This window comes from Pelodiscus sinensis, chromosome 12 (assembly GCF_052426305.1).
Source record: "Pelodiscus sinensis isolate ZL-2025 chromosome 12, ASM5242630v1, whole genome shotgun sequence".
Lineage (NCBI taxonomy): Eukaryota > Metazoa > Chordata > Testudines > Trionychidae > Pelodiscus > Pelodiscus sinensis.
In genome coordinates this window covers 44649318-44766648 of record NC_143063.1, presented here as the reverse complement: position 1 = coordinate 44766648, position 117331 = coordinate 44649318, and the positions used below count along the sequence as shown (strand labels likewise).

The window sequence follows — 117331 nt, the reverse complement described above, 5'->3', positions numbered from 1 at the left end:
GTAGGGTGAGCAAGGAAAGCGTAATAGGACCCTTTATTACAACGCGATCTCCTCCCTCCTCCAAGGACCATAGCTCAGGATAATTTATTGGAATATCCACATTTTTTTTAACAATTTCACATTTCAGTGCAAACTTGAAAGGAGCTGCTATTGTTCTTGGCCTCTGCTTCTAATAAGTCCTTTATCCCCTAGTCTAAATTCAATCCCCTAGTTTTAAGGAAATATTTACAATCAAAATAGTAATAATTTTGAAAATTACCCGGGGGCGACTTTTTGCAAGAAGCAGCTGAAATATGATTTTTTGACAGGTTTCTTTTTTTTTTTTGTCCGAAGGAATTTCGCGCTAATGAAGAGAAATATAATTCAAGGCTTCCATTCGTTTTTATCCTCCTCCCCGCATTGTACAGTGGGATTTTTGGATCTGCTAGCTCTGCAGCCTGCTTTTTCCTATTATAAGGAACTCAAATGGTGTGTTTTAAAAACACAGGTTGGGAGATGACAGAGAAGAGAAATAGCCATGGACAGAGATGTCCTAAATCAAATGTTCTGGTTTTTTCTTTCTTAGGACCAGATCTACAGCCAACTGACTTAATGGGTTTGGGATGCAGCCCTTAGTGAACAAGCTGAAATTAACTAGCTTTACTTTTATAAAGCTCCTTTCCCTCTATGGTCTGATCTCTAGACCCACCGCAGTTTCAGGCGCTCCTGAGCGCCCCATCCCCCGAAACTGGTTCTTTTCAAACTTGACATTTTGGACGGGGGCGGGGAAAACTTATTTGGGGTTCGGTTACATTGAAATGATCGATACAATCGACTCAGGCAATCAGTGGCGCAAGCTGCTGTCTCTCAGGGCAAAACAAGGGACTCCTGTCTCGTTTTCGGTAATTCGGAGTGAATTCATTAAAGCGAAGTTGTTCTGAAAGGGCTGTTCTTTCAGAGCCCTCTTCCGTCACCTCAAGCTCCCGTTCTGTCGCCTTCTCTCAGGAGAAATAATAGAGGGAAAAGGGGGAAATGGCGAAAAAAAAGAAACATCAGATCAATAGGCAGAGAAAACGCCATACTAACCCAAAATCTCAGCAGTCCTCTTCATCCTAACCCCTCCCCAAAGCAAACTCTAACCTCAAAACCGGCCACAGCAGATCAAGCACAGCGCAGAAGACTCGCAAGTTTATTGCCCAAAGGAATAAACACAACGCCAGTAAAAGGACAGATCCTCTGCTTTGCCCCCGGGCTCTCAAAAGTCTGCTCGGGGGCATGGCCTACCCCCTCCCGATTTATTTCCCTCGTTGCTTTGGGGTGCCGGGAACGTGACGGGGAGGGAAGCGGGGAGCAAGGCCGTTTGCATTGTCCTGTACTAGTGAAACTGGCAGGCATCCTTTTTATATAAACTGTCAATTACCAGGAATTTATGGGTGACTTTCTTTAAAGCCACGATGCTTTCTTGAATCGTCTACGCTCAAAGTAGCGAGAGCCCCTCACGTCTGGGCTACATGATTAACTAATCTGGCCAGCCGCGGAGAATTAGTTAGGCTGTTTTCTTAATTTCAGGAAAGATGGGGGGGGGGGGGGGGTGGAGGAACTCAGACGGGGAACCTTGTGTGTATGTGTATGTGAATAGATAGAGAGAGGGGGTGTATGGGGATAGATAGATTGATAGATACATGGCTTGTATGCGGATAGATAGATACATAGATTATATGGGGCTCGATAGATAGAGGGGGTGTATGGGGATAGATAGATTGATAGATACATGGCTTGTATGCGGATAGATAGATACATAGATTATATGGGGCTCGATAGATAGAGGGGGTGTAAGGGGATAGATAGATAGATAGATCTGATTGTGGTGTTATCGATCCAATTGTACAGAAGTAAGCTGACCAAACTTGACTGCCTCACCGAATACACGCTTTGCTCTGAAGAGCCCGGAGGATGGGCAGGATCAGTGGGAAGGTCCAAACCAGCCGCAACTTTCCCTGAATAAGCACTGGGCCCCGAGGCTGAGAAAGATGCTGACTGCAAGCGTGGTCCCACCCCCCACCCCTCACCAGACAGGGACACCGAGGCAGGCCGCGCCTGTGACCTTAGGGGCGGTAGCTATTTTCCTGAAGGCCAACTCCCTCCCCCCCTCCTCCAGAAAGGACCAGGGATTGAGCCTCCCCCCCGCACTCCGAAAGAGATCGCTGCAGCGACAAAACAGCCTAACTTCGAGAACCCCCTCCCCAATCGGTCGCCATGTGGGTGGCTGTTCTAAGGGATCAGCAGCCTCCGCCAAGGCTTGTGATCGCCACTCAGCGCTCATCTACCGCACCAGAGCGCCGTGCAGGAGCACAGGGCTATGAGCTCTCCCTCCTCCGTGTGCAAGTGTTGCTCACGCACGCACAGCGGTGTGGCACAGCCAGAAATAGCCCCACGAGCTGGGTCGCTGGAGCGAAGCACTTGAATGCAGAGGGCTACAGCGCACCCAGCTAGACAGACCCCCCGCCCCCAGCAGCCAGTCTTCCCTAGCTAGCTAAGTGGATAGCAGCAGATCGCTACCGACAGATCAACTTATGTGTAAATATAGGTACCTATAGGTAGCTGTCATTCAGTTCTCGCGCTCTCTCTCAGGCTATGTCTAGACTGCAAGCCTCTTTCGAAAGAGAGCGTCTAGACTGCACGTTGAACTTTCGAAAAAGCGGCTTGCTTTTTCGAAAGAAAGCATCCAGTGAGTCTGGATGCTCTCTTTCGAAGAAGCCCTATTTACATTGAAGAACGCCTTCTTTCGAAAGAGGAACTTTCGAAAGAAGGCGTTCTTCCTCGTGAAATGAGGTTTACCGCCATCGAAAGAAAAGCCGCGTTCTTTCGATTTAATTTCGAAAGAACGCGGCTTGAGTCTGGACGCAGGGGAAGTTTTTTCGGAAAAAGGCTACTTTTCCTGAAAAAACCCCTGAGTCTGGACACAGCCTCAGAGGCTATGTCTACACTACAGAGTTTTTTTCCGAGAAAGGGCTGTTTTTCAGAAAACGCTTCACTTACCTCCACACTGCAATCGCATTCTTTCAAAAAAATAAAATGGAAAGAACAGGGTTTTTTTTTCCCCTGACATTGGTAATCCTCATTCTACCAGGAAGAAGCCTTTTTGCGAAAGAGCACTTGTGGGAAAAGGTGTGTGTGGAAAGGGAAGAGGGAGTTCTTTCCAAAGAAGAGGAAAGAGGAAAAAACACAGGCTACTCCATCTATAGCAATCACAGCTACAATGCCAGAGCCGGTTCATTCAGTGTGGACGCTATCTGTTGAACAAGCAGATTGCTTTTTCCATGCACTTTTGCAGTGTGGACACTCTCTTTTGGAATAATTTTTTTCAGTAGATCTCTCCGGGAAGAGCTTCTTCTGAAAGAAGCCTGCAGTCTAGACATAGTCTCTCTCTCTCTAGCTATAGAGTATATACATAGAGGATCTAGGTCATATATCACTTATGTAGAAACCAGAAGTATAGCCATGTGTTTGGCTACAGAACAATGTGTGTGTATAGAACAGGGTGTGTGTGTGTGTGTGTGTGTGTGTGTGTGTGTGTGTGTGTGTGTGATACGTGTTTGTGTGTGTGTATGTGTGTATTGGACACAGCTGCTCATGCATCCAGCCTGAACAAACTTTTTTTTTCCTTCCGGACCCAGTTGGAGAAAATACTTAATGCCTGTAACCCAGAGTAATGATCACTTTTGACCAGAGTTCAGGCTCCAGGATGGAGCTGTGGGGATGAGGGGTTTGGGGGGAGGGCGCATATTGTGAGTGAAGGCTTTGCCTAGAGTGTGGACTCTAGGGGGGGGGGGAGATGAGGGGCTTGGTGTGCAGGGTGGGGCAGAGGGGTTCAGTGTGTGGGCTGGAGCATGGCGGTGCGTAGAGGGGGTGCAGGGTCTATCTGGGAGTGCAGGCTTTGGGGATGCAGGAGGGGTTTCTGGGTTGGGGGGGCTCAGGCTGGGACAGGGGATCGTTGGGGCACCGGTTTACCTCCAGCAGCTCCAGGTCAGTATGCAGTGGGTTGGGAAGGCAGGCTTTCTGCCTGTTCTGGCACAGAGGACCACATTGCACCCTGGAAGTGGGCAGCAACAGGACCAGCTCCACAGGCTGCCCTTGTCCCAAGCTCTGGCTTCACACGCCCATTGGCTGGTTCCTGGTTTGTTGCCAGGCAGGGCCAAGCACAAATGGACGGAGCTCGTTTTGGGCTTGGTTTGAAATGGGATGGGCTCCATTTTTTGGCTTACTTTGCTTTTTTATCTCAGTGACAGTTGATTACTTGCTTCCACCTAGGAGCAGGGGCCTACTGCTGACTCCTTCCAGGGCACAGCATGCTCCACAGTGCCAGGACAGGCAGAAAGCTGCCTTAGCACCCCCACGGGTCACCTGGTCACCCTACAGCAGGGGACACAGGGCCTGTCTTTCTGCAACCCAGTCCTGCCATCCGTAGTTTGAAAATCACTGCCATGAAGGGCATAGTTATTACTAAGGCAAGCTTTTACTATCGCCAGGAGGAACTCACACAAGATAAAAGGCTGGCCCAGAGAATTCTAGGGCTGGAAAAGACCTCAGGAGGTCATCGAGTCCAACCCCTCGTCCAAAGTAGGATCAACTTCAACTAACTCATCCCAGCCAGGGCTTTGTCAAGCTGGGATTTAAAAACCTCTAGCAATGGAGATTCCACCACCTTCCTCGGTAACTCATTCCAGTGCTTCACCACCCTCCTAGGGAAATAGTTTTTCCTAATATCCAACTTAGACCTTCCCCATTGCTCCTCATTCTATCGTCTGTCACCACTGAGAACAGCTTCTCTTCATCCTCTTTGGATCCTCCCCCCTTTCAGGTTTTGAAGGCTGCTATCAAATCCCTCCTCACTCTTCTTTTGTGGCACCCTCCAGGGTATACGCAGACACACACACACACACACACATACACACACTCACTCGCACACACAAATTAATCCACAGATCTGCCCGTAGACACAGTTCTATTGGTGGCATATGTTAAATCTCTGTGGGTTTTAGCTGCTGTTTTAAAATAGACTATTCAGGGCTGAGATTTCTTCTGACTCTTTACAGATACCGCTCCCTATTGATGGCATTTCTCTGAGCAGCCCTGCGAGTACTGGGCCATGTACCATCTAGGGTCAGGGATTTTACGTCTGAAGCAAATGGCTTTACTAGGTGCGCTGGAGATAAAGGTCCCGAGGTTAAAAGTTCAAACGCCACCAAGTGGTTCTTTTCCTTGAAGTCTCCTTATCTTCCCCAAGATTCATTTTCAGCCTTCAGCTTCATTTCAGGCTTGCCTTTTGTGTATACAATAAATCCCTGGAAAGTCTGGTCTTAGGGTGGGGAGAGGGGAGCGGGTGCACCTTGCAGGCTGCAGGCCAGTTTCCCAGAGGCCTGAAGTCCATTCCACAGGAAAGTTTTGCATGGTTAATTTTTTTTTGAACTGGAAAAAACCAGAACCACCACATACCATGGACGCCACATATTCCTCAAGCCACTGAGCGCAGTCTAAACAGACGGGCAGCACTCCATCTCATACACCTACAGGCAGGGAGAAAAAAGATAAACCCTCAGAGGCTGCTATACCTCTGGCCCTTCACCTGCCGCAGAGCAGCCTGTTCCGCTGTGTGAGTTGCCCCAGCCAGATAGGAAAAGACTGCCTTGAGAATAACGCTGCCCTTCATGGGACCCATAGGCCTGCATTCATGATCCACTGTCTCCACACATGAGCAGACACCAAATACAGGAAGGCCCAGGGGCTCAAATCTGTTTAGACTCACCTCCCACCAGGAGCCTAGATCGGTACGTTTGAAAGATCTGGGCCTAATAGCTTAGACATAGACTCACTAGGCAGTTCCATCACTAGGGGAAGGCCTGGCCCCTTCGCCTGGGAGACATCTGTGCCAGAGGCTGTTTGTAGGTCATTGAGCTCCACGCAACTTTGATGCCAAGCAAGTGGCCTCCAGTTTTTCACCTGCTGGGGTTACACTTCTCCCTCGGCTGAGCAGCAGAGACCTGATGGGCACTCACCACCACCCCTAGCCAAAAGCAAGCTCAGCCACCACCACCTCTTGGTTTCAGAGAAGGGTTGAGTTTGATTAGGGGCATGTTCCGAATGAAGATGAAGGTCACTGGAGAATCTCCATCCCTGGAGATATTTAAGAGCAGGTTAGACGGGCATCTATCAGGGATGATCTAGACAGTGCTTGGTCCTGCCGTGAGCGCAGAGGGGACTGGACTTGATGACCTCTCGAGAGCCCTTCCAGTTCTAGTGTTCTATGATTCTAAGGTAGAATCAGATCTCTAATGAAGCAAGCTCTGATTAAGCAGGGCAAGAAAGAGGAGCAAAAATGCCACATGGACCTCCTGTCTTAGGCTGTTACGCTGCATCCCCACTCAGTCCTCACCTTGCTGCATGGTTTCAAGCCTCATGGGGCCTCCATGAACAAGTCTGATCGCTCTATTTCACTCCAGCCCTGGGTTTGGTAGGGCAGGGCATGTCCCTTGACAAGGAGGGGCTGCTAGTTGTAAATGAGGAATAAAAACCAGCCCATGATTTCAAAGCCCTTCATGGGGCTTAGAGGGGTTTAGCTTCAGGGTACGGCCCCCCTAGGAGAAAAAGGGGGCAGCAGAGCTGGAAGTGACTAGGGTCAGTAACATAGCTAGGCGCAGAAACAGTGAGCGGCAACTTCAGGGTTAAATGAGGAAGCCGGCCTTCCAATAGAGGCTTTTAATACAGCGCTAGCACCATCTGCTGTCCACAGTGGGTGCAATTTTCAGGGCTAGGGCGGAAATGAAAAGTTCTTGCTAGGACTGCCTGAAAGTCATAGCCTGATTTCTTCCACTCCAGCACACTATCCAGATTCTGCTACCCTGGCTCAAGCAAAACCTTCCTCCAAAAAAGCTGTTCCATTTGGATGACTCTTTCCATTTTTCCAGCCCACTTCCTCCCCCGCAAAAAATCCTCCCCCGCAAACAAACTAGACATGCAATTCACTTTGCTCAGTTTAGTTTGGGATGGAAGCATTTGGCTATTGTTGGTGTCCAAGCCCTGAAGAGTTGCGTGTCTGTGTATGCATGTGAGTGTTTGTGTGGGTGTGAGTGTTTTGTTTCTTTTCAGATTTGTCATACTCCCCCTCCCTCCACCTGAAAATTTGTATAGGAAAAAAAATCACAAGTGAAACGGGTTCATTTGAAAATTTTCACAACTGGTCGTAGTCTATCTTTGGAGCCCTTCACAGCTACTATTAGCAGAGCTAAAATGATGTTAACTACAGTGGGAAATTGTAGACAAAAGGTAACATTTTAAAAAGCCTGTAAGAGACAAGCCTAAACTCTGTTTTCAGAAACTATTTAGGTGCATAGATGCCTAAATTTCATTGCCCTTCAGGCACCTAAGAACCTGCTACTTTTGAAAAAGTCTCTCTTTTACCCACCTTTTGTTTCTAATATCTTGGGACCAGCAGGGCTACAGCAACCTTGCACAGGAATATTTAGGCTCCTAAGTCACTTGGGCCCAGCTCTACAAGGGAACTAATGAGATTTAGGCACCAAATGCCTTTGAGATGCTGGAGAGGTGCCTGAGGTGTCTTTCTTCCATGCAAATCTGTCGACATGGAATTTTCTTTGGCAAAAATGTTTGCAGAAAGAGAATGTGCCATGAATGCTCAGGCAACTATGTATTTTAACAGCAGACCTGTATGCACAGTCATGATAAAAACTGGATTTCGAAGTCATCCTTAGGGTCAAGAAACAGCAATATGTGCATCAGGTATCCATTCAGACAGCATGGATAGTGAATTACGAGTAGCAAAAGCTCAGAGTAATAGTGGTTCTCAATAGTTCATGAGATTTATATTTAATAATATTAGCGATGGTCAATAATTTGTTAACATAACCATTCACTGCACAGACTAGAGACATAAACAAATGAGTAAAATTCAAATGCTCTTCACGAACCATTGGTGATCAGAAGAGGAGGCCTTAGTTTTAAAATAAGTGATCCATAAATAAACTCCAAATGATCACCCAGACCCATAAAAAAAGTATAAAGGTCAGAATACTCTCTATTAGGAAGGCAGCTGACAATACAGACTATTAGTATGATTTGTATTGTTGTCTCCTGTAGTGGTCCCTCCCAAACAGATCCCATTGGGATGGATGTTGTACCAATAGAAAGAAAATGACAATCCCAAACCCAAGTTAGTTTTTTCCTTGATTTTGAAACAATACTACATGATCCTGAAAGAATGAGACCGGGAAGATCTGATTCTGATCTCATGGTTTCATAGTGGGTGTTTACACTGCAATGTAAGCCTGGGATTAGTAGAACTCAAGTTAGCAGATCCTGGGTTGGTTAACTCATTTGTAACTCCAGGTTAGAAATAGTTCAGCTTTGGGACTCCAGTGTCTACTCTGTGTTATGAAGGATGGTGTCCCAGACTTTGTAGCACTATCCCAAAATATGGCTATCCTAGTCCTTTGTTCAAAGTGCAGTGTGGGAAAACATGAGTGTCCACCAATCTTGACTGTTCAAAGAGCAAAGAAATGCCCTCTGGGATAATGGAATACTTTTAGCAGAATCCTAGAGCATAAGTGCAGTGGGGTTTGAATCCTGGGTCCTGAATTGTCTGAGGCTCAGACTTTCCACCCTAAGGGGTCCTGTGTGTAGACAGAAAGGGTTTAGACTTGAGCCTAAGGCCATGTCTTCACTAAATGGAAGTTCAACACTGCTGCGATCCATCTTTTGGAGTTCAATTTAGTGGGTCTAGTTACAACGTGCTAAAATCGAACTCAGAGGGCACCCTGGTTGGTGGCTGGTACGCCTGCTTTTGCAAGGCACAAGGGAAGCCAGTGGGAACATTTCCTTCCATTGGCCTCTTGTTGTGGGGACATCGTAATTAATGTAGCTGGAGTTTGGTATCTTGATTCAACGCTCTCTTTTAGTGTAGACCTGGCCTGAATTCAAACCCGGGGCTTAGGCTGCAGTGTAAACACCCAGAGAGGATTAAACCTAGAAAGGATCTTTAGAATAGTTACTTTAACCTCCTGTATATCACACAGGCCATTACATTGAACCAAAATACCACTGTGCTAAGCCAATTCTTTTGTAGATTGCTTTTAAATTGGTGTTACTCAGGCCCGGCCAAAGGGTTTGTGATGCCCAAGGCAGGATGCTGAGAGCAGGGCCCCAGGCCTGGCTGGTGGATGGTGAATACTCAGCAGCGCAGGGCCCCGAAAGTGTGGTGCCCAAGGCATTTGCCTTGCCCTAGGGCCAGGCCTGGGGTCACCTCATGGACATCTGCAGTGTAAGGGTCTGTCTACACTACAAAATTAATTGGAACTCACAGCCGTGAGTTCGAATTAACTTTGATAGGCGCTACACATACAAACCGCTAGTTCGAACTTAATTCAAACTAGCGGAGCGCTTAATTCGAACTAGGTAAACCTCCTTCTATGAGGACTAACGCCTAGTTCGAATTAAGTAGTTCGAATTAAGGGCTGTGTAGCCACTTAATTTGAACTAGTGGGAGGCTAGCCCTCCCCAGATTTCCCTGGTGGCCACTCTGGGCACCACCAGGGAAACTCTTCTGCCCCCCTCCCAGCCCCGGAGCCCTTAAAGGGGCATGAGCTGGCTACGGTGCCCATGCCAGGTGCAAGCCTGCCAGCACCCAGCCAGCAGACCCTGCACCTGGCACGGGACGAACCAGCCACCCGCTGCCACCCAGCCCTCCGCCTCTTCCCGGGACCAGGCTGGCGGCTACCAGGAGCCTGCCCAGGTCCGCAAGAGGCGGGCGCCCGCCTGGTCTAGTGCGGAGATCGTGGACCTCATCCACGACATCCACACTTGGCACAGGAAAGTGGCCATCTAGGGCAGGATAGCTGCCAGCCTGGCCACCCAGGAGCAGGTGTGCATGAAAATCAGGGTGGTCCAGTGACACCCCCGACCCTGAGCTTAGAATGGCCGTACTGGGTCAGACCAAAGGTCCATCTAGCCCAGTAGCCTGTCTGCCGACAGCGGCCAACACTAGGGACCCTGGAGGGGATGGACTGAAACAATGACCAAGCCATTTATCTCGTGCCATCCATCTCCAGCCTTCCACAAACAGAGGCCAGGGACACCATTTCTACCCCCTGGCTAATACCAGTCCATGGACCCAACTTCCATGACTTTATCTCACTTCTCTTTAAACTCTGTTCTAGTTCTAGCCTTCACAGCCTCCTGCAGCAAGGAGTTCCACAGGTTGATTATTTGCTTTGTGAAGAAGAACTTTCTGTTATTAGTTTGAAGCCTGCTACCCATTCATTTCATTTGGGGTCCTCTAGTCCTTCTTTTATGGGAACTAATGAAGAACTTTTCTTTATGCACCCTCTCCACACCACTCATGCTTTTATAGACCTCTATCATATCCCCCCTCAGTCTCCTCTTTTCTAAGCTGAAAAGTCCCAGTCTCTTTAGCCTCTCTTCATATGGGACCTGTTCCAAACCCCTGATCATTTTAGTTGCCCTCCCCTCTCCCACCATCTCTCTTCCCCTCTCCCACCTCCTTTTCCCAGTCTCCCCCAGTTCTGTTCAATAAAGAGAGTTTCTATTTTTGAACACACATGTCCTTTATTTTGTACATCAGGAAGGGGGACTAGGGAGGGGTAAGTGGAAGGAGGTGAGGGAGGAATGGGGTACGAGCCCCCGATGGGGAGGACTGGGGTGGCTCTGCGGGATCCTTGGGGTGGAAGCTCTCCTGCAGCCCCCCGATTGATCCCCCCCCCCCGGATGGCAGCCTGCAGCAAGTGCAGCTGGGCTGATGGCCGAGCGCTGTGATGTGTCGAGCGTGGGCACTCAGGGCACTCCAAGCCAGGACTGCTTTGCAAGCGGGGAACCCCTGAGAACTGTCTGTCCGAGGTGGGGGTTGGGTCCCTTTAAGCACAGCCCTCGGCTAGCCTGAGACCGCAGCTCCACGCTCTAAGTCCTAATCTGATGTCCTACCGGCACTGCTTCCGGTCATCCTTAACCCCGGTTCAGGGTCCACTCTGTGTGGACATGCTAGTTCGAATTAGCAAAATGCTAATTCGAACTAGTTTTTAGGTCTAGATGCACTAATTCGAATTAGCTTAGTTCGAATTAACTAAGTTAGTTCGAATTAGTGCTGTAGTGTAGACATACCCTTACTTGCTTATTCATGTCTTTGTCAATGAGATTAAAATTAGGCCCAGCGACTATAAAAATAGATATAACCCTTATTTAGCAGAAGCTGAAATTTCACTGCACTCCATGGCTTCATGCAAATTACTGCAAAAATAAGCAAACATACCTGGGAAAGCAAGATGTCAAGGAGCCTGGGAAGGTTTGAAGGAACCTGTAGCACCAGGATTTCACGCGTAATAAGAATTGCTAATACGATTGTATTTCTAGTGGCTTGTAGAGAAATGACCCCATATATCAACTGCTTGAGTAATCACTTCCTGCAGCGGATGAAAACATTACATTCTGGAGCCACATTTTACTGGAAACCATCTGAAAATGTGATCCTCCATTTAAAATGTGAGCGCTAATCTCCTTGAAAAGATTAAACTAATCAGCCAAGCGGACTGTTCAAAATCACTATGAAGTGACAGCAAAGGAGTTTTGAACATTAATGAGCAGCAATACGGATCGTGTTTGCAAGGTTGTTTAGGGAACTGCATCTTTTCTCTTGGACTTTCTCATGCAACATTCTTAGGGCATGTCTACACTGCACTAGAACTCGAAAAATTGTGTCTCTTATTTCAATGCTATTTCGAAATAGCCTATTTTGTCATTTGGTGCTGTTCCAAAATGTCCCTTGCTCCTCGTAGAATGAGGTTTACAGGGATGTTGGAATAGCACGCCTGAAATAACGGGCTTGCTGTGAAGATGTGGGATAGCTATTTCAGGATACTCTGGTATCCCAAAATAGCGTTGCAGTGTAGATTTAGCTACGTCTGGTATCCCAAAATAGCGTTGCAGTGTAGATGTAGATGTAGGCTACGTCTAGACTGGCATGATTTTCCGCAAATGCTTTCAACAGAAAAGTTTTTCCGTTAAAAGCATTTGCGGAACAAAGCGTCTAGATTGGCACGGACGCTTTTCCGCAAAAAGTGCTTTTGCGGAAAAGCGTCCATGCCAATCTAGACGCCATTTTGCGCAAGAAAGCCCCAATTGCCATTTTCGCGATCGGGGCTTTTTTGCAGAAAACAATACCGCATTGTCTACACTGGGCCTCTTGCGCAAAAGTATTTGCGCAAGAGGGCTTTTGCCCGAACGGGAGCAGCAAAGCATTTCCACAAGAACACCGACAATCTTACATGAGATCGTCAGTGTTCTTGTGGAAATTCAAGCGGCCAGTGTAGACCGCTGGCAAGTTTTTCCGCAAAAGCAGCTGCTTTTGCAGAAAAACTTGCCAGTCTAGACGCAGCCTTTAGAGAAGGATCAACTTGGCTGTACAGCTAAGCGGTGTCATAATATCAGTAACTGTGGCTCTCCAGCCATGGTTAGCTGGTGAATGATGATCTTCCACGTGGTCCAGCAACCGGTAAGGGGGGGATCCATGCAGCGAAGAGTAGCCCAGTTCAGGACTATTTTCGGGTTTTTAGAAGCTATTGGAACCATCTGAAGTCTGTCTGTATCTTGTGCCGCTACTCTTTGTCTTTGTTGCATGTGTCTTTGATTCAAGGTCAAGTGTACTCAAATTTGTGGATGACGCAAGACTTGGAAGGGGAGCACACATTAAGGCTACGTCTACATTGGCCCCTTTTCCGGAAGGGGCATGCTAATTTTTCAGATCGTAATAGGGAAATCCGCGGGGGATTTAAATATCCCCCGCGGCATTTAAATAAAAATGTCTGCCGCTTTTTTCCGGCTTTTAGAAAAGCCGGAAAAGAGCGTCTACACTGGCCCCGATCCGGCCCGATCCTCCAGAAAAAAGCCCTTTTCCGGAGGATCTCTTATTCCTACTTCTTGTGGAAATGCTATTCCTACTTCGAAGTAGGAATAAGAGATCCTCCGGAAAAGGGCTTTTTTCCGGAGGATCGGGCCGGATCGGGGCCAGTGTAGACGCTCTTTTCCGGCTTTTCTAAAAGCCGGAAAAAAGCGGCGGACATTTTTATTTAAATGCCGCGGGGGATATTTAAATCCCCCGCGGATTTCCCTATTACGATCTGAAAAATTACATGCCCCTTCTGGAAAAGGGGCCAATGTAGACGAGCCTGCACAGAAGAACAGAGCCATGCTACCAAGTGACCTGGCACTGGCAGAGCTATGGGGTTGCAGACACTGAGGTGAGGTTTGAATCTGCTCAGTGAAGCCCCCTGCTTTTGGGAACTGGAAATAAAAGAGCTCAATATACAAAATGGAGGGAAGAATCCAAGCGACTGCAGCCGTCCTATAGAAATGACCGTGTTGCCCTCCTGTCTCCTTAGAGATCTCCTGATATTCCTTAGTAGTGAGTGTACCACCACGCTGGTGGGAGAAGGAAAGCCACGAGGTCAGGACTGAACAGTGAGGAGGGTGGGTGCCCATGACATGAAAAAAAGCGCAAGGCCCATGGCACTAATGCTTTTTAGCGAGCGCGCCACTGAAATGACGTCGTTCCATTGACAAAGCCATGTTCATACCTGCTGGATTTCAAAGATTGTGCTGTACATAGGCAGTGGAAGTGTGTGTAGGGGGAGTGCTGCAGCATCCCCAGGTTTTATACCCAGGTTCCCCGTGTCTGGGGCTGGCCCTGCTGCTGACTCCTCCAGCCCGGGTCCTGGCCTCTAAGTGGCCCCTGAGATCCTGCCACCCTGGCATCCCACCAGCCCCATCAGCCCTTGAGTTTCTGTCACTCACCGGATCCACGGGCTCTGCTGGCCCTTGGAATCCTGCTGCCTCTGCCAAGGCCTCCGCAGTCCACCAGCCCCGCGGTCCCCCTGCCAGCCCAGGGCTCTGCAGTTGCCCTCAGCTGTGGCAGTGAGAGTTGCCAACTCTCCTGGACTGGACAGACCAGATATCATTTGCAGCAATGGAGTCCGGTCTGTGCCACCCGGGAGAGCTGGCAACCAGTCTAAGTGGGAGGGGAATAGCAGCTCAGCACCTCCACCCCAAAAATAATTCCAGCACCATTGGATGTACAGGTTACCAATTGCATCAGCAAATCTTTTTGCCCATCCTTGAGGTGCTGCCATCTGCAAGGCAGAAGGGGGTGACTGGTTAATAGCATTACATAATCAGAGAGGACAGACAGAGAAGAACACAGGAAGCAAAGAAAATGCAAGAATCTGATTAGAAGCCTGGGGATAAAATCTGACCCTTATAAAGAGAGCCAGGCGCGTGATTCTTTTGTCTGACAAAAACTGGGAAATAAAACAAATGACTAACTCTTCTCTAGCATTTAGCATCAGTAGATCTCAAGGTGCTTCCCAAGGAGAAGCCAAACAACACTTTTCTTCATTGTGGCAGTCCCCAACAAAATCAGATCCCAGGGCTTTTGAAAGGAAGAGTTGCAGGGCATTTTATGATCGCAGGGGCTGAATTAGTCCCAAATGCAGTTTGACCAATAACTGAAACAGCCTCCTGAACAGGGCACACTGATGAGAACCAATAAATAATTGAGAGCACAGCATGCGAGCTGGTGGTATTCACTCTGGGCTGAGAACAAAGAACTTGCTGACCCTCTCCTCTTCCAAAGTGTTGGCGAAGTTACTTATGTTCTCAGGCCCAGATCCCCAATGTTAGTTAGGCACTTCATGTTTTTTGGGATTTTGTCACTTCACTAACTTTCAGGATCTAGGCCTCAGCGCCTCCATTCTCCCTTCTGTAAATGCGGATAACAGGCATGGACTTAAGGCCAGGCTGTGCTCATCTTGTTGGAGCTTTTGCCCATTTTAGGCCTTAGAACCTCCTTCGCCCACTGGTGTACTAGGCCCATAACGTGTGGCTGAGTTGCTTGGCTTAAAGACTACAAGATTCCATTTATTCTTGCTCAAACCAGCAAATGACCTGTACCCCCTGTGGAAAGAGGAAGGTGAAAATCCCCTAGCTTCTCTGCCAATTTGACCCGGAGGAAGAGTCCTTCCTGATCCCAGATAGGATGATCAGTTAGCCCCCAAGGGTACATCTAAACTACATGGCTCCGTCGACTGAGCCATGTAGATTTGTTTTTTTGGCAAAGGGAAATGAAGACGCGATTTAAATAATCGCGGTTTCATTTAAATTTACATGGCTACTATGCTGAGCTGACAAACAGCTGATCAGCTGTTTGTCGGCTCAGCATGCTAGTCTGGACGCTCCCCTGTCAACATGAAAGCCTTTTATCGACCTCCCCGGTAAACCTCATCCTACGAGGCATAAAGGGGAGGTCGATAAAGGGCTTTCAGGTTGGCACGAAAGCGTTCAGACTAGCGCGCTGAGCCGACAAACAGCTGATCAGCTGTTTGTCGGCTCAGCGCGGCAGCCATTTAAATTTAAATGAAGCCGCGATTATTTAAATCGCGGCTTCATTTCCCTTTGCCGATCAGCCTAATCTACATGGCTCCATCGATGGAGCTATGTAGTTTAGACACACCCCAAGTGTGCGGACAAGACCCACCAGCCAGATACCTGTGAAAAAAAATTCTCTGTACTAATTCTGAGCCCCCCCCATCTACCATCTCTTCTCCCATCTTCATGGAGCTCTGTGAAGATTAATGAGGTAGGCCCATATCCTGCCATCATTTCTCCTATTGACTTCAGTGGGATGTCCATGCATAGAACAATGACAGGATACATCACTCTAAACATTCCTGACATGCTTTGAAGATTGACAAATGGAAAGTACTGAGTTTGTTACCTATGCAAGGATGGGAAAGAAACGGGGATATGTTATTTATCATAGAACAATACAGATGAAAAGATGGGAAGCAGTTCTGTTGGGACGATTATCTTCTGCAGGGGGCAACGAGGAAATAAAAGCTTGCAGAGCAGAAGGGCAACGGAGTGCTGGACATGCCTTGCTAACGAGCCGTGCTTTCAGAGGGCCAGAGAGACAGATGTTTCCTTCACTGAAACTGATCTTGGTAAAGAATTTGAATTAGCGACATCACAGAAAAAAGCCCCAAACCCCCACTAAAGAGCGCTTTCACTGTTGTGGATTTCAATGAAAGCAGGGTCAAAATGTTTCAAACACTGGAAATTTTGATAAAAACCTCCCAGGCAAACAACAATTGCTGTTTTTCCCTACCAGCAATGTAAACCCATTGAATGGGTGTTAAAGAACTCACATTTTTGCTGACACGTCCCTCCAAAAAATTCTTATGATAAATTGTTGCTATTGTTTGACATTCTGATAACCTGAGCTTGCAAGCTGCTTTTCAGACGCCAACCTAGGAGTAACCCCCATGAAATCAGAGAGGTCTAGGGAGAGCTGCCTTTATGGAAAAAAAATCAGGGCTTACCTGGCTTCCCAATTTATGAGGAGGCTGTTTTGTTTCTGGTTGCTGGTGGGGGTGTCTTTGGAAAACACCCCCTAATTCATCCAGCTGACATTCCGTTACTGAAACCTTCACAGCAATAGGCCATGTTGACTCCCTGTTACTTTCTGATTGAAACTGCGTGGCCATAGATGGCGCTAGGAAAATGTCATTATCATGTAGTTTTGGCACTGAATGGCTGCTAGCCATCTCACTTTGAGATGGTTTTCTTTTGTTAAATGCTACTAGCCAGAGCGGGGTGCGTGGCACTGTAATATGAGGCAGTGTTGTAATCTGCTAACAATCAGAGTATCAGGGTACGTCTAAACAACACCGCTCTGTTGGCAGAGAGGTGTAGTTTAGACATACCCTCAGTGTTCAAATGCTCCATGTCCTTGGTATAGTCTCAGTTCTTTTGCTACTAGGCTTCCCGCATGGCATCTCTACATTCAGAAGTTACTTCAGATTAAGTAGGGTGTAAATGTAAAGCCAAATAGTTATTCCAGATTAATTCCTAGTGTGGACACCCTAATTCTGGTATAAGAGTGCCTTATCCTGCATTAGCTAAATCCACCTCTAGCGAATTCAGAATAAGGCTCTCTTATTCAACAATAAGAACATTCACACAGGTCATGTCTACACTACACAGAAGATTGACACTGCCACAGTCAATCTTCTGGGGTTCGAGTTAGCAGGTCTAGTGAAGACTTAGCGGGTGCTAATTCAAACTGAGAGGCTGTGTTTACACTGGCAAGTTTTTCCGGAAAATCATCTGATTTTCCGGAAAAACTTGCCAGCTGTCTACACTGGCCGTTTGAATTTCTGGAAAAGCACTGACGATCTAATGTAAAATCATCAGTGCTTTTCCGGAAAAACTATGCTGCTCCTGTTTGGGCAAAAGTCTTTTTCCAAAAGACTTCTACCCGAAAGGGCCAGTGTAGACAGCATAGTTCTGTTTTCTGCAAAAAAGCCCCGATCGCGAAAATGGCGATTGGGGCTTTTTTGCGGAAAAGCGCGTCTAGATTGGCCACGGACGCTTTTCTGGAAAAAGTGCTTTTCCGGAAAAGCGTCCTGCCAATCTAGACGTGCTTTTCCAAAAATGCTTTTAACGGAAAACTTTTCCGTTAAAAGCATTTCTGGAAAATCATGCCAGTGTAGACGTAGCCAGAGAGTGGCCCATCGGCATTGGTGTTCCCACTCCTTACAAAGAGTAAGGGAAGTGAGAGGAGCGTTTGCTCCTGTCGACTTCCCGAAAACATGATTTAAGATACATCGTCTCCAGTGGCGTAATTAACGTAGCTGGAGCTGTGTATCTTAAGTCGACTTTCCCTTTTAGTGTCGACCACGCCACGGGGAGTAAGTCCTCATGGAGACAACTCTCTGTATCTCCCCACCAATACGGATAAAGAAAGGAGGGATCATTCTTGGAAATTACTCATTTATTTTAACACTGACTATGGTTGCATGCACATTCAGGGCTGATCCTGCTTCATGCTCTGCACGTTTCGCTGCTATTAACGTCAAGGTAATTTGCTAGCCCTCAGCAACTCCAGGAGTTGCACAGCATCTTGCAGACTTGAGCCCTCAGTGACATCATGCAATAATAAGGCTCTCAGTTGTCCATGAAAGGAGGTGGAAAGAATGCACCAAACCACATGACAAGCAAGGACACAATAGAGATACCAGGCTGCCGAAAGAACAGAAAAACCTCATTTTAAATTGCTGCTAGCCTACTCTGTCTTTGGCTCCGGTCGGCTGTTGAACATTTCCTCCCGTGGTGGGTCAGTGAGTTGCATTCGGTTAGGTGGTTGGGAGTGAAACACACATGAAGCCTGCATGTTAATGACATGCAATGGGCACTGTGACAGGGCTGAAGTGGACCCCTTGGGCTTCTACATGGCTGAGACCGACTTCACTGGGTCCAGTCCCGTGCTTTTGGAGGGGACAGAGCATCGGATGTAAGAGGAAGGGCAGGGGGCTAGCACCTAGCACTCTGGTGACACTTTAAAGGACTTGGGACTCCAGCTGCTGCTACGGCTGAGGTAGCAGCTGTCTCCAGAAGCCCGGGGCTCTTTTAAATTGCCAGGCTTGGAGCAAGGGGCGGCTGTCCCCTTTCCTTCCCAATCCACAGCCCTGGGGTAGCTGCCCTCTCCTGCATCAGCGGCCCTTCGCTGCTACCACTCCGGTGCCCACAAATTAGCCAGAGACTCTTCTGTGTTGCTATCACTGTGCTTATTATTCCCACCATGAGCTTCCACTCTGCAGCCTCAAGGACGGTTCATTTTTTGCAGCTAAGCCAGGACTCCTTGGCTCCTCCCTTTCCTCTCCTCTCTCTCCCCATCCCCCCGACTTCCTTCCTGCCAGCCTTATATAGCCCCCTGGTTAACGAGGCCAGCAGCTACTGCTAAAGGCAGAGGGTATAATAGATGGGGGAAGGCAACAAAATGATTAAAGGCTGAGCAAATATGAGCTATGAGGGAAGACAGACAGAACTGGACTTGTTCAGTGTGGAAAGAAGACTGAGAGAGGGCGTAATAGCAGTTTTCAGGTAACTAAAAGGTGTCGCAAGGAGGAGGGAGAAAAATTGTTCTCCTTGGCCTCTTAGGACAGGACAAGAAGCAAGGGGGTTAAACTGCAGCAAGGGAGATTTAGGTTGAACATTAGGAAAAACTTCCTGTCAGGATGGTTAAACACTGGAATAAATTGCCTAGGGAGGTTGTGGAATCTCCATCACTGGAGATTTTTAAGCGCAGGTTAGACAGACACCTGTCAGGGATGATCTAGATGGTGCTTGATCCTGCTGTGAAGGCAGGGGACTGGACTTGATGATCTCTCAAGCAGGAGCAGCCTGAGGCGGGCTGCAGCAGCTGGTGCCCCAGGTGGAATGCGCGATCGGCATCCCCGCCTGCATGGCCGTCAATAGGGTGACGTCATCCTTGGGCTCCCTGGGCGCCCTGTGACGTCATTATCAGGCACCGTTGAAGGCAGCATCCTAGGTGACGGCCGCGTCGGACTATAGTCACAGGCCACCCCTGCTCTCAAGGTCCCTTCCAGTTCTAGTGTCCTATGATTTTAAGGCATTGTCTTCCCAAACTGCCAGGCACGGCCCCTCTCTCACTCTGCCCCCAGAATGCCTACTGTAGGTATACTGGGGGGGGGGGGGGAGTATTTTTTCCCGAGTGCCTGTCCTCCCCGTGCTCTGGGGGGCATAGCCTGGACAGAAGGGGCGGGGTTGGGGCGGGGCTATGGGTCTTGCCTCCCCCAGCTCTACCTTCACCTGTTGCCCATGGCTACTGCCCATTACCAATTCAGGGTTGGGCTGCCTCAGCCAGCTCCTATTCACATTCTTCATTGGAGCTGGCGTTACAGAGGCCTGGCTCAAGTTTTCCCAGACAGCTCCCTGTCACAATCACACATGGAGATATCCATGCTATAGCTATCTAATGTTCTTCAGTGGCTCCCTCAGTACGGCAATAGACGAACACCTCACCATCCTTGACGCATTTATCCTCACTATCCTTGACGCATTTACACTCCTGTGAGGTAGGGAAATACTATAATGCCCCTTGTACTGATAGGGAAGAGATGCACAGGGGCTACATCTAGACTGGCATGACTTTCCGGAAATGCTTTTAACGGAAAAGTTTTCCGTTAAAAGCATTTTCGGAAAAGCGTGTCTAGGGTTGGCACAGACGCTTTTCCGCAAAAGCACTTTTTGCAGAAAAGCGTCCATGGCCAATCTAGACGCGCTTTTGTGCAAAAAAGCCCCGATCATCATTTTCGCGATCGGGGCTTTTTTGTGGAAAACAAATCTGGAAAAAGCTTTGTGCAAAAGGGACTTTTGCCCGAATGGGAGCAGCATAGTATTTCTGCAAAAAGCACTGATTTCTTACAGTAGGAAGTCAGTGCTTTTGCGGAAATTCAAGCGGCCAGTGTAGACAGCTGGCAAGTTTTTCCGGAAAAGTGGCTGATTTTCCAGAAAAACTGGCCAGTCTAGACATAGCCAGGGAGTTAAGTGACCTGGCCAAGGTCACTGAGGAAATCTGTGGCTGAGGAAGAACTTGAATCTGAGCTGTCCAAGTTACTTTGCTTCCTTACTTCCAATATTATTGTTTCTATCATAGATTAGAAATTAACTACATCAGCCAATGAGCATAAGCTGTGCTCTCATTACAGAATAAAACATGCACAGCAGAGGGCACTGAAATGGTAATTCTTAGGATTTACATAACTCCTCTCTTTTTCCAAGCTGGTTAATTCGTTTAGATTGTAAATTCTGACTGAGCTGTGCTGCAGGAGTCGGGGGGTTGGGGGAGTTGGGAAGCCTGGTGCACTGCTCAGCTGGGCTGTGGGGGGTGGGGGAGTGGAAGCTGGCGTGTGGCTCGGCCGGGCTGTAGGGGGCTGGGAGTCAGCGCACGGCTCAGATGAGCTGCAGGGTCCAGGAGCCAGGAAGCCTGGTGAGGAGGATGAGGAGGAGAGGGGGGCTAGCAGCAGGGGGGCCAGAAATGACCCCCCCAGTCTGGAAAAATCCCTCTTCTGAGACTAGTCAGGTCCTGAGGGTGCCGGACCGGGGATGTCCAACCTGTAGCAGAGACACAGCCTAGTAAATGGACTATATACCCACAGCTGGGATCCAGAATGAGTACACTGGGGCTACGTCTAGACTGCAAGCCTCTTTTGAAAAAGAGCGTCTAGACTGCAACCAGTACTTTCGAAAAAGCAAGCCGCTTTTTTGAAAGAGAGCACTCAGGCAGTCTGGATGCTCTCTTTCGAAAAAGCACAGTTTGCATTACATAGAGCCTTTTTTCGAAAGAGCACTTTCGAAAAAAGGCGTTATTCCTCGTGAAATGAGGAGTACCACCGTCGAAAGAAAAGCCGTGTTCTTTTGATTTAATTTTGAAAGAACGCGGCTGTAGTCTAGACGCAGATGGAGTTTTTTTGAAAAAAGGCTACTTTTTTTTGGAAAAAACCCTGCAGTCGAGACACAGCCTGGGAAGGATAACACCTCAAGAGCACAATGGCTCAATTCCCGAGAATCCTACCATTAAACAGTGCTCATTCTTAGCTAAAGTGGTTGGGTACTGATGTTTCAGGTAGAGGTTATTTCTTTTTCTCATGATGCTAACCACAGGGTTAATGTTATACTAGTACATACACCTCCAAGAGGGCTCTTCTGAGCTGGCCAGCAAATCACTAATCGATTTAATCACTAATGCAATATCTGTTTTAGCGATACCGATGATAGAACAAAATGAGCAACAGAAGATCCATATTTCTCAGAATGAATTTTACATAGGGCATAGTAGGTATGGGCTAACATGGAGCTTAATTGCATAGATATGGAAACCAATCAACAGCAAGATTTGTGTGCACCTTTTTCAAACCAATCAACCAACCCACCCCATATTGCACCTCATGTGCTGCTATCACACCATAAACATGCAACTTTTTTGTGTTATGGGCTTTATAGTTACAGAGAGCATAACAAAAAGTCCTAAGTTTACTGCTTTCTTTTGCTATGTTCTGAATATAAATGATCATAAATCAATCCTTATGGTTTCCATCAATATTTTGAAAAACATGGATTTGCTAAATTACCAGCGATAGTCTTCAAACTAGCCTTTAATTGAAAAACAGCTTTCAAATGCAGTTATCTAAAATTACAAAGTACACAACATGTATAAATTTCCCTAAACAGAACTACTATCACAAAAGTACTAGAAAATCTTGGCTATGATTATTCTTAATAGTCATTTTCTAACTTCAAATTTTAGGGCAGAAAAATGAGGTATAATGAGGAGTAACCACAAATTCAAGCAGCCAAGTCAAAATCAGAAATATAGGAAAATGTGGGGAAGAACTACTTTTCAGGTCAGGTTCCTGGGAAAAAATTAGTTCCCAGTTCAACAATTCACAGCTTCAAGGCCAAAAAGGACCACTAAGATTTAGTCTAACACAGACTTTTCCAGGATAATTCCTAGTGCAGGTCTTTGAGAAAAAAAAATCCAATCTTGATGGACTCACCTTATTTCCATTCTGAATTTGTCTTCCAGCTACTTGATCACGTCATACGTTCACTGCTAGATTGAGGATACCATTCTTAAATAGAGGTTGAACCTCTCTAGTCCGGCACCCTTGGGATCTGACTGGTGCCGAATTAGAGAATTCACCAAACCACGGGAGGTCAATATTGTAGTGAGTGGGTCTCTATTTTTATTTCGCCAAGGCAAATAAATGGAATAGTGCTTGCATAGTGGCTTAATAACGTATGACTGTGTACTGATACACTCTATATAAGCCTATGCCTAGCCAAGGATTATCAGCTCTCTTCATAACAGAGTATGATCATAGAATCCTTACACAATTTTACTGTATTGACACAAGGAAGTAGATAAAGCGTAAAAAACATGCTTACAGATAGCAGCATGGCCAGCACTTCCACTGCTTGCTGGGCTCTTAGAAGACATTTAGGGGTGATTTAGAGCACAGAATACAGAGAGCCAGGACTGCACATGAACTTTACGGGAACACGGGAAACTTGGCCACATCCTTGATAAGCGGACACCTGACTAACTAAAATCATGCTGGGCCATGGATGGTGTGGCACCAGAGGGTTAAAAAAAGAACTAGATAAATTCATGGAGGATAGGCCCGTCAATGGCGGTTAGTCAGGATGGGTAGGGATGGTCAGAAACTAGGAACAGGCGACAGGGGATGGATCACTTGATGGTTGCCTATTCATTCTCTCTGAAGCACCTGGCTTTGGCACTATCAGAAAACTAGATACTGGGCTAGGTGGACCTTTGGTCTGACCCAGTCTGGCTGTTCTTACAAGAATGCTGGAGTAGAGAGGTTCAACTTGTATTTGTTCTCCATGTAGATAATTACAGATTGTAATCAAGTCACCCCTTAACCACCTCTTAATGGGCACCAGATTTCAAGAAAGATATGGAGAAATTGGAGAGGGTTCAGAGAAGAGCAGCAAAAATGATTAAAGGTCTAGAAAACATGAACTATGAAGAAAGACTGAAAGAACTGGGTTTGTTTAGTTTGGAAAAGAGAAGACTGAAGGGACATGATAGCAGCTTTCAAGTACCTAAAAGGATGTTACAAGAAGGAGGGAGAAAAATTGTTCTCCTTGGCCTCTGAGGATTGGACAAGAAGCAATGGGCTTAAATTACAGAAGGGAAGTTTTAGGTTGGACATTAGGAAAACCTTCCTAACTGTAAGGGTGGTTAAACACTGGAATAAATTACCTAGGGAGGTTGTGGAATCTCTATAATTTAAGAGCAGGTTAGACAGACATTTATCAGAGATGATCTAGATGGTGCTTGGTCCTGCTATGAGCAGGGGACTGGACTTGATGACCTTTCGAGTTCTAGTTCTAGTCCCTTCTAGTTCTAGTATTCCATGATTCTACATTACATAACCCCTCCCAATGGCTTATATTTTAAGTGCACAACTGGGCATATAGGCCGAACAAAGAGAAGTGCTTTGCAGTGTTTTCGATTTAATTCATCCTGAGCAGCACTGACATCATACCAAGTTTGAGGAACAGTCGTCACTTGAGAGCGTAATTTAACTTCTTCAAAAGTCTCTCCTTTGTTTTGCCTGCAAGAAGTTAAAGCAATGCTTCCTTTGAGCCCTTGTGCAAAGAACAGGCTGGAGAATGTTTTCTTTAATACTGCATGAGAGGTCTTCCCCGCTTGAAGCCCAAAACTGTGCTTAAAATATCCTTACTAATATTCTAAGAAAAATGTTTCAACTTTTATACTTAAAAAAAAAAACATTTCGATTTCTTTGCCCACCCTCAATTGCAAAGTGTTTCTGTTTAGAAAGGATAGCTTAGCCAAAATTCAACTTGTTTTTCAGGAATAAGGAATTAAAAAAAAATAAAAGCCATACAAAATAAATCTCCATTCTCTTTTATTCTGTAAATACATGTGTGTATGCACATAGAAGCTGGCACCTCCCTGTCAATAAATTTTCCTGTAGCACTCTGTACTCAAACCCGTATCAGTATCTGGCATCATGGGTCAAAGGAAGAGTGCAGTGCTGTATTGGTAATAAGAAGGCACAGAATGAACAGACAGTGCTGATGCCTTAGTAACTTTTCAAATAACTTTATGCCTAACCAGTTGCCACCAGCAGAGTCCCTGAATCTTCTTTCCCTTACATCAGTTTTACAGTAACATACCTCTACTCAGATCAATAGAGTTGTGCTTGATTTACACCAGCAGAAGCGAGAAGAGAATTGGGCTCACAATCTTGAAAATAATTCTATGACATTCTAACTGTGAAAAAGGCACCTCAAAGAGTCAGAAAGAAAACTGATATTTGTTTTATCTCCCAGCCAGGAATAAAATTCACAACATTTAGAGAGAATTAAGAGACCTGTCAGTTTCAGCTGAAGTGAACAGGTACTGAGAATGTTCCACATGATGTAGGGTTAAAAATTAAAACAAAACAAAACAAACACCTCCTCTCTCCAAATCATAAGCCACCAAATGACATTGAAAAATTGCTTTTCAACCAAAAATTCTGTAATTTTTCCCCTCCGTTGGTCACCAAATTATGTTGCAAACCACAAAAACCCAAACATTTATATAATGTAGATATTCTTTAAAAAGTGGAATAATTTCAGTTTCGAGGGGTGAGGAGAATTTTCCTAGCCAACTCTCCTTAGCACCTCACAGGATCTGGTCCTGTCTGGTAAGTGTTGCATCCTACAGACTACATTTTCAAAAGCTCACTTCCAAAGGTGTGTGCACAGGTGCAATTCAATGCCAGCACCAATGACAGAATATAGGCTTCTGGCTAGAATTGTGGGCACACAGATACTTTCGAGTAGCGTTTCAAACAACACATTCGTGTTTGCAAACGAATGGGTGTGACATTATATACACACAGACACACACATCTAGTGCTCCACAGCTACCGACAACTGAACACATCAATCGAGTAATGGTGTGAGAAAGAAAGATCCAATTTTTCATCTGCATATGCAAATACTTGATTTGCATGAACATTTGTAGAAACTACTGATGTAAAATACCATATAGTTAGTAAATCAGTTAAACATTAAGTTTAATTGGTCGAGTGACTAAACAGAGGCAGGGCGGAGGTGGGTGGCGGGGGAGGGGGAAAGAGAGGGCCTTCCAACCTGCCACGGCTGGTCTGGAGTGGGCCCCATGTTGCGGGCGGAGGCTGCTCCAGTCCCGTGGGCTACCAGCTTCTAACCAATGCAAGCTGGGCGTCAGCAGCTTCGTGCAAAGGGGCCAGCCCCCCGCTGCCACTTCCACTGGCTTTCAAAATCTGCTCCTTGGCACAAAATTAAAGGCTGTGTGGAGATCCTAAAAAAGGAGGTTGGATTCTTGCAGAGCAATGGAGATAGGCCTATTGTTTCTATTCATATTTGTTTCTCTGTCCATTGATTGCAACTTGCCCTTTGCGTCTCTGGTTCTTGGCCATCTCAACTCGCAAAGTATGACCCCTGAGGCTTAAGCCTTTCAAAGAGGATAGGACATTCTCAGCAGTCATTTTATTCGGGTAATCAAGAAAAGCCCTGTGCTGTGCTCCCTGCCAAGTGAGCCGCAAGGGGACTGCCTGGAATTCTTTTAAAGCACTTTTTAACTCACTCACTCGTGTGCCTGGAGGTAGATTACCTACATAGACAGTGGCGGGTGCACCATGTGGGTCTGATTTGGTGCTTAAAGGATCATTTCCAACATGACAATGTCCAATTTGGGCAGCGGCGGACTCAGCTGGCAGTTTTATATTTCCAGTCTTGGCGTTTTCCTCCGAGTCCGCTGGTTTCCTGGCATTTGGAAAGTCTGGATGTTCGTCTTTCAGGGTAACATCATTGCCTGCCTGTCTCTCCCTGTAGCGAAGATTCTTGAGGATGGGGATTTTTCCCAGCATTTCGTAGCTAATCTAAAAAATTAAGACAGAAACAAGTGTGAGGAGGGGTTGTTGTTTTTTCAATTAACTCAACATATATGGTCAGATTGGCGTGTGATCTCATTTTGTCATCAACATTCAAAGTGCGCAGAGCAGTCAGCAAACTTTACTGATGGTGGGGCTGACTTCTGAAGTTACTCCATAAACATATGTGGCAGCGCAACCATACACACTAGTCACTGTGCAGGCTGCATGATGCAGATCGAGCAGAAAATAACCAACCAAGCCAGAGCTAAAGGGCTTTGGAATTTGCTGACTTGGGCGTGTCCAGATTTGCAACTGTAATGCTGCATCAACACAACCCACAAACACAAACACAACCCACTGCATCCCCCAAGGTCTTCCTCATGGAAGATGGCCAAAACTGTGTTAATGTTTTTCCCTCACAAGTCACCTGGCTCTGTGCCCCTCTCCCCGATTTCCTTCACATCATTTCTCAACGTCACAGCCACATCCCACTTCCTGCTACACTCTGAGTGACAATGTGTGTTTTCCTCTCCCCTTTCTTCTCAAAGTAATTGAGGGTGGGGGTGATCTTTTCCTACTTTCCCAGGATCCTTAGGGGCAGCTGGTTTTTAGAAAGAGGCCTGCTATCTTTCCATCATGCCCCAGTTATCAGAAGCCTCATCATCAGTGATCCAGGAAAGACTTCCATTCTCCATACTAAATGCCAGGGCCATGAAAGGGACTGCATTGCAACCCATGATTTAGAGGAAACTTATGAACTCCCTAATTCTGTATAGCATGGTTGGACACTCCCCCACCCCCGTGAACTGTAGCAAAGCCACTGCAGTAGCTGCTGGAAGGAAAAGGAGCATTGATTGCTCAGCTGTTGATGAACCTGCAGACAAGCAAGATGTTTACCCTCAAGGAGACCTGACTGGTGAAATTAGTGTGGTAGCAGGTACCTTGTCAATTCCATCTCAGTGATCGACAAAGGAAAAGGGCCAGGCGATTGCCAAAAAATTGTTGATGACAGGTAAGCGCAGGGTATCAAAGCCCATCTAGGGCATAGGGGAGGCAATTTAGCAGAGGCGGCTCCAGGGTTCACACATGTCACTTCAGGATTTCAGTTTGTGAACCTCAGGGTTTTATTTCCAGGCTCAGGTCTGGTTTCCTCTAGTTTTGGTCTAACACAACCCAGTGAGTGACTGAGGACAATTAGTTTAAAACAAAGGCTGCCTCCTTTTGGCCCCACATAGGTGCTGGAATCGGGCCTCTAACAAGCAAGCTTTTGGACTGCGCCACAATTTTGCTAAAAGCGAACACAATCTGTCGGGTCAGTGGTATACGGGTTTCCAAACGGGTATTGCTATAACTATGCAGCCACTACAAATTTTAGTGGTAACGTGGTTATACGCTGGCTCCCTGGGAGTGGGGACAGCAGCCAGCCCCGTTCCTGGGGAGCCAGCTGCTGCCCGGCGCTGCACACTCGCAGACAAAGGCAGCAGTGTGGGACGGCAGTCGGCTCCTCGGAAGCTGGTGCGCACCAGGAGTGGGTTGTTAAGCCGGCTCCAGCCTACTGCCCTGCTCCCAGGGAGCTGAATGCTGCCTCTATACCTGTGCAGGACAGCAGCCAGCTCCCTGGGAGCTGGACCAGGAGCCAGTGTGTAACCATATGCACTTTTGGGTTACCAGTTTAAATGATTACAGTCTTACATCCCTAGTTTCTGTAGCTGCCATGGGAGCCCGAGCACACTGAAAGGTACATGCCATTTTCAAATGTTGATGAGTTATGACTCTGAGGATCCTTGGAGAGATGCATTTTTCCCTGACAAGTACATCCAGACTGCAGAAACTGACAGCATCCTCCCCTGTGCTGGGCATTAGACTAATGGCTGAAGCCATTGTACTTTGTTTTTCCTGGCCAACAATTAGGAACATTTGTTGTCCGCTGTCAAGTTTCCATGTGAAATGCAAGCTCTATGCTAATGAAACCCAACAGGAAAAACATTTTTCTACACTCATGTAACTAATCACTCCTGTACCCAAAACCAAACTCAAGCCTACTACGAAGCATGTGGATCGTTGCTTTCACTCTACGGTAAAACTTAGCTCAAAACATACATACAGAATCTTTATTTAGAAAAGTGAACACTCCCAAGGACAAACCTTCACCTCTTCCCACAGCCTGAGTCCTTGGGATGGGCAAAAAATTGCCAGGCCCATCAGGACACTCTGCAGACAAGACCGAATTAAAGCAATCCCTAGCCACAGGGACGTGTCTTCCAGGACCAACCCCCAGCTCTGGAATAGCCCCAGTCATCATTGGCTTGGCAGAAGGTTTCAGAGTTAAAATTAAATAGGACAGCTCCTCTCTCTTGCAGTTACTATTTCGGGCTGACTGCAAACTCTGAGAAGTGCCAGTTACACTTGGGTCAGGTTTTCAAGCTTCTCTTTGTTTCCACAGGGGCTAGAAATATTGTTTTAAATGAAACCTGTAATTCTGAGTTCATCAGGTGGGTGCAGGGGCTGGGGCTGCAGTAGTTACACCTTGGTACAATAGACACTGAGAGGGGACGTGATAGCAGTTTTCGAGTACCTAAAAAGGGTATTACAAGGAGAAGGGAGAAAAATTGTTCTCCTTGGTTTCTGAAGATAGGACAAGAAGTAACGGACTTAAATTGCAGCAAGGGAGGTTTAGGTTGGACATTAGAAAAAAACTTCCTAATTGTCAGGGTGGTTAAACACTGGAATAAATTGCTTAGGGAGGTTATGGAATCCCCATCATTGGAGATATTTAAGAGCAGGTTGGACAGACATCTATCAGGGATGATCTAGATGGTGTTTGGTCCTCCTGTGAGGGCAGGGGACTGCACTTGACCTCACAAGGTCATAGACTCATAGACTTTAAGGTCAGAAGGGACCATTATGATCATCTAGTCTGACCCCCTGCACAGTTCAGGCCACAAAATCTCACCCACCCCTCCTAGAATAATCCTCTCACCTATATCTCAGATATTGAAGCCTTCAAATACTTTGAAGACCCCAAGATGCAGAGAACCCTCCAGCTGTGATCTATACCCCATGCTACAGAGGAAGGCGAAAAACCTCCAGGGCCTCTGCCAATCTACCCTGGAGGAAAATTCCTTCCCGACCCCAAATATGGCGATCAGCTAAACCCTGAGCATGTGGGCAAGACTCATCAGCCAGACACCCAGAAAGTTCTCTATAGTAACTCCTATCATCCCTCCATTGACCTATTTCCCACTGATAATGAATGGTCAATTAGTTACCAAGATCATGTTATCTCATCAAACCATCCCCTTCATAAACCCATCTAGTTTAATCTTGAAATCAGATAGATCTTTTGCCCCCACTACTTCCCTTGGAAGGCCGTTCCAGAACCTCACTCCTCTAATGGTTAGAAACCTTCGTCTAATCTCAAGTTTAAACTTCCTACTAGCCAGCTTATATCCATTTGTTCTTGTGTCCACATTGGTATTAAACTTAAATAATTCCTCTCCCTCCCTGGTATTTATCCCTCTAATATATTTAAAAAGTGCAATCATGTCCCCCCCTCAGTTCTAGTGTTTTATGATTCTATGATTACTCCCTACAGCTTCCTCCTTGCACCAAGAGGTCTCACACGGAGATTATGTCTACACTGTAGAGTTTTTCAGAAAAACGGCTGTTTTTCTGAAAAAAACTTAACGTCCACACTGCAATTGCGTTCTTTCAAAAAAAAATTGAAAGAACAGAGGGGTTTTTCTGACATTGGTAAACCTCTTTCTACGAGGAAGAAGCCTTTTTCCAAAAGAGCTCTTTCACAAAAAGGCATGTGTGGAGTGGGAAGAGGGAGTTCTTTTGAAAGAAGAGGAAAGAGGAAAAAGCACAGGTGCCCTGGTGGTCACTCTGTCCATAGTAATCACAGCTTACATGCAAGAGATTGTCCATTTAGTGTGGACGTTATCTTTAGAAAAAGCAGATCGTTTTCTTGATGCGCTTTTGCTGTTTAGACGCTCTCTTCCGAAAGAAGCCCGTAGTCTAGATGTAGCATGAGATACACTGGCGATAAGCCTGGAGCAAAAGCCTAGGGTGGATGAGATAAGTGCTCATAGCTGCAGATCCCCCTTGCCCTGCCCTGGCTAATCCTACCCCCCAAACCACTCTTCCTGTTGGAGATGCATACCCAAGAACAATCCTCTGTATTCTACTACCCCCACTACTTCCCATGCCAAAGACACACCCTGCTTCCACTGCCCACCAGGCCTTTCATGCTCATGATGGGAACAGGGCAACATAGTCTGCCCAAAGGATGCTGTAGGATGCTGTCCTCATCCCATCGGAGTGTTGCTAGTCACTTCAGGAGGAGCACAACTAAAATGTCTAACTCCCTCACCTCCCCCGCAAAACAAAGACGCAGTTGAGGATCTCCGGGTATAGATTCGACAAAGCCATTTGTGGCGAGGCAGGGTGGCTTGGGAGGAGAAGGGAAATAAGCCGTTAGCTCTTCTCGTAAAATACTAAACAAAGAGCCCTCCTGCAGAAGGACAATGTGTTGCTAATTATAATCATGCAAAAAGCTACTTTTGTCTTGAGGGCTGCAGTGATTTATGGGGAAATGGAGAGAATCCAAAGACAGTCTCCTCCTCCAAACTGACCATTTCCTGGTTTGACTGGTTCAGTAGCTTCCCAGCCTCATCTAGTGGTGAAAGCACAGAACTGAGAGTGGGAAGACATGGGTTCAAGTCCCATCGCCGGTGGCTCGGCAGATGGCCTGGGGGAAGTCATTGAATCTACCTCTGTAAATTGGTGAGAATCTTGTCACCCGTCCACAGTGCTCTGAGATTTCTCTGCAACAGGGATGCGTGTGTGTGGGGAAAGCAGGGGGGCAGTCCCCTTGATTAGTGAACGCCTCCAGTGGGGTGAGAGTGAGTTACACCAGACGCGGGGAGGGGAGGAGGAGAGGTCTGGCCGCGGGCCTGGGGTGGGGAGAGTCAGGTGCTCGGGGCACAGAAAGTGCCCTCCCAAAGCAGCCGCACTGTTATTTCCGTGCATGCTCCTGCTCAGCTTAACAGATTGTATACAATGGGATTTCTTCTGGCACCTTTTAAATGCAGGCAAACGGCATGGTGCCCATTACCCGACACATTCACTGCAGTTGGAACCAGATCCCCAGTTCACAGCTCTAGAAGCCCGTGTCCCCACTGTAAGCCTCACCCAAGCCAGGTTAATGCCATATGCCGGCATGGCTGGAGTCAGAAGGTGATGAAACCATCCTGAACTACCCCAGATCTCACCCCCAAATCCAGCTCTTCTCGAAAGCTTCCTCAAAAACTAACGGATGATCCTGCCCCTCCACCAAGTACAAACCTTCCACTACGGTCAGGCTACCAAGGCGGACGGTCCAGTATTCAGCTAAATCTGATTTTCTGAAAGGGAACACACATTTGACAATTATATTCTGCCCGGGGTGACCTCTTTAGGCTTGTCTCCACCACACAATGGATCGACACTGCAGCGACTGGTCCACCAGCTGTCGACTGATCCCCTCTGCTTAGACTCGAGATGTAAAATCCTATTTAATCGGTTCACTGGTTCAACATGATGTTTAACCGACTGAACACTTAAAGGGGGGCGAGGAAGGGGGCTACTCCAGTCGGGCTGCTGCGGAAGGGAGCTGCTCTGCCCAGGTCAGGCCTGCTGCGGGTGGGGACGGCTCAGCTGGTAGCATCACCTGGGAAGCACATCAACTTCAGTGAAACTATTTACGTAGCTCAAGTCATGCCGATTAGATCAACGGCCGGGGTTGATGTACACAGGGCCTTTGATCTATGGAAAAAGAAGCTCAGAAGGGGAAATTTCCCTTCCTGTTAAAAGTCTGAGGCAGGCAGGAGATTGCTGAATTGGTGACTGCCCAGACAAGTTTCCCACCACACAATCCTGAGCCTCCACTATGCACTTAGACTCATAGACTTTAAGGTCAGAAGGGACCATTATGATCATCTAGTCCGACCCCTTGCACAATGCAGGCCACAGAATCTCACCCACCCCTCCTAGAATAATCCTCTCACCTATATCTCAGATATTGAAGCCTTCAAATAGTTTGAAGGCCCCAAGATGCAGAGAACCCTCCAGCTGTGATCTGTGCCCCATGCTACAGAGGAAGGTGAAAAACCTCCAGGGCCTCTGCCAGTCTACCCTGGAAGAAAATTCCTTCCCGACCCCAAATATGGCGATCAGCTAAACCCTGAGTCTGTGGGCAAGACTCACCAGCCAGACACCCAGAAAGTTCTCTGTAGTAACTCCTATCATCCCTCCATTGACCTATTTCCCACTGATAATGAATGGTCAATTAGTTACCAAGATCATGTTATCTCATCAAACCATCCCCTTACGGGCACCTGCTTCACGCCGGTGGCTGTGACTTGGCAGATGGACTGCGGGGAATCTCCCACTGAACAGAGCATTCTGCTGGGGTCCCTGGCATTCCAGCCATGTAGAGATGTGCATGTAAAAGGTCTCCTTGGATTGAACAGGCAGTAGAACGCACGGTGACATTTTGGGGCAAATCCAGGCACCACGTTCAAAGTCACAACCGTCCACTCAGAAGCAAAGCCACTGCGGTTCTGATGTGTGGTGGGGGAGGCAGGGAGCTGTCTACAGGGGGGAGAAGGGCACTTTGTTAGTGGCATCAAGTTCAGCCGCATGATGCTCCACTTGTCATCAGGACCAGAGTAACCAAAGTGCACCTGCACAGGGTCCCCGAGCTCAGGTCTCTCCGAGCCCCAACCAGGTTTGGCTTACAGTTGATACCTCTCCAGTTTTTCCTAGACCTGGCCAGTTTCACTCCTGCCATGCTTTACCCACCCCCAACCCTTGTCAGCAGACATGATAAAATGACCGCCGGTGGATCGATCGCTGCAGCGTCAATCCGCCGTGTAGGGGAGACAAGTCCTCAGTGTGAAACTGGTGTAAGTGGAGGAGAATGAAGCCACCTCATATACTGATACGACTAACGAGTCTAGCAGTCTTTCAAAGACTTAAAAAAAGGAATAAGGGATCTTTCGGAAAAGGCTTTATTTTCCGAAAGATCCCTGTCCAGACTGGCGCTTTTTTCCGGCAAACCTCCGAGCCGGAAAAAAGCAGCAGCCATATTTATGCAAATGAAGCGGGGGGGATTTAAATCCCTGCTTCATTTGCAATTGCGATGTGTCTAATTTGCATCCCTTTTACGGAAAAGGGATGCAGTCTAGACACAGCCAGCTGGTATCAACAGGTGTTGTTCATGGAGCAAGGCCAGTTTACATCAGATGAGGTTCTGAACCATTACTTTTCCCTCCACCTTGCTGATAAACGAAGTGGCAAGCAACAGGGATGTCAAAATGAGGTTAATTTACCAATGGAGTAGTTGATAGAATTTTTGTTGAGTACTCAATTAGTCAATAGAGGCAGGCAGCTCAGCTCAGTCCCAGCTCACACCGGGTCCGGGACCAAACCCTGCTGCAGCTCTGCATTTTAAAATGCAGTAGGAGCTGGGAGGTAGGCTGCCTGGCTCTCCACTGCTTTTTAAATTGCAGAACCGCAGCAGGGTTCGATCCAGGACTGGGCGCGAGCCGGGACTGAGCCGGGCTGTCTGCTCAGCTGGAGCAGCCTCTGCCTGTGGTGGGTCTAGGCTCACTGCAGACAGAGGCTGCTTCATGTCAGCCTCCCCTAGCCTCGCTAGCACCGGTGCCTTTGATAGAGGCAGCAGTGTGGAGACGGGGGGCAGGTGGCAGCGTGGAGACAGTGCTGGGGGGAACCGGATTTTAAACCTGCTCCCTGCAGCGCCGGCTCCTGCTCCCTCCACCCCGCTGCCTCTGACACAGAGTCACCGGAATGGGAGAAATGAGAGCAGTCAACTCCACTAACCGATAAGCCGAGGCTTACCGGTTAGTAGACTAATCGACTACTCACATCACTAGTAAGCAAACCTGAAGTGTGCCTGGGCACTGAATTTCACGTTTATTTCTGTGCTGTGCATTGTTTGACATGTTCCTCCTTCATTCTGCCTCTCCATTTTAAGACCAGGTACAATGTATGAATGCTGAAAACCCAGCATGGTTGCTCCTGGTTACCTGCCTATAAAACTTCACACCAAATTAAGCACATCTTCCAAGGCAATGCTTAGCAGTGACCCAGTGTTTGCAAGCAGGAACACCCAACTTTAAACAAACCCGTGAGCCATTGTTGTCTTTGCTTGGGCAAACCATGTTCCTGAAGGGTGAACTTTTGTTATGAGCGATTTACACATCTCATAGATACCCCTCACCAAACAATACACTTAAACAACATTCCACTGACAAAACATCCTGGTTAGAAATTGAGTTGTTTTAGCCTCTACCTCTAGGATAATTTACTTCTGCTGAAAGATACAGGAATGCAAAAGCAAAGCCTGGGTTTGAAGAAGGAGAAAAGGATGCATGGCTGGGAGTCATGATCCTATGAACAAACATTTAAACAGCAAAAACAAAATCCTGTCGTTAAGCCCTACAGATTAATTAGCCCTCCCAGTTCTGAGAGGCTTTGTACAGCAGTGTCTCACATAAAAAACTGCCTCAATGACAAGATCACAAAAACAAGAACGCATGTTAGCTTGTTCCCAATGAATTAGCAACCCTGAAAACTGTTGTCCTTTTAGTTATTAAGCTGTCCCAGAAACATGGATGGTTGTTGCCATACTTGGTCCTCCATCATTCATGTCTCCATAGTGCAAATACTGATGGTGTGGTAGGGGAAGGTAGTATTTCCGCCACTGAATCATAGGTGGCAAAATTACACAAGCAGTAGCATTTTGGTACAGTATGTCTTCCTTATCTACCCCTTCATTCCCAAATCTCTTCATGTCCCGCTACCTCCTTGTCCCATGCAATCTTTTCCCCATGTCATTTCTAGCCCATCTGTAGAGCCTTGCAAATCCACTGATGAGGACATCCACGGCTCATTTTTACAGATGCACATTTTGATTCTAGACCCTCGCAAATTTGCTGCTATCCATTTTAGATCCACAGGGAGCTGCCTCTGCGGATTCAGATATCTGAGGATCATTTTTGCAGATGTGGTTCCAATTTTGTATCTGCGCAGGGCTCTACCTATACAACCTCAGTTCTCAGCAGTTCATTTCAGGGACTATGGTCAAAATGATCAAGTCTGGATCCTTATGAAAATGTAGGGTCCTAAATAATGGCTAAATCCTGCTGGATGTGACAGCTCCTTGGTGGTAGGGAGGGGACAGTCAGTGAGAGAAGGGTGTTCAGTGTTGTGAGAAAGTGAGCATTCAAAATGTGCTGGTTTTCCAGAGAAAATGAGTGCCCAGAAATCTCTCCATAGTCCATGAATGCTCTGCACCTTTGAAAATCAGGTAATTTAGTTAGGTGCCCAAATATGGACTAAAGAGAGCCGAAATGCAAACACCAGCTTTGAAAATTTTGGCTCACCTATTTTCTTTTTTTTGCATCTAAGACAACAAACCTCTATAGCACTGCATAAATAACAGCTGTGTGAGTGAATGCGTGCTAGAGAGATAGCGAGTGAGTCAGTACAACGTCACCCTCTCTTCTGGCTCTTTGGTTACGAATAAACAGGAAAAAAAAACAACCTTGGTAGAATTAGGATGTCAATGAGAGTCTTTCCACCGACTTCCTTGGTTGACGTCAGCCACTAATTGCTGTTCTACTGAAAACATTCCTAATTGGGGTACTTGTCAATAGGTGGTGAAAACTTTACAGCCCGTGCTGAACACACGAGACACAAACAGTAATGAATACAGATGAACAATCGAGCAATGACGGGAACACAGGTAATCTCGCCCAAGTGTGAACACCACCAGTGAAAATAAAATGGTTTCTGGGACAGCTAAGGAGAAGTACAGTTTGGTACAATATGTCTGATCGAGTTACAAATGTGAACAGATGGAAGTGGCTTAAGTGCCGGTAACCCTTTGTCCCAAGCTCTGTTATATGACTGGTCTTTAATCTTTCCCTGATAAGTGGGGAAAAAAAAGAGAAGCAATGAAAGACCACATCCATTCTGATACACAGGTTAGCTACAGACTAACGTCGCCTAGGAGAGTGTCAAAAGCAACACAAAGATTAAAGGACTTTTCAAGGGGTTTTGTCTTCTCCAGACCTTTGCAGATTTAGCTTGTGAAGGGATGCGGAGAGAATTGTTAGCAAGGTAATTTATTGTGGTTGAATTCTGACACGGAGGGAGAAAGTGATCAAAGCAATGCTGGCAAGATGGATGGGGCGCAAGAGCCGGGACTTCAAACAATTCCATTAAGTGAGCTGGAGTACAAGAAAATCTCCATGTGAAATATTTCAGTGATGCAATCCACTAACACAAACGGAGCTCTTGTTAACTCAGAGTACTTAGAATACTCCCCCATTCTATACAAAATAAATAGAAATGGTGGAGTTATTCATCCACGTTGTTTTAATTTTAATTTTTATTAAAATTAAAATGGTAACTTTCCATTTTAATTCCAAATTGTATTAATGTATTTAATAAATAGAGTTGGTGGAGTCATTTATCCAAGTTGTTTCAATTTATAAAATCATCACTGGCATGGAACAAGTAAATAAGGAAGAGTTATTTACTTGCTCCCATAAAATAAAAACTAGGGGTCACCAAATGAAATAAATAGGTAGCATGTTTAAAACAAACAAAAGGAAGTATTTCTTCAGAAAATGTACAGACAACCTGTGGAACTCCTTGCCAGAGGATGTAGTGAAGGCTAGGAATATATTAATATTCAAAAAACAGTTAGATTAATTAATGGAGGATTAGTCCATCAATGGCTATTAGCCAGGATGGGCAGAAATGGTGTCCCTAGCCTCTGATTGTCAGAAGCTGGGAATGGGTGATAGGAGAGAGATCACCTGATTATTACCTCTGTTCTGTTAATTTCCTCTGGGGTACCTGGAACTGGCCACTGTTGGAAGACAGGATACTGGGTTCGATGGACTTTTGGTCTGACCCAGTATGGCCGTTCTTAATATATTTTGCAAACAAAAAAAGGCTAAATTTGTAAATTGTTTATCAGCTGACCATGGCTTCTACAAAAGTATCTCTCTCTTACAAGTATTTCCTGGATAGTTTTACAAACAACAATTTGCTCTCCATTACTACATGTCACGTGCAAATTGTCACTCAATTGTCATAGGGTGCTGTTTCAGCTGCCTAACTAGATGATTTAAAAGCTTCAGAGGGGTATGATTTAAGAGAGTCAAGTTGGGGAGACAATCTCTTTTATTGGGCCAACTTCTGATGGTGAGAGAAACAAGCTTTCAAAACTACACAGAGCTCTTCTCTGGGTAAGACGACTTAAAACTTTACAGAGGAAAATATAACAAAACAAAAAAATCAGATCATCAATCAAGCCCTTTACGACAGGAACTTTTAGACAGAAATCATTAGTGTGAACACTGGTGCAACTGTTTGGATCTGTGAACATAACTGGAAAAAAATGGTGATCATTCAAATAATGAATACACCATCATAGTGTGAATTCATCATGCTGATGCATGAAAGTAATTAGAAATCCCTTTCTGTACTATTCAATAAGCTCAACCAAAAAATAATATATATTTTAAAATAAATCCCACACCTAACCACTAGCAGCAATGCAAAACCCAACATCCCTACCACTAATCAAAAATGTAACCTCACTTTTCCTGCCAGGATGGACTGGCAGACATTCCACTCTGGATTTGCAGCATTAAGCTCTCCCTGTTCTACTGTCTCATGAAAAGGAACAGAATCCGCTTCAACAAGCAGAGGCAAGATACACTCTGTGGGGCAGGTTCTCAACTGCTGTCAGTTGTCGCAGCTTTACTGACTTCATCAGAGCTATGACAATTTTAAACCAGCTGAGAAGTTGTCCTTGTGTGGCCGAACTTGACATCCATAGGATAGGCCACGTCACCTTCAAACGCATGTCTTGTTTTTGCCACTATCATTTACAACAACCACACAGACAACTTGAAAGCAACATGGGTTTGCCTGTTAGCATTTTCCAAACACTTCCCTCACATTCCTAGTGTTTCTTATGCAACAGATGGCAACATGATCCCACTTGGTTCCCCCCTCCCCCCTTTTTTTTTTTTAATTTCAACATCACCATCACTAGGAAGCTGCAAGGGATGTTCACTGCAGGCTTCTTGCGCAAGAACTGTTTTGCACAAGAGTTCTTGCGCAAAAGTTCTTGCGCAAGAGCGTGTCCACACTGCCATGTGCTTTTGCACAAGAGATGTGCTTTTGCGAAAGAGCGTCCATGGCAGTGTGGACGCTCTCTTGCGCAAGAAAGCTCTCATGCCCATTTTAGCCAAAAGGGTTTATTGCGCAAGAAATCCCTGTTGCCCATCCACACTGCCTTCTTGTGAAAGAGGGCTTATTCCTCGTGGGGAGAGGAATAACGCTTGCACAAGAAACCCTCTGTTCTGACGCTGTACTGTCAATTTACTTGTGCAAGAACGTGTGTGCAGTGTAGATGCTCCGCAAGTGTAGGCGGCTGTTCTTGCGCAAAAAGCCTGCAGTGTAGACGTAGCCATAGTGTTTGCTAGTTAGAGATGGAGCTCTCATAGCTCAGAAGATACACGTTCCAGAAGGAGTAATGATATATAGAAGGAAAAGGTACATCATTAGCTTCAGAAGTAAGGATTTTACATCAATAAGGGTATGTCTACACTACCCCCCTAGTTCGAACTAGGGGGGGGTAATGTAGTCATACAGAGTTGCAAATGAAGCCCGGGATTTGAATTTCCCGGGCTTCATTTGCATAAAGCCGGCTGGTGCCATTTTTAAATGCCGGCGAGGTCGGACCCCATGCCGCGCGGCTACACACGGCACGGACTAGCTAGTTCGGATTAGGCTTCCACGAGGCATACAGCTAGTTCGGATAGGAAGCCTAATCCGAACTAGCTAGTCCGTGCCGCGTGTAGCTGCACGGCACGGGGTCCGACCTAGCCAGCATTTAAAAATGGCGCCGGCCGGCTTTATGCAAATGAAGCCCGGGAAATTCAAATCCCGGGCTTCATTTGCAACACCGTATGACTACATTACCCCCCCTAGTTCGAACTAGGGGGGTAGTGTAGACATACCCTCAGTCATATTTAGCAGAGGTAACCTACCTTATGCCACATTATTCCTTGTGGTTTTGGTCGTTTACAGCCTGTTTTAATAGTCCTCGTTGGGGTAAGGATGTAATCCACTGTTAAATCATGGTCATCAAGCAGGTCTTCTGCTATGTCAACCACCTATAACCAGAGGGAAGAGAACTTTGGTAAATAAATTGCGCAAGCGCACCAGAACTGTGACTTTGCATGGAAAGTATCACTCCACACAGCTTCCCAGATACCAAAAATCTTTCCTTTAAGATGACAAAATTCCTATGACATAAGAACTAGGGGTCACCAAACGAAAAGAATAGGTAGCAGGTTTAAAACACGGCAAAGGAAGTATTTCTTCAGAAAATGCACAATCAACCTGTGGAACTCCTTGCCAGAGGATGTTGTGAAGGCTGAGACTATATTAACATTCAAAAAACAGTTAGATAAATTAGTGGAGGATAGATCCATCAATGTCTATTCGCCAGGATGGGCAGGAATGGCGTTTCTAGCCTCTGTTTGTCAGAAGCTGGGAATGGGTGACACGGAAGGGATCACTTGATAATTCCCTGTTCTGTTCATTCTCTCTGGGCACCTGACATTGGCCACTGTTGGCAGACAGGATAGTGGGCTGGATGGATCTTTGGTCTCACTCAGTATGGCCGTTCTTATGTTCTTACTCTGAAACAACCCCAAATCTAGACACTCTACTTAACAGTTACAACTAGAACTGGGCGATTGCTTCATTTTTTCAGTTCAGTGCCCAAACTGAAAAATACATTTGGAGTTGACCAAAGATGAATTTTTTTTTTTTGGATTTTCCTCAATAACAGAAGAAATGGAAAAAAATATTGTTTCATTCAAACCATTTTTTTGGTGCTTTTTATTTTCTAACGGCGTCTAGCTAGATTTCTGAATTGAAATGTTGGTTTGAAATGAAAAGTTGACATGTCTCCTAGGGTACATCTAGGTTATAAGCTTCTTTTGAAAGAAGCTTTTTTGAAAGAGATATTTCCAGACTACAAAAGCAGATTGAAAAAGCTATCTGCTTTTTCGAAAGAGAGCGTTCAGATGGCTAGGATGCTTTCTCACAAAAAGGGCACCCAGAACCACTTCTAGCAGGCCTTTTTTTTTTTCCTGAAAAAAAGCTGCCTCCTCCCTGTGCACACATGCCGGTTTTCAAAAGAGCTCTTTCGAAAAAGGCGTTCTTCCTTGTAAAAAGAAGTTTACCAATTTTGAAAGAAGCGCCGCGTTCTTTCAATTTACTTTTGAAAGAATGCGACTGTAGGGTGGACGCAGGTGAAGTTTTTTCGAAAAAAGGGCATTTTTTTTTTTTTAATTCTGTAGTCTAGACATACCCCTATATTAGAGATTGAAATGAACCCTCCTCCCACTGGTTTATTTTTTAAATTCAGCCACATTTGACCTGACTTTGCACTTAACATTGCTCATCCTGGAACTGCATTTTGGGGCACATAATTCGTCCAAAAATTCCAGCCAGTTCTAATCCCGGCTGCTTAAACCACTCTTCTCCTGCAAGGTATGGAAGGGTGGCAGACGTGCCTTTGGAATGGGTCCTTTGGCTCACCTGACAGTCATGCACAACAGTAACCACCGGTGTGGCCTCTTGGACTGCTCCCATTGACACCATCATTGCATATTCCATATCGGCAAAGCCTTCCCCTTTCCCAATTCTCCAACCTAAAATGAACAAAGAAGCAGCAAGCGAGTTAACACTTGAGGGCAGCAGAGCGCAAGAGATGGTACGAGTGACACAGAATGCTGGTAAAAAGGCAACAGAGGCCTCGGATGTGAACCAAGCACCGAGAGATATGCTAAGAACCTGTCTGCCCCCGGCTGGGTTCAGGAATTAACCCAAGCACAAAGAAGAAAGTTCAGAGTTCTGAAAGAGAGGACTGTCTCTTTGCCGATGACTGTAAAGCAGCTGCCACCTCAAATTCATTCCCTCAAAATCAGCGGAGACTGGGTAGGTGCTATGGAAGTCCTTTATGCTGCCCCTCCGCCTAACAGGCCCCTGCTTAATCCTGGAGGCACCATCTGTACAGATGGGGCAGATTCACGCTCATGACTGTTCAACTGAAAACAGCACATCCCAGAAAAACCCTGCTGACAGTGCATCTGCACCGTGCATACACACCAGCCACTGTATTGTAACATGAGACTCCCAGCAGAGGGAGTCAGCAGTGGTACAGGTTGGACCTCCCTGGCCCAGCACTCTCGGGACCTGCCAGGTCCTGGACAAGGGAGTTTGCCGGACAAGGGGAGGTCTGGGTTCTACCAGAAGCACTGTCTTCCTGGCTGTCATCCTGCTTTTGGCCCCCAGCGGCTGCTAGCCAGGCCTGTGCTCCCAGCTCAGGGGCTGTAGCGCTGGCCAGGATGCATTCCTGGCCTGCAGCAGCTGCTGGTTTGGCTCTTCTTGTCCCAGTCAAGAGCCACTCAGGCTCTCTGGTACAGGGTTCTCTAGTCCAACAAGATCCGTGGTTCTGCCGGATCATGGATGTTGCCAGACCAGAGTCCCAGACCAGAAAGGTTCCACCTGTAGCATCTTTGTAATATAGACACAAGCCTTTAGAAGCTGGAATAAGACTACTTCTATCTCCTTACATGAACATGGATTATTTTTAAATAGAAGACAGAGAAATTGGTATCTTCCTATCCACGCAAACCCTCCTAAACTCTAATATGCCTAACAGCCTTTGCCCCCTACCTTTTTCAGAAACAGCCACCGATCCTACAACAACCAGGTCCACTTGGACTTTTGCATCCAGACCTATAGGCACACTGTAATCCTTTACCCCCTAAGAAGAAAAACATGATTTAAAGGCTGCATGCAGTAAGACATCACAATAAAAAAGAATCAAGTCTCTTTTGCTCAAGCCAAGTAAATAACCAAGCTCTGAAATGTCTGTTCCCATATCCAGCCAAATATTAGAAGTCTGGAAAGTTATTCTCTAAGGCTACGTCTAGACTGGCCCCTATTCCGAAATAGCCATGCTAATTTTGAACTTGGGAATAGGGAAATCCGCGGGGGATTTAAATATCCCCCGTGGGATTTAAATAAACATGTCCGCCGCTTTTTTTCCGGCTTGGGGGGAAAAGCCGGAAAAAAGCGTCTAGACTGGAGCGATCCTCCGGAATAAAGCCCTTTTCCGGAGGATCTCTTATTCCTACCTGAAAGTAACATGAGAGCATTACAGGCATGTCTACATGGGGAGTTATTTGTGATTAAGGCTACGATTTAGTCAGGGGCACTTTTAGCAATCACTATGGACAGGTCATGGGCAAGAAACAAAACAAAATTCGCAGCCTGTGACTTGTCTGTGACTGTTACTAAAAATACCTGTGACTAAATCTTGGGGGGGGGGGGGGGATAGGGGCAGGGCACTGTTGGGGGAATGGGGCACCCAGGGCCAGTTGCCAAGGGGCTCCAGCTGCTCCGGCTGGCTACCTGGGAAACAGTGACTGAGGCCACAGACTGCAGCTGCTTCGTCCAGCTGTCCAGGGACTGCTGCTGAGGATCACTTGAGCAGTGGTTGGTATGGTTGGCCCTGGGGCCATCTGAGCAGCATAAGCGTGTCCACATAGATAGGGCATGTTCATGCTACAGCAGCACAACTACAGTGCTGCAGCTATACTGTAGCACCATAGCATGGACGCTTCCTGTGTTGGCAAAAGAGGCTTTTCTGTCAAGGTAGTTAATCCATCAGAAGTCAGGTCAATGGACCAATTCTTCTGGCATCGGGGATAAGGTCCACCTAATGACAGCTCTCAGCAGTGAAACCATTCCCAGCCCTGAACAACAAAGCCAGGGCAATCTAATTTTTAAGTATAGACTAAGCCAGAGTTCATCAGGAATAGTTAATTCACTTTTAATTCACATGCTACCTTACTCTGGATTAATTTTCATGTGTAGACAAACTCTAAACTATTTTCCCAAGGTTATAAAAAAAGCTCCGTCTGTAGCAGAGCCACAGATAGAATCTGGAACACCTGGCTGCCTGTCTTATACATTAGCCACAAGACAGTCCCTTTCTACATACCAGTTATCCCTTAATGAACGTTCTAGTATGACCTGCACTTTCGTCTGAACTTTCATTCCTTGTCATATTTTGATGTCTGCATCATCTCTGATGCAATGGTCTCAAGCTGAGATACCAAGAGTAAACCCTTCTAGTTCAGAGCGTAGGAAATGTAAGTACACGTTGCAGCCAATACTCATTAACAGCTTTTTATCCCCTCTTCTCTCTACAGCATCTGTTTAAGACAGATTCACTCCACAATTCTGAAAATCAGAGGTCTTCAACCTAGACATCCAAAAATGGGAGGCACTCAAAACATGGGGTTTCACTTCTTTAGTTTGGTCTTTGCTAGATATTTTTACTTCAGGATTAACTCAAAGGTAATTCTCCTATTTGTAAAAGATCAGGTGGATACTCATCACATATCTGATCCAGGTGGCAAACCTTTGTTCTTTATGTTAAGTTGACACCCACGAGAAAAAAGAAATGCTTATAGCCTATTGTAAAATAAGGCCAGAGAAGATGAGCTCTTTGTGACTGAGTTTCTTCATCTTCAAAATGGAGAGAATAATATTTACTTGCCCATCTCCCAGAAGTGTGGTGGGGACTGTATTATGTTTTGTACATGCAAGCTGCACGATACACATTATGACTTTATTCACTAGTACAAGGCTGCCTGAAAAATACTACTGACATGTCAGAAAGGTCATAGGCCAGATATGAGATTGGGCAGCAGGTCAAGAGAAACATATCTTTTAATGATAGATGGTAGAACTTCCAACTCTTCGCAATTTTAATAAATTAACAGTCTTAATAGAATCCTTAACATAAGTTAAGCTCATGTAGCAATCTGTGTTTGGCTTGATGTCTTCAAAGGCTATGTCTACACTGCCAGTTTTTGCGGCAGAAAATATGTTAATGAGGAACTCATTAGCATGAGTCACGACATCATTAGCATATTTTCTGCCGATTCTTTTTGTGAAAGGGGTTTTTGCGCAAAAAGAAGCAGTATAGCCCTTTTTGTTGCACCAGACTGACACAGCTACATTTCTACCCCTTTTGTTCAAGATCTTTATGCCTCTCCGGGATATTTTTAGCATATTTTCTGTCACAATAACTGGCAGTGTAGACAAAGCCAAATTGCATTCCTTTCCTCACCTCTAGCTATGGTTGGCCAAGTCACTCAAAAATGCTATACTTTTGTTTTAAATACTAGAAACAGACAAAATAATACTGATTTCTGCGGCACACTCACTCACCTATGAAATATGACATTTGTACAGTAGGGGGCAGCAAAGTACCACTTTACAATTAATAAAAAATAATTCACTCAGAATTGACTTTTCTGCACATCGACTGAGTGACTGAAACTAGTTAATATGGATGTATTTTGTTCATTTCTTTAGAGCCCAAAGGGTAAAAGATCTGCCCCTTGTTTATCTCACCCCCAAAAGTCTGAACCACCCTAACCATTTTATTAACCTGATTAAGCAACAAGTGAAAAACATTAAATACTCTCCCATCTAGGTTTTCAAAGCACAGATGTTCAACTGTGCAAGAGAAGAAAGAAACATTAAGCATCAGACTCTGAGGTTTTTAAGTGCGTAAATACAGCCTCTGAAGCATTATTGCAATGATCCTGGTGAATATAGCCATTGAGAATAGATATTTCTGCATCAGTTCAGTTTTAGTTAAACAAAGAACACCCCGTGCCCCTCCAAAAAATCAAAATAAATGTGCATCTCTAAACAGTTTTGGTTTAGAGGAATACACAAAATGTTGAGGTTTATTTCGAGCTTAGCCACACATTTTGGGAAGGCAAAGCAAAAGGTGAAATCCTTTGATCATCAACTATCTGGTAGCAGGCCTGAAAGGTCCAGCTTCTAGCATTATTGTGAGAATTATCTTCTCTGTGTTATTTCATACAAACAGGCCCAAACAGGGAATGTATGAAAGTGAAAACAACAAGGCTACGTTTACACTACGAGATTTTTTGGCAGAAAATATGCTAATGAGGGACTCATTTGCATGAGTCAATCTCATTTGCATATTTCCTGCTGTTTCTTTTTGCGCAAGGGATTTTTGTGTAAAAACAAGCAGTGTGGACGTTTCCTTTTTGCATAAAACCTCTGTTTTGCATCAGATCCTTATGCCTGTCCCTGACAACAACTTTTAGGTTCTCCCTTTCTCTTGTTATTTGTGCTGTGGCAATGTCTGGAAGTTGGGGCCCAATTGTTCTAGTTACACATTTATCTAGCAAGAGTTAGTCCACCACTGAACAATTTACAAGATAAAAGACGCAACACAGAAATTACGTGTTACCTTCCCTGTCTGACATGCAAAGATTAAGTGATTTTTCCACAGCTACATAGAGAAGATCTCTGTAGCCCCAGTATAGTATCTTTCCTATAAGGCCACCACTCCTCTCTTCTGAATTAGTCCTCCCCCCCTTTCTGATACCTACTTGAGAAGTTGAACATATTCTCAAGATCTCTTTAGTTGCTCCGGGTGGTGGGACAATTTTATTAAACAGCCCAGTTCTCAGTCGCGGTGTTGGAACCAGCAAAGTTTTCCTTGCCTGTGATAATAGAAATCCATCAACAATTAGCCAGAATTAGGGGACAGGCTTATTTTTCTTTAAATATACAGGGGGGAAAATCCTTTATTGTCATGTGTTTGAGCACAAAGACCAATGCTCCTCTGGACAAATAAACAGAATTATCTTTGTACACATAAATCATTCTTAATACTTGGAAATTAAGCCTTTCCCATACGCAGGACAATGACATCAGAGAAATTTATTCATTCCAAAGATGACCAAGACACTGGAAAAATTAATCTAAATTGTAAGATCATTCTCAACGAAGCCAGGGAAAGAATCTAGTTTCCATCATGTGCTGCTCCCAGACAGTCAATGTGAAATAGGAATGTAAAATCCTGTTTAATTGGTTAACTGGTTCAACGCTAACAGGGGCTATTCTAGCCAGGCTGGAGTGCCCCACTACCTGCAGCGGGCCCTATGGAGCTGAAGCAGTCTCCTGCCCAGTCTCCTGTGAGGAGCTGCTCCAGCCCCCCAACAGTTAATTGGAACCATTAAAGATGAGCCTTAACTGGTTAATCATTCACATCCCTAATGTGAATTGCGGTACATTAAGAGATGGTCCATTAAGTTATGGAGTTATGGATGCAATTCAACCTGGATTTTATTTATTTAGGCTTTTGCAAGTCTGTATCAGAACTGGAGCTCCTTACAGATACAAATGTCGACCCATTAGATATTGGTGTCCTCCACTTCACTCTTAAGAGATACTGTGGGCAACTGAGAGGCACGTGGGCCTATCTCACCTGGGAGCCAGCGCCCTGAGGCAGCAACTCCTCATAGCTGTGCAGCTGTATTGCCACCAGCCTTATCATCAGCAGGGCTGTACAGCCCCAGACAGGAGACATTCCTCTGAGTTGGCCACAGTGGCTCTTGGGAGTAGAGACCTACAGATCTGCAGATCCCGATGTCTGTCCGCGTGTATCCACATCCACAGGTAAACATTCGTATCCATACAGGGCTTTAAACACAACATGCCACAACGTCATGGGAGCTTTCTGAAGGCATTTTTAATCCACAGCTGTACCCTGAAGACTGACTGCTATACAGAGAATATTTTCATTCCGCTGCGAAAAGTGTCGTGAAAGAGAGAGGGAGGATCTAGTGGTGAGAACAGAGACCTGGCTTTCCTGTGTTCTATTCCAACCTCTCCCACCACCTTGCTGCGTGCCTCAGTTTCACCATTTGTACAAGTGGCAACACCACATATTGGTAAAGCTCTCATGTGACTGGCGCACAAATGCCTTTGACAAAATGATCTACTGAAGCCCGGGAGGTTCCATCACCCTCTCTCGGGGAGAGCGTCTGTTACCTGTAATGCCGCTAGCCGGACTCCTTCTAAAGGTTTGTCAGGGTCCACTTTGACCTCACTTGTTCTGTGGAACACTTCAAGCTCTTGGACAGCCTGGCAAGCCCGGTGAGAGCCCTGCATCGACAGAACGGTTTAAAAAGGAAAAGAACGAGGCCCACTGTTACTTACTTCCAGCGTGAGAAAGCGAGCAGTCCTCTGGGGAGCATCAGGGTTTACTTTAATGGTCTTGGCAGTTTTGAACGCCTGTAAATCGGGGAGCCCTGTTGCGGCCTGCGACGCACCCTGGTTTTAGGAGACATCAGCACGTCATCAGGCTGGACACAACCCTCCAGAGCTGAGGGGACAACTCCCACCTTCCGTTAGGGATGTAAAATCCCAGTTAATCAGTTAATCGGTTAAACATTAGCTTAGCCTAACATTTAACTGGTTAGCTAAGCGGGAGCCAAGTGGGGGACCACTCTAACCCAGCTGGAGCAGGCCCCAGCATGCAGGGCTCCCAGCCTCGCATTGGGGTTGGCTGCTGGCTCCCAGCCCCCACGGGGCGGGGAGTAGGCAGAGGCTGCGGCTTGCTCCTGGCTCACAGCCCCCACCAGAGCAACCCCTGGGTGGGCCTCCCCACAAACGAAGGCTGCTCCGGACACCAGCACAGCCCCTACCTCCGGATAGGGACTGCTACAGGTGAGAGCAGCCCACCAGCAGCAGGCCCCCTGTGAGGCTGGAGCAGTTAACTGGAACTGGTTAACCTTTCACATCCTTACTTTCTGCCAAGCCACGCAATTTATTTCCGTACTTCTAATGCTGACCTGCTGGACCGAGAGCTTCATACTAAGTTGGTGATGTTTCAACTACACACAACCACCCAGACTAAAATCCAAGTGTCTCATGGCACTCGATGGGTCCCCGCAACTCTTGCTCCCATTAAACATCCCATTGATAATTCAGGTTGAAGCACCAAGCAATGGCTTGGTGGCAGCCGTTCTCTCCCTTGTGCTGCTATCCATGATACCAATGCTAGGAAGCCTGGGGGCTCAGTACACCTAATTCCTCCAAGCAGAACTGTAATTTGTTGTAATCCAGCTCTTAATGTCTAGAGGCCACGTGCACCGTGCAGGAGTTCTAGAGGATGGAAAGAGCTTTCTCCTATTCAGAACACCCACAATGCTACAGCCATTGCTCCCTGAGAATGACTGGACATCCAAACAAGTCACTAGGCAGGTGGATAAAACAGCCATGGCCCTGCACCTTTATGCATTTGGGAGCTAGTGCTGGACATGCTCTGATGTTTATTAGTACGTTAAGTGCCACTTCTGACCACACACTCCTCCTCCACTGCCCTATGACCAAGGAGCATTACAGCTGCAGTGTCCCTATGCAGAAAATACAGCTTGGCCGCCACAACCCAGTTATATCAACGTACCTCGGACTGAATCACTACACAATCAGCAGCACATTATAGACAGTATCTAGGGGGGGAAAACACAGCGACCGGGACTTAGGGGACCTAAATTCTATTCTTATCCCTACCACTGGCTTGCTGGAGGACCTTTGAAGCACAGTGGTGCCCTGGCTATTTCCCTATCGGTAAAATGGGGGTAATGATTCTGACCTCTTCTGTAAAGCATTTTGAAATCTGCTGATAAAAAGCCTTATGTAAGTACTCCATATTAACCCATTTAGTATTTAGGAAAATGAACCGTACAACCCTCACATTTTCCAATTATATTTGCCAATTATTATTCAAAATTTTCCCCCCAACCAATAGTGAATAACCATACCATATGCTGGGATGCATGATTGACAATCATTTTCTCAGATACATCAGAAGAATGCCCCAGTTGTACCTGATTTTCCATACATACAACATGCCATTTAAAAATAAGTGGATTTCCAGCTAAGAGAATGTTTAGTTTGCCTTATGACTGAAAGGCAGATTATTCATTTCTGAGAAACTGCAATCCCATACCTTGAAATTGGGGATCCGGTGATGCACTGGTCTTGGGAAATCTGCCAGGTTATTTGCTTCCATATAATCCCAGATCTTCTCCCGGATGTCCCATTTGGAGACACCTTACAAAAGGCAGTAAGAAGCAGAAAACAGGCAATGTACTGATGAATTAGAATAGAATAGAAAGCAGAGTGTCAGGCCAGTGAGATAACAGGGTTTCACTGTAACAGAGTGTCCAGCACACACTGGACAGCCACAGTGAAAGTACCCCTGGAAGATCGCAGCTACTTCAGTTATTTCCATGGGGGAGGAAGATGGATAGCACAGTGCGCTCCACATTAGGGTGCTGAGGAGCGCTGCATCCCCTGGCCTGACCTCCACCCTCAGTGTGGGGATGGAGACCCCCTCCCTGCACAACTCCTTCCCTTTCAATATGGGGGCGCACATCTCCCCCTTGTCTAGTCTCCCTTACCCTGGGGCTACCCCCAAGGATATCCTCCCACTACCACGGCTGGACCATTTTCCACCCTATCCTGGGGCACTGCACCCTGGGACTATCCTACCCCTCCCCTCCACCCTGGGGCTACCTCCCCTCCCCCACCCCACCCTGGGGCTACCTCCCCCCCCCCCCCACCCCACCCCACCCCACCCTGGGACTATCCTCCCCCCTCCCTCCCTCCACCCCACCCTCCCACCCCACCCTGGGGCTACCTCCCCCCCCCCACCCCACCCTGGGGCTACCTCACCCCTGCTCACACCCCCTGGGCGCCCCCCAAGCCCCCGCCCCTCCACACACCCCAGTGTGAGCCCAGCGCCCCTCCCCGCGGACTCCCGGCCGCTCCTACCGGCGCCCGGCCGCCCCCCCACCTCCATGCCCCTGCCAAGCGGAGCAGCGGGGGGAGGGGTCCATCAGCTGGCCCATCAGCTGGCCGCTCCACGTGGCGGCAGCGACTACGGCGGCCGGGAGAGGACAAGCGCCCTCCGCTCGCTGGCTGGGTTCCCCGCGTGGCCAGCGCGCCCGCTGCTGCGCCTGGCACCGCCCCGCTCTCCCCGCCCGCTGCTGGGGCTGGCGTCAGACGGACAGACACGGGACAGACACCAGCCCCCTCCCCGCGGCCTGTCCCGGGTTTATCCTCGCAGCCCCCCGGGGCGCTCCGCAGTGCCTTGAACCCGGTGCCCCTGTGCCCAACACTTCCCCCGGCCTTGGCAATGGGGATCTGGGGATGCATTGGTCTTGGCAAATCGGCCAGGGGTATTTGCTTCCGCTACGCTGCAACGTTATTTCAGGAGACCGACACAGCTAAGCTACGCAGCCTGTGGGTAAGGACAACCCAGCTGCCAGCCCCATTTTATAGGTGGAAAACTGAGGCGCTAAGTAACTTGCCCAAGGTCACACAGGAAGTCTGTGGTAGGCCTGGGACACAGATGTCCCAAGTGCTGGGCTGGTCCACAGGACCATTCTTCTCTGATATACAGGGTGGCTATGTCTAGAGTGGCATGATTTTCCGCAAATGCTTTTAACGGACAAGTTTTTCCGTTAAAAGCATTTGCGGAAAAGAGCATCTAGATTGGCACGGATGCTTTTCCCGCAAAAGCACTTTTTATGGAAAAGCGTCCGTGCCAATCTAGACGCGGTTTTGCGCAAGAAAGCCCCAATTGCCATTTTCGCAGTTGGGGCTTTTTTGTGCAAAACAATACCGTGTTGTCTACACTGGCCCTCTTGCGCAAAAGCATTTGTGCAAGCGGGTTTTTGCCTGAACGGGAGCAGCATAGCATTTCTGCACGAACACTGACAATCTTACATGAGATCGTCAGTGTTCTTGCGGAAATTCAAGCGGACAGTGTAGACAGCTGACAAGTTTTTCCGCATGCTTTTGCAGAAAAACTTGCCCATCTAGACGCAGCCAGTATGTCTCTACAGTGCAACACTATTTTGAAATAACTAGCACTATTCTGAAATAGCTTAGTCCGCATCTACACAGTGGGCAGTTGTTCTGAAATAGTATTAAAATACTGCAAGCTGGAGGCCTTCTTACTCCAACTCCTGTAACCCTCATTGTACAAGGAACAAAAAACAGGACTATGTAGTACTTTAAAGACTAACAAGATGGTTGATTAGGTGATGACCTTTCGTGGGCCAGACCGACTTCCTCCAATCCAATTGGCATGATCTAAGGAAGTGGGTCTGGCCCACGAAAGCTCATCACTTAATAAACCATCTTGTAAGTCTTTAAAGGGCTACACATAGGCGTGCGCAGCACCTTTCATTAGGGTGTGCACCCAAATAATTTTTTTAAATGCACTTTGACCCCCCCCCCATTAGCCACACCTCTGACCCCTGTTAACCATGACCTTGACCCCCATTAGCCACGCTCCTAGAGGTAACGCTCTCCGGGCAAGATGGGCACATGACCAAAAGTAAAAAGTGTTATGTGACCCTGTGACGGCGCGTTGGGGGGTCCCCCGTCTCCTGCACCCCGAAATGGCACAAACAGACTGCACCAGCCGGTGAAATAGAGGAAGTTTATTGCCTCTCCAGGATACAGCACAGCACAGATGTAATCTGGTCACAGAGCTGGGCTAGGATGCCTCAGGCCCCCTTGAGATGGGGAGACTGGGCCCCTAAACTCCAGCCCCTTTCCCTAGGCTGTCTCCTCCATGGTCTCAGCCAGCAACTCACTAACCCTCTTCCAGCCCTGCCCCCCAGCCAGGGCCGCATTCCACCTTCCTTTGTTCCTCTCCATGGGGGGTGTCTGGCCATACCTGTTGAGAGGTCCCTTTGCATAGTGACTCATCCTGCTTTGCTGGGTCGTGGTACCCACGGCAGCCAGTGGGGGTTACCCCAGAGCCAGCAGCATAGAAACCAGCCAGGTACCCTCACTACGTCACAGACCCCCAACCCAAGGACTTTTCCCACCATCCTCCTACCAATACAGATTAGATTGGACCCCACCAACTCCCCCACTCATGCAACTATCCTGCAATTACATTAATCCAATGTGTGCGACATTAATGCGGGGGTGGAGAGGCGGGGGGAGGGGAGAAAGTGTTCCCTCTAAGAGTCTCCTCCCATGAGCAGAAAGAATTTTGTGTTGAGCACTAGTACCGAATTCATGTGGCTTGTTTGGATGTGCCATTAATAAATATCTACCTTTCCCCAATGCTGCCATGTCTCCTCCCCTTGCTCCATCAGCTCCTCTGATGCCTGCTGCTCCCCAAACCCTCACCCTCCTCTGCTGTCCTGACTCCTGCCCTTCTCACTGCCTTCAGCCTTCCTGAGACCTACCCCTCCTCCACCAGCCCTTCTCTCCCCCCTGTGCCCACTCCTCCAGTAGCCCCACTCTGATCATGTGAGCTACCCCTCCCCATCCCTTCGTCTAACACCTCCCTCGCCTCTCTCCTCTAGTGCTGGTCCCCCCCTCAGGTGTCTTCCCTTCTGCTTCAGCCCCAGAATCCCCTGGCACCTGCACCTTCCCTTACCCCTGCACCCTCCTGGTGCCTCCCCCTTCCCTCACTGCCCCTTACCCCTTTGCCCTTTTTTCCCTGATGCCCATCCCCTCACCACCCTCTGCCCCCATTCCCCTCATGCCCCTGTGCCCTCACACATGACTTGCTCCAACCCCACCTTCCTCATGCCTACCCCTTCTGTCAAGCCTTCTCCCAGCACCTCCCCCTCCAATCCCCAATGCCCTTACCCTCTCCTCTTCCAGCATCACCCTGTCCCCCCTCCCACTGACACCTCCCCTCCTGCCCTTTGCCTCATTGTCTCCACTTCCCCCCCTTGCATGTGTGTCTCCTCTACCCTGTCCCTTTGGTGCCTTCCCCTTTCTTCACTCTCTCCCCTCCCCCTCCGTACAAGCCCCTTCCTCTCCCACTGCTACCAGATTTGCCCAATACTCTGGGGTATGCTCATTTATCAGGGTTACACTTATGGGACTGGGGGAAGGTTAACAATTCTATCAGGGTATGTCTACACTACCCCCCTAGTTCGAACTAGGGGGGTAATGTATGCATACTGAACTTGCTAATGAAGCCCGGGATTTGAATTTCCCGGGCTTCATTAGCATAAAGCCGCGCCGCCATTTTTAAAAGCCAGCTAGTGCGAACCCCGTGCCGCGCGGCTACACGTGGCACGGACTAGGTAGTTCGGATTAGGCTTCTAATCCGAACTATCTGTACGCTTCGTGGAACAGATAGTTCGGATTAGGAAGCCTAATCCAAACTATCTAGTCCGTGCCGCGTGTAGCCGCGCGGCACGGGGTTCGCACTAGCCGGCTTTTAAAAATGGCGGCGCCGGCTTTATGCTAATGAAGCCCGGGAAATTCAAATCCCGGGCTTCATTAGCAAGTTCGGTATGCATACATTACCCCCCTAGTTCGAACTAGGGGGGTAGTGTAGACATACCCTCCGTGTGCTGCTTGTGCTTACTTGTGCTCTCATATGGAGCTGAATTCTCCCTGCTGCCAATTCCCCCTCCCACTGGAGCTCTCCTGCAGGAACTAGGTTCCTCAGGATGGGGTTCTTCCCACCTTAGCAACCCACACAGACACTCACACACGCTAACAGAGCACGTCTGAGAGGACTGGGTACTCAGCACTCACAAGCTGACCCCTCATATGTCCCTGGACTTAGCTGGCTGGATTTAACAGCAATGCCACACTGCACCCACATGTGCCTTTGGACTCAGTGGGCTGGATTAAACAGCACTTTAAGCTGCCATCCTCATAAGCCCCCAGGTTCAGCACCCCCTATCCCCACTTTCACGCCACAGTCATTCACTGGTAAACCACACAATGAGCAAACCCCACAGGATTTTGGGCACTACAGGGATCTTTAGCTTGGGTACAAGAAGCATTGTTGCAGAGTGAATGGGGAAGCCAAAACAACACCCCTTAGGGAAGAGTGAGCAAAAGAGAAAGAAAGAGAGAGAGGCAACCAGCTTAACAATGCAAGTTATTTATTTCTGAGTAGTGAATAGATATCAAAAAGTTTCAATTTAGATTTAATATTGTAACTTATTACAAATGTTAGGTAACCATATAACAGTTTACATAGGGCAGGGTCAGGAGGCTATGCTTAGAGAGGTAGTTGATGGGAGAGAGAGACAGAGAGAGAGAGAGACCTCACCACTCTATGAAGCCGGCACTGATTGGGGTTTCCAGATGATGATGGTAGCCGGGCGTCCAGAGGGCAGGAGACAAGCAGAACAGAGCCCCCAGCATGATCAGACAGGAGATGATGCAGTTTAAATCCAGGTATGGGAACAGTTTTTCTTGGGGGCAAGGATAGGCGTTTTTATAGGGATAGTTCAAAGAGAAAGAGGAGAGACAATAGAGACTGATCACCCCTGGTTATGGGTGATGTTCCTTGAACGAGCTCACAATGCAACTAGGCAGTTTCAGTATTTTAGATGTCAATAGGATCGTTACTAGAACTGGTCTGATAATGACTAATTTGGGTGTGAGCAGGCCTGGGTTCATTAGCATCTGGAGCAGGGATTTCCCATCAGGCAGTGCTTCTCTGCTTTCGGTGTCCCATAGTTCACTGCAGTTCCTGCCTTGGAAGAGCTGCTCTCCATTCTGTATGCTAATGAGATGTCCCTCTGTTCCATCTTTAAGGCTGGGGTGTTTCCTTAATTGTATCATCCTTGTCTGAAGCAGTTTAGGTGGATCTTTCCGGGCCTTTTCATTGCTTTGTCTTTGAATCTAGCAGAAGCCTGAGGGAGGGGGATGGTTTTCCATGAATGTCACTCCCTGGCTCCCCAAGAGCACAAGGTTGACAGGTGACCATGTTCTGGTTCCCCAAGAATCACAGAGCTGGTGGGTAACACACCACTTCCTCTTATTCCCCTCCCCTCTTCCCCTTACCTTCAGCTTCTGCCTTACAGCTTTCAGGGTTGGAGTCAGAGCCAGCCCAAGTTGCAGGGCCAGGGAGGGGCACCCCTGGGACACCGTATGGTGCTGCAGTGCCTGGCGGGGGTGCCCCCGGGGTGCTGCGCAGTGCTGCAGGGCCGAGCACCACGTGGTGCTGCCGGGCGGGGCGCCCTCGGGGCACGGCGCGGTGCTGCCAGGCTGGGCGGGGGTGCTCCCAGGCTCCTCAAGAGCACCGCGTCGTGCTGCCGTGCTGGGCGGGGGCGTTCCTGGGCACCTTAGGGGTGCCACGCCATGCAGCCGGGCCGAGACATTAGGGTGGGCCTGGGCACACCCAGCACACCCTGTGCACATGCCTATGTGCTACATAGTCCAGTTTTTTGTTTCAGCTAGACTAGACTAACACGGCTACATCTCTATTACTTTTGTATGAGGAATAAACTGAAGTCGGAGGAATAGTATTCTATTTCAAAATAAGTGCTGTGTAGACACTCCCTATTTCAAAATAAGCTATTTCGAAATAAAATATGCAATGGACGTAGCTCAATTGACGTAGCTTATTTCAAGGTAAGCCCTGCAGTGTAGACGCACCCATAGTATCTGATTTCTAAAAGGGGAGGAGATAATTACAGACACGTCAGTCCACATAGAGGAATTGTCCTTCCAAAGATTCTGCCTCATCAGTTTGAGGGTATCGCAATTACCCTAACATAAAGAGAGCTCATTAGGGACCCAGTCCTGAACTCCCTACTGTGAAAATCAGCCAGCAAAATATGATTGGGAGTTCTGCATGAATTGGAAATGAAGGACTGGCCTCCAAATCCTCAAACATCTGATTCACCTGGATGATTTGTTATGTCTGGATGGGGAAGCATTGACTTCAATGACATTCTGTTTAGGTGCTTTCCTGGGTGGATCCCATTGCAGGCCATGGGCAATGTTCCCTCTAATTTTCCCACCCATGTGCAGAATAAATTGTATTATGTGCTTCAAAGCAAGTGCAGATGTGCACCATCATATAAACACATGCTACCAGGTGTGGGTGGCTGTGGGTGCTCTGCTAATCAGCTGGGTGGTACCTGAATCTCTCCGGGGTGGCTGCCCAAGGGTGTGTCTAAACTACATGCCTCCGTCGACGGAGGCATGTAGATTAGCCAGATCGGCAGAGGGAAATGAAGCTGCGATTAAAATAATCGCGGCTTCATTTAAATTTAAATGGCTGCCCCGCTCTGCCGATCAGCTGTTTGTCGGCAGATCGGGGCAGTCTGGACGCGACGCGCCGACAAAGAAGCCTTTCTTGATCGGCACAGGTATGCCTCGTGAAACCAGGTTTACCTGTGCCGATCAAGAAAGGCTTCTTTGTCGGCGCATCACATCCAGACTGCCCCGATCTGCCGACAAACAGCTGATCGGCAGAGCGGGGCAGCCATTTAAATTTAAATGAAGCCGCGATTATTTTAATCGCGGCTTCATTTCCCTCTGCCGATCTGGTTAATCTACATGCCTCCGTCAACGGAGGCATGTAGTTTAGACGTACCCCTAGTGCTCAGCTTATAGGGAACACTGGCCATGGGCCCTAATTGCTTTTATTGAAGTCAGTGGATTTCAACTCAAAGAGAATGAGGCTTTAGGGTTATTTGGACTATTCTAATCCATTTAGCCAAACATGTTCATATTAATTGATTTCCAGTAATGGACGAAGTCCAAGCAGAAAAGCTTTCCTAAAGAGCTGACTTCTTTTACTTATATTTATACAGATTTGTTAGAGAAAACACTTATGCAATCAACTACGGTAGTGAAAAGAGAACACATCTGTATCTGCCCAGCAACACATCTGTAACTGTTCAGAAAGGAGCATCCTAATTTGTTCTGCTTTCTGGTTGGCACTGTAACAGACAGTTCTGACTGGGGATGTATATGAGTGGTATCCAACCCAAGCAGATTAAAACCCAAATTCATAAGCCTCCTCCCACCACCACCCTTTAAAATAAACCTAGGTTTCATTGTTCCCATGACCCTATATTCCACTTGATACAGGAATGTTAAGATTTTTGAAACTCTGTCTTCCCTGAGTCATTTTTGGAATATTTTAATTATATACATAATAATAAATACTGTAATTGAATATTCCATTACACTTAAGAGGGGAAAATGTTATTTTGAATAGTACAGAGAATTGAATTTCAGTGTAAAGATTTTACATTGTTCTGTTCATACACTACTGGATTTTTAAGAAAATGTCATGGGTTTTTTTATGAATGTGTTTTTCCAGTTATACCATGTAACCAAATGAAAGACCAAGCTATTTCTATAACCTCTCTAGACTACGGTGTGTTCTCAGTTTTTAAGAAGAACTCCCCACTGATTTCCACTTTAAAACGTATGGCCCTATATGCCCCTTTGCATATTTCATTTCAGGAAGAATATCACCATTGTTCATGAATTTGGGCCATGAAACCGTTTATATTGTTCTTATTAAGACTGAGTTAAAAGATACCTTGTGATCCCCAGCTGCAGACTGCTGGACTAAACTGGTGCCCACCAATGAGAACATTTCAAAAAAGAGAGCAGAGCCAAGAATATCACATCCTGAAACTCACAAGGGGGATCAAACATTCTATGAAGGCTCCTTATTTGGAATAGGGCAGAATTCTACAACAACACTCCACTGCCCCAATGCTCAGTAATCCTGCTGGTTTTGAGAACAGCAGATGCAGTAGAATTTGGCTAATGGATAAATCTCTGACAATGAGGCACCGCAGCTAACAAAATGCCTTCACAGGACCCTACCCTGCCGTCATTAATCAGCACTAAATCCCAGCGACTGGAAGGACATAGAACATAACAATGGCCATAGTGGGTCAGACCAAATGTCCATCTAGCTCAGCGTCTTGCCTTCCAACCATGGCTAATGTCAGGTATTTCAGAGGGAAGGAATAGAACAGGCAATCACTGAGTGATCCATGCCCACTCATCCACTCCCAGCTTCTGGCAATCAGAGGCGTGTGATACCCAGAGCATAACATGGCATTCCTTTAGGGCATATCTACACTGGGGATTTATTTTGAAATAACTCCCCTTATTTCAAAGTAACAAGGCGAGTGTCCACACAACCAAGCCAGTTATTTTGAAATAATGGTGTGTTATTTTGAAATAATAACTTCCACTTGTGAAGAGGAATATGCTTAGTTTGAAATAGTTATTTTGAGTGTTATTGTTTCAAATGAACTTATTTCGAAATAACCTGGTAGTGCAGACATATCCTAATTGTCTTGCCATGCTCCATGAATTCATCTAGTTCTATTTTGGCCTTCACCATATTCCCTGATGAGCAGATTGGCCAGGCATTGTTTGAGTCCTTAACTCTGTTTTTTTTTTAAATAAAAGGAAAATGTACATTTATTGAAATGATTGTATTTTTCCAAAAAACGGTTTTATTTTTATGAAGTTAACTTTGATTTCAGATTTCTTTAAAAAGGGGGATTGTTCAAATTTGTCCATTTAATTTTTTTAGTAATTTTTTTTTTAAAAAAAGGGAATTCCATCAAGTGTATTTTTTTCTTCATCTCTATAAACACTTATCATTCACTAAGTTTTAACCAAAAAGGACTATAGTCAATTTGGTTTCCAATAATATTTTCTTCTCGTTTTCAAACATTAAGCATTGATTTAGCTGTACCAAAACAGAATACTACTCCAAATTTCTTCACTTTATCTCTTTTCTGTAAGGTTTATTGAGGAGCAATCCTATTGCAGGTTCATCTTGTTTTTCCGGCTCATCTGGGTTCAGTCTCTTTCAGCATTCACTCACTTATGTCAGTTTTGAGGACTGTGCTCGCTTTGGTGATTGTGTCTCATTTCTGTTTGGTTTTATGAGATGCAATCACATTCCAGGCACATCTCATTTTCCTGGCACCATCAAATCCTTACGTTGCTTGACATTATAAGAGGAATCTGTGCACTGAATGTGGTGGTTCTAGCTCTTACTGTTTAGGAGGAGATCTTAATCAAACAGACAGAGAAACTCTAAAATATATAGCAGATAATACATTCCACAGGCTGACTTTCCCAAGACTTCTTTTCTTATTGTCATACATAACATAGTCAACTCGAGCTTTAGTGCTAATGGCCCAACCCAGCTGCCAATAAAGTCAAAGGAAAGTTTCTCCTTGATTTCAATAGAATTTGGACCAAGCCCTAAATATCCCTAATAAAAGGGAGTATTTTGCTATCAATTACAACATTGCACATTTCACTGTGGTATCTGGTACCTATTAATTTTGCTTTAAGTTTTGAATATATTATAATGAAAGATAGACAAATATCTAAATATAGGTAATATCTTTACCTGGCCCAATTTCTGTTGATGAAAGTGAGGAACTTTCAAGTACACACAGAGTTCTTCAAGCTCAAAAAATTGTCTCTCTCACAAACAGAAATGGGTGCAGTACAATATATACCTCACCCACCTGGACACACTAATCTCCTGATATGGGGCGAGACCACAAAACTGCATACACAATAGTGAAAGATAAACCATTGTCTTATAAGAAGCATTACAATTCAAAAAACTTAAAAAACAATTAATGGTCCCATAGCACCTTAGAAACAAAAACTTAATTTAGAAGGGTAAATGTGAAAATCTTTCTTGAAGTGTTTTACAGTTTTAGAAGAGGAAGAAAACCAAGGAATGGTCCTAAAATCATGGTTTCCAGATCTCCTTTGTATTTTTCTGGCACTCTTCACAATTCTTGCTATCACTTTTTATTGCAAATCCTTTCTCCAACCTCAGAAGTTGACACATTAAGGCAGGGGTAAGAATCCTTTTTTGGATCGGGGCCACAGACCCACAGACAAATCAGTTGGGGCAGCACACAAGGGAGAAGAAAAAAATCCTTATCATTGACTTGGCCCCCACACGGAGGAGCATTCCCCTTACACATCAGGGCCAAAGGGGGACCCAGGCTAGTAGATTTTGTGTGCTGCAGCCCCACAGAGAAAAGGCAGGAGCTGGAGCACCATTGTGGGCTTCTCAGTGCTGGAGAGAACCCTGAACCCCAGGGAATGGTTCCAGACAAGCCAGGGGGTACATTTGGCTCCAGGGTCTTAGGTTCTCCATCTCTGAATTAAGGACAGACATAAAAGAAACCTTGAAAATTCCCTGAAAATGGAAGCTGAAAACATGTGCAGATGTATTTCTATGCTTTATTTTCTGTCCTGGAGATTAAATGAAAACAGTAAGGTAAAAGCTTGTAATGCTTTGGGTTGAAGAATTATCCATCAATTAATTAGCATCATAGTCAGTAATGTACAAAATACCAGCAAAGAAAACTTTAGAATGTCAATATCATTTGGTTAATGGAAAAACTACATTGCCAATCCCTCATTCCGCGAAAAAACAGAGCTATGGTCCTTCGTTTTGCTGGAATTGTATGTTAGATCAGGCTTGTTAGGAAACAATTTTCTATTTGCTAGTGAAGGCTATCTAGGTTGTATAACGTTTTCCACGGGAAACAGCCAAGCAATTAAGGTTCCTCAAGGTAGTCAGGGTTGAAACAAACTAACCTGCTTTGAGTCAGACACTTTTGGATCGTCATTTGCTGCCATGAACTGATCCGCTCTGTTTGTGTGTGTTTGGGTCATTTTTCCCATCCTCGTTTTCCGATGGCGCTACCTCTGCAGTGTCATCCCTAATCATGCAAAGACTTACTCATATGCTTAAACAAAAGGAAATATATGTAGCACTTTAAAGACTAACGAGATAGTTTATTAGGTGATGAGCTTTCATGGGGCAGACCCACTTCTTCACGAAAGCTCATCACCTAATAAACTATCTTGTTAATCTTGAAAATGCGACATATTTTTTCCTTTTGTTTTACCAAGATCAGACTAACACGGCTACCTCTCTATTACTTTTTATATGCTTAAGGCAAGTATGCGCGCTTATTTTTGCAGGACTCTGGTTACAGGAAGAACTAAACTTGGCTTTTGTTTTTTTTGGGGGGGTGGGAGGGTGGGATGGGGGTTCATTGCCAGTGCTGCTCCTTCGGAATAAATGTTTACCACTTTTTTATGGCACTTAGTAATTCACGTTTGAAGGACATCACCCCCCCCCCCTCCTAAAAATAACGACACAAAGTGCGTGTCTCACATTTGATACATTTTGATACTACAACTGCTCTGCTAGGATAAGCCCATAAGGTGTCAGCAGCAGCATTTTTACTATTACATGCACATAAAGTTTGCACAGAAAAATATTTACGTTCTCCTGTGCATCCCCTAGAGGGCACCAAACCCCACAAAGTGAGCAAACTAGGCACGCAGTGGGCGCATTCAGGTGAGGTTTGGTGAGAGCTGCACTTGGCTCACAACTGGTTCTGTTGTTGTCTTTGCAGAAAAACAATGGGACACATCTCTCCTGTCTGACTCTTTCGGTCTTTGCAACCGGGTCTTTGCAATGTTCTTGTTTCTCATCAAAGCCTTCTCTGAGATTGCAAGGAAAGTTTCAAAGCTGGGGGGAGGAGGAGGGAGGAACTCTGGCAGTGGAAAGATGCATGTTATTGTTTTATAGTGTCCACCAAGGGTAAATAAAAGATTTTAAAACTCAACCTCCAAGCACGTAGAAGTTGTTGTTCAAATAACTTATACACACATTGCTCCGGGGAGCCCTGAAGGGGAAGAGAAAAAGTGTCGGAGCATTCCAAGGAAAAGAAAATATTTCTTTTCCACGTTTGCGCGCTTGGTTGAGAGAATCTCTCCCTCTCTCTCGTTTGGGGCTGAAACTGCATTTTTCTTCTTGTTGCTAAACGTTGGGCTTTGCAGAGTCATTTTGATTGCGGCGCCACCGATTTTCCAAATGCATGCTGCGGGGAGACTGGCCTTCTTTTTTGACTTTCTATAGAAACGTGCACTCGCTAAAGTTTTGACAGCGGTGAGCTGATGGGAGGTAAGGTGTCCTAAAAAGGCTGTTTGTTGAGACAAAACGTTTAGGACATAATATGGCAAGGTCCAAAGAGCTAACAATGGCCAGTGTTTCTTTGGGCAGAGTTTCCCGTTTTACAGCTTTTAAAAATTGCATGTGATTTTTTTAACCCCTAAATGCTTATTGTGCTAAAGTTTAAAAGCGTGAAGTTGTTCTAAAACCTTTTAAACAAACCTCGATTCTCGTCGAATACATTGAAATGACACATCAGCCGCCCTGCAAAAAGTCGCTTTTTGATTCTCTTTGTGAAACCATCCCGGCATGTAGTCATACATAAAATCATCGATGTGTCTCTTTTGAAGTTTATTTCCATCAAAACGAAGAATAACGTCTTCAAGGAATCAACTGCGTTTTACAATCAGATTCCAGGACAGCAGGAGGTTGGGGGAAGGGGGTTAAAGTATGAGGTAAAAACCTTTCCCTTTTATTAAAACATTCACAAATAGCTTGTGAGATTCTGTTTCCTCAGGATGGAGCATTACCCCTCCAATACCTACCCCCTTTGTATTCCTAATATGCACATACTGAGTGCATTTGTTAAAATAAAATGAGGAGACATTTGTCACACACACACACACACACACACACACGATACATTTGCTTTTTGTAAGCTGTGTCCTTCTCTGTAGCTTTTCACATTCCCGAAGGCTGGATTTTTTTTTAATCTTCGAAAAAAATCTCATGCAGTGAATTATAAAAGGATGACCTTATTTCGGTGGGCAATAAACACAGACTGGCTCACTAGCTATTTTATTCTGTTTTAAACCCGCTTTTCAAGACCTGTGAATCCAAATGGAGGGGAATTTGTTTTTTGCTTTTTATTTTACTTAGGGGAGAGAGGCCATGAGAAATTGTTTCCTTCTTCACCGGTTTGCCGCTTCTCGCCACAATCACTGCAGTGCGGATTCCAGCAGCATTGCAAATACAGGAATTTACACTTCTCCAGCATGCGTCCCTAATTAACCGAATCTGATTGCCTGTAATGAAATCATTAGGGAAAGCAAGAGGGGCGGGTTTCACAAACCCAAGAAAACTCGCCCTGATATTAGTCTTTTTCTCCTGGGTCTTTTTTTCTTTTTTAATTTTTTGACCAAACCACAGAAATTACAGGTTTTTTTTAAAATATACTAACATCTTTTGGAAAGTGTTAGAGGAATCTGCAAGCTTGATGCCTCCAAAACACTCCTGTGTCAAGCTCTTGGAGCTGATAGCAGCCCGTGCTGTGAAATCTGATGTATGCCACCCCCATGACTTCTAGTGCTAGTGCTTTTATACGTAGCTATACCCTAACAAGCAGCGTTTCAGAACCTAAGACAATGGGTGCCCCTTTCTGACTATGGAAAGAAGAGTGATTCGAATTAAAACCAAAACGGATTTTAAAATGGGAATCCAAACTGCAGGTTTGCTTGGATAAAACCTGGAGGAATGATCCAGCCGTCAGGGATATGTTTTCCATGATCGGTGATCGCTGAGATAAACCGAAGCGGCATGTTTTGCTACTTCCAATCCGTTCAGTTCTTTTTTTTTTAACATTTAATGCACTTTAAAGGTCTACTGCAAGCAAACAAACGTCACTAATGAGCCGTTCTGGATGCGATTTCTCTACCTTCCAAAACCCCCACCGGCCCTATGCTACCTTGGTCCTAGCTGTTATGCCGCAGCCTCTCTCTGCCCACTGATTGGACAGAGCCATCCCGAAGCGCCCAGCGATTGGCTCAAAGTCGAGAGGAAAGGCGTGGCCAGCGCGGAGTAAAAACTCGCCTTCAGGAAGAAAAGTTTTGAAACTTTCCCAAACCCTATAAGGGGAGTTTGCATTTGCGGGGCTGGCTGGTGGCTCTCCACACATACAGACACACACATTGGACTCTCACACGCTCCTCCACAGCCCTCGAGTTTATTTTGATTCTGAGTTCGCAAGACGTTTCGGTGGTTTCCCCTCCAGAAGAATTTTTTTTTGATCGCTGGTGCAAGAATTATCTTTTCCCCCCCCACCTCCACCCCAAGATTCCTGCGAGAATTGTTCCCTGCTTCTGCCTCCCTGTGAGCAGCAGCTTTCACCACCTCTGAGAGAGAAAAAAATATAAAAGCGATCACTAGCCATCCACACTGCACGCTCTTCCTGGCGACCCTCAAGAATGCTGCTGATTTACTGCTGCTAAGGACCCTTTTTGGATTTGGGCAGCTGTGTGTTTGAGACTCTCTCTCTCTCCCTCCCGACCATCCTCCTCCTCTGCAGAGGAGACCCAGTAGGGCGAGCCCTCTTCCCCCCCCAAACACCTAGCCTCTGCGCCCCTCCCGTGATTTCCTCGCCTGGCGAGTCGGGGGGAAAAGCCCCATCCATGATGCAGGCTCGCTACTCCGTCTCCGACCCCAACACCTTGGGAGTCGTGCCTTACTTGAGCGAGCAGAACTACTACCGGACCGCGGGGACTTACAGCAACATGGCCAGCCCCATGGGCGTCTATTCCGGCCACCCGGAGCAGTACGCCGGCGGCATGGGCCGCTCCTACGGGCCTTACCACCACCACCAGCCGGCGGCTCCCAAGGACTTGGTGAAACCTCCCTACAGCTACATCGCCCTCATCACCATGGCCATCCAGAACGCGCCGGACAAGAAGATCACCCTGAATGGAATTTACCAGTTCATCATGGACCGGTTCCCCTTTTACCGGGAGAACAAGCAAGGCTGGCAGAACAGCATCCGCCACAACCTCTCGCTCAACGAGTGCTTCGTCAAGGTGCCCCGCGACGACAAGAAGCCGGGCAAAGGCAGCTACTGGACCCTCGATCCGGATTCCTACAACATGTTCGAAAACGGGAGCTTCCTGCGCCGCCGGCGCCGCTTCAAGAAGAAAGACGTGCCCAAGGAGAAGGAGGAGAGGCCAGCCAAGGAGCAGCCCAAAGCGCCCTCGGACCCCCCGAAGGAGGGCTCGGCGGAGAAGAAGGTGGTGATCAAGAGCGAGGCCGCCTCGCCCGACCTGCCGGTCATCACCAAGGTGGAGACGCTGAGCCCGGGCAGCCCCCGCAGCGTGGCTTCCACCCCGTCGGCCTCCACCGAGAGCTCCCTGCCCGAGCCCCACCCGTCGGGCAACGGGCTGTCGGGCTTCAGCGTGGAGAACATCATGACCCTGCGGACTTCTCCCCCCGGGGAGCTGAGCCCCGGCAGGACAGGGGCCGGGCTGGGGGCCTCGCTGCCGCTGGGCTACCCCCAGGCGCAGCCGTCGGTCTACAGCCAAGCGTGCAGCCAGAGCATGGACGCGAGCGGGAGCTACCACTGCAGCATGCGGGCCATGAGCCTCTACACCGGGGAAAGGCCGGGCCACATGTGCGTCCCCACCACGCTGGAGGAAGCCATCTCGGAGCATCCCAACAGCACCGCCTCGCCCCTGGCCACCATGAACCTGGCCTCGGGCCAGGAGAGCGCGCTGACCCCCAGCCACCCGCATGCCAGCGGCGGTCCCGGGCAGCCGGCAGCCTCCTGGTACCTCAACCACAGCCCCGAGCTGAACCATCTCCCCGGGCACGCGTTCGGCTCCCAGCAGCAGACTTTTCCCACCGTCAGGGACATGTTCAACTCCCACCGGCTGGGGATTGAGAGCTCGGCCCTCAACGAGCACCAGGTGAGCGGCAACACAAGCTGTCAGATCCCCTATAGATCCACCCCCTCCATATACCGCCACGCCACCCCCTATCCCTATGACTGCAGTAAGTATTGATTAGCATCCCCGGCAGGGCAATTCCACCCACACTTAAGACGGCATAAGGAAATCCTTCTAAGCGGACCTGGGAACTAAAGAGTTTATAGACCCTTAATCCTCTCCCCGTCCTCTTTAAATTCCAGACAAGTACATTCTACTTGAAAGGGGATATCTTTAAAATATATATATAGCTATCTAAACCAAAGTGGCAAATTTATATGCTAAAGTATAGGAGGCCTCCGGAAAAAATAAGTTATGGACCAATATCACAGCGATCATTATACGTTTTAAAAGAAAAGTATATATATTAAATATATGAATATATGTCCTGGGTATTTTAAGTTCTCTTATTGTGCTGTAAAAGGTGTGGATTTCTAATCAGACTAATTTTTCAGAGCCATTAATATAATATTTAAAGTTGAGTTCACTGGATTTTTTTTATGTTGCCCAAAAATTCCTAACAGCCAAATTAATTACAAGTGAGTTCTTTTCCCTTTTTTTTTGTACAATTATGCAATAGAATTTCTTTCTATTTAGAGCTGTTCTTTTTTACAAGAGGGGGAAATAATTTATTTTTGTTGGTGGGTTTTTGGAAAGAAGACAAAGTATCTGATACTTTTTTTAAAATGTACGACAGTGTGATGTTTTGTATAATAGTCTCCACCCTGACCATTCCTGAGAACTATTTGTTTTATTCTACTTCACGCTTGTTTGTCTTGGTCTTAATTGTTGTACTTACCTTAAAATAAATCCATGTTGTTTTCTTCTGCTCAAAGTCTGGCGCATGTGTGTGTGTGTGTGTGTGTGTGTTTGCAATTTTTCCTGATTTTTTTTTCAGGCAGAAAACGTGGAAAACATTGATGTTCAAACAAAGTAGATTTCCTTGAGACTAAAAGTTTATTACTCGTTTTATTATTATTTATTTAAAAAAGGCCCAATTCACAGGACGATGGAAGCAGACAAAATAGCATAGTTGGAAATGAAAACATCTAAGCATTCCTGGGTTAGTTTAGTTAGTGCTTTCCAGAGTTTGAAGATTTGCAGAACACTTTGCCAATCCAAGACAATTTGCCAGTTTTAAACTGGAGTAAGATTCTCCAATCCTCCAATCATGTGAATGAAAGAATCGTAATCAGGATAGGTTCTGATTCATCACTCTTATTTTAATCTGGTTCTTGACAGTTTTATTTACCTACTGAGATGTAGGCCTTATAAAGTGCCTTGTACCTCTTGGTTACAGGCAGTTGCCACAATAAAACAAACAAAATATAGTTCATAGGGAGAATGAATTAATAACATCCTGGGAGGATAAAAAAGGAATATCATTTGATCTGGATTTCATTATGAAGTACTAAGAACTCTCCCAGGGAATTCATAGTAGGATGGTTTTACTGTCTGAATGCATTCTCTTTTTATTTGTTTCCTCATCTGACTTAATCTTCTGCTTCCGATACCCAGTTTGAGCTCTCATTATAAATATCTGGGGCTGACAGCAGATATATTTAAACAACCCAAACCCCTACCAACCTTCTCTTCCTTCAAAACTCTTCTAAGTAACTTTAACGTGCTCCAGAAACCGGGTGGCTAATTGTCTCTTAGTCCTACTAAACATACCACCACGTTTGCTTGAAAACGGCTCTTAAAGCCATTTTTATCTAAAGACTGTTTTATTCTTTATCAACGTGCTAGACAGTTTGTCTATCAAGTTAATTGTGATGGTATGCACATAATTCCCTAATGAATGTATGAGCTAGTTGCAAAGATTGTGGATAAATATCGATGTTGTAAGGTATCTCAGAATATAAACGCAACGTAATAAATACTGCTAATGAGGCAAATTCCAGATCCCCCATAAAAACCAAACCACTAAACATCCATTAGGACGAAAAAGTGAATAGATGGGTGGAGAAGAGCCAGTTCTTTGTAGACATAATACACGAATAGATTTTGATCTGTCAAATATCACGTGCTGTAGCATTATGGCAAAGTGCACTGAAGCTCTTGGTTTAAATGAAACATTTTGTGCTGTGTTTAAGCCACCTTCCTACAAAACCCGAACTACTTTGGCCAGATTCTCGAGTTTTTAGCTCTTAATGAAAAAGCAAAGAGAGAAGGAAAAATATCAGAGCAAATGCACCCCCCATCCTCTCCCCTTAAACTGGGAAGATGTTTTTCGCTTGATAGATGCTTTCCCACCTCACAATGAAACAACAGCTTGCTAGCATTGCTCTGTCTATAATCAGCAGTGAACTGAAAACCAGGTGTTTGAGGTTGGACGTTCAAGGGGGTGTTGCTTCTCTTGTGATGTGGGAGAGGCTGGGCTGTGTGTGTGAGAATGCCCCGCAATTGTGGGTGGTTGAGAGACGACTAGGAAGAGAGGACGATCCATGAGCATTGGCATGCAATCTGTCACTTCTCCGCCTTAGCGGGTCCCTTGCTTGAGACAGTTGCCAGTGTCATATTCTCTCTACAAAACAGGGCCTTTGGGTGGAGAATGAGGTTGCAAGCACAGGTGGTTTTCTGCTGCCCTTAACGGTCCAGGGAATTCGGCCTGGAGGCTTTTCCTTGTTTGTGTAAAGAGCACGCCAGGCTGGGCCACTGATGGGAGGCTAGCCCCGTGCCACCCAGGGCTGGCTCATTGCAGACGCCTAAGTGCTGATTACCTTATTGCAGTCGCGTCTTACCAATGGCTGCTGGGGTAAAGGACTTGCTGACCTCCCGAGGCGTGTGCTTTTCCCTGCAAGGCCAGACACTGCTTCCTCTCTCCCCCCCTCCCCCCTGCATTTGAAAAGTTGCTCCTTGGCTGGACAGTTCCAGAGAGAGACACCGGCCCCCAGGTAGCAAGGCCCCGCTGCAATATACTTGATAGACGTTCCCAACCGGGCAGGAACGTGCGTTAAGCAGTGGCCGCGGGCAGCACCCTCTCGCTTGAGTTTCCAAATTTTCCTTGTAGTTGAGCTGTTTTCCACACACACTCTCGAGACCTGCCCGCTTGCTCTGGGCTATTACACCAAACAAAGCCCCTCTCTCCCCACAGCAGGAGTAATAATAAAAGCCATTTTAGGGTTTTTTTAAACTTTATTTCCACTCACAAAGTGACTCATCTCAGCTTAGGCCAAGTCTTGTCCTCTCTATCCCTCGAAGGTGCCTTTTCTCTGGCTGGCTGACTTTCCGCAAGACCATGTCCTATTAACCAATTTTGAAAAAATCCCCCCGGAAAAGAAAGCACTTAAACTGTGTCTCCTAGCTCTTCTCCTCCATGCTGCAAGCTTCGAAAAAACAGCCGCGTTTCAGTTAATTTCCTAGTAGTTGGTGGCATTTTGAGGGCCAGGAATTTCTTTCCCGGGATAAAGTTTGTGATATTGTGCCTACCAGGGGGCAGTAGGAGCCCTCTGAGAGCAGCTAATTTTCAGCCGTGTACTTTCTGTTTAAGCCTTATTTTGTTCGTGCCTAATATGTGGATTCCAAAGTTGATTTCTTATCTCTTTTTCACGTAACAAAAGAAAACCTACCAGCATAAAAATTTAGTAACAGCCACGACACACTTACAAAATCAAAGCATGCTTTTCCCCATTTACCAGATTTCGAGTCATTCCAAGTAGGTGTGCTATTTTCCATAGCAGCGGGAAGGAGTAACTCGGAGGTATGTTAAAAAAATGCCAAGAAGTTTTTAGTTAAATCTATCCCTGGGAATCTTTTGGTGCTAAGCATGTAACATTTTAGGATTAAATACTTGTATTTCCCTAACGATCAGATTTCATCCTTATGTCCCTTTGGAAACAGATGCAGCGTTTTCACCTCTGCCTTGTATTTGACCATTTTCAAGCAGAAAGGAGACTGCAGCATTTCCTTGTAGATTTTACAGCTCTACATCTAGTATTTAGATCTGTGGACACAGACTTTTTATAGAGAATAAGAACTTTCCCGGAAGTCGTTTTTCTCAGTTTCTTTCCATGTTCAATAGTACCCGGATCGTTTCTAAAAGCAACCGGTGTGTTCTCCTCTAAGCTTGTCTGAGATGCTTGCTGTAAAAGCGAATCTAATCACTAGTTTGTTCAGACCTGGGTGATTTTTTATCAGGTCGCCTTTTGCACACAAGGGCTTTTTACCCAGTCCGGATGATTTGTCCCTCAGGTGATGTAAATCAGCCAGGGGAATTAGAGCTTCAAAACCAAACCAAACCAACCACGATGTAACTTTAAACGAAGTTGTCCCTTTAGCTGGATCCTGGCTTTGGAACAACAAATTACTCCATGGCCAGAGTCCTTCCAGCGATTGTTCGTGGGACACCCCGTAGTTCTTTCAGCAGAATTGGTTCGCTTGGCTTTCTTGCCGTGTGTGTGTGTGTGTGTGTGTGCGTGTGTGCGCGTACGAGGGGGAAACGGGGGGGACTGAGGGGTTTCTGCCCAACTAAGGTCAACGAGAGTTTTGCATTGATTTCATATGCAGAAGCATGGGGGGGGGTATGTTTATAAGATAGTCACCCCATTGCCCCAGGTGCTGATACTCTCCTAACCCTGCCAGCCAAAATACTCTCCCGTCCCTACTTCGGGTATGGTGTGAAGCCACCCTCACTTGTTGTCCTCATGAAGGGACCGAGTCAGCATCTTGCAGGATTGGGCCCTACCGTGTCCTTGCGTACAGGGGAGGGACCAAGCCAGATCCCAGCGTCCCACGAAGAAGCCGGTCCTATTCCTAGCCTTTGCGCAGGGCACACGTCCTTCAGTGGGGAGTTGTGATCAAGGACAAACCCCGCGGGCCAAGACCAGCTTGGATCAGGAAAGTGGCTGGACTGTAGATTTCACTGGGCTCCTCCGGGCCCAGTTTGGCTGGGGGTTTATTTTGGCTCTGAGGATTGTGGGCGGACACTGGATCAATGCATTGTAATGACAACATGGCTGGGAACTGCCCGTGTGCAGGGTTGGGGTGTTAGAACTGCGTCTGTCTGGTATAGTGAGCCCTGACAACTTTCCAGGACTTCTAATTCCTAGGAACGGCCATACTGGGGCCATCTAGCCCAGCATCCTCTCTTCCCAGGGTGGCCAAGGCCAGGTGCTCCAAAGGGAGTGAACAGAAAGGGGCAATTTGTGGAGGGATCCCACCCCCTATAGTCCAGATTCTGTCCATCAGCCGTTTAGGGACACCCAGACCACCTCGAGTAATCGCCCCTGGAGGATCCATCCTCCCTGGATTGATTTTTTAGCCCAATTATGCGTTTGGCCTCATCCCATCCCATGGAGAAGAGCAGGACAGGTTGGCCATGTGTTTGCAACGACAGGTTCAAAACCAGCAGCCCTCTTTGCGGTGGGTTTGTGTTCCAACTCTGCTAACCCAAGCAACAACCCGCTGCAGGACTCGCACGCAGTCAGTTTAGCAGCCCCCAAAACAACAAGGCACAGAAGAGACCGGTTAAGATCTCAGTGTCGTGACCTGCCACGTTTTGCCCAACTGTATGGACATTCCCTTGGGCATCCCTTCCCTCTTAGCATCGGGTCGTCAAGCCTCCTTGGTGCTTTGTTTTTCGTCAGCTGTTCCCTGGTGGGGACTGGCTCGGGAGAATTTGAAAAGCCCTGAGCAGGGCGGGCGGAGGGAGAAATGATTTGGCCTTCGGCAGAACCGGCCGCTGGGGCGGAGATCCGCAGCTGTGCAGCCGCGTTAACACCCGCGGCGCATCCTGCAAAGGGCAAAGTGTTTGAACGTGCTTGCGCGTTCCGGTACGCTACGGACTCCGAGGCAAAGGTTACAATGCTGCAGGGCTGGGAGGGGTGTGTGTGTTCCCAACAGGGGACCACTAAAATGAACAGGCTGGGGGTGCCCAAAGCTACTCCCCTGTACACATCCGATCGCTTTCCCGGGGGTGCCTCGCTATGGATTGAGGGGGCTACCTAGAGGCACCCGGCTCTGAACCGTGTGGCTAGGACACTTGTAACAACTGTGCAGGGAATTTCCCGGGGGCGACACGCGGCTCGGCTCCCTTTTACAACCCAGAACGAGAGCTCCAGACAGCCACTTCCCCAAGCTACTTCCATCTGCCCAGTCTCTGCTCCTTGCTCGTGACCACGGACGCTTTTACTCTCTCCCCAGTATGTCTCTCTCTCCCACGACAGTCTCCAACCTGTGCTGCTGCTGCTCCCTTTCTCCCGGCTTTAGGAAGAGTAGACCCAGGCGTCTCCCAAGAGCCCGGGTGAAGGCACTTTTAGAGATTCCCGTGCGCAGCCGGCAAAAAGACAGCTTCCCGCGGAGGTCTCGCTCCGACCAGCCCTGGAGCGCGGTCATCTCGCAGTCATTTAGAGCGCGTCTCAGGTTACAGGACCCTCCCGAGCAGCCCACGTAATGCGTTTCAGGAATGCCTTAGGGCAGGCACCAAAGCAGGGCCACGCAGCCCGGCGGCCAGCGCGCTGCTGGGGAAATCCAGCGCGGTGGCGCTTCGAGCCCAGGCGAACGTCTGTGTTCTCCGAGCCCCGAGGGGATTCCCTTGCCGCTCGGGCCCCACAAGCGAGGCAGCAAACTCTCGTGGGGCCATGTGAGTCCGTGGCTGTAGCCCGGGCCCGCTGCCATGGGTGAGGGTATTTATGGTTTGACTATTCCTTGCTTGGATGTCTCAAGGAGACGCACTAGAGTCTGCGAGAATTTAAATAAAGCCTCGGGGGAGACGGGCGACGTTAACCCGTCCATCTCCCGGTTAAAATCTCCGCGGCAGATGTCAGGAAGGTGTCAGCTGAGTGAAGGCAGCTGCGCGCCGCCACTGAGGCACGGAGCTCCCTTTACAAGGCGGTTTTATGTGAAATAATGTTTAACGAAGAGATGCGTAGGAGAATTGATTTCCAAACTGAGCCAAGGGTCCAGGGATTTTTTTTTGGCACACGTGGGAAACGGACAATCAAGCAACCCCGAGGAGGGAAAGGCGCTTGCTAATCTGAGTCGCCCCATGGAATGTGCAATTTTCATCCACTAGAAGTGGTGGAGGTTTACAACCTGTGTGAACGGGGGCCGGGGGCCCGGGGCCTAGGTTCGATTGATTCCCCCCTTTGGTTTAATTCGAGGAAGTAGTGCCTGACCTCAGAGAGTTACAACCCCCTCAATACGCAGACTTCGTGGCAGTGATGGCCCAAGATAGATCCCCCTCCCCCCAAAAAAACACCCTCTAGGAATCCACTTTCCTCCAAAAAGAAGTAATTTGCAAATCCGAAGCGAGAGGATTTCGGATTCCAGTTGTAAATCGGATCCCCTGCTGGATTCGTGGGAGAATGCAGAAATAAAAGCCACGTTCTTCGCCATTTCGGATCTTCCGCGGGGCACGTGGGAGCTAATCCCAAAGGAATCACCAATTAGCCTTTTTTTAAAACTGCCCTCAGCCAGTAGGCCCGTTCGAGTCAATAGCTTTACCTGGTCACGGATCGGGCACCTGGTTCCTAAGGGCACGGGTAATTTCCCCGATGATTTTCCATAGTTACCCAGCTGCTATACGCCAGCGAATGTTCGCATTAAAAGGCGTTTGGCTCAGGGAAGCCATTCGACTCTGGATCAGCTCCTATAAGACATGTGGCCCCTGTTTCCTTCGGAGCCGATTTCGCTCCCAGAAGAGATGGCCCTGGCAGGCCGCCTCTAAGGAACCACGCATGAGAACAGAAACGGCCTGTTCATGACTCAGATCTGCCTCTACGCAGCTCCCTAAAAAATTGCCTCGGGTCAGATGTTAATTTCCACGGACCATCGCTCGCCATCGGTTTTTAGACCACCCCCGCCACTGACTGCTTTAAAAACTGGGGACACCCCAGGTCCCTACACATCTGGCCCGGTTACCCACCAAGAGCGAGCGAACTGCCAATATTTCACAACCTCAGATGCCTCGCTTTGGGGAAGGAAGGGGGGGGGGGTGTCTCTCCATCAGCCTCATTAAATAGCTGACACTTCTTTCTGCATCGGGCCGAGGCTGCACCTTTGATTAAAATCGTTACATCAGTCAATTAAAAAAAGAGACCCTGAACGTTTATAAAAAAAAAGAGCATCACAAATGCCTAATGTAATCACCGGCCAGCTGTGTGCACTTGTAAAGTTGTTACAATCCCCCTCCTTGGTATAAACAGGAAAGTACATAATATAAAGCAACAGGCCTGCATTCACAAATACTAATCCTCCCCCTCCTGCCTGCCAAGTTCGCCTTTTATGGAGCGTCGCTTGCGCATTGCAAGCCCACCGTGACCCCCCAAATAATCATAAAATCCCCTTCAATTTGGGTTCCTCGAAAATAAGGCTCGTTTCACCGCTGCAAACACACCTCACTAGCCTCATGCCAGTCCGAAACCAGACTTTCTTCCTGCTGGCTGTGTGTGTGCCTGGGTGGGGAGGGGGGATTCTCCCCCTTGATCGAGGTTAGAGAGACTATATTAGCACCACTCGGTGCAAGCAGCCTGTTTACACAGAGTTCAGGAGCAGACACCGGATTGCGCGGCGACCCCATTTTTTGGTTTCCACTGACGTGTCCTGTCTACTGGACCGTTCATGCAGATCTGGCCTCTGGAAGCTTGGATGTCTATGGCTGATCTGAGCAGCCCTCACTGCTGGTTTGAAGGCGCAAAGCTAGACCCGCAGCGGGTGTAACTCAGCTCCGCTGGTTTACACCCGTGGAGGATCCATCCGTGCGCTCCACTTGGAGAGAGACGGGCCCCCTCGGCTCTTCCTCGCCGCTCCATTTCGTGGCCTGTTTCCTTATTGATACTTTCCCAAAACACAAACTCCCCTTTCTCCAGGAGTTTCGGCCCCTTCTCCCTCTGCGCTCCAGCAGCGTACATCCTGCCTGTGCTGTCTGTGTGTGCTCCCCGCGTCAAAGGGTGGACGTGATATTTCAAACATCAGATCAGTGCGTTTATATATTGGGTGCCCGGAAATTTTTCCAAATAAACACAGCTTGATTCGACTTGGGTGGGCAGACTTATCAACAGACTAATTCTATAAACAAATGAAGGAAAAACCCGGGGAACCATTGGCTGGTACCGGAGAGACACGTGGAGGGAGCCTGGAATTGTGTAGCAAGGATATTTTAATTAATGTGGGTGGGCTGAGAACACAAACGACTGTTTATCGGAGACAATTTATTTTCCAGTGCTAAGTCAACATATAATAGCAAACTTACAACAATTATTTAACATTTTAAAAAAAGAGCTATGAAGCAGGGACAGACGGAGAACAAACTGACTGAGGCAGGGTCGGCGCTCACACCAATCTCTCCCTGGTGGAGTCGTGGAGGGTTTCTCCCTTGTCCTTGGAAGCCCCATCCGCGATGAGCCACATTTTCAGCAGCCACCTCGGTCCCATGAGCAGCCCGCTCGCGGGCTCCTCCATGGTCTATCTGTACGGGGCGGACCGGGCTGGGCTGCCGGCTGCTTTGGGCTTTGCATCCTCCAGCGCGGTCTCCAGGCAGGACCCTCCCCAGAAGCCTCCTTATAGCTACATCGCCCTCATCGCCATGGCCATCAAGGAGGCGCCGGAGCAGAAGGTGACCCTCAATGGCATCTACCAGTTCATCATGGAGCGCTTCCCTTTCTACCACGACAACAAGCAGGGCTGGCAGAACAGCATCCGCCATAACCTCTCGCTCAACGAGTGCTTCGTCAAGGTGCCCCGGGAGAAAGGCAGGCCGGGCAAGGGCAGCTACTGGACCTTAGACCCCAGGTGCCTGGATATGTTCGAAAACGGGAACTACCGGCGGAGGAAGAGAAAGCCCAAAGCCTCCCCGGAGACCAGGAGCAAAGCAGAGGCGGAGGGGGCTGGACACCCCTCGGAGGGGCTCCCCAAGCGAGTCCGGGGGAGCCAGGCTACTTCCGCGGGAGAGGAGCCAGCCTGCGGCCGGGAGGACGACTCTGGGGATGCGCTGGAGGAAGGCGAGACCCAAGCCAGCACTGTGGGATGCCCCGGGGCAGCCGCCCCCGTCTCCGCAGCTCCTCCTGGCCCCGAGGGGCCCGCTGCCCTTTGGGGCCCGCCCCGTCCCTCCAGGCGCGCGGCTCCTCTGCGCGCCCCGCGCCCCACCTCCCGGGAGGAAAGCAGTCCCGAGGGGGAACGGGCGGAGAGTTGCTCGGAGGGCGAGGCGGAGGAGACTGGGCTGGCAAAGGCCAAGGCAGGTCAGCGCACCCGCCCCGCCGGCGCACGCCTGCTCTGCCCACGTGCCCAGCGGAGCCAGGTGGGCGCTGCTGCCGGGACACAGCCACTGCCCCCGAAGAGCTCCGAGAAGTCCAGCAGCTTCAGCATAGAGAGCATCCTAGCCCATCAGACTCTCCCCAAGCCAGCCAAAGGGGACGCGCAGGCGGAAGGAGGCTGGGACCCGAGCGCCTCCAAGCTGGCTTTGGAGAGCCTGCCAGCTGGATACAACGCCAGCCCCGCTTTCAATGCGTCCCTGATGCTCGATCCCCAAGTGCAAGGTAGATTTTATCAGATCGGGATCCCCTTCCTCTCGTATTTTCCGCTGCACTTGTCCGAGACGGTATTTAATTTTCAGTAACAAAAAAATATGCAATTTGATAGCCAATTATACACACACTACATTGGATCGTATATATATATATATATATATTTATATTATATAAAATCAAGAATTAATTACATGGGTTCAAAATATTAGGATTTTAGGGTATTTTTCAAACGATCTTGTTCTCAGCAGATGTCTTGGCTGAGTTTTTTTCTTCCCAATTTACTTTAAGGTAATTTTTTTACATTGGCTGTACAAAATATACTCTAGAGGTTTTTGCATTGTTTGATACAAACAGGACAGGGGCCTGATGGTATATCCTTCTCATCTATCATGCACCTGAGACCTGTTTTTGTTCAACTATTTTAATTCCATGATAAAACGAACAAACAAACAAAAACCCATACACCGGTTTAATAATGTGTTTTTCGTGTGTGTGCATGTGTTATTTTGCAATTAATACATACATTTTCCAGGACACACAAGCAATGACTGTGATGCTTCCTGACCTCAAACTTGGTAATTGAAATTAATTGAATAGATAAATGGGTATGATTGGAGCAAAAGTAATCACAAATGGAATTTCCTTCTGTACTATCCTGTTTGCTGGACACTGTATGTAATTCATGGTGTGAATTCTCATGGCTTTAGTGAATGGTACTTGTATTTTTTATTGTTATCTTCATTGCGTCTGTGTCACTGAAGCTGTTTACAGAGCAAAATCAGATTCTGAATGATGTAGAATGGAGCCATTGCAGTTTTTATAGAATCAGATGTTCTAAAACTTAAAGGCCCATTGATCACTATAATAAACTGTTAATCATATGTAGTTACCTTGTTAAAAACTGGACATCTACCAGTGACAATTAACTAACTGGTCCCCATGCATTTTTCAGTTCTCCTAGATGCATTATAGACAAGAGATGTTTTTTAATTATTCCTTCCAGAAATATTGAGACTTTCTTTGTACATTAGTGGGCAAATGTCCTTTGGAAATCTTTTACATTATCAGCTTTTCTTATGAAGCCAAACCTATATACAATAAAGTATTTTGTGCAATGATATGGCTGATTCTTTAAACAATCACCTCTAGTTCATACTGCTGAAATAATTTTTTTTTGGGGGGAGGAGTCATAGGAGAATGGCAGGGAAAAGGAAAATAAAAATGCTAGAAGAAAGATGAAATTTTACAATAATATTTCATTCTCAGAAGCTGCTTGAAGAACAGCAATAGTTCAGAGAGAATTTAACTCTGTGCATTTAGGTCAGTAGACTTGTTTTCTGGAAACAGAGATAACGTTCTTTGCAATGACTGTCTCTATGTCACATACATCCAGCAGAGTCTGTCCTTAAATAAACACCTTACTGTGGAGGAAGAGCTGGGCTTGTCGACAAAGCTCTGATTCAAGTTGCACGGAGCAGTCTGGGCTTTCTTTGAAACATCCTAGCTCCTGATTCCAGAGCTATTTGCATTTAGATGTGCAGTGCAGAGCTAAACATCCAGAATCTGCAAATAACTCTCCATTTATCTGATGTGGGAAAGTACAAAAAGTCACAGAGCTGTGGGAGGTAGCCCTGACCTCCAGAGAGACTTAACTGCATTTTTAAACTCACATAGAAATTCAAATTTACATATCTTCCCCCCCCCCCTCTAAAAATATCAAAACCACCAATGAAAAGTTGCTTTTGGGGCTGGTCATTGAATTGCAAAAGGGATTCCAGGTGAGCATGACACACTGGTTTATTGTTTTTAAGTCTACCCAGGATGATGCATAAAACGATTCAAAATAATTTGATGGCACTATCTAATCCTGTAGCTCATAGGGGAGACATTACAACTGGGAAGACACTACAGCTGCTTAACAGATTTGTAAAGATGCGTACCCTGTTGTGCAGCCAAGATAAAACTGTTCTGATTGTTTTCTCATTTAGGTAATTGGGCAGTTAGTTTAGGTTATTTTATCTTCTTCTTTTTAACTACTACAGCCCCACAGTGCTTCACTCTGATCCCTTAGAACTGACAGGGTTAATACTGTTTGCTTTCCAAAATACAAGTCTGATTTGCTGTTCACACATTCCATTGGATACAGGTATGATCACAAACTAGGCCCATGGCCACTTTGTGAAGGAGGCTCCATTAGTGTCTGGGGTGGTAGGGAAAAGACAGCCTGGGAGTCTCCCTGTCAGGGGTCAGAGTGGTGATGTCATTCTTAAACAACAGCACAAAGCGCCAGGAAGATGCTGTATGGTTTGCATGGTTCTGACTCAGCCATAACTCCCACTGCAGCCATGGGGAATTTTGCATGTGTATGAACTGAGGAAACATTTTGTTCCACCCAGGGAGTCCATGGGCATTCTGCCTTTGGCTAAGATGAAATAGGATCCATGGGAAAATAGATATCACTAGACCAGATGCGTGGTCCACTTACTTCTACATTCTCCACTTACTTCTACACCAGTGGTGTCCCATACCGGAGGTTTCAGAGGAAAATGCAAGAATTCCTACAGGGGGCCATCAGGGAACAACCTGCCTGTATGGTAATTTTCTTGCTAGCCCCCTCAGTTAGTGGTTGGTTTATGCAGCCTGAATCATGGGAGTTTGTATCTCTAAAAAATCCAGCCAATCAAACCAAGCAAACACCAACACCTCTAGCTGATGGTATGAACTTGCAATGTTCTTATTAGCCATAACCAGGCTTATTCCAAAAGACTCCTGTATTTTTTCACAGGGTGGACCCCTCTCTCAATAGAAAGATCATCTCCTCCACATCAGGCTGCACTCTGGTATCAGGCAACCTCCTTACGTGCGGGAAGTAGGAGTATGAAGGGTGCTGTAGCAACCTCGAGATTTTGCCCCCAAGTTTCCCCACACATGGGGCCTGGCCCCACTGCTGGCCCTGGGTGCTGGCCCCACTGGCTTTGCTGCTGCCCACCAGCCTCACAGGATCTGCTGGCCCTTTGGGTACCGTCCCCCACTGGCCTCACCCCTGCAGGATCTGCAGCCTGATGGCTCTGCTAGCCCCAGGGCCCAGGCTAGCAGCTGCTGGCACAGGACCCCAGGGCCCAGGCTAGCAGCTGCTGGCACATGACTCTGCTCCTGGCCTTGGCCCAGGGCTCAGAAGTTGCCCTTCTGCGGGCGGCAAGGGCTGCCAACTCTCCCAGTCATAAGACTGGATGCCATTGCCAGAGATGGCATCTGGTTAGTCAGGTCTGGGAGAGTTGTCAGCCGTCAGAGGGGCACATCAGAGGTGTAAGGGAGGGGGCGTGATTCAGCATCCATGCCCTAAAAATTGTTTCGACACCCTTGACAACATTCCTCTCCTAGCAGCTACAATAATTCTCTTGGGGAAGGCGAGTGATTGTTTTTGGTTTTGGTGTAGGACTGAGAATTGCTGCACATTGAAATACCTCCCAACCCCAGCCACTCTCACATAAACTAAACATCCCCACCACACATCTGTCCAATTTCACTCACTTCTTGGGCCTCAGTCCTGTCCTTGTCCCTGGCTCCCAGCCTGCTCCCCAGACTTGTAGCCCTCCAGTTCTGTGGCCCCTCGGCTTTCAGACTAGTCCTCAAGGTACCTGCCTGGTTGTGTCCTAGTTCCTTTCCTTCCAGCATATGGTACATCTGGGTGCTACGGGCAGGTGGCTTCCTCCATCTGGTCCCATCTGGCTCTGATTCTGCAGGTGGCTTCTCTCCAACTTCAAGGGAAGGAAAGAGCGGCTCCTTTTATAAAAGAGCACAGGTATGTGGTGTGGGTTCTAGTGATAGATCCAGCACTTTCCTTCCTTCTACAGGTGTCCTGGCAACAGGTCAATTAAGGCTGTTGAGCCAGTAGCCCAACTCCTTGTGCAGAACAGAGAGATTTTGTGGCTCACTGCTTGTTCATGGAGCACAAACGGGAAACCAGTAGGCAACTCCCGTCAAACTCTAAGCTCTTGTACTATCTTTTGGAACTGAGTTCCACAAGTGAATTGTGAGTTATTTAGAAAAAAAATCCTTCCTTTCATTCATTTAAAATGGTCTTTGTTTCAGTGTTGTTGACTGCCCTTGTATCACAAGAAAGAATTAAGAAAGTGGCTGAGGCCTCGCCTACACTAACTCCCACCGTCAATCTATTGTACATGACTTCAGCCACATAAATAATTCATGTGCTTATTTCAGAGTCTTGTGTCATAGTAAGGTTGGTGGGAGTTGCTCTCTGTCAATGTCGGCTACTTTTCTCGTCCCAGTGGAGTACCAGCATCGATTGGAGAGCGCTTGGCCATCCATGGCCAGTGGATCGATCACTGCAACGTTGATCCTCGGCGTGTGGACACAAGCTCCGAGTTTCTTTCTCTGGGGCAGTGAGTACTTCAGAGCTGAGACACATTGAGGCGGCCATCTTAATAGTTGAAAATGAAACTAGAATTTAGCCCAATACATATAGTAGATGTCTGTTGTCCACAAGGCAATTTTGGGAGAACTGTTAATTTTTACATTTTGTGGAGGTATATTTTCTGTGGGGTTCTGTACATTGTGACCCCTCCTTCTCTTTTTTTGAAGGGGTGCAGTGTGGCCAATGCATTGCTGCTGTTTCAAAAAGATACACTGGACCTCATTTTGATATCCTGTGCATGTGATATCAACAGACTTGCATTGGTATGATGCTAATGTAAGTGACATCAGAATGAGGCTAATTATTTTGGGCGGCGATTTGGAATTAGCACTGAGAGTTGACTAATGTGTGTGCCAGAAAAAGAGTTTGTATCACAAAGCATGAAGGGCAGGTCATAGAATTATTTATTTGTACACTCTCCTTGTATGACATCCATGTATACACAATACAAGAAAAATGACTACTATGTAACACATGCAGACTCCAATGTGAGCGTATGGTGGATATTCTCTCTTTCACACACAAGGGCTACGTCTAGACTGGCATGATTTTCCAGAAATGCTTTTAATGGAAAAGTTTTCCATTAAAAGCATTTTCGGAACAGAGCGTCTAGATTGGCATGGACGCTTTTCCGCAAAAGCACTTTTTGTGGAAAAGCGTCCATGCCAATCTAGACGCGCTTTTCTGCAAAAAAAGCCCCGATCACCATTTTCGCGATCGGGGCTTTTTTTTTTTTTTGCGGAAAACAAATCTCAGCTGTCTACACTGGCCCAAAGGGACTTTTGCCCGAATGGGAGCAGCATAGTATTTCCGCAAAAAGCACTGATTTCTTACAGTAGGAAGTCAGTGCTTTTGCGGAAATTCAAGCGGCCAGTGTAGACAGCTGGCAAGTTTTTCCGGAAAAGCGGCTGATTTTCGGGAAAAACTGGCCAGTTTAGACACAGCCAAGTTGTATGTATTTGAAAATGCTATTATTTCTCCTGTAAGAATTCATGTTTACAAATGTTATTGTTGTTCTAAAATGTCATATAAGCACCTTGACACACTCCTGGAAATTGCTGTAATAAGTCTCACACCTGTTCTACAAGCAAAGGAGCAGCTGCCAATGACCACCCACTATTTAGCACAATTGCGGCATCTTTAGTCCAGGCTTCTCAAACTCTCCAGACTGGCAATAACTTTAACTCTGATATACTGGGAACAAAGCAGAAAATATTCTACGACACAGAACAGAATACCCCTTATGTGGGTATTGTATATGCCTTTCCATTCCACAAGGTACGAACGACCTGTCACAACCCATTAAGGTCTCTTGAGATATGCAGCTAAGTTTAACATGCAGTGAAGTCACCTGGTTCACAGAACAACTTAACTTCAAACACAGGTTTCCTTTAGGAAATTGCAATTTGCAGATTGCAGTGAATTTCTTTTAATTTCATTTATTTTAAGTGAGGATTCTAATAATTTTAATCACACTGTGTATGTTTGCTTAAAGTTGGTCCCAGAGCATTTTATATATTTAGATAGAAGTTAAAGAAGTTTTGGGGTACCCTTAGTTAGCAAAGAGAATTGATGTTCAAACCCTGGCAGTTTTGAAAGTGAGACCATAAGAAATAACAGTAATAATAACATACATTTTATCACTTTTTTTTTACAATTTACAATTTAAAATATTAGTTATTTCTTCTTTCCTTCCTCTACTAAGAAACTTGGTTTCATTATATAAGATGACATCTCTTCTCAAACTGATGGTCAGACATTTTCTGGTAATTCCTCTTTAGCTGTTTATAAAGGGCACAGAAATACAGACATTAGAGATGGGAAAGAGAGAGCAGAATGCCAAATCCATACCTCTGCTAATTCAGGATGTAGTCCCCTGAGAGACAACATGTCAGATATTAAAAAGACAGCCAAAGATTGAGAAAAAGAGATCTCCGAATTAGAGAACTTACAGATAGAAAAGGACTATTAGGTTATGCAATTCATCAGTCTGCCTATAGCATAATTGCTCCCTACAGTATATTTTTAGTACGATAGCCAGACAAATCATTGAGTTTTTTCTTTATAATGGGCCAAACCATTGACGCTTTACACATACTGAATTCCAGTTGACTTTAATATGAATTTATTGTGCAGAGGGTTTTCAGCATGGGTCCCATATCTAATTAAGGACCCACAAGAAGTTTTGCTCGATTAAGGAGAGAACTGGCCCTAAACTGCAGGGTCTGATTCTATATTCCTTAAAGGAATGCAGAATTGGGCCCTAAAACACATTTTCAGATTACATAGGATAAGGCATTATTACTAATTTAGACATGATCTTGCTCCAGAGTAAAACATTGATAATGCTCATGAAAATGCAATTTGTTTTAACCCAGCTTCAAAGTCAGTTCTGCAAAGAGTAAAGAATGTTTATTTAAAATATAGTGGCTAAATTTAGAATGAGCTCAGTCAGCTTAAATCTTAGGGACATTTTTAGATAGCACACTGCAAATCAGGAATGCATGGAGAAATAAATAGACTTTCCCACATTTTTTTGAAATCAGGTCAGGATTTGCAAGTTATTTCTTGCATGAGCGACTTCCATGGGTTGGACAACATCATGAATAATGCATATTTCCTACTAAAAATAAATACATACTTCAAGAACAAAATGATGATAATTGTCCTTAGAATTTCATCATAATAATGTCATTGCCAGCATAAAACAACAAGCACCTCTACCTGAACAGCAGCCAGCTATTGTTAAAATGATGTAAAATACTAATATATTATTAATGCTCATTATTTGTTAAGTGTTGAAAATGAGTTGACACTTTACAAGGTAGAGTATAAAGACCTAATAAAGTTCATGCCATAAAAAGTCTTATGGAAGCTGCAAATGCAGGACAGCCCCAAAAAGGAATAAAAATTAGACATTTTGGTTAGGTTAGGTTTGCATCACTTCTTGAGGGCATTATAGTAACATATATTATGGTTCAAACACAATTAAGTTGGAGAGCTGTAAATACACAAGTGTCAGATTCCCACACTGTATACTTGTAGCAGCGCTAAGCTAAGGGCAAATTATATACGTTTTGAAAGGGGTATTCTCATATGAACTACCCAAATGTATATGATTATGGGCCTGATCCAAAAGCCCCTTGTAGTCAGTGGGAATTTTTCCATTGGCATCAGTGGGCTGTGAATCAGGCCCTGTGTAATTCCCTTTACTGGTAATAATGAAGCTTTGATGCCTCCCTAGTATTTTGATGGGCAAATAAACTCCTTGGGCCAGATCCCATCTGGTGTCAATCAGCATAACTCCATTGAAGTCAACTGAGCAACAGTGATTTATGCCAGAGAATCTGTCCCTTAGCATTTTTTGATCCGCAGCAGTCAAAGGTCACCAAACAGCAAGAGGACAGGAGCTAGTTCACAATGCTGGAATGACTAAAGGCAGGACAATCAGCTGTCCAATGACCTAAACCACAGGACAGGTGATCTATTTCAGTTGTGCAGTGGTCACAGTGCTGAATCAAGGTAACTTTGCTGGAAATTACAAGTCTATCTATGTGGACCAAATGGTTTGTCTGTCCTGCTCTCTCCCCAGCATTGCTTTGATAGGTATCAGGGGCGGATATAGGGCAGGGCGAGTGGGGCGGCTGCCCCGGGCCCCACACTTCAAGAAGCCCCACACATATGCCGTGGTGCCACCGTGCATGCTCAGTGGCAAAGGGGGGCCCCACGAAATTGTGCTGCCCTAGGTCCCGCGAAATGGTCATCTGCCCCTGATGGGTATACTTAGATGTGTAACCAGACCATCCTTACACTGGCCTGGCTAGTGCCTCAAAGAAACAAGCACTGGCTGGGTTAATTTAATTGGGATTGGTTCTGCCTTGGGCAGGGGGCTGGACTTGATGACCTCCTGAGGTCTCTTCCAGCTCTAGGATTCTATGATTACAGAAAGAAGAGCTAATATGGGATTCTAGCATTGGAGTGCTCCTTCACGGTGAAGACATCAGGACTTATTCAGGATATGTTATACAGCCTCATGGTCTGGAATTGGTAAAGTCCTGCCCTGTTTTGTACAAGTGGAAAGGGGCATAAGAAATTTCACCTCCCTCCCCCAAACCGTTGCATCATATCCAAGTAGGTAGGATAAACTCCTAGCACTGTCCTGATCTGGCTAACATGCCTGAAGGGAATCCACAGCCTTAAGGGGGAACACACAGCTCACTGAGGGCATGATCAAGATCTGCCAGCACCAGTAAGGAAAGACACTCCAACTTGCTATACCACCAAGCTGTTTTTAGCTGGTACCGAGTACTGGAATAAAACAGGAGGAGCCAGCGGCCCCCCTCACATCCTCTCTTAGGCTCTCTGGCATGGCTGTAGACCCCCGGCTCTTCTACGGAGCTGCTGCGTCTAAGTACAGGGTGGGTGGTGGGCTGCTCCTTGCTACCCCCCCCCCCATCAGGGAAAGGAACAGAACCATCCGTCTCACATCCCCAGATGTGATAGTCCCAGCAGCGCTGTAGAGGGGTGGGGGAGGGGCGAAGAGTCCTGCCCCATCCTTTCCCTGCTGGGAGGGGCAGTAGGGAAAGAAGAACTCCCAGCCCACCCCCAGCCTCTCTATGAAGCTCTGTCTCATAAGAAATGTGGCTCTCCCCCTCCCATACTGGTAAAACCTTTTGTTTACTTGCACCATTGCCAGGTATTCTGCTGGCAGCTGCAATCAGCAGCAGATGGGGTCACAATAGACCCCTTGAGGGTTCCTCCCAGAGTGCTGACAAGGCCACTGACACTCACCTTCTTGCTCTCTGGGCCTTCTCCCCTCCCTGATCCGGAGCTCTTCCACTTGGCAGCCTCCTTCACTCCTGCCCAGGGAAATCTTAGGCAACGTAGGGCAGAATTCTGCCCAATAGCTGAGCTGAGAAATTCCCCATGTCTGGCTAAGTCAACTCACGCTGGAGGAACATGGCATGGTGTGCTAGATTTTCACCCGCTCAGGGTCACTTAGCAGCTCACCCGTTGTTCTGCTGCCTCTTGTGATTCAAGAGCCATGAAGTGATCACAAGCTTGTGATGACAGCCCAAGAGCTCACACGCTTTTGGAAGAGGCAGCATCTTCCTCTTGTGAACCTCCCGTGATCTGCTGGAGCTGAGTCCTCTGTGGTGTACCTGGGAATGTTGCCAGATTTGGACCCCCTGCATCAGGGCCTTCCAGCAAACCTCAGGGAGGCATGGATGTGGGGAAGCGTAGTTGCAGGAAGAGGGCACACGGTCACTCATCCTGCTCTTTCACTGTGCTCGCTAGCTCCCTGGCCTCAGGAATGGAGACCTGGCTTCAGGGGGCAGAGTGAGTTGGTATCTGAGGAAACTGGATGTTCAGCCGACAAGCGGAACTTCATCCACTCACTCCTGCTTCTCCTCATCCCTGTTACTCTTCCCAGAGGAGCACCCCTAAGCTCTTCTACATATTGCTTCCATGCTTGCCCCACACAGCCCCACGGCCCACCATGCCTCCCCCACCCACATTCACTTTTTAAAGCTGAAATGCGTAGATGTTTAGGTCCATCCACTCTGATAAACATTAACATTGAGGCCATACGGATCTGTTAGTGCCAAAGAAATTAAGAACCACTGACCTAGAGCCTACATAACCCTAACCTCATCCTAAACAACTGTTACCCCTTACGCTTAACCCAGAAGTTTTCAAACTTTGTGATACCGTGACCCCCCTCTAAATTGCTTGTGACCCCCCTCTAAGTTGCTTGCGACCCCCGGGGGGGTCGGGACCCACAGTTTGAGAAATGTGGGTTTAATCAATAAACCAAAATTACCCCTCCTCCTTTTTAAAATGGCAATAGACAAAAAGAAAATTACCAGTAAGCATTTTCATTTTATTTCCTTTTCTCATACTTTTTTGTAGAACAAAATTGAACCCCTATTATATTTTAAACGTATTACCCCCTAAAATATGCCAAATTACCCCTCGCGGGGTAATTACCCTCAGGCTAAGGACCTAGGTGGAGGAAAATCTGTTTTGGAAAAATACTTCAGGCAAAGTCAGGCGTAGGTTAGACTTTAGGTCAGTGACTTAGTTACCATCATTCCCATGAGAAAGATTGGTCTGGCTTCCGACCACATCCCTCTCAGTGACATCCGATTGTCTTAGAAGGCTGGGAACCCAAAATTCAGGTTTGACTTTCTCTCTCTTGTCTCTTTCCTCAGCAATGCCACGAGATGCTGAGGCGGATGCAAGACATTTTGTTAAGGCAGGGCATTTTGGGTGATTTAGAAATCTGGGAACTCCAAAGCCAGGCATGTTTATCTGTCTTACCCGCTCTCTCACCCTGGAAAGGTGTCAGTTCAGCAGAGACAGGAGAAGTGTTAATTTAAGGAGAACATCCAGTTTCTGCTCTCAGGATGAAAGAATGCTGTTTGTGCTTCGCTTTGAGGCTAGAAGGAGTAAAGGCCTAATCCAAAACCCACTGAAGTAAATGAAAATTTTCCCATTATCTTCAGTGGGCTTTGGATCCAGCCCAAAGTGAGTGAACACATAAAATGAGGGAACATTAAATTCAATGTTCTGGGCTTTGCTGGCAGTGGGGATTCACCATTTATCCACAGGATCCTGGTAAGGCCATGTTCCTGTTAGCTCTTCTTTGTAACAGCTGCATCAGTCAACAGAATACACAATCTGGTCTAAAGCACTGGACAGTCACAGCTAGCTAGAGGTTTTAGAATGCTGTGTGTGTGGGCGTTTCCTTTTAAACTTTATTTGAGTTTTATCCAGATCTTCAGCTGAACGTTTGAAAACACACTGCCCCAATGCTATAATTCCCAAATCCATGGGGAGGTGGCCACCTTAATTCTTGTCTACATATCTTAAACTGCTCACTAAGTCACTGTTTTCATTAGAAAAGCAATATGTAATAATAGTTGTTACAATAATTGTATTTCTGTTTTTACATCTGTAAAGATTAAGTTAAACAGTATGAAGCCCATTAAACTATTTCATGTCATGCTGCCATAAATTTCCTTCATTCCCATTGCTACTATTATTCCAGAGTAAACTCTGAGATCAGGCAGGCTGCTGCCACAGAGAGTTATTTATAGGAGCTCATTCATCAATAAAAACTTCAAAAGAAATCTGTTGCTCTTCTATTGGGAAGCCAAAGAAAACGAACATAAAGACAATCTAGTTAAGACACAAAGCTAAGGAGACCGCAAGACATGGAATTAAGGAAAATCCTGTTTTCTAACAAATACCACATACGCAACAACAGCAACAAAAAGTAATTGCCATGTGAATACATTTAAGTTTCTCCATTCCCATTGGATGGTTAAAATAAACTGTTAAATAGTTGTATTTATCTTGGCTCAGTCCCTCTCATTAGACTTTATGTACGTAATAGATTTGCAAACGTACGATGCTAAAGACGCTTTTCATCTGTAGGAAATGCTGGCATGGTCTTTCTGCTTTTTTAGGATTCTAATACATTAATCATCACACTTTATTTCTGTTTATCAATATGCCAGTGGGACTAAATTGACAAGCAGTAGGGATTATCTTGCCTCCCCCCAAATTACATATACTAATATAACCCTAGTATTTAATAACTATAATGTATTCTGTTCTATTCAGGCTCTTAGCCTATACCCATCCCTCTGGTATCTGAGGCCCAGACAAATGAAAATTCACATCACTGAGATGGAAGTGCCTGAATACTTTGGAAAAACACTCGAGGTTATGCTAGGCCTTGGGTTTGGCTCTAGGTCAGTGGTCTAGTGACCATCACCCACCCTGAGAAAGATCTGGTTAGTTTTTGCATTGTGTCCCTTACACCAGGGATTCTCAACCCTTTTCTTTCAAAGCCCCCCCCATAATGTGCTATAAAAACTCCACGGACCAGCTGTGTGGCAGCAATGGTTTTCTGCATATAAAAGCCAGGGCCAGCATGAGGGGGTAACAAGCAGGGGAATTGCCTGGCACCACAACTCTCTCCCCCGCCCTGTGAAGTTAAGTTGCTCAGGCTTTGGCTTCAATACTGGGTGATGGGGCTCGAGGCCCTGGGCTGTAGTTCTGTGAGGTGGGGCTTGGGCCGTCTGCTCTAGGCTCCAGCAAGTCCAATGCCAGCCATGCTTGGCAGACTACATCACACTTGCTTACAGCGCCCCAGGCAGGGCTGCCAATGAGGGGTGGGAAGGGGAAGGAGGCAGCTGCTTCAGGGCCTGGCAAATTAAAAGTTCTACTGCCGTTGCTATCGTAGCCATGGCCGCAGTCAGAGCTCTGGGCCCTTTTACAACCCTGCTGGATGTCCTGGCCAAATGGTCTGGGCAGCACAGAAGAACTGGCAGTGGGAGGCTAGGCCCTGCCCAACCTGCCCTTGCAGCCTCAGGCCCTACCCCTTCTGGCAGGGCCCAGAACTGCCCCCACTTTCCAAGAGGCCTGGTATTTCTGTCCTTAGCACTGCCGCCAGGAGACCCTGGACCCCTGGCTGAGAGCCACTGCCTTATACAGGGGACCTCTGGATGGTTTAGTAAGCTGGAAAGCCAAGATTCAGGTTTGATTTTCCCTCTCTCTGTCTCATCTCTGGAGTGTGGTGCTTAGCCATGACACAAGATGCTAAGGAAACCACAAGACACTTAATTAAGGGAGAATCTAGATCTGAACAACTTTGGGGCTACGTCTACACTGGCATGATTTTCCGACAATGCTTTTAATGGAAAGTTTTCCGTTAAAAGCATTTTCGGAAAATTCGCGTCTAGATTGGCAGGATGCTTTTCCGCAAAAGCACTTTTTGCGGAAAAGCGTCCGTGGCCAATCTAGACGCAGTTTTCCGCAAAAAAGCCCCAATCACCATTTTCGCGATCGGGGCTTTTTTGCGGAAAACAAATCTCAGCTGTCTACACTGGCCCAAAGGGACTTTTGCCCGAATGGGAGCAGCATAGTATTTCCGCAAAAAGCATAGTATTTCCGGAAAAGCACTGATGATTTTACATGAGATCGTCAGTGCTTTTCTGGAAATGCAAGCAGCCAGTGTAGACAGCTGGCAAGTTTTTCCGCAAAATCAGATGATTTTGCAGAAAAGCTTGCCAGTCTAGACACAGCCTTAGTGTATTTGGAAAGAACTCTTTTTCCCCTAAGGCCCCAATTCTGCAAAGAACCTATGTAAGTGGATCTCTCTTTACACAAAATACAGGACTATGTAGCACTTTAAAGACTAACAAGATGGTTTATTAGATGATGAGCTTTCGTGGGCCAGCCCCAGCCCACAAAAGCTCATCATCTAATAAACCATCTTGTTAGTCTTTAAAGTGCTACATAGTCCTGTATTTTGTGTCAGCTACACCAGACTAACACGGCTACATTTCTATCACTATTCTCTTTACACATGGAGTCCCTTTCAGGATCAGGGCTTAAGTAATCAATAAGTTCCTGTCACGACAGCATCCTTGAAACAAGTTGCTTGAAATGTCGCTCACGTTGGCCCCAATTCAACAAGGTAACGAAGCACGTCCCTAACTTTAAATACATGAGTAGTCCCGTGAACGTCATCAAGTGCTTAAAATTCGACAGGTACTTTAGTAGCTTGCTGAATTGGGAGCAGTGGCGACTGATCTGGTAGTGCCCAAAGGCTATGCGCCCATCAGGACCCTACTTTGCTAGACCATGTGCAAATTCAGTTCCTGTTGCAGAAAGCTTGAGGTCTGATTGAAAACAAGATGCAACAAGAAAGGGATTCTCCATATGCTTTTTTTTCTACTGATTTGACTACACTGGTTTTGGAACTTGAAACCATTGAGGAATTTCACCAGCTAATTACAGAGGGTATGTCTACACTACCACCCTAGTTCGAACTAGGGTGGTTAATGTAGTCATACGAACTTGCAAATGAAGCCCGGGATTTGAATTTCCCGGGCTTCATTTGCATGTTGCCGGGCGCTGCCATTTTTAAATGTCCGCTAGTTCGGACTCCGTGCATGAGGCTACACGCAGCACGAACTAGGTAGTTCGGAATAGGCTTCCTATTCCGAACTATCTAGTTCATGCTGCGTGTAGCCGCGGGCACGGAGTCCGAACTAGCGGACATTTAAAAATGGCTGCGCCCGGCAACATGCAAATGAAGCCCGGGAAATTCAAATCCCGGGCTTCATTTGCAAGTTCGTATGACTACATTAACCACCCTAGTTCGAACTAGGGTGGTAGTGTAGACATACCCAGAGAGAGTGTGTGTAACTGACAATCATATGCAAATGTAACAGTTTCCGTAGGCTTGAACAAAGACATTAACTGGATGTCACATTGTAAGACCATCCTTTCCTGCATTTAACGCCTGATTTTAACATCAAAAGCTAAGTATGGGACACTTCCCATCCACTCAAGAAGCCTCTTTAACATTGGTCCTTCAATTGAAAGGTACTTTTTTTATTCCCCTTCTTTTTCTGTTATAAATTCAGGGTTTCTGTTTTTTCCACTCCAGCTCATCTGAAGAAGTGGGTTTTGCCCATGAAAACTCATGACAGCATATATATATATTTTAGTCTCTAAGAGGATGTTTACACCAGGAAATTATTTTGAAATAACTAAATTTGAAATAATAACTCCTGAAATAACTATTTCAAAATAGGCTTATTCCCCCAAGAAAGCAGGAGTACAGATTTTGAAATAACCAGCCCGTTATTTCGAAATAAGAGGCTTGGTAGTGTGGATGCTCTGCTTATTATTTCAAAATAAGGAGGGTTATTACAAAATAACTCCCTAGTGCAGACCAGGGCTAAGATGCCACAGGACTCCTTGTTGTTTTTGAAGTTATATTATTGCAACCCCTAGTATGGATGTAGCTAGCCCAGTATAAAACATTCATTGGTATAACAGAATCCAGTGTTTAGATCAGTAGTGACATAAACTTTCTTATATTGCCACAACTGACTCCATCCCAGAGAGTCGCAGGGGTGCAAAAACTGTGTCTAAATGAGCCACAAGTGTGACAAACAAAAGGAGGGAGAAGGATGAAGAGAGCAGCCTTAAGATCATGTGGGGACAGAGATTAGCTAGGTGCACCCATAGATAATTCCAAATCAATAAAAGAAAAAAAGGGGTGTAGTCCCGATAGATGCATAACCCAGCCATCGTTATGGCATTGCAGCCGAGGTGCATCTTGAAGCCTTCAAAGGGAGAGAGAGTAGTAGCCTAGTGATTAATTCAGAGAGGATGTTCTATGTGCAAAGGGCAGCATGGAAGAAACAGATGTTTGTGAGAAACATCTGCAGGGTCTCCAGCTCTTTGGCTGAAGAGTTCTCCTGCTGGCAAAATGAAACCATCCCGAACGAGCAGTGGTAAGAATGTTGGTGGGAGAGCACCTTCCACTGAAATAGCCCTAGATGCACCAACACTGTTGTCGATGAAACTTATGTCAGTCAAGGGGGTGTTTTTTTCACATTCCTGACAGACAAAAGGGCAAGCCTTAGGCCAGGGCTACTCAACTTTGGAAGCCCTGGAGGCCACAATGATGCACCCAGCACATGCCAAGGTCCGCAACTTAAGTGTGGTTGCATATAAATGTAAATATATACACAAATATATGCAAATAGCTTCTTTTACACTGGCGGGCATGAATACAAAGCACTTCCTGCAATGCCCCGGTGCTCTCTGCACATCCTTCCTGGGAGCTAGAAATGCCAACACCCTGCACCTGTCTGTACACCCAACCAGCCCATCCGCTTGTGTCTTTCAATGCTCACCCCGCTTGGGAGACGCCTTGCTGTTGTGTGGTATGTTCCCAGTGGAGGCCACGTTCAAAGGATCCCTCCTGTGTTGAGCCTCATGTAAACTCAAACTGCACCGCAGGCCACAAATAAATAGGCTGTTGGCTGCATTCAGACTGTGGGCCGTGTGTTGAGTAGCCTTCCCTTAAGCCATGTCTACACTTCACTTTTGTTGTGCACATTGTTGTTGTTCAGGGGTGTGATAAGAACACCCCATGACCAACAAAAGGTTTAACAATAAAAACTGCCGGTGCGGACAGTGCTTTTTGGTGGGAGCCACTCACCTGTCAATGAAACTGACACACCTCGTTGGAGGTGGTTTTATTTTGTTGGCAGGACAATGAGCAGCTACCGTGTGTGATTCATAGCGGTGCGGCTGTAACGGCACAGCCATGCCATTGTGAAGTGTACTGTCAAGCCATTGCCTTTGTCCAGACAGCCTCAGAGGTTGAGATGTGAGAACAATTTCACATAATAAGAAAAACAGGGAGCAGCTGTCTTTTGTTTTGGGGTTGTGAGAAGGTTGTAAAAAAAAAATCATATTGTAAGCCATCTATTTATTAGGGGCATTGCAAGATCCTAGAATGGAAGAACCACAGTTCAGTACCTGGGAATAGGTTGGGGAACTGAAAGGCACCCAGCGGTAGTCTTGAAGGTCAGTTATTTCCTCAGTTTCTATATATTTTGGAAAGGAAATGTCTGGCTGGCTGGCTGGCTGGCTGGCTGGCTGTGCGAGAACTCCTCCTAAACGGTGAGAGCTAGGGCCAACAAATTGGGTAGGCAGCTTCCTCTTACCCTAACTTAAAGCAAGGTCAGGGTTTGGTAGTGCTGGGTATATGGGAAGTAGAAGGAATGGGGCTTCCCCCCAACATAGAAAGGGAGGGCAGAGAGAGGAGGGACATGATCTCACACTCACCCCTGGGGGCAGCGAGCAGGGATAGGATACTGCAGAATGAGCACCTGGGACAGCCACACCAGCACGAGACTGACCAGCTGAGCTCTGCATATTGCCGGCCAGGCCACCTTCTACGGGTAAGGATACCATCCCTACCCCACAGCTACTGAGACTGGGCATTACACCCCCTCACCCTGCTACAAAGCCTGGGGATTCCCCCTCCCCTCCTACGGGGGTCTGCACAGCCCCCCCGTCTCGCTGTTCCACATGAGGGTGCGTGGAGGTTCCCGCCCCCTCCCGCTGTGAGGCTTCTACGGGGCCTAACGATTTCCTTCACATGCAGTGTGGGGATTCCCTTTCCCCCTCCCCCATGCCGAGTCACCTGGGGCCTTGGGATTCTCTCCCCCTTCCCCCACGTGCATCTTCATGGGACCTAGGGATACCCTCTTTCCCCTGAGAGCTGCTCCTCTCGGGGGGTGGGGAGAGGGGGAGGAAGAGGCGGACACTCTCCCCAATGCAGCTCCTCATAGAGCCAGGCCATGCCCTCCTTTCTCTCCCCCCCTCATGCCACTTCTTTTATTTCCTGACAGAACCCAACCAACCGTTTCTTGAGTTACACACCTGAGCAATGCCAGGTAAATCTGCTACATTTCTATATTTAAAAATTCTCATTTACGTGTCTCTCCTAGCTTTAATCCCTCTTCCTTTCCTCCCCCATGTTTTACTCTATGTCTACACTGCATTTTTTTGGTGGAAGAAGATATGTAAATAGTGTGCTCCTTTGCATATCTTCCCCCGATTCTTTTTGAGGCAGAGGTTTTGCTGCTAAAAAGCTCCGTGTAGAAAGCCACTTTGTTGGAAAAAAAAACCCTTTTTCTCAAGATCCCTTATTCCTCAAAAATCATATCCTTTTCTGCCAAAAAAACAAACAAAGAAAAAACAAACAAACAAGAAAACCCCCAGAAAAACCCTCAGTGTAGACATAGCCTCAGGCGCTAACAATATTAGCCTTCTCTTTCTCTCTTTCTTCTTAGTGTGATCTATTTACCCAGTTAGCTGCCATCACACTTTCTTCTCCATCTCACTAAAACACATACACACACACATACACACACACACAATCCATCCAACCCTAATCCAGTTCAGAATGGGCGCTTGACACAGTAACCTCGCTGAAAATAGGACTTCATAGGAAAACAGATTTTCTTCCACCCAGGTGGCTCAGTGGCATCAAGCTCTGTATCAGGATTTTTGACTTGCTTGTCACTCTGAGCCTAAAGATGAATGACAGCGACCTTATAACCTTTCAAGTTCACCAGAGTTCAAAACTCCAGCACACATCACATTACAGCTCAGCTAAACTCACTGTAGTATCACTCCTCCAGATTTTTATACTTGGATATTAGCGTCCAGCCTCGTAATGAGATATGCTATTTCCATAATTTATCTTCCTTGCCTATTCTTGCTGTTTGTTTCACCAGATATCATCTTTCTCTCCAGTAAGAAAGCAAATATGTAAGAATGAAAAAAGCCTACTCAAGGCTAAGAGTTAAAATTCATGTTCAGCTACACAAGGGAACGTTCATTAGTAGCTTTCAACTGTTTGGGATTTGGCAGGTTGTTTAAAAGTGAACCAAAACTCAAAGGAAATGCTTTCAGATCTCAAATTGTTCATGCATGTGAGGGCTGAAATGTTTAAAATAAATGTATTTTTAAAAATAGTTGAAAAGCAACCTCTCCTCTCCTTTCCTTTCCTGCGGAGATCAGAGCTGGGGCTCTGTGCTTTCCCTCTCGAACTGTCTCACATTGTTAATGACTAAGGGCAAATCTCACTCCTCTCTTTGGAGGCGATAAAGGAACCGGCATGGTGTCAAACTGCCATTCATTTATGCATGTGCCCGGAGAAGAAGTTCCTGTCACCCCAAGGCAGCTGGTGGTGGGTCGTGTGGAAGAAACATGGCCCGCACTGGTGAATGGATCCATCAGTACACAGATGGAACCTTTTACAAACCCCAGGCCTTAAAGTGCATGCTCAGAACACAAAGTGCCTGATCCAATACCCTCTAAAATTAAGGGTGTCTTTCCATTGATTTCAGCGGGCTTTGGATCAGGCCCATGGTGCATATGGACAAGTCAAAGAGGCGTGTGTAAAGTTACATGCACATGCAGATCTCTGACTTTAACACATGCATTAGGGCTTTTGCATCTGCAGCTCCTGCATGTGCATGCATGTGCACATCTGCACAGGGTGTTTTAAAAACCTGGGTGGCTTGCCCAAGGTCACTCAGGGTAAGCCTATAAAGCCAGTGGCTTGGCAGCTTGCTGTCACAGGCTGAGAGTCACTGCCAGGAAGGTATATATGCTGAGAGTATATAAATACTCTAGGGCAAATGGCAGGCCTTTCTTTGCGTTTGTACAGCGTCTGACCCAGGGTATGTCTAGACTACATGCCTCTGCCGACAGAGGCATGTAAAATAGGCTACCCGACATAGTCAATAAAGCGGGGATTTAAATATCCCCAGCTTCATTAAAATAAAAAAGGCTGCCGCGCTGTGCCGGCTCAGCTGATTGTCAGCACAGCGCGGCAGTCAAGATGCGAATCGGTCAACAAGGGAAGCCTTTGAAAACCGCTCCTTATGCCTCATGAAACGAGGTTTATAAGAGCGGTCAACAAAGGCTTCTCCTGTCGACCGATCCATGTCCTGACTGCCGCGCTGTGTCAACAATCAGCTGAGCTGGCACAGTGCAGTGGACATTTTAATTTTAATGAAGCCGGGGATATTTAAATCCCTGCTTCATTGACTATGTCAGGTAGCCTATTTTACATGCCTCTGTCGGCAGAGGCATGTAGTCTAGATATACTCCCAATTCAGGCTGTTCAGTGCTCTGTATAGGAATACAAATAATAGTAATAATCATTAATAATAATACATCTCAGAACCCCAGCTCTTAGACATTTGCCCTATTGGTTGGTGCACCCTCACTTTGTTCTGAAAAAAACCCCCGTTATTAGTGGAAACATATTTGATGACTTCTGGGTACAGACTTTCATGAATATATCACTCATTTTGAAATGCATTTTTAACAATGCTAATAGCTGTAATCTGTATAGACCTTAGGTAAAGAAATATACTGAAATGGTAACTAACAAGAACTGTTCCCAGTTGCACTCAGAGTCCTGAATTTCACAGCTGTGGCGAGACAGTATTTAAGATCTCAGAGACAGAAATGACCCCCGTGTAAAGCAGAAATTATATGTTTTGGCCTTGCCTCTAACCTTTGGAGATTTGCCCAGCTTCTGACAGTCTGTGATGATGCCTCTGTGGAGGAAATCCTATGTTGAAGAAAAGCATATTGCTTTCTTTCAAAGTTTGAGTCTTTCATATCTTTCTTTTGGTCACCATAAAATACATGTTATCATCTTGACAAACCCCAAATATTCTGTCTTAATATAAAGCGAAACAGATACTAGACATAAAAAATAGGAATTATTCAGAAATCCTATATAAGACCAGGAATGTAAGAAACTTGAATGGAATAATTAAACACAACAAAAATTCACACTATAGTAAATTGCAATCCCAATTTTTTCCATTTATTTTTTTTCCATTTGTGTTTTAGACTTTGCAAAGCTCTTTGAAAACAGTTCATGTATCACTAGAAAAACTTCCAGGGGAACACAAATACCCTTGCAAAAAGAAAATAATATTTGCTTAGTCTTTGGGAACAAAAGAGTGCAAAGACAGTTAATCCAAAATGTTAGTGATTAGTGGCTGAATCTAGACAATGAAAAGATCTACTGAGAATACTCCAAATATAATGGGTTTTTATAAAAATGAAATTGTTTATAAAAATAGGAAAAATGATTTTTTCAGTTGCCATAGACCCCAACTCAAGAAAGCACTTAAGGGTTTGCTTAAGTAAATACCTATTCAGGACAGCCCTTAAGCACTTGCTGAACATTAAACTTTAAATCTGCAACTTGATTGGAGTCAATTGGACTATAGCATATTCTTACATGCTGTCCAAAACAGGGATGCTTTCTTGAATTGGGGCCATATACCATGACTTTCAACTCTTTTAGTTTAGGAAGAAAGTGCCTCTGACCATTTAGCGGAGCAGCAGATGCTTAGGGTCCCATAGGATTGGGTCCAAAGTGGAAAAAGCGTTTTTCCTGCTCAGCGAACTGGCAGTCCAAGTCAAATACAGACAGTGCATTTTGAACATGCATAACACAAACTGACATATACGAATAGATACATGCGGCATATTACATACACGCGGCTCTCACTCATTTCCTAGCAACTGCAGTCAACACCAGAATGCTGTCTGCCAGCAACAGGAAGAAACAAAAAGCTAGCTTTGCAGAATGCGGGGAAAAAGAAGTCCTCTCATCAAAGCAGTGGTGGGGAACCTACGGATCTGGCTTCTGACTTCCCTGGATCTGGGGAGTTGGCGTTCCATCCTGTGGTCCCCTTCTTGCCCAGATCCTACACTTCCTCTCCTCTGCTTTACCCTATCACCCTCCCAGACCCCACACCCTAATCCCACTTCCCAGCAGCCCCCTCCCACACTGAACTTATTTTTGACTTCACCCCAGAGTGTGGGTAGGGCACAAAATCTCCTAACTTGAGCCCACCCAGGCTCTGATGTGTGAGGGGAATGCGGGGTGTTTTTCTTTGCTTCTCACTTTTGTGCAGCCCCTAACTGATTTTTCTGTGGGTCAGCAGCCACCAAGTTGAGCCCAACAATCTAACCAGCCTTCCAGCCACCTTACAGTCCGTGTATCTAATCCATTCCTCCTTAACTTGCTGGCAAGAATTATGTGGGAGACCATCTCAAAAGCTTTGGTAAAGTCAAGGTCTATCACAACCAGTGCCTTCCCCATGTCCACAGAGCCATTTTCCTTGTCATAGAAAGGCAATTGGGTTGGTCAGGCATAACTTGCCTTTGGTGAGTCCATTTTCACAATTCCTGATCATTTTCACAATTCCTGATCATTTCCCCCTCTTCCAAGTGCTTCAAAATGGATTCCTTGAGGATCCCCTTCATGTTTTTTTCTGGGGACTGAGGTGAGGCTGACTTGTCTGTAGTTCCCTAGATTGTCCTTGTCATGATTATGAGGGTTAGAATGATGTCTTGGAGAGAGAGAGAGACATGCTTGTCCCTCTCTGTAGCTGCAGAGAACTCTCAGAGAGACAAAAAAAAGGAGAAAGGAAAAAAAACCCAAATTCCTTTGTCCCAGTTTGAAAAGTCCCACCTACATTCTTATTGGTCTCTCCACCTGGCTAGGTGTAGTTAACCCCTTAAAACCCAGGCTGCTGGCTAACCCTCATAATCATGACAGTCCTTCTTCCCTGTTTTTAAAGATGGGCATTACATTTGCCTTTTTCTAATCATCTGGGACCTCCCTTGATCTCCATGAGTTTTCAAAAATAATGGCCAAAGGCTCTACAATGACATTTACCAACTCCCTCAGCACCCTTGGATGCATTAAATCCATCCCCATGGATCTGCGTATGTCCAACTTTTCTAAATAGTTTTTAACCTGTTCTTTCTTCACCGAGGGCTGCCCACCTCCTTCCCATAGGCTACGTCTACACTGGCATGATTTACGTCTACACTGGCATGATTTTCCAGAAATGCTTTTAACTGAAAAGTTTTCCGTTAAAAGCATTTTCAGAAAAGCACGTCTAGATTGGCAGGACACTTTTCCGGAAAAGCACTTTTTCTGGAAAAGCGTCCGTGGCCAATCTTGATGCGCTTTTCCGCAAAAAAGCCCCGATCTCCATTTTTGCGATCAGGGCTTTTTTGCAGAAAACAACTACGCTTTCTACACTGGCCCTTTTGGGCAAAAGTCTTTCGGAAAAAGACTTTTGCCCGAACGGGAGCAGCATAGTTTTTCCGGAAAAGCACTGATGATTTTACATTAGATCGTCAGTGCTTTTCCGGAAATTCAAGTGGCCAGTGTAGACAGCTGGCAAGTTTTTCCGGAAAATCAGATGATACATAAAAATCAGGGGTCCTCCTCTGTTGCACCTTCCTCCTTGTGTTTCTTCCCAGTATCCCACTTCCCCGCTTACCTCAGGGCTTAGGTCACCGTCCCCCGATGAACCTAGTTTAAAGACCTCCTCACTAGGTTTGCAAGCCTGCCTGCGAAGATGCTCTTCCCTCTCTTCGTTAGGTGGATCCTATCTCTTCCTAGCAATCCTTGTGCCTGGAACAGAGTCCCATGGCTGAAGAAACCAAAGTCCTCTCTCCAACACTACCTGCACAACCATGCATTTACTTCCAAAATTCAGCAATACCTACCTGGACCTTTTCCTTCTCCTGGGAAGATGGATGAGAACACCACTGGTTCCTCAAACTCTTTGATCTTTCTTCCTCACCCCTGCACCAAAGGATCTCAGCTCCCTTTACAAACATGAATTACATCAGCCTCACAGGCAACCCTGTGCGACAGGCATGCATTGCTATAATCTCTGTAGCCACATCTAGACTACAGGCTTCTTTCTGGAGAAGCCTTTTTTCCCCAGAAAAGATCTTCAGAAAAAACTTCTTCTGAAAGAGAGCATCCACACTACAGAAGTGCATAAAAAAGTGATCTGTTTTTTTGAAAGAGAGCATCTACACTGAATGGATGCTCTCTCGCATGTAAGCTGTGATTGCTATGGACAGAATGGCCACCGGGGCACCTCTGCTTTTTCCTCTATCCTCTTCTTCTAAAAGAACTCCCTCTTCCCCGTCCACACACACCTTTTTTGCAAAAGAGCTCTTTCACAAAAAGGCTTCTTCCTCATAGAATGAGGATTACCAATGCTGGAAAACCCCCTTTATTCTTTCGATTTTCTTGCAGAAGAATGCAATTGCAGTCGGGACGTTCCTCAACTTTTGACAGAAAAATGGCTGTTTTTCCAACAAAACTCTGTAGTGTAGACATACCCTCTGCTTTGTGAACGGAGAAGCTGAGACCAGGGAGAAAGATGAAGGCATCGAACCCAGCTTAGACAGGGTAAGCCTTACGCTTCAGCCATTATACGCCGTGAGCAGCTATGACGAATCATTTTAGGATGAGATGTTTGTTAAGACTTTCCATTTGTGGCCATGCAGAAGGGACCCTTGTGAGATAGAAATCAAGCCACTTTGAGGCATGTGTACAAACAAACAGAAGCTTAAACGAGTACTCTGTATTTGACAAGAACTTGCTGGAACTGACTTTCACATGTAGCAGGCTCTCTAAAGTCCTTGCTTGTTTAATTTTCTTGATATCTCCATTAATCCTAATCTTATAGCAAGAGCTCTTAATTCTATTACAGTTCAGTTTTGCTGACCTTTCATGCCTTAGTAATATAACCATAGTGATTTAATATCTCCCTTTGGTACAGCAGCGCCAGACAACAAACCTCTGCTTTATTTTCAGCATAGCAAGCTATTAAATACTTGAGTGAGATCCTCAGCTCAATCTTTGAACTCCAGGGTCTTGGCATTCAATTAAGCTACGCTGATTTACACCAGTGGAGGATCTGGCCCAGGAGGAACTGCGTTTAAAACTCCAAAGTTTTAGCTGCTAGATATTTTCCAAATAGGCAATGGCATGTAATGGTTTCTCCTTGGACTGAGTGCAGAGGAAATGTGTCACGTAAAAGTTTTTGCAAAACCGTTATTTTAGGGAGTGTGCCTTGAAGGAATCTCACTTTTGCTTTATACCAATAAAATCTCTCTCTCGCCTAAAAGGGAAGTGGAGGGAAATTCACATCCTAATGGGTAACATCTTGTACATGCACCTAACAGCCAGTGGCTGTTCCAGAAGAAGGAGGGAGGAGGAGCGGGAATGGGAGCGCGGACCAGCAGATTCATGATGCTCCAGAAGTGCTGGGAGGAAGGGGAAGGGGTTGCAAATGCGCAGCTCCAGTGTTACAGTGAGCCAGAGACTTTGGGGAAGAGGAGAGAGGAGACGGGTGTGAGCTGCAGGTGGAACCCCAATGGGCCACGGGCCACAGGTTGCCCGCCACTGGAATCATGCATCCCACTGAGACGAAGGAGGGTCACTCACTAATCTTGATTGCCCCATCGCTGACCTAGAGCAAAGTATGACGGCACCTCTGGATGGTCCAACAGGCTGTGTGAGGTGTATGGCAGTCCTCAGAGTGATCTGTGTGCTAGGTTTGATGGTGTCTTGTGTGTAGTTTGGATGGCTCAACCTCAGGCCTATTATATACTCTCACCCCTTTGTCTCTGATAAATATTATTCAGCGCTGACTAGCCACAGAGGCGTACTCCCTTCTTGCATGAATACCACGCTCATCCTTTGCACTTGGGGATAATAAATAAATAAATAAATGGAGCAAATCAATGTTCCCTCTAATTTTTTTCCATCTGTGTGCAGAATAAATTTTGTTATGTGCACCAAGGCATGAATGGATCTGCACCATCCATAGACATACATGCTGCCACCTGTGGGCACTGAGCCAGGCAATCTCTCCCAGGTGGCTGCTCAACTACTTGAGAACACTGGAGTAAATGTTATTTTTAAGTTTCCTCTGCACCCAGTCAAAGGAGAAACCATGGTTTAATCCTTTTTGGAAAATCAGATCTTCTGCTGAAGTCAGCTGAATAGGGACACAAGAGATTGTCAATGCAAATAAAAAACCACTTTTAGCAACACTGTGAATCCTCTTTTATCATGAGTGATATGCCATGACTGAATGATACTGGGAATGCAGATCAATTAAAAGATGTTCCCAGTTTAAACCACGATAGATCAATTCATATTACCACCAGTACTTGATGTAATGGAATATGGACCTGATACTCCCTGAAAATGGGCAGAAGTATGCAAGTACAGATGGAAGAATTCATCAAAAAGAGGATTGCCTGAAATGGGTGTGACTGAAACTTTACAGTGAATAAATGTCTGCAGGCCTAGGCTCTTGTCCATTTCTTGGCCATTCTGCATCAGGCAGTGAACTTACAACAGTTAGTAGAGATTTGTTTAGATAAAATCTTTACTCTGGACATGTCCCTATCCATGCAGGCTCCAAGAGAACTCGCAAAACAATGTGGTTTTTTCCCCCCAGCTGGCCTCATCCCTTCTTTGGAGCACCTGACTGGGAAAAGCTAAATATCTAGGTCTTCACGGACTCTATATTTTAGACAGTCTGTGGTAAAGAGAGAAAACATACTAATTATGGTCAACTATACTAGTATGTAATCACAGGTCTATGCCACTGATACGCAAGTGCAACCTATCAACAAATGCAACTTTTGGCTGAAATATATTTTCAGTAAAAAACCGCAGATTTGGTGACACTTAAGTGTCTCGTATTTATTTCACTTTCGCGGAATTGTTCATCTTTGGGGGAAAAAGCCTGTGGAGTGCCCCATGATAGAAGGGACCACCCAGTGTGTTTACTGACTATCCAGAACATATAGGATCTACACTCACTCACTGCAGCTCTAGCAGAGTTCTAAACAGAGCCCAGTAAGCACCGCTAAAGGATTCACAAATTATTTAAAGGATACTATGATTTCCTATATGTGACGTGCTGCTTCCCCTTTAATGCAAAAGCACACAAAGGACTTCTAAAGGCATTAATCATTAAAAGGGCAACATGCTACCAGTTTAATCTGAGATTTGGATTGTGACTTCTCTGGCTATATCTACACTACAAGTTTTCGCTGCAAAAAATATGCTAGTGTGGACCTTTTCTTTTTGCGCAAAACCCCCTTTTTCTTCAAGATCCTAATGCCCTTCCAAAAGGAGGTATACCGGTCTTGCAGAAAAAGGGGGTTTTGCACAAAGGCCCCAATGCAAAAACGAGTCGGCAAAAAATATGCAAATGAGACCACGACTCATGCAAAAGAGTCCCTCATTAGCATATTTTTTGCCGAGAAAACTCATAGGCTGCGTCTAGACTGGCATGATTTTCCGGAAATGCTTTAAACAGAAAAGTTTTCAGTTAAAAGCATTTTCGGAAAAGCGTGTCTAGATTGGCATGGATGCTTTTCCGCAAAAGCACTTTTTGCAGAAAAGTGTCTGTGCCAATCTAGACGCGCTTTTCCGCAAAAAAGCCCCGATTGCCATTTTCGCGATCGGGGCTTTTTTGTGGAAAACAAATCTGAGCTGTCTACACTGGCCCTTTTGCGCAAAAGTTTTGTGCAAAAGGGACTTTTGCTTGAAGGGGAGCAGCATAGTATTTCCGCAAGAAGCACTGATTTCTTACAGTAGGAAGTCAGTGCTTTTGTGGAAATTCAAGCGGCCAGTGTAGACAGCTGGCAAGTTTTTCCGCAAAAGCGGCTGATTTTCTGAAAAAACTGGCCAGTCTAGACACAGACTATATAGTGTAGACATAGCCTCTGTGGATCACTTCTCCTAGGCATCCTAACACCACCTGGAAGAGGGGATTCACTTTTTAATGCAGCTAATGTATCAGCAACATCCTTCTGCTTAGCAGTGGTAGAGCCAGTTGGAGCTGATACAAGGCCATGAGGCCAAGTGGCACAATCACAAAGTGTTTAAAGGGATACCACGTAATTTCTATATACCAGGTGTTCTCAACCTTTTTCTTTCCAAGCTCCCTCCCTCCCTGCATGCTATAAAAACTGCAGGCCCCACTTGTTGCACAACAACTGGTTTTTTTGCATATACAAGCCAGGGCTGGAAAGAAGGGGTAGCAAGCAGGGCTGCGACCCTATGCCACAAGGCCCCTGCAAAACTAAGTTGCTCAGGCTTTGGCTTTAGCGACTTGGAGCCCCGGACTTCAGTTCCTTTCCACAGGGCTTTGGATTTCTGCCTTGGGATTCTATGAATCTAATGCTGGCCCTGCTTGGGGACCTTCTGAAATCCGCCTACAGCTCCCCAAGGAAGCCACCGGACTTCTGGCTGAGAACTGCTGCTATACACTTCTACACTGATCATTTTGTGAAAGAGCTGGTTGGGCTCTGAACGTGGAAACATGTTTGCATTCTCGAAAGTGAAAACAAAACCATCCGGATGATATTTCAATTGTTTTTTTCAAAAAAAAAAAAATAAAATTGAGATTTTCATTTAAAATGAGGATGAATTTTTTGGTTTTATTCAGTGTGGTATTTGCGAGAGATTAAGATGAGTCTATTTTGTTTTTGAAAATGAGCCATGTTAGCAAATTTTGAAATGAAATACAAACCCCTTGAATGCTGAGGATTTCTTGGAGATGAACGTCTCCTGCTGAGTTAACAGCATCAAGTATTTTCAACACCTGGGTTTCGGAGGTCTCCAGTCCAGTCCTGCTTTGTGTGTGTTACTGGATAAAATCATAGTCTGGCACAGCCACTGACTTACAAGCTACCATTGTCAGGTTAAAAAAAACCTTCCAAAACAAGGAGAAACTGCTGAGCTGGAATTCATATGCAAATATGATACCCTCAAAAGAGGTTTAAATAGAAACATGGAAGGGTTTTCTCATGACAATAGGTAATTTTCCCTGCAGGTACTCTCAGCTTCTGATCACTGTTGGAGATGAGTTTCATCCCCTCTGATTTCATAGAATCATAGAATTACGGAACACATAAAATTACGACACATTATTGAATGCCCAGTCAAGTTTGGTTTTTTGTTTGGTGTCAGTTCTGGATGGTGGCCATGGAGTGGGATTGTAATTCACCAAACATATTCATCAATCGCTCGCTATATGGCCCCTTCATATAACCTCTGAAGAATATTTGAGGAATCCAAATTCTGTCCAAAAATGCTGCAAAACTTTGTGTGATAAAACTTTTCCATCATGACCAGACAACATTCATAGTCAGGGGTGGCCCATCCATATAGGCCAACTAGGCAGTCGCCTAAGGCGCCAAGTTAAATGGGGTGCCAAATGGTAGCATAATATCGTTGAGGGGTTTGGAGGTGGGGGTGCCAATTGCATGGTTCGCCTAGGGCTCCAGTTGCTGGCAGCTAGTCTAGGGCCGCCCCTGTTCATAGTAGTAGCAAGCTCCCCTGCTTCTCAGCACAGCTCCCTGTAGCTTGAAAAGGGGAAAAAAGCCAAAGATTGAGGTTCACTTGGTACTTCATCATTGCCAGTCAATGTTACATGGAAAGCCCTGAGGTATTTTGGTGATGGGCAGCAGTTCAAAACTCTTGGATACATAGACATTTCTCATATCTCCAAATACAGGTAAAAAAACTAAGGCCGGTCCTTGCTGCCTTTGTTTGCGAAGATATTAAAAGGTCTCCTACTGAAGACCTTCTACTGTGGCCAACTCACTGAGCACAGTTTCCCTACCCCTCTCCTGCCATTCCAGGGCAGCCCCATTTATGTTGGAAGATATTATTATTTTCTTATTATTTATTTTGCTTTTCTCTCTTGCATCTGTTAGCTTCAGCCAGACACATAAGATCCCTGAAAGCCATATTCTGTCATCCTTACTCATGTTAAACAGGTCCTTTGCTCTTCAAAAGACAATTTGGGCCTTTTTTTGGTGTTCTGGTTCTTTTTCGGTCGCTACTCAACACTGTTCACCATCTCCAACTCTTTCCTCTCCCCCAATGCAGGGGAATGGCTACTAATAGAGTTTGCACTGTAGGAACACGGTACACCAGAAGAAGTTGGCCTACAAACTGCATGAATCTAATGCTCGGTTGGTTTTTTTAGAAGCGGAACCGGGGAAAACATTATGTTTCAGCTTTTTAAAGAATAATTGTTTTAAGAGGCTGCCATGGGTTGCGGAGTGTTTTCATACGTTTTTATTTTAACCGTTAACAATAATGTCGGTCACAAGGTTATGGATTTTGACAACAATTTAAAATTTTGACAGAAAAAGGAAATCCATCCCATTTTTTTTTTTACTATTTTGAGTTAACATGGATGGAAAGAGATGCCAGCAGAACTGAAAAGCACACCACTCAGAGTTTGCTGCTCCATACAGTTTGCAATCAAATTTGGCGTCTTTCCTTTTTCACTTCCTGGAATATGCTTGTTTCTCATTACACAGGACAACCCTAAGCTTAAAACAGACATTCTCCAATTCTGGGTAGAGAGCATGGTGTATGAGGTCATGTGAAGGTAATATAACATAGCAGACACAAAGATTTCCTAGGAAATACATTTTCAGATCAATATAAAAGTAAATATTCTGATCATTATAGTTCAGAAGCTGCTCAAAGTAGAACAGAGCATATGAAATGGCTGCACCTTCATCAGATTGATGCAATATTCTGATTTAATCTGATAAGGTGTGAGATAGTCCAAAAGCAACATTTAAAAGTGTACTGTCAGCTCTTGGCTCTCGCTTCCCTGCCCAAGAATAGAGCAGAGAAGTAAAATATAAAAAAGGAAGAGGCAGAGGTTCAGCTGGGAGCATGAATAAACCCTCAGTAGTGCAGGAGTCTCTGGTTATAATAATCAAGCATTAAAAACAAAGTAGACCATTATATGAGAGCTGATCCTGGCTTGGTCACTTGGAATTTTGCCACCGATTTCCATTGCAGAAGGATTAGTTCCATAATGGAACAAAATTGTCATTGGAACTTTTTAGCCTGACAAAAGTCTTGTAGAGAAAACACCACTAATAATAATTGTGCACAAAAACATCCCCATGGGAAATTTTCTACACAGGGAGAAGATGTCTGATCTCAGAGAACTTTTTAATCTAGCCGATAAAAGTTTAGCAAGATCCGGTGGTTGGAAGTCAGCAATATTCAAACTGGAAATAGGATGCACTTCTTTTACACAGAGGGTAATTAAACATTGCAATGGATTGTGAATGGAAGTGGTACAACCTCCATCACCTGGAGTTTTTAAAGGAAGACTGGCGCAATATTTTCAAAATTGGCTCTGGCTAATTAAGGAACCTAAGGGCTTGACTTCACTTAACCCAACATTGACACTCTGGTGATGGAGCTCCCAGGGTTCAGTTCAGCAGGTCTCATAAGGACTTGCTAAACTGATGGCACCTTTGTTGATCCTGGAACTTCACCGGGTCATGAGGAGTAAGGGAAGTCAGGGGGGGTGCTGCAGAAATTCAGCTTACGGTACGTTGACTCCAGCTATGCTTTTCTCGTATCATAGGTCGACTTTCTCTGTAGTGTAGACCTGGCCGGTGTCCCATTATCAGAAGGCTGTTAGGCACTTTGGGTGTGTCTACATTGCAGTATAAACCCCGGCTTTGAATTTAGGCTCAGGAATAATCCCCCATCTGTCTGCGCACAAATTGTGCTAACTCAGGATCCCAGGACTCCATGGGGGTACAGGGTCAGAGCCTGAGTCAAGCTGGGACCCAGGGTTCAAGATCGGTTGCCTTGTAGTGTAGTTGAAGCCTCACTAGACTTGTGCCCAGGTCGTTCACCAAATGGGCCCCACAGTCCGATGGGCTGACATTTTGGCTTTGTGACCGTCAGGTTTGGTAGATAGTCGTGTTTTCCCACACTGCACCACGAACAAAGGGCTAAAACAGCCACATGGAGGGGGTGCTCAGAAGTTTGAGGTATGGGCTGTTGGATTCAGGCCCACAGAATGCACTGTAGCCTGTGAACCAGGGTTTATTAATTCTTAATTTAGTGTTTTAAAAGTTTTTAGATGCTCAAGCTCTAGGGTCACAAACCCAGGAGCTGCTAATTTGAGTTCTACTAACTCAGGGCTTACATTGCAGTGTACCATACCTAGGGACAAGCTTTCAGGGAGATCAAAAGCCCCTGCCTTGCCCAGATCAGCTGACTCAGACTCTTGGGGTTTTTGCTACAGGGCTAAAAACTGCGGTGTAGATGTTTTGGTCCAGGCTAGAGCCTGCCTGCTGGGAAGGGGCCAGACCTCAGGCTCCAGCACAAACCTTTATGTCTACACCACAATTTTTAGCCCCATAGCCCAAGCCTCATGCATCTGAGTCAGCGGACGTGGGCCAGCCAAGGTCATGCTGCAAGGTTTTTATCCCCATGTAGAGCTCCCTTAGAGCTCCCCCAGGAGTTAGGTGTCTAGGCGCCTTGCCTGCCTGCATATTTAGGCACTTCAAGCCCTGTTAAAAACCAGAATCCTACTGAGATTTAGGATCCTATGTCACTCTGGCAACATAACTTAAGGTGCTTTGAAAATGCCTCCTGGGGTCTTTCTAAAAAGACACCTCCATTCCACCCCAGGCGATTCACACGAGAAGCACCGTGTGAAATTAACAATTTGTTCTACATAGGCCCACTGTTGGGGGTGGGAGGAGGCAAAGGGGCCAGTTGCCTCGGGCCCCAGTGATTCAAAGCAACTAGGGCCCCAGGTCCCTTTAAATTACCACCTGGAATGCTGTGTCATGCTGCATGCTCTGAGCGGCTCTAACGGCTATGGAGGGGGGCATGACATTGCTCCGGGTGGTGCTTAGGGCTGTCTGGGAAGGAGGAAGGGCTCCACCTCTAAAACTGCCATCTTAAAGCCCTTGTGCATAAAATGAATTAATGACACTTCATATTTAAGATCAGTGCTAATTGGATGTATCTGTGACTTCATCATTCATTCCCTTAATGAAAAACAGTAGAGTGGCTATCTCTCACCTGCATCAAAGGCATACTTATCTTTCCAAGGCAAGCCGGTCAGTTTCTCCTGTGTAAAATATTTCTGTTATATAACAAGTAAATACTACCATGCTTTGCAGCGAGTTAGAACCTTCTGCTCATGGAAGGGTTTCTAGCACGGATTCAATGTTTTAACCCATTTTATAGCTGGTGAAACAGAGCTGCAAAGATCAAAGTGACTTGGCCAAGGTCACACAGGAAGACAGTAGCAGAGCTAGGGATAGAGATCAGGGTGAAAGCCTGCTTCCATTGCAGTCAATACCAAAATTCTCATGTTACCCCAGAATCTCCAGACTCCCAGTCGAATGCTTTAGACACAAGTCTACTTCTGTCCCCCCCAGTGGTGGGAAGACAGTGTACAAACGGAAACTACACCATACACTTAGGGAATATTGCAAACTCCATGGTAAAGGTAATACTGCTCTGTGATAAATGTCTATTCTCGCTTACAGACAATCCCCCAACTTGAAACAAATTCTTTCCTGTAACCTTGCTACACCGCTACATCATAAGCATCCAGGAACACAGCCCTGAAATCAGCCCCAGTATCAACTCTGCCCACATATCTATACAAGCGATTCATTGCTGTAGCCAACTACATACGCCACCAAATCAGAGGCTCATTTAACTGCACATCCAGTAATGTGATCTATGCCAGCAATGCCCCACTGCAGTATATATTGGCCAAACTGGACAGTCCCTACAGGAAAGAATCAATGGACACAAATCAGATATCCATAAAGGGAACATACAGAAACCTGTTGGTGAACACTTTAATCTGCCTGGTCACTCATTAAGAGATCTTCAAGTTTCTGTTTTGTTACAGACCAATTCCACAAGCCAAATACACAGGGAAGGGTTGGAACTACAATTCATTCACAAGTTTATTCTCATGCCAATGGTCTGAATTGAGATACCGGAAGGCTGCGACATTATCAATAAAACGATGAAGGTGACAATGGTTCTTTGTCTATGTAGCACCTAGTGTTAACACTCTTTCTCTCTAATTGCTAAATCGGCTTCTTTTAATTATCCAGTCTTTAGATGCTTATAGACTATCAGTTTTTCCTGTTACATACTACCTCAGTTTTCCCTTTGATATTTTTATACCCACTGCCTCTTCTCCCCTCCTCCCATTTTTTCCTTTCCTCCCCCACTCCCTCCTTCCCTTTTTATTTTTGAGTCTCGACATCCAACACTCCGGTCATCTGAAGAAGTGGGCTGTTCCCACAAAAGCTTATGATACCATCTACATGTTTTGTTAGTCTTTAAAGTTCTACTGGACTATTTGTTGTTTTTTTAAAGTTTTTCCTGTACAGACTAACTCAGCTACCCCTCTGAAGCCATTCTAATGGTATTCATTGTATATTCCTAGCATTTATGTTAATCTTACAGATCCCTCAAACTTTCTTTGCTGTCGTTTGAGAAATAAGCAATCTTTTGTTCTCTCCTGTCGCCTACCCCAGACAGGGAAAATATGAAGCTGACTACGGTGTTTGGGGTTTTTTTGGTCTTTAATATGAGTGCTTATCATATTTATTAAGAAGATTGTTATGCCGAAGGAGGAAATCAGAAAATTGACATTTTCAAGGTTTTCTATCCTCCTCCTTCTGAAAACAAGACAGAGAACAGCAGGGTAAGTTGGGAGGAAAGTTTATACTAAAATTATTTCTGAGAAACAGACACCAGCAAAACTAGAAACACATTTCCTTGGTGGAAGTACAGTTTACATTCAAATAGGTCTGAGTACATAGCTACTTGTTAACCAATGCAGAAATAAAATCATACACTCACGTCAAAAAGCATCTTGAACTTGAGTGAGACTAGTACTTTAAAATGAACGAAGAAAATGATCCCAAACACCACTCAAAGCACAGGACATGGGATGAAATGACAGCTGAGTCCAATCAGACTGTGCTCTGTTATGTGCACTGCTCCTGCCGTGGACTTGTTACTTGATGGCTCTTATCATCTGAATCAACCCCACAAGAGGAATTGTGCTCCTAATGAACTGATAGATGAGAAAATGATAGCTGCAGCTTACGGGTAATATTGTGCATGCAGAGACACCATTTTTCAAAATGAACAAATCGTCTGTGAAGCTGTTGGTGATTTCAAGAGACAGATCATATGTCAAGTGAGTGCAAATGGAAAATTGCAAATATGTAACTGAGATAGGAGTGGGACAATATACTATTAATATTCTGGCAGTCTGATTCTGAGCTTAGGCACTTTGGTTTTACGCTGAGGTAACTTTCGTGATTTCAGCAGATGTAGAGTTGTACCCCTGAGACTAGACACAGGCCCTACTACTCTCAGGCTATGTCTACATTGCACCTCTCTTCTGGAAAAAGCTATACAAATTGTGAACTGCAATTTGTGTAGCTGTTTCTGCTACTTGTTTTGGAAGAGGCTTTTCCGACATTTGGCCCATCTACACTGGGCCAAATGTTGGAAAATTCCCCTGTTCAGAACATCCCTTCTTCCTCGTAAAACGAGGTTTACAGGGATACTGAAAAAGTGTGTCTGCTTTTCCGAAAAAAAAATTCGGAAGGGCAGACGCGTTTCCTGGATGCGGCAGAGTTTTTCTGGGATATATCCAGGAAAAACTCTGCAGTGTAGAAATACCCTGCAACATTTATCCTTGTGCTCAGGGCTATTGTCTGTCTTCATATGGGACCCGTATTTAAAAAAGCATTCGGATATATAGGGCCAGATTTTCAACTGATATAAATGGTCAAAGCTCCATTGAAGACCATTTGAATCAGCTGAGGATCTACCCTTCATTTAATACAGGTTGCATTTCTCTAGTCTGGTACCCTCATGCTGAACCAGAGAATTCTGGTAAAGTTTGCGGATGATACCAAACTGTTTAGGATAGTTAAGACAGAAGCAGACTGTGAGGGACTCCAACAAGATCTCACCAAACCGAGTGATTGGGCAACAAAATGGCCAATGAAATGTAATGTGAATAAGTGTAAAGTAATGGACATTGGGAAAAATAACCCCAACTCTACGTACAGTATGATGGGGGCTAATTTGGCTACGACAAATCAGGAAAGAGGTCTTGGAGTTATCGTGGATAGTTCTCTGAAAACTTCCACACAGTGTGCAGCAACGGTCAAAGAGGCAAATAGGATGCTAGGAATTATTAAGAAAGGGATAGAAAATAAGCCACAGAATATCTTACTGCCCCTATATAAAACTATGGTACACCCACATTTTGAATACTGTGTACAGATGTGGTCTCCTCACCTCAAAAAAGATATTTTGGCCTTGGAAAGGGTTCAGAAAAGGGCAACTAAAATGATTAGGGGTTTGGAACGGGTCCCATATAAAGAGAGGTTAAAGCAACTGGGACTTTTCAGTTTAGAAAAGAGGAGACTGAGGGGGGATATGATAGAGGTATATAAAATCATGAGTGGTATGGAGAGGGCGGATAAAGAAAAGTTATTTATTAGTTCCCATAATAGAAGAACTAGAGGACACCAAATAAAATTAATGGGTAGCAGGTTTAAAACTAATAAAAGAAAGTTCTTCTTCACAGAGTGTGTAGTCAACCTGTGGAACTCCTTGCCAGAGGAGGCGGTGAAGGCTAGGACTCTAACAGAGTTTAAAGAGAAGCTAGATAATTTCATGGAGGTTAGGTCCATAAAAGGCTATTAGCCAGGGGATAGAAATGGTGTCCCTGGCCTCTGTTTGTCAGCGGCTGGAGAGGGATGGCAGGAGACAAATCGCTTGATCATTGTCTTCGGTCCACCCGGTATTGGGCACTGTCGGCAGACAGGCTACTGGGCTAGATGGACCTTTGGTCTGACCCAGTACGGCCATTCTTATGTTAATTTGTCAGACCATGGGAGGTCAATATTGTCTAGCAGCATTATCAATACTTCCATTGCTTATTTGAGCTCTTAGAGGACATTTAGAGGTAAATTAGAACTAAATAACAGCACAGAACACTGAGAGCTAGGACTGGTGGCTGTAAACAAACTTTATGGGACCGTGGGAAACATCTGGCTAACTAAAACCATGCCGAACCACAGGTGTTGCTGGACCGAAGAGTGCTAGACTAGAGCGGTTCTTAAAATCACCAATTGCTTCATAGCCTAATCCCACAGAAGGCTTCCACGTGCATAGGTCTTGTGTTTGACCTCTGCAGAGAGGTGAATTTGACTTGAAAGTATTCTGCTTTTGATATGTAGAGAGAAAATCTCTACTTTCTTTTCCCCTAGTACTCAGCGCGAATGGGAGTTCTACAGAAGAGATAAATCAGCCTTTCAGCTCATCATATTTTGTAGGAATCTACCAAATCTCTTGTGCTAAATGGGAGCTCTGTTAATTATGTATTGTCTTTTGTCACAAAGGATCATAAACATCACATCAATGTTACACACTCCAGGCCAATGTCTGTGCGGGCTCTTCTTATCTTGTCTTACCACTGAGTAGCTGGGACTCTACTCATGCCACGGAATTAGTAGATAATCCAGTGCGCTTTGGTGGACTTTAACATTTAGTCCTTTGTAACTCAGTCTTCTCCTACCTTGCTGGTTTTTTAGGTAGGAGAAGATGTTCTTGTGGTTAATGCACTGTGGTAGGAATCAAGAGATTCTGGTCAGTTACGTAAACATTCGGGACTCCATGAGAGTGGAGGATCCTAGATGTTGTGCTCCACCCTAAGCCCAAATGTCTATAAAGCCTTTTTAAGCACTGCAGCCTGAGAGCTGAACGCTTGAGCCAGCTGATCTAGGCCAGCCATGGCTGTGCAGCAGGTCTTGAGACACTAAGGCATTACACCATAGGCAGGGTGGGATTTTGAAAAACATCTAAATGACTTATGCCTCTAAATCATTGGGATTTGTGCTCCTAAGTCCCATTGACTTTCAAATGCCAGTAGGTGCTTTTGAAAACCGTACTTACACTTTGGGGAGGAAATATTTTCAAAGGCAATAAAAAGAAAGCAATGAAGTACCCAATGTTTACTGAAAAAAAATCAATGGGAGTTCAGTGCTTCTCTCCCAGTACTTTTGAATCATCTACCCCATAATTATTGGAAAACAGAAATGCTCATGAATCAAAACTCATTTTGGAAAACCCTCACAATGAGGAATCCACAACAGAGGCATCATGGTACTAACATTATCTAATTTCTATCCCAATCCATATAGTTAATCTCGTAGCCAAACTGACTTAAATGAAGATAGGAATATGGTGCAAAACTCTAGAATGAAAGCTCCAGTTATTATGAAGGGAATTCAGTACTATAATATGCAAGCTGATATCATCAACAGTATTTCTAAACTGTTCAAATAACAACCAACATTGAGAGTTAAGAAACTTTACTCTGAAATGTAATATAACTCCTTGTTAGCACTTGGAGCTCTATCAGGAAAAAAATACTACAAGAGCAGTTTTCAAATTAACAACGTTTAGGGTAACACAATGTAAGTCCATCCAGAGCAAATTGAATAAGAATGTTTAATTTATTTTTTCAGAAATTTAAGAATCCCCAAACTTCTCATCAGCTGCATGTTGCTTGTTAAGCGAAGACCAATGAAAATGTTATTCAGTAAAGAGTCGCATTTGGAGATTGTTTGAAACTAGTTATACTTGAACTGAATTAATTCTACTGGGTAGTCTTTATGAGGTCATGTATGAACGAATAAGAGATTACATGAATTAGAAATATCCTATGATGAAACAATGTTATTTTAAGAGACTTAAGCACTGGTCACATTCTTGTTGTAAACAATTGGTCATATCTAGATTAGGACTGTCAATTAATTGAAGTTAGCTGATGGGATTAACTCAAAAAAATTAACCATGATTTTAAAAAATTCATCACAATTATTCATAGTTTTAATTGTACCGCTAAATGATAGAATATCAGTTAAAATTTATTAAATATTTTGGATGTTCATCTACATTGTGTCAGTCCCCGCAATACACGAGGTTCGAAGGGATGCCGGAAAGAATGAGACCACGACTGGGGGTTTGAAAAAATACAAACTGATTTTATTTTGATGAGGACTCTGGCGCCTAATGACTGTAAACTTAGTCACATGCGTGGTCGCCAGACAATCATCAGAATGAAAAACAAACAAATCATTAAACAATATAAAACAATTCCCTGAGGCTTTTCTAAATCATAATAATTCCCAATAACTGCCCAGGGGTTAGAAACAATCGAATTCACACTGGTGTTGTTCATAAGTCTAACTATTTACACTATATTACACAAAGAACAGTTAAAACCCTTAACAATCACTATTAAAAGAACTAATACAATAACTCTTAAACTACTGTTACTTGATAGGCAATGAGGGCAACTCAAAAATCAATTGGGATAGGGATAATTGCGGGGGAGAGGGATTATATCGATTCTGAAGACAGCAGGAACACGAGTACCAGCCACATGCTCACAAACTGTCTCCACTCAGGTTGACCAACTCAAGGTACGCTCAAACAGACTCGAGAGCGGGGGGTGCAAGGTGACTGGGTGATCAGGCCATGCGTTGACACGATGCGATCCCCAGTGTGAGAGGGTTCGGCTGCCTGTTTTATTGCCTGAGGACTTATCATCCCATAGGTTGGTTTTTGCCGCAGTAGGTAGAGAGAGCAGGCCTGACCGCCAGTCAGCCCATTGGCTGATCTTTCACTGCAGTAGGTGGAGCGAGCAGGGGAAGATCAGTAATTTACATGCCCTTATATGGGAAGCGCTCCGCCTCACAGACAGAGCCCCCTATACCAGCCTTAGATGTATGACAGGCTATGGCTCTCCTGTGACGGGCAGCCATTGTTGTAGTTCTGACTCGGACACATTGTAAATTACAACACAGAACACAAAAGTACACTGTTCATGTTGTATTTTTTATGTTACAAATATTTGTACTGTAAAATGGAGAAACAAAGAAATAGTATTTTTCAATTTACCTCATAAGTACTGTAGTGAGATTTTTTATCATGAAAGTGCAACATACAAAAGAAGATTGTTACCTAAATGCACTCATAAACAAAATAATGTAAAACTTTAGAAACTACAAGTCCACTCAGTCCTACCTCTTTTTCAGCCAATCACTGAGGCTTTTTCTGCACTAAAAGGAAGATTGCTGCTGCCGTGATCAATCTTCCAGAGTCTAGTTAAGACTCACTAAATCGAATTCAGAAGGTGCCCCTGCCAGCGTCTGGTACTCCCCTGTCGGCCTCCTGCTGTGGGGATGCCACCAAGCTTGACTTAAAGTAAGTACATAGTTTACATAGCTGGAGTAATGTACCTTAAGCTGACTTGCTGGGTCTACTGTAGACCTAGACTGAGGGAAACAAGTTTGTTTACATTTGCAGGAGATAATGCTGCCCAATTCGTATTTACATTTTCACCTGAAAGTGAGAACTGGAGTACCTGTGACACTTTTGTAGCAGGCTTTGCAAAGTGTTTACTTGCCAGACATGCTAAACATTTGCATGCCCTTTGTGCTTCGGCCCCCATCAGAGAGGACATGTTTTCATGCTCATTAAAATAATAATGAGTTCATTACATTTTTGACTCAACTCCTTAGGGGAGAATTGTCTCCCGTTCAGTGTTTTACCCATATTCGGCCATATATTCCATGTTATGGCAGTATTAGGTGATGACCCACCACATGTTGTTCGTTTTAAGAACACTTTCACTACAGATATGACAAAACACAACACAGGTACCAATGTGAGATTTTAAAGATAGTTACAGCACTTGACCCCAGGTTTAAGAATCTGAAGCACCTTACCAAATCTGAGGGACAAGGTGCGGAGCATGATTTAAGAAATCTGAAAAGAGCAACACTCTGATGTAGAAAGTATAGAATCCGAACCTGCAAAAAAGAAAACCAACTTTCTGTTGGGGGCACGTGACTCAGATGATGAATATATGCTGGTCCATGTTACTTTGGTTTGTTATCAAGCAGACCCCATTAGCAATGCAAACACATGTCTTCTGGAATGGTGGTTGAAATGTGAAGGGACATATGAATCATCAGTGCACCTGGCACAAAAATATTTTGTGATGCTGGCTATAACAATGCCATGCAAACACCTGTTTTTCACTTTCAGGTGGCACTGTAAGCAAGCAGCAGGCAGCACTATTTCCTACAAATGTAAACAAACTCATTTATTTGAGTAGAAGTAGGACCAAGTGGATTTGTAGGCTCTAAAAGATGTACATTGTTTTATTTTTAAATGTAGTTACTTTTTGTACATAATATGTAAGTTCAACTTTCATGATTGCACTGACGACAGCACTTATAATGGGGGAATTGAAAAATACTATTTCTTTTGTTTTTTTACAGTGCAAATATCTGGAATAAAAATAAAGTTCATATTCTGTGTGGCAATTGAGATA

At 45.8% G+C, this 117331-nt stretch overlaps 3 protein-coding genes across 6 annotated transcripts; 2 read left to right on the top strand and 1 right to left on the bottom strand.

Annotated features, from left to right (window-relative positions):
• Positions 1–24357: 24357 nt before the first annotated feature.
• On the bottom strand, positions 24358–50389 carry MTHFSD (methenyltetrahydrofolate synthetase domain containing). 4 transcript variants are annotated; one of them, XM_075939961.2, is made up of 8 exons: positions 50238–50389; positions 49411–49514; positions 47616–47729; positions 46001–46114; positions 42225–42315; positions 41085–41197; positions 39521–39646; positions 24358–26381 (listed from the first exon to the last, which is right to left on the bottom strand). In XM_075939961.2, exons 1-8 carry the CDS (start codon positions 50263–50265, stop codon positions 25854–25856), a joined length of 1218 nt encoding a protein of 405 aa, XP_075796076.1. In that variant the 5' UTR covers positions 50266–50389; the 3' UTR covers positions 24358–25853. The 4 variants fall into 4 exon arrangements, with proteins under 4 accessions (XP_075796076.1, XP_075796075.1, XP_075796074.1 ...); XM_075939960.2 differs by lacking the exon at positions 47616–47729 and adding an exon at positions 47448–47561; XM_075939959.2 differs by having other exon boundaries at positions 50260–50280.
• A 13625-nt stretch (positions 50390–64014) lies between these two features.
• FOXC2 (forkhead box C2) lies at positions 64015–66717 on the top strand. The gene has a single exon (XM_006137359.5). It carries the CDS (start codon positions 64584–64586, stop codon positions 65958–65960), a length of 1377 nt encoding a protein of 458 aa, XP_006137421.1. The 5' UTR covers positions 64015–64583; the 3' UTR covers positions 65961–66717.
• Positions 66718–67175: 458 nt separating this feature from the next.
• Positions 67176–77532, top strand: FOXL1 (forkhead box L1). Its single transcript, XM_006137358.5, has one exon. The coding sequence runs from the start codon at positions 75223–75225 to the stop codon at positions 76435–76437; it is 1215 nt and encodes a 404-aa protein (XP_006137420.3). The 5' UTR covers positions 67176–75222; the 3' UTR covers positions 76438–77532.
• Positions 77533–117331: the final 39799 nt, after the last annotated feature.

Coding starts and splice junctions, on each gene's coding strand:
- MTHFSD (XM_075939961.2), bottom strand. CDS start 50,265: ATGGAGGTGGGGGGGCGGCCGGGCGCCG. Junction 49,515..50,237: donor GGGGGGGCGGCCGGGCGCCG/GTAGGAGCGGCC, acceptor GCCTTTTGTAAG/GTGTCTCCAAATGGGACATC. Junction 26,382..39,520: donor AAGGAATAATGTGGCATAAG/GTAGGTTACCTC, acceptor TTAATTTTTTAG/ATTAGCTACGAAATGCTGGG.
- FOXC2 (XM_006137359.5), top strand. CDS start 64,584: ATGATGCAGGCTCGCTACTCCGTCTCCGACCCCAACACCTTGGGAGTC.
- FOXL1 (XM_006137358.5), top strand. CDS start 75,223: ATGAGCCACATTTTCAGCAGCCACCTCGGTCCCATGAGCAGCCCGCTC.